Here is a 144179-nt window from a genome sequence, read left to right on the forward strand (position 1 = left end):
CTTAGGAAAACTCTGTTCTTTATATCTTTAGAGTTCATTATAGAATAATAATGATTCAGAAGTGCTAACATCCTGCTACAGTTCTTTACTCTTGATGGCAACAAAAATATCAGGAAGACCTGGCAAAAATGACAGAGAAAGTAAATACTTTCAAATAACATATGAAGCAGAGCATGTCTTTTATGTGAACATTATAATGAAAAATATCAACTTGCTCAGCTAGATACATGGACCAATCTCTTCTTCAAAATGTATTTGATTAGGTTGGTATACCATTCAGCAGAATTTAATATAGCTATGATCAAACAATTTAATTTTGGACTATTTCATTGTGAACATTTTGCCATTTAAAGTTTGCTGCAGTTATCTGTGGTTTTGTGTTCACCCAGTGTTGATCATTTGTTGCATTACACTTAACTTCCATGGACATTGTTTTCATTTTTTTTTCATTAAGCCTTAGCACAAAGAAAGAATTGACTATCAACACACAAAGTAAATTATGACCATATTATAATTAATGTTATATCTAAATTTTCCTATTGAAAAGGGGCCACAATTTCTCATATTGTCTGAGAGTATATTTTGAATAAATATATGATTAAATTGCAGGGAGTATTGGAGGTGACACTGCAAGAAATTATGCTGCCAAATGAATCTAGATCTTGAATGTGCTGGTGACTTCAGTCCATGAAAGGATATGCAGCACATTGTCTCCAATGGTTACAAACATGTTTTCATGGCTGTCATCTGTTTTCTTTAGAAAACGTCAGACTAGTTGATTAAAGTTCTGGTGCAATCGTTTCTTCATATAGAGAATTCTACTTATTCATAAGATATTGTTTGAAAAGCGTGTGTAGTCAGTTTTACGTGTTGAGGTGCAGATCCTCTCAAACACTTAGATGTTTTGTACCCACTGACGCTGAGAGAGACTGAATATCATAAAAGTGAGAACAGTCCAAAAGACAACTTCTGTAATGAGAGTACTATTACCATCCACAAAATATTATACAACTAATTATTACTTGTAGTTTTTCATTTTAGAAAAATATGTTTTCTGTAAAAACCCTGTAGTAAGGCACAGTTTTAGATGAGAATATTATTTGTCTTACATGGGCACTCAGAATATTTGAGTTTCCTACAGAGGTTTGGCCCTCTTGGGAAGAAAGTCTCATGCATTTTCATATTGGAAACCAAACCAAACCGAAACACTGGACAACCCACCTCCCATAATTCTTTTTAAAGACGAGGTTGTATTTTAGCAGCAAAGTTGGTGGCTGGTAACAGTGCAATGATGGAGCAGAAAGGTGGGAATGCAGAGGAGATTCCTCACTTTATATGTGAAATCGGGGCTGCAAAAGGAATCCAGTCCCGTTCCTTTCATGTCGCAAGCAGTTTATAAGACAGTGAAAGGGGGCTGTGGCCATTGTATTTTCACTCTCTTTGCTGCAATACTTTTTCTTAGCTGCACTTAGGAAAACCAGTCTGTAGGCTTCCTAAATTAGATGAAAGAAGGTAGCCTGACCCTGTGCACAGAAGATGTGATGGTACAGCATAAACCAACAGCCAAATAATGCATAAGACTTAGAAAAAAGTCGCCTTGCATTTTGCATTTCCAACCAGTAAAGTGCAATGTCAGTGACAAAGAGCTGGGTCAGATGGACCACTGGTTTGATCTAGAAACTTCCAAATAAATTGCAGTAGGAGTCTGAAATAGTAATTTTGCAACATCTGCTCTGGTAAATTCACCTATTGATGGCAAGGCATAAAACCTGCATGCCTTTGCAAATTATTTCAATTATAAAGACTTTATATAAGATTGATAACTAACATGAGTCATAACAGAGCTGCAAACTCTGTGTCTAAAAATATTTTCCAAATATATATCTCATGGTAACTGTTGTGCAGACATCTGATGAGTATTTCTGTGGGGATGAGAGAACTTGCAAGCACAGGCAAAAATCCTAAGAGGCAGAACTCTGGAGAATTTGGATGTCTTTGGTCAGGAATTCAGACAGAACCAGGTCATCTGGTACCTACTGCTGCAGGGATCTTACTGCTAAAAAAGAATGTAAAGGAATTGGATTAAAATAGTGTGTGGCAAAATGGGAGAATTCTGTAGAGCTCTACAGAATTTGGGTAATTCCCCACAAAATTACAAAAATGTTATCTTACCTCAAAACATTGTTTATGACTTTATGACTGTGCTCTTCACTCCAAGGAGGCTAAAAGGTGAAACCAAAGATGTAAGAATTACAATCCCTATGTTTAAGGGACATTTTTGACTTCCAGTGCTCATGATGTTTCATGACTCTTTTTTTTTCCTGGTACATCTGCCTGGAGCAGAAGCAGTAACCTGCCTGCTTTGTGACAGCTGTGCTCCAAACATTGCAATGGACCATTTGATTACCAGTTGTGTGCTCAGGGAAAGAAGAGTTCCTATGTGATAGATCTCAATGAAGGGCCCACCCCTCTCCAGCTGTATCTCTGATGGGAGGTAGTAAGTGCTGCAGAGTGTGCCTTTGCTGACCAACACAGGCACGAATAACACAAGCAGCCTCTTTGCCACCCACCCAGCCGAATTAAATGTCCTCTGGTGGAAACTGTATGATGAAAGAATTTCTCTAGGAAAAAACTGTCAGTAGATTGATTTGAATCCTTTTGAAGGAGTATATAAAAGAAAACCACTCTTGGCCAAATGCAAGAAAAAAATTGACTTCTGTCTTGAAGGGTTTATCTATTCATTTGATTGTCTCTTCTAAGTGAGCTGTAATTAGAGCTAGTCCTCTTCTAACCCTTGTGCTAATGAGGCTTTGCTCACTTCTATTAGTGACAGTGCATTGTATTTTAATAAGGATCCCCTGGCCTGGCATGGCAGGACCTGCAGATCAGGGGAAGGAGAGCAAAAGGAAATGTAAAGTGGGATCAGCAGGGGGTCTCTTTCTTGGCACTGGGCTCCACAGGAAGGCCCTGGCTAACTTTGTCTTAGAACTGTCATTTGTATTAACTTCTAACCCATCACCTCCTCTGGTAGGCTAGCTTTACTCAATGAAGCGGGATAGATCCTTGGCTTGGCCTCTCTATCCCCTATTTCAGTAAACTGAATACAACACAAAAAGTTCACAGGGGAAGCATTTGGGGAGATGGTGTTAAGGATAGGGTCAAAAAGAGCTTTTAACTCATCTTAACATTACTGTCCTTTTCCATTTCAACTCTTATCTGCCCATCAAGGCTTTCAGTTTGCTCACTCATCCATTGCAAAAAAAAAGAAAACAACAAAAAAACCCAAACAAAAAACACAACCAAAAAACAACCCAAAATGCAAAAAGCCTCCAAATAGAACTTATAGTGTTTTGAGATATGCAACACTTTGGTCTGTACCTGCACACTTGCTTGTATGTTTTCTCTCTGTATTTTTTTTTCCTATGGGTCTGCTGGACCAGAATTCTTAGGCTGATTCCACCTTCGTATACGCTGATGCAAATTGGGGTGATATCTTTGCCATTCAGTAAAGTTAGGAAGAAAAAGAGAATCAAGCCTTTTGTATCTTTTGTATAACAGTATTGCATCCCAAGCAGAAAAATCCTTTCTAACAAAGTCTTTTTAGAGATGCTGGAGGCTGTTAGAATGTGACAGATAAACAGCTCCCTGTACAGCAGAAGGTAGGAAAGCATTATTCTTTTTTTGTTTAGTTCCTATCAATGACTTCCCAGAAGCCCTAAGCAAAATATATTTCTTCCTGCTAGTACTCTCAGAGCCTACCTAGGGATTTTTCAGACCTCCAGGGACATGATTCTGCTCTTCCTCAAATTCCAGAAGATTGTTTACATGTCAGTGAAGTGAATGCAATACTTTACTATTTTCACTCAGTTTTCCATCTGCCTCTCCTTTTATGCATATCTGTAAATGCTTTTACCACAATGTAAATCATGGAGGAATCGAGCCAAAGGACATGCTGAGGAAATAGTGAGACATGTATCAGATGTTATTTACCTCTTTAAATATCATGGTATGCTCAGTCAGCATCATTTCTGGTGGGTTACTGATCACCTTTCTGGAGGAGATACTGTTTGGTGACGAACCAGTTGAACAGTCAACATGTCACCTGTTCAGTCCGTTACTGATATTGTAGACAATTATACGATTTATAGAGATATGAGTTTCTTTGTGTCAGCTCAGACACTTGGATCATTAGTTGAGAGAAAGCTGCTATTTAAACTTTGGCCCTAACTTGTATGGACATGTCAGGGACCAGGCTGGCTACAGATAGCTTGATCACAGGCCTCCAAGGTATTCTAGCAGGCTTTGTGAGTCCATCTATGAAATGAACGTGCTTTCTCTGTCCTAGCACCGGTTGTGTCGCCACAGAAGCCCATGCCCACTTTCAAAACTGGCTTGAATCTTCCCTCCTTTAGTTTAAAACCATTATCCATGCTATCATAACAGACCCTACTAAAATGTTTGTCCTCATCTTTCTTATAAGACCGTTTTAAGTAGTGAAAGGCTGAATTCTTCAATACTGTGGCCTCTGAATGCTTCAATATTTTTTACATCCTTACCTCTGCAGATTTTCCTTGGTGCCGAGGAAGAGATAAGGATTTCCAAAATTATTTCAATGTCGATCTAATGGCAGAACAAAGTTTAACCTCCTTTGACTGCTTAGTGAAATTATCAGCTCTCATTTATCTGGCTGAGTGGGTCACATAGTTGCCTATCAAGTAAGTGGGGATAAGCAAGCACCTAAGAAAGGGTCAGAATTAGCTATCCGAGCACAGAGGTAAAGGGAGAACATAATTAACACACTGGAGCAATTGTTCTGACCAACTATTGATTCACAAAATAATTTTGTACATATGGTTTCTTCAGTCACGTGAAAGACTAAAGATCTGCTGCATTTGCAGCTGCAATGACACCTTGCCTTTCAGTGGAAAGCTTGGTAGATAAATGAGTTAAAAAGCAAGGAAAGCTATTTTTTGATAGCTTTAGCAACTGATCTTCCCAACAGGCTAGAAACAGGTTCCTACCCCCACTCCTCTGCACTTCTGTTCCACTAGGGTCTTGAACTATGAACTTACTGCTGGAGCTGGATACCCAAGACATTCCAGCCACATGTTTCTTTGCTGACTGTCTTAGACCATATCTTTTTGCTCTTGTGTGTTATTTGAAGTGCTTGATATACTTCAGTTTACTACCTTTGTGTACAGAGATTGTACCGATGTTAAATGTCCATGCCTTGTGTCTCATTTACTAATGGGTTCAAAGCATAGTTCGGGCAATTTACTCAGCTGTTTGAAAGGGAATTTCATTAACTATGAGAAACAGCAGAGTCATAGTGAGGCTGTAGCCCTCACCCTTTATTGTCTGTCCTTCTCCCAAAGAAGAGGAATTGTGAGCTGAGGAGATGAAGACTGTCTGTGGCATTGGTATAGAGGTGTAACAAGGAGGTTCTTTCCCTTCCTTTTGCTGTATCAATGGCACTCCTGTCACTGAGCGTGACATGCTTCATTCTATGAAGAGTGACATAAACGTTATTAAGAAAAAACGGTTTCTGATTTCAGGCAAGAGAAAATACCCCAATGACCTGTGTGGAAACAAGACTAAGCCTGGTGTTTCTTTGGTTTTCAATACGTACTTGAATGCTGGTCTTGTCTTAAATATTATAGAAGACTTTCCTCAGATTTTCAGTTCCTTAAAAGAGTTGGTTTTGTTTTGTAGGAGACAAAATCATGTCTTGTAATTACCCAATATACTTTGACACTTGTATATTCAAAAAAGATGCCAAAAGATAGAAGTGTTTATATATGTGACAGCTATTGCCCAAATCAAGAAGAATGTGTTACTCAAATATGTATATTTAGTTCAAGAAGAGTCAAGCATTTGCTCTTTTGAAGTTCTTTTAACTTTTCAAGCTTTCTTACAAAATCAGAGATTGCAGTCTCCAGAACTCACGCTTTATGCGTCAGTGAAAACTAGGTTCTTTATTTTTGTTAGTTGTGTGCAGGATAAGAAGTATTTTTGGAAAATAATATTCAAATTAATGTGTGATTGAAAAAGCACAAAAATATGCTACATGCAAAAGTCTTTTAACTTTTAGATTAATATATCTTTAAGACTTTTTCTCAATTAAACTGTCACATCTGTAGTTTTCTATGTCCATCTGTGTAAAATTATATTAAAAACTTACACATATTAAAATTTTAATTATTAACTTGATAAAAACACCATGTGACTATATGTTTTAGTTTGTTCTTATTCTTAATCAGTAACGACATATGTTAATTCTGATGATTCTTTATATACAACTGAATTTAAAGTACTACAGATGAGTCTCTAACGACAATATGGTGGGGAAATTTTAATTATATATTCTTTTAGCCTCTCACTTTTGTTTTAGAATTTGTCTTCCCAGTAGGTATGCTGTAATCGAATGTATTTGCTTACCATATTTTCATTTTGGAGAATCAATACAACAGAAATATGCTAAATGCTTAATTATCAAGTTATGAAAAGTCATTATTTTACTTTGTCTTCAGTTATAGAAATAAACAGGACAATTACTCTTGTTTAGTGCAAAATTTGACAAACAAACTGCAAAGTCTCTATCATCAAAGACTTCTTGCCCTTAGGTCAAAGTTGTGTGCTTTCTTAAGTATGTTTTTTGTAACACTTGTTCTTTTTCAGAAAGAAGAAAGAAGGTAACAACGAAGATCTTTGAGAAATAGTTTATCAGACTACAAGTCTCCTGGTGTGTTGAACAAGGAAGAAATCATGGAGGTAGCTTCTGCCCCAATGGATCCTACATCCAAAATCTTCTTTGTAAACAGAGCCTTTCATTTAGTACAACTGGATCATAAAGTGACAAGTTTTCCCCTAGAATTTAGCCTAAAGCCTCTTCTGGTCAGATTAACTCTGTTGTATTCAGCTGCAGACCTGGATTAACCCCTAAGAAACTCTGTATTGTTTCTCTTCATTGCATATATCCCCATGTCTCCTATTATCTCCTCTTTACATCAGACAAAGCAATACAAAGTTTAATCCATTATAAGCTTTTTTTTTTTTTTTTTAGTTTTGCGTATCTGTTAAGACTTCTTTGGCAGTTGTTTCCCCTTTTGATGCAAATAGCCCAACCAAATAGAAAACTTTGTCAATAGAATTTGCTAACCTGAAACACAGAGGAGGTAGATAGCAGAAGTGTCCTTCTTGCAAAAACAAAGATGCCAGTGCTAAATCCGTTGTTCCTTACTGTTGTCACTGCTGTGAGCAAATTGCAAACACATACATGTATATGACACACAGTGGACTAGATCATGCTTTTCAGTGAGAGCATGACTGATGTAAAGTTTTCTCAATGTATTAGTATTTCTCAGTATTTTTTAAAAGCTCTTTTAAAGCTGCTTTTAAAAACTGCAACATCAGAAATAGTCTCTGATAGGACTGACAGAAGTAACTGGTCAGGAACCCTGATGCAGTTATAAATGGCTGCTGGACTAAAGAAGAGAATGGCATTACTTATGTACATTCCTAACTACCTGCTTACTAGGAAAAACACCTAGAAATAATACAACATGGGTCATATTTTTTTGTTTGGATAATACAGCCCTGTTCGTTTAGTGGTGGTTTATTTAACAAAGGACTTACTCCTATATCGCTGTTACTATATGATGATATAATATGACATATTAGCAAAACCAGCACTTTTTCAACAACTAGCGGAGATCCAAGGAAGTTTCATTGGCCTCATCACATGAGTTTTGTTGAGGTCTCTACAAAGCAGTGTTCTGCATGGGGTAGGGTTAGGGTTAAACAGAGATAATCCTGTCAAGACTTTAAGATGTTTTCGGAAACTCAAACCAGGGCACAGTACAGCAGATTATCCTCTGGCCTTTCACCTCCAAAGCAAGCAGACATTGTATTGGGACATAGCTTTTAAAGGGCATATATTAGAAGCTTCTAAACTGACTGGTATTAGCTCTATTCCTGCAAATGTTTCCTGCAACCTTTGGATGGCACTGTTGGACACCTGGCACAAATGGACTAGATTTCCAGTCTTTCTGACACCCTCCATAACTTTGTAACATCACTTGTAGACAGGTTTATTTCTTCTGATAATTTCAAAATGGCTTTTGTTTAACATTATTTCACTTTTACAATAAAAAGTTTTTGCATTTTCATTTTAATAAAGGAAAAATTGGAAACTATCTTATTGTCACTTTGAAGGTTTATTTTTTAGAACTGAAAATAAAATGTTTGGGAATGTGATGAGGTTGTGATTTCCATTTTTTCAAAACTCTGTTTTTGAACAAGAATATTTTGTCAGAAATTGTTAAAATATTGGTACATCTAAGTTTGTGTTTATTAATAGACTTCAGAAAGAAAAATCTTCAGAAATTTAACATAGGAAAATTCTTCTGAAGCCCAAAAAGCAAGATTGTAATGTCTCCTGTTCTTGCCATTTGAAGTTCTATATATTGTCATACTATTTCTAAACCACTTACGAAAGCTCTGGAATTCAATAAATAGATGACACAGAAGTGTGAACACACAACTTACATACAGAGGGTAGGATGAAAGGAGAAAAAAATTACATGTTTTCTACCAGACTTGAGAATTCTGTCTTGATTATTCCTCCAGCATAGTGTTCTCTCTCAACCAATACTGTTCAGGGATATCAGAAGACCTTGGGGTCTTCAACAGGAGTTTTAAAATAAGAAGTCTAGCCATGAAACTTATTTCTGCCTGAGATCTGGAAAAATCATCTTTCCTGAATGTCAATTAAGGACACATCCAGAAAACAGGACAGTGATAAGATGAGGTTGTTTTCACTGACAGTGTGATGGAGAACAATAAGATGAAGGTAGGTCAGTAGGGAAAGGTAAAATTGTACAAGCTTTTCATAGTGCATTGTAACAGTGTTAGTTTGGTGTAGTGGGAAGCAGAAAACCATGTCACACTTCCAAGGATATGGGTGTGCTACTCAGTTGATGAACTTATCTCAGTTTGCATGAGCTGAGTCAAGAAATATCGTAGGGAGCTCATGGTAGTGCAGACACCGAGGTGTGACTTGATGGTGGCTTGGGCTGCAAATGGCAGGGTGAAAGAAAGCATTATAGAGATGCTGAGAAAAAGTACGGGTAGTTAGATTTGGATACCATATGTAATCCTTTCAGATGTGACGTTCTCATAACAAAGTGTGAAAATTCTCTCCTTACTTGAAAGAGATTTTTTGTTCGGCAAGCAGCTCTCCTGTGTTTCTCATGCTAGCAACAAAGGAATTAAATAACCATGTAAATTTATGAAGCTGCCTCAAAGGAATGTCTCTGCACTGTAGCTTGTACATCCTTACTGAAATTGTAGTACTCCTATATGTTACTTTTTTTCGAACAGTTGTGCTAATCAGCTTGATAATAGGGTTTTCCTGAACTGTGTTGAAGACAATATCAATGTAGCTATCAAAAGTTAATATGTTAAAAATCAATAAAAAGACATTTATGAAAAAAAAATCAAAGGCTGTCAGATGCAACTCTACTCTGCCTCAAGAAATTCCTAACCCTTGGGTCACTAGAAATTGGGATGAAATGCTAGGGTAACAACTGTATTATCCGAACCACAATATTATCTACTAGTGGTCACTAGTGGAGACAGAATACTTATGTTAATTAAGCCTTCGATATGATCCAGTTTGGCTGTTCTTATTTTCTTACTCAAAAAACATGGCATTAAATAAATGTTATAATTCATCCAACATCCACAGGCCTAAAAAGACCTTTTATGGAAATGAGGCTTCCTATCACTGAGTCAGTTACCTGAAAATTGAATTCACATGTACATGACTCAGATAAAAGGTATGAAAAAGTGTAGGAAGTGTATGTCCATCCTCCCAAATGAATCAATGCTGTCTGGAAGTTTCCTCTGAGACACTGGGGTATCATAGGATCATAGATTGGTTTGGGTTGAAAGGGATCTTAAAGATCATCTAGTTCCAACACCCCTGACATGGGCAGGGACATCTTGCACTAGACCAGGTTGCTCAAAGCCCCAGCCAATCTGACCTCGAACACTTCCAGGGAAAGGACATCCACAGCTTCTCTGGGCAGCCTGTTCCAGTGCCCTACCACCCTCATCGTGAATAATTTCTTCCTTATATCTAATCTAAATCTACCCTCTTTCAGTTTAAAGACACTACCGTTTGTCCTATCACTACATGCCCTTGTAAAAAGTCCATTTCCAGCTTTCTTTTAGGCCCCCTTTAGGTGCTGGAAGACTGCTATAAGGTCTCCTTGGAGCCTCCTCTTCTCCAGGCTGAACAACTCCAATTATCTCAGTCTGTCTTCACAGGACAGTTGCTCCAGCTCTCTCATCATCTTTGCAGCCCTTCTCTAGACTCTCTCCAACAGGTCCATGTCCACCTTATGCTGGGGGTCCTCAAGCTGAGCACAGTAGTCCAGGTGGGGTCTCACAAGAGCAAAGAGGGAGAATCACCTCCCTTGACCTGTTGGTCATGCTCAGGATACAGTTGGCTTTCTGGGCTGGAAGCACACATTGCTGGGTCATGTTTAGCTTCTCATCAACCAACACCTCAAGTCCTTCTCCTCAGGGCTGCTCTCAATCCATTCTCTGCCCAGCCCGTATTTGTGCTTGGGATTGCCCCAACCCAGGTACAGGACATTTCACTCGGCCATGTTGAACTTCAGGAGGTTCACATAGGCTCACCTCTCAAGCCTGTCCAAGTCCCTCTGCATGTCATCCCTTCCCTCCAGCAGGCTGACCACATCACACAGCTCGGTGTTGTTGGCAGACTTGCTGAGGGTGGAGTCAATCCCACTGACCATGTCACAGACAAAGATGTTAAACAGCACCAGTCCCGATACTGACTCCTGAGTACTCTGTTTCCACTGAAATATCTGCTGAAAGAGGAACAACTTTAACAAAATATTGACTGAAATCCTATTTTAAACACATACCTTGTGAATGCCTTTGAAGATTCTTTGGAAAAGTGTGAAAATCAACTGTAATAGTTGCTATACTAAAAAGTCGTATAGAAGTACTGATGATTTTTCTTTTTAATCTCATTAAAATATGGAACATATTGCTCATATTGATGGAGTAGTTCCCAGTGAAGGTTCTTTTATGAAAAGAAGATGTTTCTCTTAATGGCATTTAAGACTATACAGTTTCCAGCGATAATCCTCTAAACAGTTCAAGATGTGTCTATAAAATAGAAGTTAATCGCCAAGTTGATTGTTCTTATATTTCAATTGTATTCCTATCTGTGTGTAGTTTTCTTTAGCCCTTTGTAAATTTTCTAATTTATTATATGTGAAAGTGGTAGAAACAATATACTTGATTTTATCTACCATTTTCCTTGCCTTCCACCCTCTTCCTTCTCCTTCGCCCAGAAAGGTGTCCCCAGAAAGCAAGCTACTGTTGTCTTTGTACCATCATTAACTACACTCATAATCAGATGAAAAATAATGTCTTTCAGGAAGAAGGGTAGGTGCTTCCACCCAAGAAACAAATAACTTTCATGACATAAAAAAGACTGGAAAGCAGATCTCATCATTTAGTGGTTTGACAGACGTAGCAAGGAGTTGTTCTTTGTACACGTGTGACTGCTGGACGTATTATATCCAGGACATTAATCTGTAGCATGCACTTCTGATCTTTGCACTAGTTACTGCTTAGCAGATTTACAGAAAACATAAATAGCAGGCCCTAGATAAACATGAAAGGTGTCTTATTCAATCCAGTAATGGACATTAAAGGAAGAAGAATTTGACATCTCTCATCCAGTTGGTGACAAAAGAGAAATCACAGGGTCACTGAGAGAATAGCAAATGTGAATTGTTTTAGTTTTACAAAAAGACTTGCTGCCTGTGCCAGTCTCTTGATTTCTATTTTGAAATACTTAAAGCTCATCTACATTGCAAATCTCACAATAGATGAGAAAAAGACCCAGTATTTTGGGTAGCAGAAATGATTCACACAGAGGAGATTACCCTTGATTGTGAAAATCAGACAGCAACATGTTTCCTCTCTGTAAATCAGTACAGAAGTATAAAATCATATGAACATCAGAACATCACACTATTATCCCATATTGCAGTGAAATGGGTCACATATAGGATTTTCAGATGTGTTCGTTGAGGCAAAGTCTATGTATCTGTAGCTACATGGGTCCAGGGAAGGAATGAGGACATAACCATCTTTATGTAAACCATAGATCAATAAATTCCATGCATTAGTGAAGGTGTACAATTGTAAATAGTACTATGAAGTGATAAAAGTTGTCTGATAACATAAGCAAAACACTAAACTTTCACTTTACAGCCATTTTTGAGAAGAAAATTCCTTTAATGAGAGGACGGCACACACAAGTTTTATATCACTATCATTACTGAGAACACATCTTTATACTGCTAGAGTTAGAACTTTAAAACCCCTAGAATGATTCTAATGTGCATGCAGATACTCATCTATTATGTTGTACTTTCATTATTCTATGAGGATTTTGCTTGGAGTACAGACCTGTTGGGTTTTGTGGTTCCCTGTGAATGGCCCAGAGCTAAGCCAGGATGTAAGCGGAATTTAGCCTTGAGGAAGTCAGACTCGTGGGACAGTGTAACACAGGCTGTTGTCAGTCTAAATATTTCCGTATTGGTGTAGATTGTTGAAAGTGAAAGGAGGAAAACTCTTGTAAAGGAAGATATTTCTTAAGATGCATTTTGTATTGTCAAATCTTTAACTTGGGGTACCAGCCCTGCACTTTTAGAATTTCTTTCATATTGAGTTTTGCCTTTCTTCCTCTTTCTTTGTCCAAGGAACAAAACCCGTCTTGGTGCCTGCTCAAAGGAAGTGCTGTTATGCATCTTACCTGAAGTTTACTTATCTCCTCCAACCCAGCCTTATTTTCATAGCACACCTCAACAGATCAGATTATGTTGTCATTTTCTACTGGTTCATTCCTTTCGCTTTAGAAGTGATGTGGCCTAGATGGAAGCTTTGCAGTGAATTCTTCGTTACTCCCTTTATTACATGACTGTTTCTTTGAGAGTGACTCTTATCACCATATGTATCTGTCTCTGACCATATGCTACAGAGACAGAGAGTGTTGATGATTGCATAGAGGACAAGGGTGACTGGGAAAGTGAAAAAAACAGATTTCACAGGCAGGGAATGAAAGAATGGAAGGGGAAAGGAAGCCATTCAGAAAAAGCAAAAGAAGAAAATGTGGAGAGTCTAAAATTGGAGAGTGAAAAAAGCTGGTCTATCTCTGCTCAATCTCCTTGCAGCACTGTGTAAATTTCCCTCGAGCCTCTGAATAAAACCTGACAGATCTGTATATCTGCCAAGACAGATGGAAATTATCTGATACAGAATTATTTTAAAAAAATAAAGAGAAAGTTTTAAAAAATGTAAGTAACATGCAAAAATAATTGCATAGATAACCATGAATGCTATCAGTTTAGTTCCTAAGCCTGAAAAGGACAGTGCATTTGCATATCAATGCACACCATGAATAAAGCCTTTGACATTTATGGAACTAATAGTAAGCATGCAGACCCCTTCTTTGCAGGGTCATGGTCTTACACTGTAGACAGAATAGAGATCAATCTTGCAAAACCATAAGCTGGTTTTGATTCTACTCTCATTTCAGTAGAACATCCAAAATATGAGATGTTGTAGAAAATTCAGCTTCAGTGTTTATTTGGCTTTATGAATTCTAGCAGTAATTATTTTTGATCAGCAGGATACACATCTAGAAATCACATGCACAGAATCAGTGTATTTCAGAAGAACTCATACATTTTTCCAGGTGTAACAGCAATTCTACAGGATGCTTACACAAGGTTGTGAAGATGAATTAGTGTCATGTGTGTTAGCTGTCACACAGAATACTTCACTTCTGATGGTTTGGTTATTGGGCTGGGTTGGATGCTCAGCCTCTTTACAAATTGTTTTCCCCTTCTCTGGATAAATGCTGTAATCACAAAGACAATATACAGAAGGCACCACAACTGTATGAACTCAATGCCATATGAATTACTATAAAACTATACTACATTGTAAGGTTACTTTGTAGGTAGGTGCCTTTCTGTACATCCCTGATTTACAGCACAGTTCAGGCATTTTGTTCCTCTCTCTTTACCAGGCCACTTTGTTTCCAATCATATTTAGGAGTATTAGGAACTAGAATTAAGAAGTATATTTTAATTGTAACTCAGCATATCAGGAGTGCATTTGGATGAAGGTGTTTGATTTAGTCTATGAGATGGGACTTGAGAAGGTTTTAGCTGGACTGATTACTACCCTGTATGGCTTTGGAAGTTTCTTATATCAGGTAGATTAGTAGAGACTCCTGTCTCCTGAAAGCAGTCACATAGATCTTAGTATGATGCATTTTCCAATGGACATGTATGTTCCAATTAAGGCTGGATTGTGAAAACACATTTGCATTAGCAAGGAGTAGGTTGCTGTAGCCATGAACACCGTCTGGGCAAGGCTTATAGAGAGAGGTAATATCTTCTATTATATAAAATAGTGTAACTGGAAAAATTAGGCAAGTTTTCAGGCAAAAGCCTTCTTTGGATTTAAACACCTTAAAAAAATGACATAGATAAGTACAGAATTTTATTCAACATATTTCCCGTGTATGTTTAATGCATTTATTGTATTTACAATATGTATATTTAACTCCACTCATATACTTGGTCCTACCTGAAGGGAGAAAAATAAGGCAAATTTTGGTCAGTTTTATTCACTGAAATATTAGCTAAATGAAAGGAAGTGCAGCAACATGGTTAGTAGTGTCAAGCAAAAGAACTGCTTCTCTTTGTATCCATTATTAGAGGAGATAATTTGAGGGTAAAGTGCCAGCAATTCTAAGGTGAGTACTTATTAAGCCATGGCTCAGCAAAGCACTAATAACATATGCAAGCTTGCTAAATACTACCTTCACAGTAACATCCATTTCTTCTGTGATTTAAACAGAGAATTGTACAGGCATGAGACTAACAATATTCTGCAATGTTCAAATTTCTTGGATGTGTTTGAGTGGTGTAAGAGTATTGGGAGGTTTTATTTAATTATAGTTTTCAATAATGTTGGTGATTTTAAATTATTAGTTGTCATGCACAACCATACCATAAAAACTGACCAATAGAATCAGGTAGAAAAGGACATAGTTACTACATTCTTTCAGAGATCTCAAGAGCTTTTCAAATTCGTCATGGGTGAGTCTACTCTATTTTGAAATTTATTTTATACGCTGATTTTGAAAAGTCCTTGAGTTCCTTTGGCCAGCAAAAGTGAAAATTAGATTAAGAAGAGTTATGAATGTATTTTTCATTTAAAGTAATTCTATATAATAAATAAGAGATCCACATTTTTTTAATAAATCTTAATGTTTCTATGGAGATTTTTTTCTTTACTCAGTACTGTATTGATAGGGATGAAAAATGAGCCCCTTTGTCCATAAAAACTTACTTAGATTATATATTCTTAGACTATATTTAATATATTCTTATAAAAGAATAACAGCTACTCTCAAATTCTTTAGCTAAACTTAACTGGTCCTTTAAGGGCATCAAATCTGACATGTGAGCTTCCACAGAGAGAGGGAAGTTTGTGCCTACAGAGAGCTGCAAGTCCTGGTTGGGTATAGCTCCTTCACCATATGGACAGGGGACCCATTTTTCACATCAGGGCATTAAAATCATGTGACTTTTATAGCTGCTGACTATATGAAACCCCCCCACTGAGTACAATGTCTCAAGCCCTTCAAGAGCCCAACCTAAAGCCTAGAGAAGTCAAAGCATTCTACTAATTTCAGAAAGATTTGGCTTACCCTTAATTAGCGCAAGCGTATCCATTCACAACTGAGTATTGTAGGCTGGAAACATGTTCTTTTTACATTAACAAATTCAAGTAACACTTAAAATGAGGATCAAGATGCCTTTTTTTTTTTCCTCTCCTTTCTGAATGCAGCAGAAATCTTGAATCCTTGCTAGCCTACTGAATAAGTTATCTCATTCTTTATATTTTGACCATCACTTTTTCATGTTCACTTTTTTCTTCCTAGGACTTTTATTATCTATTTTGCAGATTAATATTATTTATTCCTCTCATGCCCATCTGTCCACCCATCTGCTTATTTTAGCTACATTTCCTTTCACCCTGTTGGCTACTGTGTATCTTCACCACACCCCAGGCATGTATCCTTCAACAAGATTTATAATGTGAATCATTGTGAATACCTTCAAAATAATGGTATAAGAAAATTGGATTCCTACCTTTTGATGAGTAACACAAAATTATTTATAAGGTTAAAAATGAACACAGTAGCCCTAAGAGAGGTTTGTGGCAGGATTTCAAATAATAAAAACAAAAGGTTATATCTAGAAGCTTAAGTACCAACCAAAGGTGTTCTAAGTGGTGTGCTCAAAGTGTGTCCTCCTCCTCAGGCAGTGGAAGGAAAGGGAGACTGCACATCTGGGCCAGATGGGGCCTTTAGGTTCCATACCACACACCTCTTCTGCCTGAAAGGGTGACCAGGAGCTGGGGATATGCTGGATTACGGTAAGGGGGTGCGCGAGTGTAAGTGTGGCAGCTTTCTGTGTGACCTGTGTTAATAGGCTCTGCAGGCAGATTTTCAAGAGACAAAAAAATAACTGAAGAACATTTTCCCGCTGTAAGATCTTATCGCGTATGCACAGCGGCAGAGGTTGACATTAAAACCAGGGAAATGAGAGTGGAAGAGAGTGTCACCTGATCTTTGCTTGTGTTAACTTAGTGGAACCATGAAGGAGATCCATAACAATACTTCTGTTGCTTGGAGAGTTCCTTGAGGAGTGTTTTCTGGCATGGTACCTGCCTTAGGAAAAGCTGTGAGGGTGGAAGGCTCCATCAGCAGCAGGGAGAGAGCTGCCCTCCTTAGTTCCCCATGCTCCAATTTAGCTTGGCTTAATTTTTTTGAGCTTTTTTGACAGCCTCACTGGGACAACAACATCCAGTTTTCTGGTGCTGAGGAACCTTACATGGTCCCTTATTCCAGGACACAGTAGAAAGGGCTGGCCAGGATGTGAGCCTGGCACAAAGCCATGAAGAGCTGTTTGTGGATGGACAGCTGTCTGTGGAGTGAGGAGGAAAAGCCATGCTGGAGCTCAGATGATGAGATTTTTACTTCATACACCTGGTGCTGTCTTGTCTCTACCCATGGCACATTGGTGTGTCAAGTTATTCTGTCTGCTGGGGTGACAGTGAAGGAGGCTGGGGTCTGGTCTCCAGGCTTCTCTTTAAGGACCATGCTCCATCCCATATCTCTAGCTCAGGAGTGACGCAGTTTTTACTTTCATGCTTCTTATGGCAGTCTACAGTTTTGCACCAGTAACCAGAAGGTACTGATGTTGATAGAAAGTTAATTATATTGATGGTACACAGATGATCTGTGTTGTAGATAAAAGTGATTTTTTCTCTCTCCCAAATAAAAAGTATGTACTTTCTTTTATATAAGGGTAGCTGTTTCTTTTTCCACAATTGCTGATAGAACTTTGTTTGTTTTTCTTTCTAATTTATATTTAAAATATATTACTCAATAAAGCAGTTTAAGTTACAGTATTGATCTCTATCAGTGAGCAAAAAGCAGTCATATCTCCTTAAGGTATAAAGAAATCTCGGGTTTGTCTTATTAGCAGGCAGTCTGTCTGTGTTTAAATACTTCAAACAGACTTTAAATTCATAAGCATGACTCCAAAAATAGAATGACAATACATCCATTTTATGTGCTGAAAAAAATGGAAATTAACTTAAAACAACCAAAATCTCTTCTAAGAAGAAATCGTCAATTACTAAGCAGTAGGGGTTGTGTGTATAACAGTATGTGATGTAATTACCTTGTATTTTAAAAACTGCAGTTACTTTCACAAAGATGATCTTGTTTCCTCCCTTTAGTAAAAATGTTCTCTTATTAAAGTTTATTGACCTCACTTGTGTTAAATCACCACAATCTCCCTTGCCTAAGTCATAGTCTCATTTAGTAACCATTACATGTTCTTTTTTCACACAATTGAAAGTGCTTATAATCTATTTTGGAATAGGCTTCTGTCCAGAAATATGTTTTACTTTATTATTTTCTGCTCTCTCTAGGGATGCCTTCACAAAATGGTAAAGCCCAAAGACTTCCTGAAGGCTAATCCTTTTCTGGGTCATATGATTCTTTTCAGATTCCATCTTGAGAGAGTTTTCTTATAACAATAGGTTCTGCTGTCTGCGAACTGGAGAAAATCCTGTTGCTTTAGTGCTAACAATGAGTGGAATTTTAGTGCAGGAGGAGTGTTTGCTTAATACAATAGAAGTTGGTACAGGCTGGACTCACAAGTGTCAAGTAAACAGTGTGGGAAAATCTATACTACTGCAACTGAGTCAACAAGGTGCTGAACGCATAAATGTGACTGAACTGTAACTGCAATAACTATCTGGTTGACTTCATCTTTTCCTCAAGGATAGGACTTGACATATATCTTATTGAGAAAGGGTTAACAAGTAAACAGGCTGCTAACAGGGATAGGATGAACAAAGCAAGCATTCAGTCATGTGTTAGAAACAGCACACAATGTGCAATCAGAACAACTGTGTTTCAGAAGTCTGATTTACTAACCAAATAGGACTGAAGATGACTGAATTCTATGATTCAATGACGGTTTAGCCTCTGTCATAATTGCATAAATTCACCCAGAAATGTAAACTAAACAGTGCCTAGGTCACAAATATGAGTGGGGTTTTTTTGTGGTTTGTTTGGTCTTTTTTTTTTTTTTTTAATGCTAACAAGTTGTAAATTGATATCAATTCAGATGAGACAGACAAATTTAAATTCACTTGGCAGTAACAGAAACCTCAGTGTCCTATTCCTGTCTGAAGTGAGAACACAGGTTGACTGAACTCTTACCAGAGGCAAGACAACTGAGAAAACATACATTTATATTCAATACAGCAAATAAATAAAGTGATATAAATTTATCTGAGTCAGAAACTACCATTCCACCTAGCCTATTCCCTCATTTACAATGCAGAAGTAGGTTTTGTATAGTTTTAAGTTAGGAAGATTTCTAAAAAAAAAAAATCTTTTATCATATATTTGACTTTTCAGAAGTAGGAAGTCTTCCAGGTATTTTGTCCATACTTTTATTTTCCGATTTGTATTCCTTTACTCTGATTTGCAGCCTTATTTGTATTTAAAGATTTATTTGTATTCAGGTTGTGCCTATAATTTCCACACATACCTAAGACTCCATTCAGCTAGCACTGCCATGAATGTCCTGTCTTAAGAATAAAGATAAAAAGGCAGATTAGTGTCTTTCAAACTTCTTCAGATCAGACACTGAGCTAGAGAGACGTGGCACATCTGCATATTTGCCCGATACAAGAAGCACTCCTTACAATGCTACAACTTCTCTTCGCTGGAATCACCAATGAGATGCTTCAGCATCACTGTTGTTGATTTAACCACTAAACTCAGAACTTTTATGAGAGCTAGGCCGCTAAATTTGCTTTTGCATCGTATAAAAATGTCTGCAGACTCCAGTACTTCCATAGGTAGTGGTGTATGTCTACGCAAAACCAGTTCAGGGTTAGAAAACTCTTGCTAGCTCATGAGAGCTACCACTGGGGTAGGAGTTCCTGTGACTCACAGTCATCTCAGCCTAGGTAATTGATGCAATGAAGTCACTGCCATTTTTCTTAAAGCCAGGCAAGCATCCCCAATCAGTTTCATTACCAGCACTATGCCACATACCAGACTTGACTTACATGTACATAGTGCTGCTTTGTCCCATGCATACCTGCTCTAAATGCAGAACTGATGCAATTTTCTGCAACCAATTCACATATATTTACAGTGTTCCTTTTTTAAAAATTCATTTTCTGCAGGCACAAGTGTATATTTATCTATTATATCTATGTTGATACCTATATCATCTATCTATCTATCTATCTATCTATCTATCTATCTATCTATCTATCTATCCTATAAATATCTGTATTTATATTTATATTTATAAAACACATCTTACGGGTGTATATATTGACACATACTTCCATCAATTTGATAAGAATCATTTCCGTTAATTAAGCCATTTCTCTTATTGCCTGCTGCAAGAAGAAGATGGAAGAAAGAGATTAAAATATTTGCTCTTCTTTTTATTTTGGGATGTTTAGGAAACAGCCAGGTGGCAGGGGGCACAGTAGATAGAGATAAGTGTCTTGCAGCACCAGAGGTGTGCATTATTTGTGTGCAGATTTGTCAGTCAGGGGAAATAGGCTTGGGATTCTCTTACCTTTTGGCATGATTCTTGATGTGTCTGTAATTCAGACAGTTTATTGTTCAGTGTTTCTTGAGAAAATGTCAAGAATATAAAAAAGCGGAAAGACTGTGACTTTCAACAAAAAATCTGTTAAAACGTGGTGCTACTTCCTCACTTTGTAAGGAGCTGGATAGCTGTTGTGTTTCTCAGTGTACTGACCAATCATGAGCTTTTCAGTGTCCAGGGCTGCATGCAGGCTGTTCTCTGCAGCTGACCACATCAGAGGGTAATGCTGTGGTCTGTTCTCCTTCCCACCATTCCTTGTCCAGCTGAAGATGACTTTAACACTGAGCTCTACAGCTACTGAAGAAACAATGCACAGACCCAAGCACAGGGAATTGTTTTCCTGTCTTCTTGTTTGTTCCTCAGACATGATCATGTACCCAGGAAGGAGCCAGAGATAAACTTGGTTTTACAAATTAAAAGGCTATTAATGGCAGACAGACACATTAAGAACAGTATCCTTTTTCTGTAGATCTCATTATGGACTCACTTTTGCCCTTTCTTCTTTGCATGTTTTGTAAGCAGCCCTACACTTGATAAAATTTAAAAGAAATGTATGTATATGGAGGGTGCTTTCTATGAATCCTGTAGAGCTACAGTGACCTTCACAGGAATTGCAAACACCGCTTTATTCTCATGTAACAAATTTCAGGGCTTTGGTTATTGGCCAAATGAAGCAGCTGCCAACCTGCCATTAGTATTTTTAAGTATCGACACAGAAGCAGAATTAAGTCCCACAAATCTAGATTGCTGCAAGAGGCTTATCAACACCTCCATTATGGGATACTAACAGTCTTCGCTTACTCCTGGGTGGAAAAATGAAGCACTATTTCTGAGATATGCTGAGACAAACTTGTTCCTTTTTCTATTTCATAATAAGGCAAATGGCAAACAGGGAAAAAACGATAGAGTGGGGGGTTCTGTACACAAAGGGATATGCATGTAACTATTTTTAAAGTAACCTTTCCATACTTCAGAAAAAGTAAGATAGTAGTCAGCAACTTATGGAAGTTCAAATAGATTAAAATAAACAACAGATAACCCTTAAGGGAACCTGGATAAATTTGTTTCTCATACTCATCTGCCTTCCTCTAACATCGAGCATTGGCTAGGAGAACATGTTTTATTAAAAACATTTTTTATTTGTTTGTGTTCTCGTAAGTCTGCCAGCCAACCAACTGAGAATTAAAAAACTAATTATAGTTTCTGTGCATGCCAAAGGCCAGACAGACGTGAGATAAAAAAAAGTTATTGAACTTCAGAGAGGCCATCTCTCCATTTTGCAGAAAATGATGACCTACAGTTGCTGCAAATGAATGGAGAATTTGGCCCTGTAGCCTTTCTTTGGTGGCCAGTAGCTTAAGACATTTCAATGACCTTTCCATGGAATATGTTTTGAAACCCATTTTTAATCGCAAAAATAGATACTACTGTTGAGCTGCTGAGTGCTTTCCTGTATTAATTTAATAACACCAGTATTATTAATACTTTACACTGCCCGGTTTCATAGAGCATTGAACAAAACAAATCCCATTTGCATTAACCTCTATAAGGATGCATCGTAACACGTAATGTGGCTCAATCTCTCTTAAGCCATTGCATTGTGGTATCTATGCTACAGTTTACTTCATGAATGGGGGATTTGCAATGGGTTCTGTCAAGCACTATCCTCTTTTTGCTCTGTATTCACTGTGGAGACAGGATTGCATGGTTTTGTCACAAGAGTATATTTTCAGCACGCCTACGCTGCACTCCTCTTACCTTTATTGTAGCCTTTTATTGAAAATTTGGCCTAAGATTTCTTTGCAGTTAGAACAAAATAGCAATTTTGAATCCTTTTCTCTTTGAAAGGCTACTCTCTGTCCTCAGACCTCTAATTCTGTTATTTGAAAGGAGCATCAAAAGGACTATCACTGCCTTGTAGTAAACATTTCAAATCCCTGGAACTGGTTTCTAATACAGGTGATTTGCAGAATGGCATTAATTTGTATACAATCATACTCAAGCATATTTTTCCAAGAATTTTGAATTCCTTGTATTTCACCTCAGTTCTAAGGACACTATGTGTTGAACTTCATCCACCTAAATACTTTAAATACCTTCTCTGACAGGATGGTATATGTGTGTCTCCTACAGGTTTATTCTATCATTCTTTTCCTTTATCTCTGTGCAGTCCCTGGTAGCAGGACAAATGATCAATGAGTTTGCATTGTTTTTAGCTTCCAGGACAAGGACAGATTGCAACAATTGTGGAATAAAATTCAGATTTGGGGAGGGAGAAAAAAGACTGGGAATGATAGGGGAGTCACTGTGTAGTTGTATTTTAATAATTAGTTAAATTATCAAAGTGAAAGTTTAAGCAAAGGTCTTTGCTCTCCTTAGGAGGGAAGGTGAAAAGAGTGGCTAATTAGTTTATGCAAACCAGCAGATAGTCCAATTAGAGTTGATAGGCCAGATGTAACCCAGGGGACACTTCCACCTGGAGGAAGTGGGGAATGGTTGCTTGATCAGCAAACACAATGCAACCAGCTGAATGCTCTCTGTGCCTGCCAAGGCGTGGGAAAAGAGCTAGTACTGTCCCAGCCCCCTCCAACCTGGCCATGAGGAGATGAACAGATCAAGCCTGGGAGGCAGGTATTCTCCAGAGTCTGTCCATCCCCGGAATTGTCTAGCTAATGAACCTCATTTACTTGATCTACAGAGAGAAGTACCTGGGTGAGGTCCAGGTGTCATTCAGAATCCAGGGGGCAACCTCATGCCCCTTCTGGACAATTGGTGCCTTTTGTCATTATGTATAAAGTGGTATCCTCTACTCTGTATTTTGGGGAGATGCCTGACTACTTAAGCATAAGAGAATACCTACATTGTTAGGCCTATGAAAACATCCTGATATCAAGTTTTGGTTTTAGGGCCTCACCATGCCCTCACGTTATGTTAGGATGACAGTTATTGGCTAAAACCCAGCAATTAATATCCAACATATTGTTGACTATATATAGGCAGTTACAGATCTCAGTTATTTCAAATTAAGTTTTTTTGTATGGGGGGCAGGGGGGGAAGATTTTACAAACTTTACTGTTTCACCAAAGAATTTAATGATATTTTGATTTTTGGATGGATGAAACTCTGCATAGATCTTTGATATTCTTGAAACTAAATTGTGCTGATTTTAACAATAGAAAACTCTTTCCACTTTGTGAATTTGTGTATGAACTCGTACATCAGTTCATTTTGAAATTTATCATTTATTCAAAAAAAGTAACTCAGTTTCTGCATACTAGAGGTGACTTTACAGTGTGGTTATGACTACTGCTTGATTCCCTCACAAAAGAAGGAAGAAAGAAGGAAAAAAAGCTAGCATGATTTTATATAACTCATACTTAAGATAAATACAAAAAACTTTTTAAGCTTTTTGATTTTTTTTTTTCAGTATAAACATCTTACATTTAAACTGGTCTTATGGGGTGTTTTTTGTTATTTTAGATTGTACTAAGTATTATACTTCATGTGTTTATGAGTCATCCAAATGAGTATACTGCTTGTGGAATAAGCAGGCTCAGCCATATGTTTCGTTTGCATATGCTGGTTTGGATAACTGTTAATTCCTTCTCCTTATCCTCTTCTCTCTTCTTTCTCCCTCTCAGTCTGTTTTATTTTTGTTTGTTTGTTTTTTTAGCATTCATCTACATTTCTGAATCCTTATGATTTTGCTCAGCATTGGTTCATAGATAAAAACATTATGTCTTATATGTTTAGCAGTAATATCAGATTAAAATAGTAAAATTTTAGCAAACTGTGCCAGAGCTGATAAGACAGAATGCAAGAAATAGGTCTGTGTAGATGCACATCATATAATGCAATTTTGTTTGTTTTTGTCAACACATTATATTCCTCCATGGCTGAATCCAGCCACAGTCTGAAAATCAGCCTCTATTATTTTGGTAACATGATGAATCATTGTGTAGCCATAAAGTCCTTTATTATAAATGAATTAATTGTTTTGTTGATCTTTTCTTTCCCCTGGGGAACAAAACAGAGCATTCTTTTGTTTATCTCTGTTTTTGTCTGCCAGATACATAAACACACAACATGAAGCTATTAAATTGTGGAGAGGGAGGAGAATACTATAGACAAATTCTGAAAGGGAGTGGAGGACTGAGGAAAAAACATGCATTACGTAGCATACAGTTAACCTAAATTGAAGATGGCTAACATGCTGAAAGCTGGTGTGCCATAGAGGGCTGTATTTTACAGTGTCCTAGATATCACACACTCCCTTTCAGCTGGCAGCCTTACTGGGGTAACAGCTTCAGAAGAATGCCTGCTCTTGACTATTTTTTTCTTAGTTTTGGCACAAATGTGTCTTCTGTCAGCAGTCAATATGCCTGGTATTTTCCTCCCACCATCATTCTTTCTTGGAAATTCACATTCCTTGCACCAACATGTAGAAACCCACATTCTCCAGCTGCATTTGAATTCCCCTGCCTTAAGCTTTTATCAGGTCCTGGCAGTTGGAGGCCCATGACCCTCACCTGGGCTGGGAAATATAATCCTCAGAAGACTCAAAGCACACTGAGCCCAGTTACACAGAACTAGGTGGCCTCCTCCTGCCCTTGTAGCATGTCAGAGGGCCTGGATGTGTACAGGGCCGTCGGTGTCATTGAGTTACGCCACCAGTGTTTCAGGGTTTGCAGAATGAAAGAAAAGCAGGGGATGCAGCTCTGAATCAGACTGTAACACGCTCACAAGCAGAGTGAAAGCAGATATTTGTGCAATTTTGCTGAACAAGCAAATGCATGTAGAGCCAGAAAAACTGTAACTCTACTATAGTAATTTCTTATTTCAAAGTAGCCCCATTTATCATAGAATAGTTTGAGTTGGAAAGCACCTTCAAAGGTCATCTTGTCCAATCCCCCTGACATGAGCAGGAACATCTGCAACTAGATCAGGTTGCTCAGAGCCCAGTCCAACCTGGCCTGGAATGTTTCCAGAGATAGGGCATCTACCACCTCTCTGGGCAACCTGCTCCAGTGTTTCACCACCTCATCATAAGATATTTCTTCCTTATATCTACCCTGAATCTCCCCTCTTCTAGTTTAAAACCATTATCTCTTGTTCTATCACAACAGGCCCTGCTAAAAAGTCTGTCCCCATCTTTCTTACAGGCCCCTTTTAAGTACTGAAAGGCCACAATAAGGTCTCCCTGGAGCCTTCTCTTCTCCAGGCTGAACAACCCCAACTCTCTCAGCCTGTCCTCGCAGCAGAGCTGTTCCAGCCCTCTGATCATCTTGGTGGCCTCCTCTGGACCTTCTCCAACAGATCCGTGTCTTTCCTGTACTGATGGTTCCAGAGCTGAATGCAGGACTCCAGGTGGGGTCTCACCAGAGCAGAGAGGCAGAATCACCTCCCTTGACCTGCTGGCCACGCTGCTTTTGATGCAGCCCAGGATACAACTGGCCTTCTGGGCTGCAAGTGCGCATTGTCGGCTCATGTCCAGTCTTTCATCCACCAGAACCCCAAAGTCCTTCTCTGCTGGGTTGCTCTCAATCCCTTCATCTCCCAGCCTGTATTGATACCAGGAGTTGCCCTGACCCAGGTGCAAGACTTGGCCTTGTTGAACCTCATGAGGTTCACATGACCCCACTTCTCGAGCTTGTCCAGGTGCCTCTGGATGGCACCATGTCCCTCAGGTGTGTCAACTGCACCACTCAGCTTGGTGTCATCTGCAAACTTACTGAGGGTGCACTTGATTCCAATGTCTATGTCACTGATGAAGATATTAAACAGCACTGGTCTCAATAAGGACCCCTGAGGGACACCGCTTGTTACCAGTGTCCATCCAGAAATTGCACCATGGTCCACTACTCTCTGGGTGTGACCATCCAGCCAATTCCTCATCCACTGAACAGTCCACCCAACAAACCCATATGTCTCCAATTTAGAGAGAAGTATGTTGTGGGGGATTGTGTCAAAGGCTTTACAGAAGTCCACATAGACAACATTTGTAGAACTGCCTTTGTTCGCTGATGTAGTTACTTCATCATAGAAGACCGCTAGGTTGGCTAGGCAGTACTTACCCCTGATGAAGCTGTGTTGGCTGTTTTGAATCACCTCCCTGTTCTCCATGTGCCTTAGCATATCTTCTAGGAGGATCTGTTTCATGATCTACCCAAGTACAGAGGCAGGGCTGACAGGCTGGTAGTTCCCAGGGTCCTTTCTAACCTTTTTAAAAATGGGTGTGATATTTCCCTTTATTGAGTCACAAGGGACTTCACCTGACTGCCATGACTTTTTGGATATCATGGAGAGTGGCTTGGTAACTACATCAGCCCATTCTCTCAGGATTCTGGGATGCATCTCATAAGGTCCCATGGACTTCTGTATATTTGGGTTCTGTAAGAGGTCATGAACCAGATCCTCACTTACAGTTGGAGGGATTTGCTCACCCAATCACTGTCTTGCAGTTCATTTTCCACTCCAGAAGTGTGAGAAGAGAGTTTGCCATTGAAGACTGAGGCAAAGAAGTTGCTGAGTACCTCAGCCTTCTCGTCGTCAGTTGTTATCAGTATACCAGTCTTGTTCATCGGGGGAGGCATGTTTTCTTTGACCTTCCTTTTATGGCTGACATACCTGTAGAAGCCCTTGTTGTTATTCTTTGGATCCCTTGCAAAGTTCAGCTCCAGATGTACCTTCCTGACTCAGATAGTTGTGCACATGAAGTGGAGCAATGATACTTGTGCTATGGATAATCAGCTAAGTAGCCCTGGTGACAGAGCATAAAACCTCTAATTTTTGATGCAATTTGCCTCATGCATTCTAACAGACGTTTCATAAATATTAGTTCATGAATATAATACATCCACAATGTACATCTGTATGGAATGATTGCACTACAAGCATATAATCCAAAAATTAACTAAAGTTGAAATTCTTCCTGGGCAATGGGTTTCCATTGGCATCTGCAGTAAAATGGTGCTTCAGTTTGTGTGAAATTTATACTATAAGTGCACTTTGTTTAAAAATGCACTAAATGGAAGCAATTTGAGAATCTATACGTATGATTGTATTTTAGGGGTTCTGAAACATTTTTGCCATCTGATTGACAGATGCCTGTATCCAGATCAAATTCAGTCAAGGCATAAAATCTAATCTAAAATTTTGTTCCACATTTGAGCTTCAACTAATTTAACCTTTTAATTAATAATTTATCTTGACTTAAACTTCTTATTGATATTCTATAGAGATTTTTTTCACTTCCAAGGTATGAGCAATAGTGAAAAAAGATCTGTCTAAATTCCTGTGGAAAGGTAGTTTTCGTAAGTATTTTATTTCAATCAGAAGCAAGAAATTAATGAAGTCAGGTCTTACTGCTATTTTGATTAGAGTTTAATGAGTTCAGGAGGTTCAGATAAAGATGGATATGTATCTCACTGAATGAATCTTTTCATTATTATTCCTATGTAATGCTGGTATTTGGATGGAATCCAGGGACTTTGAACTCCATTGTGCTAATCAATGCACAAATCTGACCTTCTCCATTAATTCTCCAATATTCACCCATTATTGCAGCGCAGTATTTCACAATGTTTTCACTGCATTTCACTTTTAAAATGCTGTTGGCTAATTTGGTTTCTTTGTTTAAAATCCCAGTGACAATAAGACTTTGTGCTCATTGTTAGCTAACGTTAATGTTACGCTTCTCACATAGGCCTTAATATCCTTTACAGGACTAGCTCAAACTTATGATTGTGACATGAAACTACAGCTTTTGTCAGCACACTCATAGTTGTAGAAGATCTGGTTGCCCTTTATTCATGCTGCATTGTTAACAAAGAGAGCCAAAAAAGGACACCGTCCTGACTGTGGAAGCCCTCGCTTAGTAATAAAAGCAAACTGGAGTGGGAATATTTATGAAATGTTTTTAGTTCTTGTCATGGAAAGTTAATAATTAGAGCTGGAAGCAGATATCATATAATAATTCTTAGAGAATACTACTGAGATGTTGTTTTTCAGTTTTTTGCTGTGCTACTGAGAGTTTTACTTTTAAGTGTCTTCATATGTACTTTCATAGTTAAAAAAATGAATGACACTTCTCAGAGAGAATGTTTATAATACATAGAAGTTTTCTATCTTAATTAAGCATGTAAATAATAAGTAAAGCAAATGGCTGAAAATAGAATCAAGTTTGGCATACTGCATAATACCCATCCTGTCAGTAGAGCACAGTGACTAGAAACTCCCTTGTTTCTTCAGCTGATGGGAATGTGTGCTTAGCAGTGTCAGAAGCATATTTGGCACTTTGTAATAAAACTTGAGAGATGACAGAGCGGAAGAGACATTTAAAAATATGCTTGAGCCATTAAAGTTCAACCATTGTCCAACAAAAATGCATGAGATTCTGCAGTACAGTGTTTGAAATAGCTTTGTGACCAGAGGCTAACTTCTAATATGCAGTGGACAATACAATGGGAATTGGTCCTGCTTGATGTCATTACAAGCACCACAAAAAATGATTACTGGTAAATGATAAGTAAACTTGAAGAAAATAAGTAAAATTATTTTTATAGGCCTGTAAGTGCCTTACGATTGAGTGGAAAAAATACCCTCTTCGAGCATGCGATGTCTTTGTTCAAGCTTTAACTGGTAAATATTTTCAGAGTTCTGAGGAGTTTGCTTTAAAAAAAAAGAATCTAAAAATAATTCCCAGCAGACTACAATGGGTTATGAGGATGGATTTCCCAGGACGATTCAGAATATCTGCAAGGAGTTACCTTTACTGAGAACAGAAGAAAGCATAATTTCAACCTTCGAGTTGTGCATAGATTGATTCTTCATAATAGAATTAAACATATCTAGAGGCTAAGGAAAGTTCAGCTTGATCTTTTGTGACATCAAACAAAATAGGATCATGTTCCTGATGGCTGGTAGCAGCAGCAGCAGCTTTCAGATAGTGTGAGAACAGAAATAGAGCAGCAAATTAAGGCTTAACATTACATTTGCATGCAGTTAACCATTTGCTTTTACCACACCATAGTTACCTCACAGTTCTTCACTGTCTCTGTCAATCTTGTAAAGTGTAGAAGGGAATTAAGGGTATTATTTTCTTTCCTGTGTTTAATCCAGGAGAGATGATGAAAGCTCCCCACTGATCTAAATTCTTTGGTTTATTCCCTCCATCACCATCTCCCCAGGTTGAAGGCCTGCTTCCTGTTAAAGAAATACAGATCTTAAAATACCTTTACCCTGTCCCTTTCACTTAACTGCTTTGAGGGCTATACCCTGTTAGCATGTTAATGAAATGATAGCAAATGCGCAAACAGTTCCTCTTTTAATTTCATTAGACACTTCCTACCTTATTCCTTTGAATATCTATAAAGAAATTCATGGTGACTTGCTTCCTTATTATTAAAAAAAAAAAAAAAAAAAAGAGCCATTGGATATCCTGGGCTGCCTTCATTATGTTGTATATAACATATTTGTCTTTGCATCCTTTGATTAAAACGTGGTAATATTTCTCTGAAGGGAAGAACTTTGCAGTTGCAATTACAGATAATAGGGTTGTTTTCTAAACCCCAGTGTGGTGTGAACATCAAAGTAGTGTGGATTATAATAATCCTAACAAATAACCTTCTGTAAACTCATAAGAAAGAAGAAGCTGGATGTTTTCATTAAGAGAGAGGCAATTCATTTAACAGTCAGTTGTTGCCTGTTTCTATGCGGTGAAAAGTCTGTTAATTTGCATAAGAAAATAACCACCAAAGAAATGTAAATGATTGAACTAGGATCTCATTAGCAAAGCCTCTCTTTCTACCTGAAGAATCTACCTCTGTTGGCAGTAGATCGAGTTTCAAGTACCTTCTTACCTTTTAAAACCCAATTATCTTCAGGCATTTCTATCAGTTAAGGCAGGGGGAAGGAAACATGGCAATGGTCTTGGCAACAGATCTTATAATTTAAGGAAAAGATTCTCCAAAATAAGCATTTGAATTACTTTTTTTTTATATGTATTTACTGAATATCTATCATTTAAATAACTACCTGTATCACTGCAGTAAGGTAGAAGTATTTATTTTTCTGCAAAAACAAACAAAAATGAAACAAAAAATTCCAATCAAAATGGAATTTGTAATGTTGTAATTTGGAAGGAGAGGTAGATGACATTCTGAGTTTTTCAGTCACTAGCAGAGCAAACATTTCTAGGTAGAGAGAGAGGCTGCTAAGTTATGTAAGTGGGTGAAGAGGAAATGATTGTTCCACGGTGATGCCAGTGAGCCGCATGACCTTAAATCCCATAATGTATAAAATATAATAAAAAATTCTTGAAGTAATTTGATTTAGTTTCACTGGATTCAATAGAAGTTTGCCTGCCCGTGTCAAATGAGAATATGGTTCACAATATTCTCTCTCAACCCAGTACATATAGTCTATAGATGTTTTACAAATGTACAGTTTCTAGGAGACAGATCTTTCAGTGCATAAACATGGTAACATTTCACCTCTGGAGTCCTGAGTTTAGCTGGGGCTGGTCAGGTTACAGACAGGCTACAACAGGAGCTTGGTAAACTCTGCTTGCTTGCTAATGGAGGTTTCTGATTTACAAGACAGTGATTAATTTCTGAATTCTGTTTCAAGCAAATGTTTTATAGGGGCTTGGAAAAAATGCTGGAAATATGGCACTCTCAATTAGGGAGAGATTTCTGGGCATTCAGACAAAGGTTTGGTGATGGATTAGTGAATACTTCATGGCATAAAGCACAGTGTTGAGGTGGTAGGCAAGAATTTGACTGTCTGAGCATGAACAGGTAGGGAACAGAATAGGAGGAGCCTCACCTTGAGTGCAGTGTGTTAATGATAAGACTGTGTAACTTTTAAACCAGACTGTACTAAGCAAAGTGAATGTCACTCACTGCATCAAGCTAAATTTCTCTGTAAACTGTTAGAAGGCTTTATGGCTGAGTTTCCTCATCCTTTTTTGCCTGCAGCTGTCCTGCCTGAAGATGTTGTCCTCCCCTCCACTGCCTCTTGCCATTTCCTCACCATGTGCAGCTTCTCAGTCAGCTCTGGTCATCCTGATGTTCATGTTACTGGCTCCTGCCTCGATGCAATCAAGATGAGCTGAGTTAGAAAAACCCCTCTGTATTTGAAATGATAAGAAAACCCAGATTGCTTTTACAGAATGAGTAAGAGAAGTGAGTGGTATTGTTGTAATTATGCAAGTGGACACGTTGCCACAGGGTAAACCAGCACCACACTTACACTGCTTCCTTTGTTCTGCTGTATCTCTCTATATTTAGGTTTTTCTCCATCATACCCTTTCAGTGGAGGCAAGGTGCAGAAAGGCAGCCAGACAGGTACCAAATCAAAGTAACCCGTATAATTTGTCTTCACCCCCTTGCTTGCCCTGTGGTAAATTGTTCAGTTGATGTTGATAATTTTCTAGATGGGTGTTGTTAAAATGCTATCAAACACATATACATTAACCTCTCATTAAGCAAGACACCTTGTGGCAGATAAGTGCCTTAGAGTAGATACGAAGATGAAGAACCAGTGAAGATGTCTGTGGGGCAAGGAAGTCTCTGTACTCAAAATAATAGTGTTAGTTCCAAATAAACAGTAGGGTAAACATAATTATGAACTAAAGCTTTTATTACAAAGTTTCTATGAAATTACTAGGGGGAAAATATGATCTCTGTCACACTTTCTGAAGATCACTCAGTGTCCAGTTAAATTGTCTGAATTGACAAGCTATTTGTCCACAAGCCAGAATTTTGGGGATTTTTTTTTCCTTTTTTCACACCACATTCAGCCTTCTGTTCCTAGGAGACATATCAGTCATCCTTTTGACCTCAGTTACGTGCAACTGATAGATATTTCATTGTCTTTAACTGCAGAATCATGATGTGGAGGTCATGGAAAGAAATAATATCCAGGCACTGTGCTGAAGAAAATACTTGGAAGATACCAATGTGAGACTGGCTATTTTAGTGTTGGCCCAGCTCCATCTGCAGTTCCCCATTCATCAGTGAAATTTTAATCTGCTGTAAAATTATAAATGAGTCTTGGGAAGATAAAGAGCTATTTTTAGAAGTTTATCTCTTCTGAAAGAAAGATCAGTACATAACAGGTCAAAAACACTGTAACAGACAGGACATAAAATGGAACATTGGTCAAAGGCCAAAATAATATTTGAAAGCAAAATATCACTATTATTTAGAGGCACTTATGTTAAATATGGTGAAATTGAACTGTTTATAGAAGACGCTGGATTTTCTCCAGACTCTGCCTGCACCAGTTCAGTGTTAAGCTTTTCAGAGATGAGGATTTTTTTTTTATAGCAACCATAAATGAGAAAAGGGGAGCATAAAGAAAAGTGTACTGCATGGGAAGGGATGTTAATATTCTGCCAGTTTAGCTCATTGGTCCAGCTCAATGCTGGCTCAGATGAATGCCAGAGCCCCTGCAAGAGAGAGGAGAGGGCAGTGGGAGGGAGACAATCCCTCCTCTCCGCAACAGCTGGCAATGGCTGGCACAACTGTATCTCTCATCCACACCCTCAGATTCTCCACCCAGTGCTGAATCCCTCTTCTGATCACACAAGTGAAGCTTTAGAGATTTCGTGACTTGACTCCAGGTATTGCCTGTGGCTAAATCAGAAAGCAACACCTGTTCCTCTTAACAGGTTTTGCTGCTGACTTCAAAATCCATGCAAAATTTTCATGTTCTGAGTGAATCTTTCAGCTCCAGTATGTTGTCTGTCCTTTCCCTCTTTCTACTGCTCTGATTTCAAGCCTCATATGATCTAAAAGACTTCAATAAGTTAGTTTAGCAAGTCAATACCTTGCTATTACTCTTAAATTACTTTAAATTTCTTCCTGTTCCTCGTTGAAAGTCTAGTAGGGAGGAGAAAAAAAAAAAATAGCTTTAACATGTGGCCTTAAATTTTTCCCAGCTGAAAAAATACAGTTAACCAGTATGAGGCTAATGGACTGATGTACAAGCTGATGATCCACACCAGTTCCCCTACAGCCAAATAACATCCTCTGACCTGTATACACAGCAGCTGATTTTACCCTGGATGCTCTAGCTTGCCTTTATCCTGTGTTTCAGACCTCTCAGTACAGAGCTCTGATGTTAATTCAGACTCTCTTAGCCCATTAGCTGAATGATGCAGCACCAGACTCCCTGGCTTGTAGAATCCTGCTTTTTCATTTCTCTGCAGCTGATAGTCAGCTCATTACTTACCTTGCCCTTTCCTTAATGACGTGCTTCTCTGTGAACATCCTTCAAAACAGACAATATAATGATTTAAACTACTTCTGTAGATTGAGTAGCTCGTACTTTCTGTGTTGTTGTTCTTATCTAAATAGCCATTTTTAACAAAATGTGTTTGAAATTCTATCTTTTGAAATATCTTTAGCTCAGAAAAGCTGCTTAAAAATGACAGTTAATAGCTAGTATTATTTGTGTACTACCAGTAATATGACACTGGCTAAGTTTTCCTTTGGTATTGCTTTTGTCTTACTTTTTGTTTATTTATTTTTCTTTTTTCCTTCAGCTTGGTTTTCATATTTAGTGAATTCAGACAAGAAAAAATTACATTTAAAAGAAATAGGAATGTTGGAGGTTTTTTCCATGCTTTCCTGACAATGATAAAAAGTTATTATGTCTTTAGATACTTGAAAACAATGTTGAGAAGCAAGAGAACTCTCGGGAATTAACACAGATTTAAAATCTGTGGGAAAGAAATGTAGACATGGAGAAACCCCCAACTCTCTAGACCTCTTACAATTTTGAACATCTCATAAGATCTGTCTGTAATGAAGTCCATAAGATGAAAGTTAGATATTCATAATTTACAATTAAAATAAAGCAAGATGAAAAGAAAGCGTGTGTTCTTTAAAGAACAAATGGCCCAACACTACTCTCATATGTCTTCAAATTAGAACTAACTTAACCAGAATCAGTACCATTTAACTAATGTAAAAACAAGAGGAAAAAATAATTCCCTGGAGATTCTAAAGCTTTGGACCGATACAGGGTAAAAATGACATAATTGTTTTAAAAGATGGAGTTTAATTATGATGAACAAAAATCTCTCCTCATATTTTTGAACTAGTGTTTCGACAGCAGTGATTTGCAATTGTTGGCCTACAAAATCCCCTTGGAACTGTGAGGCACTTCTAAAAAGTGTCTGAAATGTAGTACAGAAAAGCAAACGTATGTCAGTAGCCTAAATTTGTAAGGATGTCAGCACATCTGAAAGAGTTGAAAATCATCACAAAGTGTTATCAGTATTGTTTCCCACTTCTGCCTATCAACAAGAGAAAATTTCCAGTGCCCTCCTTAACTGAACTGCTTGATTTCAAATCAGAGATATGTACTGAATCTTAATCAACTTGAGAAGTGGAAGACTGAAGAGGAAGTCATTTGAACTCAGAGCTGAGTCGCCTAGGGTTTTTCAAGGCTTTTTAAAAATTTTTATGGTGATGCCCTAGCTGTCAGAGTTTAAATGCTCTAGAGGCTCAATAGCTGTGATATTTATTAACCAAGTGGTTATGATCAGAACTTTGTCACTCAAACTTGCTTGGTATCAGCTGACATATGGTGTCATGTTTGAAATACCACTCAGTAAATCACTGATAATGTCAATGTAATTGCTGAAAGCTAACACAGGGTGTAATTCTTTTCCCATTGAAGCTGATGGCAAGAGTATTATTGATGGCAATGGTGCAGGACTTAATCTGCTAACCACAAAAGTATTTTCTTTTTCCTAATTGCACAAAAACAATCAATAATTTTCTAAAAAAAACAACCAACCAAACAAAAACCCCAAACCAACCTATTTTAATGAGCTTCCATTTAGAAATGATAGCAAGTTAAAGATTTTGTGATTGACTTATTTGGTAGATAATGCTGCTGTGACTATTTCAATATGTTTTGTTTGTGAGTCAGATGCTAATATATTCATAAGTAGATGAATATATGAATGTAAGAGCTTTGCATACATCTCGGTTCCATCTGTTATTTCTTTTTGCCCTAAATTTAAATACTCTGTGTAAGTGTTAACATTGTTATTAGCATTTCATCAGATTTTGGTATATATTAATTTGATGTTATCCATAGGATAGTTTTTTTCTGCCTTTTGTGGTTTAATTTTAACTGGTCATTTTCTCATTAAAATGCTTAATTTCCAAAAATAAACCTTTCCTGTTAAAACACTTTTTTTTTCTTTTTTTTTTTTTTTTTTCCCCAGAAGATTTCAGGGACAAAGCTTTCTCAAGTTCTGGGCAGATTGTCTGTTGGAGAGACACTGCCACTGCCAAAGTGCAAGAGATTCAGAGTCAGTTCTCTGTTCTCTACAACTTGGAACAGAATCTTAAATCTGGGCCTCCCACACCGGGAGAGACTGGGATGCAGATTCAGGCTCTATCTGGCCGAATTCATGTGATGAGTCTATTTGTTATGTGATCAGCAATCCTGCAGATTTATTTATCTGTCTGATGTGTGGCTGCCTAGAGCACTTGGAAAGGTCTTTCTTTGTTCCAGTGCTGGGCAAAATAAAAAAAATCTCGAGAAAATTTAATAACAGTCTCTATAATTATGATGCATTTGCAGCCCATGACCAAAATCAACCACTGTAAGCAGTGGTTAACTGAATGCTGAAGGTTTCTGCAGCCATGTTTCAGAACTACCGTTTTCACTACTGCTCACTGTATTTGGATCTCATAATAAAGTGTTAATATTATAATGGATTTAAAGTTGTATTTTACAAACTCAGATTTATTGGAAATGTGTTTGTATTTGCCAGATAGTTGTTTGGAAATTTCAAATGTTTTGGTGCATCTCAAGACCTTCATAAAATTGATGTTTGTCTGTTACACTGGATGCAGAATAGGGACTGGCGTTCTTGACAAATAAGAACACAGATTTCTTCTGGTAAAGATTTTATAAGCGAAGAAGGCAGTGCACAGATGAAGGATAAGGAAAGTGGAGGAGTAACTGACACAATAACAGTGTGGTCTGATTATATCAAACATCTTGTCTTGTTTTGTCTGTTCCATGATATTTTTTTCAGTTTTTTTCTACCTAATTGTCTATTTGATCATCATATGTACTATCTTGCTCAAATGAAAATGGGAAGTATTTTTTATCTTTCAAGAAAGACAGTTGCTGTAGGAGAGAATTATGGCAGCAAAAGTAATGTCCATTGAAAATGAAGAACTTTTCCGTCACTCTCATTGCAGTAAAGGTGCAAACAGCTCTGCAGATTAACTATAGATATAATTTTAATATAATTTTGAATTTTATTTTTTATTTATTTTTTGACAGGGATTGGAACAGGCTGCCCAGGGTAGAATCACCATCCCTGCAGGTGTTTAAAAGGCATTTAGGTGAGGTTCTTAGGGAGATGGTTTGGTACTAGAGTTAGGTTATGGTTCGACTCAATAATCCTCAGGTTGTCATCCAACCTAAATGACTCTGTGATACTATTTTTCTCTTTCTCTGAAGGCTATCCAGATAATGTGTATGTGTACTTGTACACAGCAGGGTTATTACATCTGCCTGCTGCTTTTGAACTTCCATGTGGCATTTGCCTCTTTTAACCATTGGCTATTAGAGTACTCTTTTTCTTATTTTGTAAAATTTATTGCTTTGATCTCTGCTGTCTTCAGTGTCATCTGTTAACCCTCAGGGACATATTGTGGTATCTACAGTATTTATTTGTTATATATATATATTGATTGGAATTACTTGTATTCACAGTCCAAACTGTCACATAGATAGATCTTGGCTGTATTTATCACTCCTTGAAGACCCTGTAACAGCATCTACAGTGTTGCTCGATTGTCCTTCCATTATCAAGGTTTAGATGGTGCTAATTTTCTTAAGTGTAATGCTGAAAGGATGGTATGTAAGTGGAATCATTTCAGCTGGAAGTGGAGCCTCTTAGGGGTCTTTTATCTCCCTTGGGTTTTAGCTTTTCTTCTTTGCAGGCTTTGCAGTCTCATATTCATGAAAGTGTCTCAACTGTAGCAGAGATTCTAGGCCATTTTGAATGGCCGATGTATTCTAGGAGAAACGGATCCTTGGCTGGGTATTCTTCTCATGCAGTGGCATAAAATGGAAATTCTTGCTCGGGGTCATTCACTTTTGCACCCTCAGGCTCTTTCACTAGTGAAAGAGTCCATGATCCCAAGATCTGTTACTCCTAGATAGTGTCAGGGTCCTGACCCTTAAGGGTAACTGACCCTCAGAGAACATCTGTACCCACCAAATCTCAGATCAAGGCATGGTTTGAGGAGGAGGGATAGGAAATGTGTGCAATGCTTTCTCAGAACCTTTCCCTTAGCTAAATACTAGCTCAGCCAGAAAACTTTGAATGGAGTATGAAGGCTTCCACTTCATTTGCTCAGACATCCTCAGGATAATAGGACACCCCTTTTCTTCAGGGAGTGATTGGTAGGTAAGCTACATTTAGCTTTGCTTACAGGCAGTGGCTGAAATGGACAGCTGGGCTGTTCTTGAGGCAGTTTCTTGGAATATGAGGGGAGAGATGAAGCCTCCATATCACAGCAGGTACACCATCTGCATTTGAGGAACATCTTCATAATCACAGTGACTATTTACACTCTTCCTGCCATCTCTCTACCTGAATTCTAAACTTCTTCAGCGTGGCATTTTTGTCCTAAAACCAGTAGCTCCCAAATTATTGGGATCAACTAGTGTGTACTCTTCTAAGCAAATTTTGAATTGCCAGTGTCGTGCATTTATTATTTCACAAGGTTCTGCAGATTAACCACATGTCCTGCAAGGGAGCTTGGATCACTGAAAACACTGCTGTAAGAGGAAAGAGGGTGGCAGACTTCTTTTGCACTTTTCCCTTACATGTCTACATATAGACATTCATGCATATACATATGCAATTGATCACTCTTCCGAAAGAAGCAAGATTTTTCTTCAGCAGCAAAAATGGGTTAACACTCTGTTTTCAGACAAGATTTCCTCCTTTCATCATAAAACTAAGAATAAGTGGTGAATCCTTGCTTTAAATGCTGCTGTGGGTGCTTTTTTTGTCTTGATTCTGAATGCATTTCTCCTAAGGAATAAGAATAAAAAGCTTAAGTGGGGTGCTTTTTTTTTTTTTTTTTACTTTGTTTGTTTGTTTGTTTGCTTTTTTTAAAGAATTTTCAGTTACTGGTTTTTAAAAGGAAAAAATAAAGACAGTATGTCTGACACCTCTGTTTTCAGAAAGTTTTGAGCTTGTATTTTTGGCTGTGTAGGCTTCCTTTCGTGAAAATACAGTTCTGTGTATTTGTATTGGGGTTATTAAATGAAATAATGCTGATAAATAAGTCCAAATTTTGCAGAATAATTAGGCTCAGTTATGACTGGTTAACAGTTCAAGTATCTTGAACAATATTGCTAAACGACTCACACTGATAAAATTAAAATTTGCTTTTAATCCACATCTAAATGTGCATAGTGATAATGAGTACAAGACAAAACAAAAAAGCAAAAGGGAAGACTGTTTCCTATGCTACATGCCACAGCCAAAATAGGTGACTACCGAAGGTCACTTACTTTAATCATATCTAAAAAGATGAAATTGTGGAATGTGCAAAGAAATAGCCAGCCTTGGTGAACACTGGTCTTGAAGTAGAGAGCACTTTTTTTCTCTTCTTGTGTTGCTAACTTCTTTTATGTTATTTCTTTATGCCTGTGGGTCTCCTTGTATTCTTTGGATGTTTAGAGTGTATGAGGTTCAGAGCAGAGACCTGTTCCCTTTTACTGTCTTCCCATGCCTTACAAAAATACAAATAAATAATGTATATAGTGCGTCACATTACACTTTCATTATAAGTTATGAGTGTGTTGGTTTTGTTTTTTAATATAACAGGGAGATAGTTGTCTTTGCCTGTGCTTTTAAAGGCCCTAGTGCAATACGGTTGTGGTCCATGACAAAGGCTTCCAGTTGATATTTTAGTGCAAATAATAAGAATTCTTTTTTTCTGTCTGTTTCTATGGTTTCTGGTTTTACAGAAAATAAGCGGTCAGCCTGAGATTGCTTTCATCCTGTAATGCCAGGAAAATGTTTGTGTTAAGTACTTTCATTGTATATGTGCATGCTTGTGCATGTATGTGTATAGAATATAACATAACAATAGAAGAATGAAGTTTAGGATACAGGGCTGTGGAAATTTTTTTAAGAAATAATGCTGTCTTAAAACCTATGTTTATTTCGATTTTAGAAGGGAAAGAAAAACATTATAAAGGGAAACCTGTAACTGTCTGAAAACCAGCCAGATGGAGTAGGAAGAAAAGAGTTGAAGGCCGTAGGACACAGACTGTATTCTGAGCCAAAAGCATTACAGAGGATAAAACAAAAGGCAGGCAAAAATCAAGCCCAGACAGTCAAAGGAAAGATATAGGAGAGAAGATGGCAGGAGGTTACAGCCACTGAGGTAAGATTTTATGCGGTTCTAGAAGGGATGCTTTCCAGATCCTGTGTCTTTACTCTGTGAAAAGATTTGAAGGAACAGAAGGAGGGATCTAGTGCAACTGCACTAGACTGTCTCCAAATAAACCTGCTTTTTCATTCAGTTCCATCTTTTTTTCCTCATCCTTTGTGGAAAAAAAAAAAACAAAAAAACAAAAAAACAAAAAACAAACAAACAAAAAAAAACCCACAAAAACCAAAACCAAAACCAACAAACAAACAAAACCAAAAACCAAAAAACAACCAGATTTTACACCAAAGATATTTTTGCCTAAACGTTAAGATCACACTAAGAGTAGGAGGGAAGGTCAGGGGTGGAAAAGAAGGTGACTTGAGAAGCTACAAAGCATGTGCTGCAATCCTTACAGTGCAAACATCAGCTGCAATGCCAGGTGAGGTCACCTTGGTAAAGGAATATAACACCGACTGGCCGTGATAGAGGCTGGGGAGACTCTTTGATGAAGGGCTGGTAATAACTTCCTGTGGTTTCAAATATACTAGGCATCACGCGTGAGAGATATCAGCATGCATTTAGTCTTAAAGATCCCCCCTCTCGAAATCCATGGTGTTTTCTGGACCTTGTAAATCTGCAGTTACTCTTGGTCTACGCTGCCCTCTACTGCCCAGCCTCACAGTCGCAATGGTTGCGTTCACATTCGCAGTTCGATGTTGTTTAGACGGAACTGCGTTTGCTTCGTATAGATTAAAACAGGAAGTATTCAGAGATGTACGGTCTGTTTAGGATAATGGTTAATATGAAGCTGGCATGCAGCTCAGCAGCTTTTCAGGGTAGTTCTTGGGCAATTAACATGCCTCTTCCATTATAGCAACTTATTTATAGCTAGTGAGCAAGTGAATGCTTACGGTAAAAGAATTATCAGAAATATTGTAATAAATTAATAACTTTACTCTTCATAAGTTAAAAGGTAGGTGAAATATTTTATTTATTCTGATGTTTAGATTCTTTGAAAGAGATGGACAACACTAAAGCATCAAGTAGATCAAGCTGTTGGCACAGAACAACTCTTTATTACATGTTTACTAGCATTTTGTCCAATATAACTTTGAATGTGCATGCTGACAGGCTTTCTAGCATTTGTAGCCCTGACATTAATTCTGTAAGAACACTTTTCTGTATCTTGCAGTTAATCTGGTTATTATTTCCCTTGTTGCTAAGTTTTATCTTCCTTTGTTGCTCAAATATTTAGGGGTAGCTATTGTGTTGTACTGCCTTAGCCAAGCTTAGGCACACTTAACTCTGTTACTTTTTTGAAAATAATTCCTTGCATGTTCTTAACTGTTTTAATGCTTCTTTAAGACTACTCTGCATGTATCAGTGACGAGGTACACAGACCTGAACACAGTACTCTAAGGAATGACAAGAACAGTGTGATTACTTTCTCTTCCCATTGAAGGCTGCATCTCTCTGTAAAAAAAAAAAACACAAAACCAAACAACACCAAAAATTTATGCACTCTTTTACACTATTTACTGCTTACAATTTCTTATTATTTTTAATGTAATTTAGACCCTTCTAATCATGGCTTAAAATTACCATAGTGCTAAATGTCTTCATAGTGTTGAATGCCTCTTCACAAGAAGCTATTCAAGAGGCAAGTCATTGCCATCTTACATTGCTTCCTATGTGTCAGTTAGCCAGTTTGCATTGAACCAGGCAGTTTTACTATCTAGAATAAAAGAAACTAATTCTTCGTTGTATACTGCAAGAGGTAAAGCCCCAAGTACTGCACTAAGGTCTGAAAGCATCACTTTTCTCGCATTCTGAAGAGAATACTAGAAAACACAATACTAGAAAACAAGCAATCCAGTTTGTTTTGAAAAATGCATATTCTTTCTAAACCTATACACCTTATTGCTTCTGTGTCGTGGTTCCATTGAAATATGATTCAGCCAAAACTAATTGACATAAATTAACTCAGGAACAACTGGAGTGGTTTGTATGCTCCTACTGCTTTTCCTTTTTTTTTTTTTTAAATTTTATTTTATTTTACACTTGCTCCCTCAAAGTCTTTGGTGGGATTTTCTCAGATCTTTAGTTGTTGAAGGGTAGACATCTCTAATGCGGGCTAAAGCTCACTGCTGTATCCCAGCTACGTATTGTCCCTCATAACTTTTTCTCACAAGATCCTGAGCCTTCTGAAGATGATTTGGAGATGGACTGAGTTTTACTTCAGGTAAGGCTGGTTTCCTGCACTGAAGTTGAGCATTTTCTTCAGCTTTCTTTTTATTTATTTATTTTTTTCCCCCAGATACTGGGTAGCAAAGGACAGTAAATGAAAAGTGTTAAATACTGCAGTTCCATTGGGCTTGCAAGGTGTTTTAGTGTCTCCTCTGAAGTACTCCATGTTATTTTCTCCCACTCATTTCAGGTCCTACTGCTCACTTAATCCTCAAAGTATTCCAGGTCTTCCTCACTGGACAGCAGGTTGCTTCCAGCAGTTTTTAGCTCTGTTTTTGTTGTTATTTTAATAATTTTTACGATTTTTCAGAAGGAGGGGGCAGGCTCATGTTTCAGATGTGATCATTTCATGTGGGCTGAGTAGCAGACCTGGATAGATAATGCAATGGGAAGGCTATAAGGTGGCTGTTTGTTCAGACTGTGCTGCAGTTTTCAGGGCCAAACAAAGGAATCAAGCATTTTGTGCACCTTTCTAAGTCACCTCTCTGGCACTGAAAATCTCAGCCGAAGTCCTTTAGTGATGTTTATTTTTCACATGTACTTAGTTAACAGAAAAGGAGCCTTCCAGGGTAGATAAAACTGCCTATTCTTTCAAAACCCAATGCTTTTTGTTATATTTATTCATTTATCAATGCTGTGAAAGTTTCATGTACTCCAGCCATTGATTTGAGGAGCCAATGCTATTTTTCCTGTTTATTATAATTTATTGTCTCATTGTTACCGGTAGTTTGCACTTAGTTGAGTTTCCCACACAATATACAGGAAACATCTCTATAGCATCAGGCTTCCTCAGATTGATTCCCACAGGGGCCCGGGAGGGACAAGCCACTCCCGGGTGCTTTGTGATGTGGCTGCAGAGAGTCATGTAAAATCCACCATTTGGAGACTTCCTTCCTTGCACCTACAGAAGCACATACGGTAGCCAAATAACGTCTGCTCCCACTACACGCTCTCCCACATGCCCCTTGGGAAAATTTTATCTCTGAGGGTGCTTTCACAATCGTATCACTTTCTTTTCATGTGCCTAACAGTGAGAACGTGTGTCTTCGAGGGCATCTATTTGTATTAGAGCAAAGCTACTGAAATTATTCAGTTAGGCTATTTCATTTTAATTTACCTTTCCTCACTGTTGATTAATTGATGACTTTCAAATGTTGACTGATGTATTAATTTGTCTAGGTGGAAGTATTGTAGGTAGTAAAGAGGGCCAGGATACATATGTTTATTTGAAAACACGCCTTAAGTAACACCCGTAGGAATCTCCTGGGAAAGCTGGGAAATTAAATGAACATTGTCTGTTTCTCCCTCATGAGCAATACTTCCCTACTAACAAACAATGAGTTCAAGGCTTTAGAACAGAGACAGCTTTATGGGGAGTGTGGGAGTGGCAGAGGGAAAGGTGAGTACGGAATTAACTTTGCAAAGTTAGTGATTCATAAATCAGTTCTATTAAACTATGTCATCACCTTTTCCTGCTGCCATGTGCCTTCACTCCCTTCTCTTGTGGCTCCCCTTCCATCCCACCTCCTCACCCTCCCGGATGTGCTGCACAATAGTTGTGAGCCTGCCCTCCTCCCTCCGTCCTGCTGGTTGGTCACTGCCCTACCTCAGAACACATTACTCATGGTTTTGGTTTGGTTTGAAGTCGAGGCTGACTAAATCAGATTTTGGCTGATTTCAGTTCTTGACCTTATAAGTCACACTGGGGGCTTTCCTGTTTCCAAGCTCAGATGATGGCAAAGTTGCTGTTAGTAGCCCTGGCTGGAGCACCCTCTGCTCTGCCTAACATGCTGCCCATGTCCTGGTGCTTGCTGGCATACAAGAAATTGGATTTAAACATAGAAAAAACACTTTTTTATCGTGAGGGTAGTCAAACACTGGAACAGCTTGCCCAGAGAGATTGTGGGGTGTCCATCCACAGAGATACTCAAAGTCTTCCTGGAAGTGGTCCTGAGCAACTCTGAGCAGGTGGGTCAGACTACATGATCTTCAGAGTTTGCTTTCACTTCAGCCATGTTGTGATTCTGTAAAAAGTATGGTGCTTTCAGTTGTCAGACAAGATGCCTGCAATAGCAGTTCCAGGGCAAGAAATGCTATTTCATATGAAGCAAATAAATATTAAAAATTCAGAAGTGGGATCCTTTTGCAAGTGATTGACAGAAAGATATATCTAGTGATATTTTGAGACCTTAAATGCTTATGTGGGTAGCACAAGCTTTGGCAAAGTTCATGGTGAAATGCTATAAATTAAGTGGTTAAACTAGTGTTCACGCCAGACTTGTGAATGCTCAATACAAATTCTTTCTAATTGAAAGTTAACTGAATTTTTTTTATTTGCTAATAATTCCCTGCTGCCAAAACCCAACAGAGCACAACTTTTCCTTTTACCATTTCTGCTTCTTCAGAAGTCAGACTATTGTTTTGTATAATATATGACTCCCATGATGAGAACACTACAGTAACTAGGTCTCCCTCAGTAAAAAGCCAGGTGTTTAGTTAGCTCCTGGTCAGCCTGAAGAAGACATTGTTTTCTAAGTTTTCGCTTCAAAGGACAGCAAGAATGTACCATCTGGCTTCAATCTGCCTCATGTGCCAGAATTAATTTTAACTGACCATACCAGAAAAAGAGATCTAATTAACCAACACTTTTTTCATATTTACTTGTTTGTTGGCATGCATTTGTATGTGTGTTTTAAAACAAAACAAACCCATCTAGTTCTCTGTCTAGCAGTCTTTAGGAGTGGTTGAATTTCTTTCCTGTCAGGAAATTTAGTGAAAATGTATATCATGGGAAGATTACCATCTCAAAAAATAGAAAGCTGGGTGAGTTTTTTGTCCTCCTGGGATCTTCTGCAGATTTACAAACATATTGACCAAGGTGCTTGGTGCTCCATCATTGCTTTCTGTCTTGGCATCCAGTTTGCTCTTATTATCCACTTGGAATTACCTCCTGCTCAGAGGTGCTGCTAAACATCTCTAAGAAATCTGCTGCTTTCTGACTGTCTTCCTGCTTGTTCTGCTGATCTTTCTCACTTCATTTCTTTTCTTTCCTCCTACCCTTTCTTTTAATTTATAATATGTCTTGTCTTGGCGAGCTTAGACAGTCACAGGCAAAGTGAATATTTCATTCTGACTCTGCTTCCTCTGACTCTGCTTCCTTCCTTGTCTTTTGTCTTTGTTCAAAATTTGCATATTTGAATCATTCTCCTTTTCAGGCAGAGGATTCCGTAAGTACCTGGCTGTGTTTAACATTATGGGATGTCCAGCCACGTTATTAGCTATTACTGAGTATAAGGGTAATGACTAGGAAGCATCCCTATACAATTTCTGTATGTTGTGAAAATGTATAGAAAATTCAGAATATCTGGAATCCAAACCACTTCTTTACACCCTTCTTTTCTCTACAAGTTCTGTCAAGTTTGCAAAACGCTTTTCTGTACTTTACAGGACTGAAGTGACTGGCTGAAGCTGCTCAGATGCCTGAGGCAACAGACTGGGTTGTCTGCAATGATAATGATTATTCAGATGATAATTATCCAAATGACCCACATTTCTTCCTTGCTGTGTCTTGACAAATTACAAGGCAGTGACACTTCTGCTGTCTGTGGTTCTATGGGCGGACAGGTTTAGATCCCCAAACAAGTAAGCTGTAGAGATCAACGATGCCAATAAAACATATCAGGAGTTAGGTGTTTAAACTACAGTGGCTTCAGTGCAGTTTTCAAGGTTATTAGTTACTATAACTGCATAATTTTTTTCTTTCTATTGTACTTCATTGTCTTCATGTTACAAGTTCATCTTTGTGTTGTGCAAACTCAGAATATTCAGTGTGTTTGCAAACAGCTGTTACTGATTTACCTGAATTGACTTTTTTTTGTTTGTTTGTCCAGACAAAATGAATGTACACACCAAGATCACACTGGCAGTTCTTTAGCTTACAGAATTTGTAGTTGCAGGCTTACAGTTTAGGTGGAATAAAATATGATTTATGCTAGAAAGCTTCCAAGTGGTACTCTCCTGCCTCCCCGATAATGGTATGACAAGCCTTACATCTAAGTTAGAGTAATGCATTTTACGGTGATTTCTGCTGAACAGATTATACTTCAAAAATAGAGGTACTATGGTAAAGGAAATTATGAAGGGTAGAACTCTCATGTATTTCTGGACCTTAGTATGTTTAGCCTCTCTTTACACTCTGTATTTTGCACAACCTTCTCAAGTCATCCTTTGATCTCACTTGGATCTTTGTTTGTTTATTTGTTTATTTCCAGATAACTTGTTTCCTCCTTCTCTTCCTCTTTCCCAGCTTACTGTGGATTTGCCTTCCACTCTTGCTTCTACAGCTGTAGGATTTGGAAGTGCAAGCCCTCAGAACAACGTGTCTATCTGTAACCAGTACAGTTGTGTACTTTGTGAAAGAGACTGGCCTGTGGGCCTCTGTTTTGTGTGTGGATGATTTATATTATTTTCCCCTCCTACATTCACCTTTAGTGGAGAAGGAATAGGCTAAAAGGGTGGAAGAGAAGAATTGAAAATCAGCAGTTGCTGCAGAAATAGCAGTATAACAGTGTATGGCTAAAAAATATATATACAGGAAAATCTTAAACAAGAGGATGGGCAGGTTTGTGGAATATGAGGGAAGTGCCATGACTCTTCTGGCTTTCTAGTAGTTACCGTACAAGTCTGTCCTCCATATGATTATGGTTCAGACCGAGAAAATCCATACCAGTCCTCTCACCTCTTATTCAATTCTCTGCAGTATCTTTTTCTCTCCAGACCAAAATACTAAAAGAGAAAGGCCCTTCTCTGTCTGTCTTCAACAAACCTGAAGCCATTAGGAGGGACAGTTAACACTGAAAGAAATAAGCTTGAACACAAACAGTTAAGACCTAACATTTCTTTCAGTATCTTACAGAAGAACAGCTCAGGCTAATGCTTTCAAAAATCCAAAGCTTTCAAGAGGACCACATCAGTGACCTCCAGCTTGCAGGATACATTCCAGTACTTGTGGAATTTTGATGAAGCACCAGTTTGCATAAGATATTGTCAGCACATTTTTATCCCAACTGTTGTACTCAGAATGAAGTGCTATGGACATAAGGAGCATGTGCATCATTAGTTACTCAGGTTTGTGGTTCGTGCTGATTTTGATTCACCACCTTTCTGGTCTAAAAACTCTGCTTACCTTGACCAGTTAAATAATATAACAAAATGAGAAACTCTGAATGGGCCATACACTTTGAAAAACTTCGAGTTTGACTAAAAACACGTTTGGCATAGCTGTACAACTTCATATTTGAAACTGGCCTGCGTCCAACTGGTTAGGAGAAGAAGCAGCAAGAACTGCTATCTATCTGTAAAAACCCCATATTGACTGCTTTGAGAGACTTCCCTGATTTGGACTGTTATGTTGCTTGTCATTCTATATGCCAGCTGTCTCAAAAAATAATACACTAGAGGATTTAATTGCTACAAAGATTAAATGATAAATGAATACATGAAAAACTACACATAAGGCAGCACATTTTTAATAGGATATGAATAAGAAAGACATTTAGGACAAGAGGAAATGGCCTTAAGTTACACCAGGGGAGGTTTAGATTGGATATTAGGAAAAAATTCTTCACCAAAAGGGTTCTTAGGCACTGAAACAGGCTGCCCAGGGAAGTGGTGAAGTCACCATCCCTGAAGGCATTTCAGACTTGTGGATGTGATGCTCAGGGACATGGTTTACTGGTGGACTTGGCAGTGTAAGGTTAAAGGTTGCATTTGATGATCCTAAAGGTCCTGTCCAACCTCAATGATTCTCTTCTATGGTTCTGTGAAATGTAAATTGAAGAAGCAGAAGAACACAGAGATTCTGTACCAAGTGGCTGTGATACTATGCTTCTGCAGAGCACTGAGCACCTGCAAATGGCCTGACAGCACCAGAAGTTGACATTTGTGCTCACTTTGGATTGAACCCTAGAGTGTATCAACTGGAGGGTAGAAACCCTGAAACATAAATTGAGATGATGTAATTTGAACTAAATGTTCAAAATATTTCCATGCACAGCCCTGAATTTATTTGGAAAATATGTTGTGCCTATAAGACAGCATAATTCCATCCCCACCAATAAAAGCCTGGTTTAAACTCGGAATGTTGGGAAAGATTAACATGAAAGACCTATTAATTCCTAACTCATAACTTCCTAAAATAACAGCTGTCTCAGAAGTACCAAAAGAGAAATTGCTGTAGTCAATGAATCTTATTGCAAATTATCCTGTGCAACTCAAAAATGATAATATTTTCTTCAGAATCATTGCCATGTAACCTGTGATCCTGGGGACCCATAGAGGATTTCTGTTCATTTTCTGTACATAAATGTATGCTTCATAATGAGTTAGTATATGTGTTATCGAAGACAGAACTCTTCATTTTCAGTATTCTAATGAGAGATTTTTTCTTTTACTTTGAAGATTGCAAGAATTTTTTCCTATATGTGAAGTTTTGCTTTCCTCTTTTAGTACAGTTAAGTGGTAGATAAACTGTATTGGAATTTCTGAAGAGCAGGAAGTCTCCAAAGGGTATAAAAAATCAATAATGACCTCAAGAAAACTAACTTGCATATAGCAAGGAAAAATGTCATTTTATACTAGCATATCAGTCTTAAAACAGGTGCTGCACAGACACTGTCTTGGATTCAGTGGAACAGGAGTCCTCTAAGGTTTATGTTAAGAAGCAGTTGTTAGGCTTAGTAGTTAAATGGTAAAATTGAAAACCCTTTTCCAGCCCAGCCTGTGTAATGTAGGTCAAATTAAGAAAAATAAATATGCTTTTTCCTGTGAATGACATTTGTTGTTACGTGAATCAGGGCATCAAAGAGACTCAGTCAGGGCTATCATTAGGCATGCCGTTACACCTAGATCAGCCAACACTCTTTGCCATCGACTTGCCATGTACTAGTCATTTTCCAGACGCTATGGGATAGGTAGGCATGAGGGATGATGAGAAATATAAGGAAGAACTGGTTTGAGAAAGTGAGGATATGCGATAGGAAAATGGGAATAATAAGGGCCTTGGAGTTGAAGACCAGCCTTTGGATCTTCAAGCTTGAAGTTCATCTGAAGTGTCATAAGGATATGCCCAGTGAATTTACCTTACATTTAAGACTGATAAAGGATTCCATCTCTAAATATCACTTTCTTCAAAGCAGTGTAGGCATTATTTTCCCACCATATATACGGGTGTCGAGGGTTAGGATTGCGGGGTGACAATCAAACCCTGGCAGATGTATTGTTCACCTCCTCTCCCCCCCCCACTTCCCCTTTCTGCCCCTCCCTCTCCCCCCTTCCCACTCAGGACAGGCAATCGGGAGGGAAAGAAGGACAGAGAGAAGAGAGTTGGAAAAGTTAAAGATGTTTTACTAATGCTACTAATAAGAATAGAGAAAATAATACAAAATATACAAAACCAATCTTGTAAGTCTCAGCAAATGCAGAGCCAGCACCCAAAGTCCTGGATTAGACTCTGTAGCCAACCGGAGCTGGATTCAGTCTCTCACTAGGCCTCAGTTCGCAGGGACGACCAGCAAGGTCCTCTCCTAATGTCAGCCATGACGGAAAAAAGGGAAAGAGAGCAAAGGGTCGAGATCCTCGTGATCTCCCACTTTTATATGAAGTATTCACGTGAATGGAATGTTATACACCGTTGGTCAGTCTCTCGATCACCAGTTTCTCGTTGCCCCTCTCGCGAGATGTCCATCCGTGCTTATCAATAAGTTTGCATTCCATTGCTAGGTTTAACCAAAACATGTGTTGGGTTCTCCAGGAAAATGCAGCTAATATGAAGGCTTTAGCTGACAGGCAAAAATTCACTAAAAGAGAAACTTGTTTTTTAACAAAACCAGGACAACGGGAGATGTGCTGAAAATGGAATGCTATAGCTGAAATATCCCAGATACCTGTTGAAAATTCCTCTCCACAAGGAGCAGATGGTTGTATGAGAGAATTTGTATTTGTGCCAACAGAATCATTCCAAACACCCACATCGTGAAGGTCACCAAGTGCAGAATTAGCACAGACACCAGCTTCAGGGCGATGGTTGCCAAGTCCTTGCTGCACCTGGCTGAAACTGAAACATAATCATCCTGGGGTGAGTCATGTTTATTAACTGTATCCTGAGTAAACCAACCAAGTGCATATCAAGCTGAAATAAAACATTATTGGTTCATTAAATTACTTTTTAAAAGCTATTTAAAGTCTCTGGATCAGTAGCACAAAAAGAGGATAAAGAGCCAAAGACTGGATTTCTGTAATAAACTTGCATGCAGAACTACAATGTCTAAGTCTTAGGTTTCCTGCCAACTAACAAAATCTCTCACATGAGGAAATACAAGAAGCAGCTCACTTCTAGCAAGAAACACTAAACATTAGAAAGCACTTGCTAGAAAGAACTAGCAAGAAAATACCACATTGAAAGTGCAATATAGTTGAAAGAAAATTATCTGGGAATTCAGGATTTTATAGAAGAAGGAATTAAGACATATTGATAATTATTGTATTTTAATTAAAATTCTTAAAAATAAGTTAATTGCTTTCTCATTATGGTCATAAGCTTCTCCAAATGCCGCCAGCTACACCCCATCCAGGAGAAAGGGCCAATGTTTTATGTTTTGAGACAAAATGTCACAGTGCCTTGGAGTGAACACTTTCAGCAGAAGTCGCTATTTTTCCCTATTGTTTTTGAATAAGCTAGAGTTTTATTCTGAGTTAAACAAGCCTCTCTAAATTTTGGGATAGGGCTTTGTATATAGCCCTCTATAATCTTGTTTCTTTAAACTTGTGGAGTGATTATCCACTTTATTCTCCAAAGAAGGCCATGTTAACAGTTTTCCAAGGTAGGGATTTTGTTTGTTTGTTTGTTTGTTTTGTTTATTGGTCCTTATGCCTGCTTCCATTGGAAAATATTGTAAGAAGTCAATGATAGCCATATTCCATTGATACTTTTATCAAGGTAAGACTAAAGCTTCAAGAACTTGAATTCTCAAGAGAATGAACTTTTGTTAAGGTTCTTGGCACACCCAGACTGTGTAGGAGGGCCTTATCTTTGCCAACGAACCACGAAGGTATTAATAATTACCAGATCTTTTTGCACACTTTCCCCTTTTTGCACACTTTCCCTTTCACGTTTTGCTCTGATGATGCTATTTGTTTGTCTGTCTTCATTTTTGTGTCTTTTTCATCCCCATTCTGAAGATTCATCTGCATTAGTATTCAATTTTTGTCTTTGTTTTAATGAAAAATGCCTACCTGGCCTTATTTAATCAAATTACTTTCTTATTTTCTGACACTACACCTTCTAAGTGATTCTGTGTAATCTGTTTCTTACCCATTTTGTTCTCATTCCCAAATAATTCCTTTGTCCCTTCCAGATGAAGCTGCTATCCTGCTTTCTTCTGTTTATGTTCCTCATGCCTAACTCTGAGACCAGCCTCTTCCAGCTCTAGGCTGTTTTTCCATGTGGGGCACTTTGTCTCAGATTTGGATTCAGCATTATTGTTACAAATTTCTCTGGCAAGTTTCACTGATGCCATCATCTGCAAAGAAGGAAAACAAGTGTGAAGGACATTTATGTCCAAAAAAGGTTTTGCTCTGGGCCTAATCTGTGTGTGCATTCCAGCTAAAGAAGTATTTTTATTTATGTTAAAAATAAGGCTGACAGAGAATATACCAACTGCAGCTCAATAGTTTGGAGTTCTCTCCTCCCTCATCTTCCCCAAAATATTGCTAAAACCCTCTTTATCTTTTCAATAACCCAACAAAGGGTCAGTCACATCCTAACATCCCCAAAATGAGCTTTGTTCTGCTAGGGTATACATGCTGCTCAAATCATTCTAAAATCCTTACAGCAGATGAAATAATAAACATTGCTTTCATATTCCAGCAATCCTATTCTCCACTTAAATCATTACATTTAGTTAATGATGTCATTTAATCATTAAATAATCACATAAAGAAAATTATATTCAGGGATTCCTGAAAGTCCCAGTGTCCAGAAGTACTATGTAGTAGAAACTACTAACTATTTCCTAGTGTTCTATTGCCTGGACGACTTCGCTTAAATGTGTCTCCAGCCTGTCCCGTCCCAACAGATGGGATGAGGGATGAGTTAACTCTGAACGCGACATGCGCCCTGACTCAACAGATGAGACAAGGTGTGAATTAACTCTGGGTTAATTCTGCGCAGTTATGTGAAGTGAATGACAGACAATCACCTCCGGGGTCCAATTCAATTGTGAGTTTTACTAAAAGTACTTGTTGGAATATTGGTTACAGCGAATGGTGACTTGGCAAAAGTATAACAGAACTTATCAACACATTAACAGCGAAAGTCCTACTATGAGCGCTATATTGGCAACCATCAGTAGCTATAATATGAAATTTAGCCAGAAATCAACAGCAGAGCTTAAAGATGGTGTTATCCTTATATGTTCAAAAGAGAAAGAGAGGAAGAGAGTGGTAGAGAAGGAAAAACACTAAGGTATAAGGGAGAGAGAAAGAGAGTAATATATACGGAAGGAGAGGCAAAGAAATGGGGGGTATAGAAAAAAGGAGGGAAGGAGAGAGAGCAGAGAGAAAGGAAGAAAGAAAAGAGTGAGGAATCCAGTCTCTTATGGCCCCACAGTGTGGATGACAGGGCTTGTACGATGATGTACGGCCTCGGTGTTCCACAGCGAGGATGCTGGGGTCAGGAGCGCAGCATCCTCCGATGTCTGGTTCAGAGAGAGGGTCTTCAGGGTGCTGGTATTCTCTTGGTGAGGCCGAGCTGGTATTCCCTCGATGAGACTGGACAGGCCCTTAGATGAGACTGGTATTCCCCCCGAGGTGAGACTAGACAGGCCCTTAGATGAGACTGGTATTCCCCCCAACCATGCTGGTTTTGGTGGGCTTTTTATAGCTCCCAGAGTAGAGGAAAGTCTGAGGGGGGAAAGTGGTGATTGCGAAAGAGAGACAAGTCTGGACAAGTCCTGGGCCCCGTTAAAGGGTCTCAACTTTTCCCCTTTGTTTGCCAAGCTGGGCATATCACAAGATGGGGCTATGTGCCCTCCAGCACATCCTCCATCTCCAGTCGGTCAGCCGGCCTGATGGCCTGATCTGTGGCTCATTAGCTCGTCATTGATGTGCAGATCGCAGTTCCTCTTGCTCTGAGTGTGTCTTCTTCTGGCTGAACTAGTCACAATGTTTTCAGCCATGATCCTTATCAATGCTCCACACAGCCGATGCTCTTATAGATTTAGTCCTCTCCCTCTCCCTCTCTTCCCCTCCCCTCTCCCTCTCTTCCCCTTCCACTTCCTTTCTCTTCCTCTCTTCTTTCTCTCCTAAGTAAGTCCTGATCCTGAAAGGTGCTCAGTACCTGAGGTGCAGTCACCTCTGTTTCCATTTGAAGGAAAGGATGACGCTCAGACTTTTATGCTACTGAGTCTCTCTGGAAGAGAGCAGTCAAAGGTCTGCAATATTGGTCTTTTAGATGATTGAATGTCAACCTCATCAAATTGAAATTCAGGCTTTCTTGACCTCTGGCTAATGTTGTTGACTTCATTTAAAATTCTGTCTTAAAAAATGTAACAATTCAATGCTGTCTCCGTAGTGTTTCCTGTCAGCCTACCCAGAGTGAACTGGGGAATATGAATATGTTTTGTTTTGATTAAGCTACCTCAAGTGCCTTTCTTTTGGTGAGCTTTTTTTTTTTTTTTTTTTCCCCTAGAAGAATCTAATCGTTGTTCAGTCTGCTATATTGCAAGTGTTAGAGTTCATTCCTATTTCTGACACAAAGTGAGGAATTTCAGGAGGATATGTTCTATGATTGCTCCTGAAACCACATCTCTTTTCTTTGAGATTTGCCATACTAGCAAGCATTAGCTGTGAGCTAGAGAGAAGGTTAAAGTTTTCATTTTAAATATGAAATGAAAGGAATGTAACAATAATTAGGGGCAGTTTCAGGCATGCAGGAAACACAGAGAAGAAAGGAGTACCCACTGTTCCCATGATTAGAAGTATGTGTCACTGAGGACAGGATGCTCTGTACTAACTTGACCTCTCTGGGAGTGAGATGGGTAGGTTCCTCTCTAGTCAATGAACAGAAATATGTGCCTCTGAAGGGCAATCCACCCTGTTTATTTTAAACACTTATTCTGGACTACAGAGGAAGCTTAGACAACAAACAGACTGGACACATAGTGAATGATTCAGGTGCCTAAATGTAGATGTGTGGTGCCAGTTTAGACACTCAAAGGAATTTCCTCTGGCATTGTCTTTCAGAGATGTTGTATAATTTCTGTCAGTCCTGTGCAAGATGTTTTGGACGTTTATAAGGAGCTAGAATATTATAATGTAAGAGATGCTGCCTAAGTAAGATGTCTAAAATTTCTGAGATTAGCCCTACAACAAGGATTTAAAACAGGTGGAGTGGGTGAGGAGAGATAAGCAAAGTGAGCTGCAATAAGGCAGAAAAGGAGAAGCTTCTTAGAGAACTTAACATCTAAGAAGACTGTTTGCAGTACTGAACAGATACTAATCAGAAAGAGAATGTGGCAGTTTATTTTCACTTTCTGATATGATAGAAGAATAGAAGCATAGCATATCAGGTTGCAAGGGGCCACAAGCATCATCTGGTCCAGCCTTTCTTGGCAAAAGCATGGTCTAGACAAGACTGTCCAGCACCCTGTCCAGCTGAATCTTAAAAGTGTCCAACGTTGAGGAATCCACCACTTGCCTGGGGAGATTATTCCAATGGCTGATTGTTTGCAATGTGAAAAATTTCCCTTTTCCCTCTTGTGTCCAATTGGAATCTATCCAGGATATTACCCCTCACTACTCAAGTGAGATAACAAATTGGGAAAATTATAAATAAAAGAACAGGAAAACTAGAATTAAACTAGGAGAAAAATGAACCTTTCAAGAGTAATAAAGTAAAAGTAAAGATAAAACCTGATTTGTAGCTACACAGCAGATGAACAGACACAAAAGATTTGGGATGGAGGAAGGAGGTCACCATTAAAGATTATTATGTGCTTCAGGAGTATGAAAAGTTCTCACATGAGGGGGGATAATAGTCTGCATTGGAGAGCAAAAAGGCATGTTCTGCAAGAAGGAAGATTTTATGACCTTGTAGTTATACCAAAATATTTAGCAGAAATTCAGTCAAAAGTGATCTGTCAATATCAAGAAAAGACAAGTAAAATGATGGGATTTTGAGGAATTTTTCAAAAAACTGTGAGACTGCAGATAGGACTGAATTTAACTAATAAGGGGTGTTGGTTTTATTTTATTGTACTATCCTGAGAGCAAAGACAGAAGTTAGACAACAAAACACATCCAATAGAAACTGCAGATGGCAGAGGCAATTTTGAAGGAAGATTCATAATGAAGAAGTTCCTGTCAGGGAAGTAGTGATTTATTCAATGTACTGTGTTAAACAGATAAGGAACTGAAAATTAGAGATGATGCACTTTAAAAAATAAAATAATTGCTCTGAAACTGTGACAAACTAATAGCAAAACCCTGATGCCAAACTTTGAAGATATTTTTTTTTTTTTTTGGCAGGAGAGTATGGTTGGTTGGCTGACTTGAAAGACAGCTGTACTGGCAACAACTAAATTGTTTCTGGGTCAGTCACATGGGTGTATGTAGCCCGTTTCAACCTAACTGTTCCCTCAGTTCCCTGTTTCCCTCTCACAGGTTTTCCCCAGTGTCTTTTCTTTGATTCTGATGGACATGAATAATAGCATATTTGATGAAAACACTATGTAAATACTTTATGAAACCTCTGCAAGTAATTTTTGTGGCTGAAATGAAGGAAGTTGTAAGTGTAATGGATATACTGTGTAAAAATTCATTCTGATTTTTAGAAGAAAGCATTCGTTCTGTCAGTTCCATTCAGCTACAGGTAAGGTTTAGTGAAGGAAATGCGCTGAGAGCATTTTTTAATGTTATGGGATTTTTTACTGTGCTATATCAGTGCACAAATGCACATCCAAAATTGTTCTGCCCAAGAACACCATGTAAACTTGAAATATGGATAACATTTCAGAGACAGAGAGGATGGCAAGGGAGGATTTAATGGTCAATGTTCTGCCCTCTGGAATGAATTGAGTCTGTTATAACAGTATCCTAGATTTATATAGAAGTCTATGTAGTTTAATTGTCCGAACTGCATGCTGCTATGAAACAGAAAGAACCCTAGGGAAATCATAGGGAAAAGACCTGATAATCCCTGGATGTAATCTGTGCCCGAGCAGGTAAGAGTCAGAACCTGCGAATTCTAGGGAGCTCAAGGGACACCCTGTCCTTAATTCATCCTTTGCAGATTAGGAGCCATGTCCTTGCCTCCCTACGCTGGGCCGGAGACCTCATTTTGTGGTTGAAGGGTGTGTGGAGAAGATCAGCTGTGATCCCAGAAGTATTAGTAAGCATGCAGATATTTTTCTAAATGCTGTTTCTAATCAGATATATACTTGTTTCCAGAAGGAATAAGGTTTCCGCAATTAGAGTATGTGTTTGTCTTCCCAACATATTCTCCTTAGGAACTTTTGAGCATATTAGGTGGTTTTCACTGCATTTAACAAAGACAGACAAAAAGTTGTGACTTTTTTTTTTTTTTTTTTTTTTAGAAAACAATTTTTGTGAAAATCTTGGTGCCATTATGAACATTAGTTGCATATTTTGACAAGAAAGAAACAAAGACTTTCTTATTGATGCAGTGCCAAGAAAGAAAAGAAGTAACACTGTGTGAGAAATTGATATTTCTCCTATTTCTGATGTCACATCTTCTAAATTTGAGATTATTGAGATTTAGCCTTATAGATGATTTTTTTTCCCACTGAATGGGAATTTTTCTGTCCTCTCAAATGGGAGCATAGTATAAGCCAAAGCTCATTTTTTAAAAAAACACCCTAACACAAATATCTATGTTTTCCTCCTTTTTGTAGTACAATTGTACTGTGTTATGCTTTCTAAATTCACATTGTATGTGTTAATCATCACTATTTATATTCATTTGTATAACGGCTGTAAAAACCCTATTCTAGTCATTATTTCAAACACTGTCTTCTGCACCCAAACTTTTTCTCTTTATCAGACGTGATTATAGGGTATGGGACAATTTTGTTTAAAAAGCTGAAAACTGAATGGAGTGTAGATAAAGATATTTAGCTACAAACATTAGTGACAAACACTAGTGTGCAGATCCATGGAAATAAGTCACCATGGAATTAGATTTCTACTTGTTGGCTTTTCAAGTATAAAGGATGAACTTTGCTTTCAACTTAAGGGAGGAAAAAAAGAAGAGGGTTTGTGGTTTTTTTAATAGTGAATTTGAGACCTGATCCAGCTGACTTGTAAAGCTGTTAGAAGCTGTTTAGTGCTCTATTGGATTTGGTACTCAAACTAAGGTCAGATGATTGGTAGTTAATCAGCACTGAAAAACGTACTTTATGAACTCCAACTCATGGATTTACACATTTGACTTGCAGTATTGAACAATGTTGTGTAGATAATTGATAAAACAACTTTGTATTTGCTTTTGCTGATCATGATTCTCACCGGAATTGCTGTGTCTAACAGGTAGTCCATCCTTGTAAAGTTTTAAAATAATTATTTTGCAATAGTTGCAGAATTGTCATAGTCTATGGCCCTAGTCAAGATTAATAGGCAGAAGCAATATCTTGTATGAGAATTATAAATACATTAAAAAAAAACAGTGCCCCAACTTGCCAAAAACAACCCCAGAACAACACCCCCCACCTCCCCAGCTCTTGGTACCTAAACTCTTATTGTATTTACACTATTTTTAATGCACAGCAAAGTAGGTCGTTTTAAACTCAAATCCAAACTTTAAATTAACCATAACTACTTCAGTATTTATTCAGTGAACAAATGTGTTTGGAACAATGGATATTTGACACAGTCTGAACTGAGGGTGACCTGGCAGTGCCAATCTGCAGATACTATTTAGTTATATAATTTAATGGCCTTCACATTTTTCTATCTAAGGTGTCTGAGGCAGATTTCCTCTTTCATACAAATCTTCTGGTAACCTTTGCTCCCCAATGGTTTAAATCACATTCTTAAGGGATTAAACTGTTATGACAAAAGAGGAATGTTTAGATATTCTGCTTTGCAGCTAAAAATTTGTCAGATTAGAAATTGTGTATTTTATAATCTCAAGATCAAAGAAGCTTTCCATCAAAGCTTTATGTCCGCTATAATATTTTCCCAACCTTTGCTGAACCTGAATTGTTTTGGATTATCTCACATTGGGTTCACTGAGTATGCCTAGCCAAATGTGGGAAAAAGCTTCCTGCCAAACATTTTAAACATTTCACATGTGCAGGGCAGAGGCGGTAAGCCACAGGTATTAGTTTACTGCAGTGGCAAAGCTTGCTTTAACAGTCTTTTTAACTCTACCTTTATACAAGATGCTTTTTGAGATTAGTATGACAGATAAAACCCCACAGGGCAACCGTTTATCTTCCATTAGGAATACCATTCACTTTCTTTAACCTGGTGACCTAAGTGCTCCTGTAAAGAGTCTCTTTTATAGAGTTTTTACATCTCGATGGATTAAGTATCATTTCTCTGCTGAGAAAAAAAATTTGAAAACCCAAAGCAACACAATTAAATTTCTTTAGAAGAATGGTTTGTCAGAGGAGAATAGTTTTTGTCTCTATCCATCTTTAAATCCAGCAGTCATGTTCCCCAAACAGTCACTAAACAGTGATCATTCAAAGTTAATATTGTCAGTTAATTTAAAATCCACTCACCAAGTCCCTTTATTACAATTTTACTACCCATTTGGCAAGGCAAATAACATACCAAGAGGACAGAGGATAGGGGGTTTAGCTGTTTTCTGTACTGTGTAGTACCTCGATAGTCTTTGCTGTTATTTGGCATAACCTTTGTGAAAAATGCATATTTACAAGAATATATATCTTTTTCCTGCTAAAAACATAACACTATTGAGAGGTATATATGCCTTTATGTAAAAACATACGTAACCAGAGTAAATCTGAAGAGCTTCTATGAAGAAATAATCGAATACGTGATTTAGATATTTCCAAGTAAAAGCTTGTAATTTAGTATACAGAGAGAGGTACATTCCCTAGGTTCCAATCAGTACCTTTTGGGAAAGGCAGATAGATTGACTTCTGAATTAATATAATGAAAAATAATATGCCCAAACATACTAAAGTGTTAAGTGTCTCTTGTGCATTTGCTCTATTTGATTTATAAAAAAGCAGCAGTGCTTTTACAAGCTGTTTGGTGCTCTTACCTCTGTTCACTTTTAGAAAGTTCTGTCTATGATGAGAGATCTGACTCTGTGCTCAAATGATGCACTGCACCACATTTTAGACTGAGGCTCAGGAACAGTTTATTTTTGGTGGCACTTGCTAGAAATAAACCTTTCCCCCATCTTTAAAATCCTGAATATAAATTGTTGTCTCTTGATTTTTTTTTTCTGCATTATTCTTGTCTAACTACTGTAATATCTGGCTACTCTGTTCTCCAGCACATATTTATTTTATTTCCTTTTCTGCAGTCAGTGACCTGTTTTTGCAATTGATGTAGGTACCATGAACGTATTTGCAGGAGTTAGAACACATTTTGGATTCCCTGTACCACCTGAACTATTTTAGGCCCTTATCTTCTCAATTGCAACATGAAATGGCCCAGTTACTGCACTGGAACTTTGCAAAGGAGGAGTAGCTCACACATTGCAACTTGAAGTACACTCCTGTTTCTGTTCATGCGCAACTTCTTTTGATGTAGCCAGAGAGTCAAAAATGTTTATTTTTTAACTCTTTATTATTTAATAACATTTTTATTGATTAATTGAAACACCTTATGGGTCTTATCACCTGTGGAGAGTCCCTGAAAATATATTACTTACATAAGTGTCATTTGTTTTTCAAGGGGCATGAAGATATCATTAAAAGAAGCACAATATCAATGTCTTCAGCTATTCATGTTTATACAGGAAAACTTGCAGTGTCTGTATTTTTTTATAAAAAAGTCATGAAAAAAACTACGAACAAAAGAAATGATTATACTTTTTTTGGGTATTTATATTAGATGATAACTGAAAGATAGATTCACTGTAGATTCATTGCTAGTATGTCAAATGTTGAAGAATTCTTCATTTTCTTTTCCCTTTTTGTACCTGATACCATCTTTGCCTTCCTAGTCTACTGCTGTCTATACCCTCACATGGTTGTGCTCAGATTGCCATTTTAAAGGAAAATACTATTTTTTATTTTTCTCTGTAGCACTGAATTTGAATCTAAGTCTACTACTTCTGGGCCAACTGTACTAAATATCAGTCACTTACATCTCGTGTTTATATTCTATTCTGCTGTGCTTATGGAATCAGAATGAGACATTTGGTTCTATAACAGCATCATCCTAGTGTGTGTCTTCACTTACTGGGCCTATTAATTATGAGATACAATATTAACATTAACCAGTCGATTTATTTGTAAGTGCCAGAATCTTGTGATTTTGTGATATATAACAAATCTTTTGATCATGGTGTGGAAAAGTATACCAAAAACCTCTGCAAATACTTACTAATTAGTAGAAAAACTGACATTAGTCTGAGAAAGGCAAATTGTGCCAAAACAATGCCATTGCAGTAACTGTCTTCCCATGCTTATTTAATTACAGTAGCTCTGGATGCATTGCTCCCCATGTTCTGTTTTCTTCATATGCTGTTTCCCAAAATTAAAAGAGGAATTTTTGAATTGAAAAAATTATAAGCATGAACATCTTAAGGCAATATTAGCACATTGAGGGAACTGCAGTTTGGTAGATGGATGTAAAGAGTGAAACTTTGCAGACTGAAAAAAAAAACGAATTTGAGAAAAAACCACAACTTATGCCTTCTGGGATACTTCATCTAACTGTTTTAAAGGGCTGAGAAATGAGATCGTACTTGCCCATGGTCAAGGGATTTCTGAACTAGAATATTAAAGGTTTGTTAGAATTAGGTTTCAAACAATGTTGGGCATTTCATGCTTGAGTGACGAAAAGACAATTATTTCCCAGTGTCTTTTCTGCCTCTGGGCATGATTAAATAATGGAATTGTATTCTCAGAAAGATGTGGTTTATTACTTTTAACAGCTTTTCAAGCTGAAGTCTTTATAAATAAAAAGGGCTATAATTTAAAAATATAAAAGCCGTGTGCCATTTCATTCCCTCAACACATGGAAGTGAAAGAGATGTGTGCAGTAATATCTAAAACCTTTAGCATGTAGTTTTCCTGAGGTATATATTCCTGAGGGAAAGAAAATGTGATGCTCCCAGGCTCAAGAAGCTCTGCTCATACTTGTTTTGTTATTTATGTTTCTCACAGCAATGGCTTGTGCAAAAAACCCAAGTCAACTGGATGGGGTTTGCTGAATTTTGATGGTGGTTCTGCCAGTGGAGAATGAAGAATAAATCAAAAAGAAACTAAACCGTACTGAGATACTCTACCTAGCTTTGCCATTCAAGAGTGTCTCTAAGCCAGACTGCAGCAAGTGCAAAGGTAACTGCTGTTCAGCAGAGTCAGTCCTGAAGCACTAGAATATCCATGTGCCTTTAGGCTGCTTGTAATTAGGTCATTGCCAGGTATCATTTCTAGCCACATGAGTAAGTTGGGGTACTGGACCCCTTGGTAGCATTATGCTTTGAGGTTCAGCCACAGAAAAATTGTGACCTTTCTTTTCCCCACACAGGTGCTTTCAGGCTTGCTGGTCTCACACACTAGATCTGCTGTGTTGTAGGTGAACTCAGAACCACAGCTGAGACCGTTCACCAGAAATCACTGGCTTTCAGTCTATTAAAATTGGAATCTCCATTTAACATGGAAGGGTTCACAGGGTGAAAACTCACAAATGAAAAACTAGTAAAAATAGGACTGCATTTTTTTTTCTGTTTTAGATTAATTTAATTGATGTCCCTCAGAAAGGGACACTGATTGCTATAGCTTAAAGCCATCTTGGCTGTTGTCACCTGGTCTTTTTAAAGGGGAAAAAAACAGAGTGCCACCAAAAGGGACTGTTCTGCCCTTCTCTGTGGCTGAACATCAATCCATGTCTCTACCTCCTCTCTAGTGATAGATCTAGAATCTGAGCCACCATATAAAGAAACCTGTTGGGAACAGTCTTCTGTGAAAATAAGCTTCCTTCTCTCCTCTCACCACCCCAAGGGTAGTTCAGCTGGATCAGATCCTTCTCTAAGCTAGTGTGCATCTCCACAAACTCTGGAACTCACAAAGGCAGAGGGTAAAAAGCATTTGAGAAGAGAGAAGAGAGAATCACATCCCTGGTGCTGGGATGGATTTGTGTGAAACAAGCAGGAGTGACAAACGTAAAATAAAAATGATTGATCTGTTCTGTTGCTTTACTGCTCCAAATCACGATAACCACGAGGTATTATGCCTCCATTTGCGTCATATCTTAAAGATTCTGTATGTTTGTTGTTTTCTTGGGATTGTGAATCTCTTTCATCAGGCCACAAAACCTTCATAGACTACCACTTTTCCTTTATAGTAAGCAAGATTACTCAAAAAGTAATACTTGTGTGTCCGCTCTTTGACACATCATTATTCTGTGATGTGTATCAAAGCTCCCCCTTTGTATCAGATAGTAGAATTGTCCCATTTATATAACTGCTCAAAATAAATAAATAATCTAGACAATACTAAGTGCAAATGCAATTGAAGCTATTCATTGTTTGGTCTCACATCAAGGAGAAAACACGTCAAAGAACTTGTCCAGCGAGAGCAAGGTGCCAAAATCCCTAGATCTAGCCTTGGCATATGGTATTGAACAGATGTACTGGATATGAAAAATCACAGCTGCCAGCTAACTGATAGCTACCTAAGAATCAGTCAGTCCTAATTTGGTATTCCTATGCTAGATAAGATCTATGTGGTGTGTCTGTGGGTAACTAAGGCTCTGTTTACATTAGGTTGATAAGAATGGATACCATACAGAGTGTCTTAGGAAAGATGTATCCATTTGTGACTGCAATCCACATGACAGCTAATTATTTAAAATGAACTCTGCTATTACTGCATCAGAAAACTTCATCTATAAGAGCAGGACAGAAGTGGTACCTTCTTCATGAGATCCTCTGCGAGTTATGAACAAGCAGTTGTACTTGGAATCTGAATCTTATTTTAAGAAGGCCCTTAACTCTTCTGTGGAGTGCAAATGATCTTTAAAGTGAGTTAAGTTCGTCAGGGTAGCAGAACATTTTATCAAGATTGAAAATAGTCCATGATGACTAGGTACAACAGGAACATCCCTGGTGAAATTTCCCTTAGCTATATTTTTCCTTCATCTCTTCACATCCGTCTTTCAATGAAATTGCTCAGCTGTAGGCAGGAGTAGAATTTTGTCTGATTTATTGTATTACAGAAAACATTGATTCTGCATTTGAAGTGATGCCAGTAAACATTTCTGCCATTGTGGCCCCAAACCCTCTTGTTTCTAGCACCTTCAACTTAAATTAGCACTGTCTTATCAGCTGTAGAAAAAAGAAGACAAAGTAAGAAAAAAAAAGAGTGAGATATCAGTTCCAACCATTTAGAGTCCAATAAGCCTGACAACTTCCTCAGTGCCTCCTATCTATTAATTTGCAAGATTTCAGTTCCTCCCTTTCCTGTATCTTACACTTGCAAAAAAGCAACATTTCCCAGATGTCTTAGAAAAAAGGGAAAAAGTCTATCAAATTCAGTCTTCCTTTTTAAAACAGTGTTCTCTCTAATGTCTACATTAATTAAATAAATGCATTTTAATTGAAACACATGAAGCTTTCAAGTCAAACTGAGTTCATGTCCTCAGGCACCCTATTAATGAAATTTTGGAGTGACAGTGCATGCCAACCAGCTGGGTCAGGAGCATGTTAATGCATCATCAAACTTTTTTCTCTGATGGCAGAAGCCATTGCAGATTCATTCTAGAAAGAAAGTCTATCCCTTCACAATTCTTGAAGAAATAACATCTCTTGAGGTTTCAACAGATTCCACATGCAATACAGAATATATTTGAAACAGGTTTGTCCTTTTCAAATGTTTTATTTTACAGACAGTCAAGTTTTTAACAGCAGTTAATGGTGGTCATCAAGAAGTTTTGTCTTCCTTCCAAGGACAGTGAAATCTTTTATTGTTCTTTCATTCCAAAAAACTATGCACAAGTGCATTATGTACATAGAACAATAAATAGTTTCTGGGTTTCATGAATGTTATTCTCAGAGGATCAAAGCATTTACTTTCTTTATAAAAGGGAACAAGAAGAAAAGAGCACAAGTAAACCTGAATAGATACACATCACAAGGTGTTATCCTTATGCAAATGCAAAGCACAGTAACCATCAACAATGTGCATGCAAAATGAAAAAAAGACAAAAAAAAAGGCAAAGGGGTGGTTAATTCTCTTGCATTGTTGACTAATGAAGCTTTCCAACTTATGCACATGCTGCAGCTGCACATCCTTTGTGTTCTGAATTGGCTTGAGATGCTGGAGCTTGCTCTGCACTTCATCTGTGTGAGACATCCCAGAGCTCCAAGGGGGACCCAGCTACCAGTGCAGGCTGATTTCCCAAGACACATCTGTCTTAGTAAGCCAAAAAGGCCAGAGAGTCTTATCTGGACTGGAGAAAAACTGATGCAGGCTTATACATTTATGCCCAAGCTATTTCTTCCCTCAATCTAGAATGGCTATATCCCTACACTGTTGGTGGGAAACTCTCTGGGAGAGAGTGTCAGTTAGCATGGATCAAAATTATTAATATTAAAATGTTAAACAGTGCAGGTCCCAATACTGACCCCTGAGGAACACCACTCATCAATGTTTTCCACTTGGACATCAAACCGTTGACCGCAACTGTGACCATCCAGTCAATTCCTTACCCAGCGAGTGGTCAATCCATTGAATCCATGTCACGCCAATCACAGGACAGTGTCAAATGCTTTGCACAAGTCCAGGTAGATGATGTTAGTTGCCCTTCCCTTATCCATCAATGCTGTAACTTCATCGTAGAAGGTTACCAAATTGGTCAGGGATAATTTGCCCTTAATGAAGCCAAACTGGCTATCACCAGTCACCTACTTATTTTCCATCTGTCTTTAGCGTAGTTTTCAGCAGGATGTGGCCCACAATCTTGCCAGACACAGAGATGAGTCTGTCTGGCCTGTAGTTCTCCAGTGTCCTGGTTTTGTTAAAAACAAGACCAGTTTCTCTTTTAGTGAATTTTCCTTTCAGCTAAGTTCTTCTAAGTAATTGCACTTTTCTGAAGCTAGATACATGTTTTTGTAGACATAGCAAGGTCGCTGATAAGAATGCACATCCTGTAAGTGAGGGGGGCAAGGAGGAGCGAACTGAACAGGTGACTAAAACTGACCAACTAAGTATTCCGTCCCATCCACGTCACACATCATATAAAAATGGGTGATCACGATGGTCTTGCTCTTCTTCGACTATGACTGGCATCTGGGGAGGACCCTGTCTGCTGTCCCTGTGACCTGAGGTCTTGTGACAGACCCTGCATCCCTGGATCCAGTTTCAGTTTGCTACAGAGTCCAACCCAGGACTTCTGGGCACCTGCCCTGCAGCTGCTGGAGCAGTGAGGAGCTGGTTCTGACCTGTGCTGGGAATTTCAAGATTGGTTTTGTATATTTTGTATTATTTTCTCTATTTTATTAGTAGCACTAGTGAAACATTTTTAATTCTTTCTAACTTACAAGTCTTCTCTCTTTTTGCCTCTCTTTGCCCTCCTATTGACTTTCCCTGAGGAGGTGGGAGGGAGACTCTGGGGGGGGTAAACAGGAGGGGGTTAACAAAGCATCTGCCACAGTTTATTATCATCCTGCAATCAAACCATGACACTCGGGTCTTCCTTTTGTCCCTTTCTACAAATCGGGTTATGTTTTCTCTTTTCCAGTCAGTGGGAACTTTACCAAACTGCCACAGCTTCTCAAATGTGAGGGACAGTGGCCTAGCAACTTTATCCCCCCGTTTCTCCAGGATTCACGGGTGCACCTCAACAGGTCCCACAGATGCACTTCAACAGGTCCCATGGACTTGTGCATCTTCATGTTCCTTAGATGGTCTTGAACCTCATGATCTCCTGTAATGGACAGTTCTTCATTCTCCTAGTCCCTACTTTTGCCTTCTGTGACTGAAATGATGTGGTTAGAGCACTTGGTGGTCAAGACTAAAGTAAAAAAGTCATTGAGTACCTCAGTCTTCTCCATATCCTGGGTAACCAGGTCTCTTGTTTCCTTCCAGAGAGGGCCACATTTTCCCTTGTCATCCTTTTATCACTGATGTACCTGTAGAAGCTTTTCTTTTTGCCCATGACATCCTTGGCCAGATTCAATTTTATCAGGTCTTTAGCTTTCCTAACCTGATCCCTGAGTACTTGGACTCTGTATTCCCCCCAGGCTGCCTGTCCTTGCTTCCACCCTCTGTAGCCTTCCATGTGTTTGAGTTTGTCCAGGAGCTCCTTGTTCATCCATGCAGGCCTCCTGGCATTTTTGCCTGACTTCTTCTTTGTTGGCATGCATTGTTTCAGAGCTTGGAGGAGGTGATCCTTAAATATTAACCAACTTTCTTGGTCCCCTCTTCCCTCCAGGGTTTTATTCCATGATATTTTACCAAGCAGATCCTCACTGCCCTCCTTGCTGCTCTGAGGATCCTTGACTACCTGGCAACAACCAAAACATCAGTGTATTATCAGCATCTTTTAGTATTAAATCCAAAATGTAGCACTATGCTAGCTAATAGAAAGAAAATTAACTCTATCCCAGCTGAAAACAGGACAGGACTTTTGAAGATCATCTAGTGCAACCACCCTGCCATGGACAGGGTCATCTTTCACTAGGTCAGGTTGCTTAAATCCCCATCAAACCTGACCTTGAACACTCTCAATGATGGGTAATCCACAACTTCTCAGGGCAACCTGTTCCAATGTCTCACCACCCACATAGTAGGAATTTTCTTCCTTATATGCAATCTAAATCTACTCTTTTTCACTTTAGAACTGCTGCCTTTTGTCATGTCAATATGAGCCTTCGTAAAATGTCTCTGTTCATCTTGCTTATAAGCCCCTTTATATATTAAAAGGCCACAATAAGGTCTCCCTGGAACCTTCTCTTCTCCAGGCTGTATAACCCCAACTCTCTCAGCCTTTCTTCATTGGAGAAATTTTTCCATATTGATATTCTCTGATATTTTTGTTATCCAGTTACTCAGCCCTATTAATTTCAAATTCCTCACAGTCCAACCTTGCTCTCATTGTATTGAATAAAGTAGTATTATCAGGTTATTTTTATTCAAATGATTTGACATAATTATTACAATAATAAAACTGGTTTCAAAAATTTGCAAATAATTAATAAATAGCTACATTTCATTAAAATTGATACCTATGAAATTATGTACTTCTAGTAAGTCACCTTACTAAAATTAGTATAGTAGTGATTTTTGGCCTATATACCACAAGTGACCCAGAAGTTTACCTGAAGGTTTCTTGGAAAATAACAGCAAATTCTTACCCAAACCACAGTAATAAAAAATGTGAGCCTTTTGGAAATGTGCAGAGGACCTTGCATTTGACTTTGGTTCCAGCAACAAAGGGGTTTTATTTATCTTTTATTTATCTTTCTTTGTATATTTCTGGAAATGAGACAAGAATCAGCCATCTTGCACAATATTCACTTATTTTGTACAGTACTTATGCATGTCAGCAAGCGATTCCAGGTTTCTCCAGTCCTATCAAGACCTAAACTCTACATTAGCACATAATTTAAACGTCAGGCTTGCACATGGAGAAAGTTGCTGCCTGGGACATTGTAGTTGTCAGGGTTGGACTCAGCCTCTGTGCTGTAAGCAGCGATCAGTCAGCTACAACTCCCTCCCTCTCTCCAACATCTCCTTCTCTTCACCTCCCTTGACCTCATGTTTTGTATAACAGCTGTGGAAAATCAAATTATCCTGCAAACCTGCTTTCTGCTGGCCAGCTGGCAGCATGGGCCAGGACCAGGAGCGCCAGAACCTTACAGCTGTACATGTATCGCTGCCTATCCATCTGTAACATATGCCATATGCCAGTCCCTGAAGTAAACTGAGAAGAGGACTCATCTGAAACAAAACTCTTTCATTGGAACCTGAAACTGTTCCTTCCCACTTTCTTACCTTGCTCCTCTGATCTTTTCTGCTAGTCATTTGTTCTCTTCTCCCTTCCTCCATGCTCTAGGAATCATGTGCTGAGAATTTATTCAAGTTTGTGACCTGCTGCTATTTTGTTTTAGCGAGTATAAAAATTCTGTGTGACCTTTTGAGTAAAAGGTGTGGCAAGTCCAACTTGTCTCGAGTAAGTAATGTAAATGTAGGATTTACTGCTCCATGAGTTCAAACAAATCTATTCAGGCAATTTACAGTTGATTCGATTTTCTTTCCCATGAGGTCAGTACAGCCTATACAAGTGGGCATAAGGGACGAGAGTTTAATTCAAAGATATGGTCAGTTCTGTCTTACTAAAATAAGCATGTCCATCTAAGATCACATACATTTTCTAGTCTAAGTTATTTGAAATGTTTGCTTACTTAAATAATGTTTTCCCTCTTAAAAAACAAAGGCAAATATTTCTTCAGTTCCCAGATTTTTGAATAGCTTAAAATAGAGGTGGCAAAAAGCCAACAGTCTCAGTAGTGTGCAGTGGCACTCTGAAGGCAAAGATGAACAATAAAAATATCCTTCTGAACTGGCAAGGCTAATCACATTTGACTGGAATGTGGATTTCATTATTTGTTAAAAGATGAAGCCTTCTGCCATTCCAAAAGCACAACCCTCACCACAGGCGGAAGGAAATTGTATGCGGAGAAAATTCAGGGCAGATGTGCTTTTTTTTTTTATTTTCACACTAAATGTAGTTGAAAAAATGTTTGTGGCAGTGGAGTAAAGTTCTTAGAGCTCTATTACTCTGACCTGTATACTTACCTCTTCTTGTTTAGCCTTTTCACTCAATTAAAAAAAAAATCAAGGCCTCTGAGCACAGCAATATTAAATTTTTATTGCTCATAGGTCATTCTTTTAAGTAGACTCAAAGTTAATTAAAAAAAAAAAGTGAGAATATTCCTGTTGTTTGTACTATATTATCTTTCTGTCTTTTCTGAGAGTTACTTGATTTAAAACAAAACAAAATGCACCAAAAAGCCCAAAGCAGTGTTCTGAAATTCTTAACCTGCCTCTTCTCTTGGCTGTTAGCTGCTGATGTATCTGGATGGTAAGCCATATGTTGAAGGTTTTACTTCAAATTATGGAGCTACTCATAGTGCCTGACTTCAGATATCTAACTTGAATGCTCAAAAAGCCCTCTACATATATCTCCTTGTCTCTTTGGATTGCATAGAGAACATGTGTTCCTCAACTGGAAGTCTACCAATTGCTCCTAAACTGCCTTCCTCAAGTAACAGTGTGAATTCCTTCCTTTCCCAAAATTCTTATTTTTCTTCATTCATACAAAATACATACATACTACCATATATCTATGGTAGTATAAACAGTCATGGAAAGCCAGGCTCAGGTGCTTTCTAGAGCAATAATTTAACAGTGTTGTTAGAGAATATCTTTTCTATTGGAAGCAAGTTAAATTTTAAAAGACTTAAATCTAACTCTTTGGTATGTGAGAATTATCCTCTTCTATTTTCTTCAAATATTTATACTGAATAAACCAAATTTGTTTGCATAAATCTGAAAAAAACTGCCATCTGGTAACCTCCTGTCTGGATTCATGGCCGAGTGTTTTGTTCCTGCCAATTTCAAGCCTTTGTTTTAAAATCTGTGTTGAAAACAACCCAATCCTCCTTCCCCTGAAGTCAGTGGCAGAACTCCCACTAGTTTCTGTAGGAGAAGGATCAAGCCCAGGCAATAATGGAAGGTAATTTAAAAAAAAAAAAATCAAAGTATCATCAAAGGAATCACAGTCCTAATTCTATTTGTCGCTGCTTTGAAAACATCATGGCAAGATTTTGCATATATCAGTCAATAGCTCTAGGCAACTTGAAAGTGTCTGAATTAACTACTGTACTTCTCAGTGAGGTCCTTTTTTCTTTTCTTTTTTTTTTTTTTTTTAAGAATAAATCCCCATGGGAAAATAAAGAAAAAAATTTGAAAACAGTTCATACAGTAGTCTATTTTCTGAAAGCCAAAAGAAGCTGCTAAGAAATTCTATTATTCATCACTCCATAAACAGAGGTTTTCTGGAGCAGGTTGAATAATAGGACATAAGATCATAGACATACTGCTTGGGCTGAAATCCCATCAGATCTCATAACTAAAAAGTCACAAGGACAAAGCAGGGTGTTTAAGAAAGAACTGGTGATTCACTGTGTTCTAACTCCTACATAAATCTATTTATTTTAGGGGGAGCTGGATCTCTTTTTGCTAATGTTTTCTTCAGTGCCCAATTTGAACTACGCTACATTTGCAGGCTCCTATGGCCAGGGACAAAGCTGAAACCTTTATGACCTGTGATCACAGAAATGTGCACATCACCGTTTTCCCAGGGCAAGAAGTTGGCCTCTGTGTTCTGGCCCAGTTCCAGGTGAATTCCACTCTGCATCCCTGGAATTGCCCTGTAGTTTTAGTCATGTATAAATATATGTTTCATTTCCTTTGTTTATAATTGTTCTGCAGTGTTACTGTTACAAAACGGCTGTGGCATTCTGATCTGAGATAGCTGCATGTCATTGGGAAGGAAAGTGATACCTGCTGAGGCCTCTTGGCTTGTAAATAGTTATTATTATTAGACACGGTACTGATCTTTTTTCCTTCCCTCCTGCAGACTACTGGTTTCAGCCTGACCCCAACATTACAGCCCTCTCTATCCCCCATTTAGACATTATTTGAAAATTAAATTCAGAGCAGATGTCCAGAAGTACTTGCTACCAGCAGTCAAGATTCACAGAACATCAAGTTAAGCAGGACACAATCTAAACAGAAAAAAAGCAGAACAGAAACACAGACTGAGACAAGAGGTGGGAAAGTCACCTGCCCCAGGCTGAGTGCAAGCCTTAAACTATGTTTGATACATAGGGCTTTTTTAAACTCTCATCCTTGCTGTGCTTGCAGGAGATGAGGAGTTTTGATGTCGCTATTATTTTAACTAATGGACTAGTTCTGTGTTTCAGTGGTGGAATGTGAGTCATATTGGCTTCCCACAGGTAGAAGGAAAACACTACTGGTCCTGCTTATACGGCATTTAAACATCTGGAGTTGTGTATGGAGCAAAAAAATTTAAATGTGAGGCTGGGAGCTCAGTTTTCGAAAAGAAGAGCTATAAACTTTTGAAATTTTGCTTTTAATTGCATTTTTCATTTCATTCTCTCCCTTCTTATTGCACATATAAAATTATTTGTTTAAGTACATGTAAACTGGCTACATACAGAAAGGTGACATAGAGCTCCTACTTTTAGTCAGGTAGTTAGTTTCTTCATACTTTTCTTGGTGTCTTCAGTTCTAGAACACCATACAGAGCCTAGCCTCTGGGAGGTAACTGCATGTTACTTGCCCCAAACTCTCTGTGTGAAAGCTGTGTAGTAAATGCAGGACTCCTGGCTAACTTTAACTTGTGAAATCTTTGTAGAATTCCACTGAAATTCGTGGAGTTACACACTTGACACTGGGATTGCTATCTCTGGCCTGGAAGGTTAGCTGTGGGCTGTTCAGTAAGACTCACCGTGGTTCTTATAAACACAGCAATGTCTTCAAAGTGTCTCAAACAGTCTTCGTTGTGGAAAACCCTAAAATGAAACTGTCAAATTTAAACCATTCAAAGAAAAAGCAAATGTCTGACAGCCACAAAGCTAGGATCCTGACTTAGAGTGTGAAGCTAGATCTATTTAGACATGGGTTTGTATTCTTTCCCATCTTTTCTCAGTATGTAAGGATATCCTGAAGTATAGGAATGGAAATAATGTTATTGATATAACACAAAAAAAAAAAAAAAAGTGGTTTGTTCCCACTGTATGCTCGCTCTTAAAGCAGCTTGAATATAAGGTTTAATTTCCTGTGGCACTAGGAAATGTATACGTTCAGTGGGGATCAACAGGCAGAATTATTCAAGGGAGACAGTGTACTTCAGTAGTTGCAGCAGGGAACTTGAAAAGGTCCTGGCCTGGTTTCAGCATCTTTCTGGGTCATTCATTCACTTTGTGACCTTAGATGACTCACTTGACCTCAGTCAAACCAGCTGCAAAGGCAGGTAATGGCGACCTGCTCTGCAGGGGAGATACGGGATCTAAACTGAGTCTTCCTAGGGCAACAACTGCAGTATTTGAGTTTTATGGATGTAAATATTATTGAAAGGTAAATCACCTCTAGTATATGATGATGAAGCTGTGGCCATATATCCTCCTTCATGGATCATTTCAAAGTCCACATGACAGCATTAGCTGTTGTGCCCTTCATGTGCACAGACTTAAGCTGCCTAAATGATGATGAGTTAGCTAACAAAGATAACAAGTATTTAAGGAAGATAAATTCCCTCCGAGCTGAACTCTGATGGTCAACAAATATAGAGCCTGCAACATTTTAGTACAGCTTTGCTTAAGCCAGGCGACGTGACAGACGATGCACAGTCAGACTCAGCAGGCCTCTGGTGTGTTGCCAGACAGAAGGTGCAGGGAGACGAGTGTGTCCTCCTACCTGAGACGAGGCCACATCCATCAGAGAATGTGCTCAGGGATGTCCTATGGCAAATTATACAGTGAAAGTCACTGCTAATGTGGATAAGCATGACTATTTGGAGGTTAATGCTGCTGTGCGTGCACTTTCCCCACCGTGATTTTTTCCCCATCATTTAGTTTTATTAATTAAAATTTTCTGATATAGTTATAGCCAAATATTCAATAAATATTAATTCTTCATTAAAAGAGATCCATATTTTCCAGTCCTCAGTGCTGCCTCATGTCCTATGAAGCACAACTGGAAATTGCCAGTTTTAAGAATGAGATGTAAAATATTCAGAAAGAATTTTAAATTGACCTGAAGTGAGCCCTAAATTGGATACTATGACAATCTTTATCTCAGCTGACACAGGTTGTTGCTAGGAAAAGAAATTGTGTAACATTTATCTGGTCTCTCGTGTATAAACTCCCACTGATAGTGCTGGAATGATCACCTCTGGTGAAATTTAATACTCAAATTATATTTTTAAAATGTAGCATCATTACTCTATGCTTAATTCAGGCATATCGAGAGCTTCATAAGGTTTGCTGTGAACTTTCTTTTCCCTTTGCCATTGCCCTTGTCCTTGCCCTTTCCTTTCTTTCCCTTCACTCTCTTCCTTTTCCCTTTTCCTTCCCCTTAATCTCTTCTTCCCCTTCCTCCTTTTCCTCTCTCCCTCTCCACCTCCTTTTTTCCCCTCTCTTTCCCCCCCGCCTTTCTTTTTGTTTGTCCTTTCAAGGAGGGAAGGAAGATGAGGAGGGAGAAACCTATGTTTTCTCAGGAAGGTTTCTTCTTTCCTGATCTGATTTCAGTCTTGCTGACATAAATCTAAATGAAACAACATACAGTCATACATCACACCATGAATCATTGGTTCTTACTTGGGGTTTCTAGTCTAAAAGAATCCCACAAAATCAAGCTTCAAACACAAAGTTGGGCTGGATAAATGGAAGTCTAAATCTTGGGAAGTCTACAGAGGTTTAATTTGTTCTGTGTTATTTCTGAACTTTGACAGTTAAAAGCACCCCTTAAAAATTCTGGGAATCTTTAGACATGATTGTTGCATGAATTTTTTTGGTCATATTTTAATCCCATATATTATTAGGCTTTTGTTGTTTATCTCTTCTTAAAATTATATCCACACACAACATTAACTTCTCAGTGTTTAGTGTGGGGAAAAGCTTAAGTTGCTGCACATTTCCTTGTTCCTTAATTCAATGAATTACGTTTCTTGTTTGTTTATTTTCTGATTACATCTTCTAGAATTAAACCTTAAGTTGATTTTTTTTTTTTTTTTTTGACAATAAAGAACAAGCTGATTGATGGAATTTACCTTCTGTGAAATCAAGCAATGGTTTAATCCTGGAGGGGAAACCTATGATGTATTATTACGCATCTTAGTCCACACACTTTTGTATGGTGTGATGAAAGATTTTCATGGTTGATGTACTAAATCTTACAGAATACATAGGAAAAAATTACTCCAGAGGAGCTGCATTAAAATAATGTAAAATTTGCACAGCAACTTAGGGACGTGGTTTGTTATATAGGAAGTCACTGGAGTAGGTCAGTATGTGCTAGAGAAACTGGACTGGGTGAGCCAAACACAAATATACATACATAGGTGCATACATATGTATATAACTTTCTCAGGTAACCTGCACTTGCACTATTTAGCATAAAACAAAGGCCTGTATTCCAGATATATCCCGGACTGAAGTAGTCTGGATCAGTACTCATTTTTAGAGCTAGGTCTCTACAAACAGAAGTGCACAGAACTAGGTTAACCTCCTGTTACATTGTTTGGTCTTTGATTATGGTCTTTGGAGATGGCTGCAGTACCATCAAGTAGTTGTAATAACATAAGAGATCCCTGTGTAGTGACCTAGTTAAGCAAGACAAAACTTTTCATGAGAGAAAAGAGTTGTGTGTCTTCCAAAGCATACAGCTTTAACCAGGCAGCATGAAATGCAGCTTCTATGGGTCAGTAAAATGAAGAGACACAGAAAGTGTGTCCCCCATGTCAAGAGTCACAAAGTTCAAGCCTTTTGTATAAACAGTGTACCCAGGGAAAAAGATTAAAAATCCTCTGGCAATATTTGACTAATAATGAACCATGAGAATTCAGATTTTCTCTGTGTCCTGGCTTTATTAGAAAAAGGTTTATTGATTACTTAATAAGCTGTATACTAACACTAAGCAGAAGTGGGTAAGATGTTTTTGCTTGCTTTTGTCTACAATTTTATGCAGAAATACTGGCATTTCTGAGTTGTGAGGAGCCTTAAGCAGGCTGTATAGCTTGTACCTGCAGTTCAATGCAATTTGCTGTACAACCATTGCAAGAGTCAGGGAGGGCAATAGGCCATGGCAGCCCCAGGTTGAGTCTAGTTGAAAGCATAAGTGTTTGTCAAATGCAAAAATGGTTCAGAGTTTACTAGCAGCCTCTGCACATGGGAGACGTCTGATGAAAGGCACAGAACTCTATTAATTTCTAGTTGCCCTGTGGAGCTTGGTCCCCTACAAGATTTACCTGCAGAAGTGATTTTCAAATGCCTCCTCATGGCCTGCATCCTTCTTGATATCTCATCTGACCTCGTCTTATGCTTTTGAATGAGACACTTGCTTTCCAATCCTTGGAACTGATTAAAAAAAAAAAAAAGGCAATGAAATATTGAAAATAAAACCACTGTAATGCTGCTCACTGGCAAATATCTATGTCTGAGCGAGAACTACATGCTTCAAATTTTATAAATTAGTATGTAGAGGGATAAATGCACATCTTATGGATATGTTCTCAGATTTGCCCAGAATACCTCTGTTCCCAGGATACCACTCTCCTACAAAAAGTGCCTTCAACCTCATGGCAGAGCCATATATTTTTCTGTAAGGGAAACTACAGATATAAACCCCCTTGGCTAGATCAAAAATAGTATTTTTCTTGTCATAAAGTTTTCATTTATATATGTGTAGGAATACAAGTTTTTCATCATTTAATTCCCAAATCAACTGTTAATTCTTGCTTTATATTTGTTTATATCACTTTTAATAACAAAAAAAGAACTGTAAATTATTCCCCATAATTCTCAATAAGGATATTTATGTAATATGTTCCTTAGTGAATAACATTAAGAAATACGTGATAGAATACCTACAAGTATTCTGTGATGGAATGAGGCAGACTCACAAGACCAGAGGCTTTCTTTAGGGTTCCATCAGGCTGAAGCTTAGAAGCTGCCTTAAACCAAGAACCAACATTTAAAATGAAACATGCAGAAATTATTTATTTCTGAAAGTTCTGAGAACTTCGGAAACCTTTTATTGCTTTTGGTTTCGGCTATAAGGAGAAATGGTTTGAGAAATATATGTAGAAATGTGTATGTCTGTATATGCATACACAGACATGTATGTGTATGTATGTATTTGTGTATTAGCTATTGTGCATAAAAGGCCTCTGTAAGTACAATGTTCCTGCTAGTGACTCAGAAATTGGAAAAGTCTGAAGTTTTGACACTGGGTGGCACTTATTCAATATTTTTTTCCCTGAAACATCTTCTTATCAAGGTTATCAAAGGCAAAGCAGACCACTTCTCTTATTATCCAAGCCAACAAACCAAAGAAGTCTGACGTTCCAACATGTTCCCACTTATTGGCCATTAAAAATTGGAGACTGTTGATTTGAAGTATAACTACTGTGATGACAATGATCAGATTTTTTTTCTTCATCTGTACAAGATAATTACATACCATAACTGTCTTGCCTGAAGCAATCAGGAATTTTCCTTATTTCAGCTTATATATATGTATATATATATATATATATATGAATATATAGAGTTTTTCCTAGAATATTGATCAGATATACAACCCATCTATTTTTCTTAATTTGATGTGAAGCAGAGGTGCATATTTTTGAAGTTCTGAATAATATTGTTGCAGCTGTTGCTAATAATCTGTGCTTTTCTTGTACCCTTACTCTCCAACTGCTCTAGAACAAGAAAAGTAAATGGCAGCTTATATAAACCACGGTATATCAATTCTTACCGTGTCCTTCAAAGCCATTTATGTTCTATCAATTTTATATATATAGGATATATCTTCCCATATAATATTTTGTTAGTAAAAATATTTCAATAATGTAATTTTACTACTTAATATTTTAATTCTTTAATTCTCTAGATCAGTGAATTTCTAGTCATTATAATAAAATGGCACCATGAAGCACAAAAATGCTTTTGCTATTATATGAAAAGTTGTTAGGGAGGTGTTTTGTAATTGTTAGTTCTTTTTAATAATAAAGTGATTTTGTTGACTTGCTATAAAGACATTTTGGCATGGAAAGTAAGTTAGTGACAAAAATGTAATTTTGTTTAAAATCAAGTTTTATCAGAAATTGCAAGGGGCAATTTCCTCATGGTGCCAGGAACATTTGTTTTTCGAAAGGTGCAAGCGTGCTGTTTAACTGACTTTTTGTTTAACCTTTTCTGCTCCTTTCAAATCTGTGGAAAACAAGCAGATAACAGTAGAATGTAAGATACGGTACTTACCAACCAGACCTCCAGCAAATACTTTACAGGCATTTTGGGGGCCCTGTGTTACAGAATGAAACTCCTTACACTAAATATTTTTTAATTCTAAGTGGCATAAAATTGTCTGCTTCTTTGTATTTTTGATAAACCATAACCAAGTAACAACTTATTGCTGTGTGTGGGAAAGCACAGAAAGAAAGCAAATGTCAAGCCACTAAAAAATGGTAGTTAAAGAAAAATAGATTCTTACTGACATTAAGTCTGTAGAATTGTTTTTATAAGAGTACATACCTATGTCCTAACAAATTTTCCCAAGAAGTATATAAACAAAGAAGAACATCATGTGTTAGAGCCTGTCTTGAGAAAATGACCAGCTATTTAAATATGCTGTTGCATTTTCAGCATAGCTACTTGCTCTAATTTAGCAAATCCAAGCGGGTGTATGATAATTTACTGTGGTTAGTGTTATTTTCATTAGCTAGTAGTTATCAGCTTCTAAGGCAAAGTTTATTCTACAATTAGTAAGAAAATTTGTATATAGTGGGGTAAAGTGGAGAAAATTATTTGTGATCTGAACAAGTGTATTTGTCTAGTTAATGAAAGTTTGATTTAACTCTTAATGGAAAACTATTATGCAGTCAAAGGATTTGGTAAGGACCTATTTTCAATAATTAATTAAGTAGCTATTATGTTGACCAAAATGCCTGACTCATTAACAGCCAAAAAAAAAATACATTTAATCAGCTACTGTTTTATTTGTACTTCTAAAAAGAATTGACATTTTCAAACAAATCCAAGGATGTGTGTATCTATAAATAGTGCAGGTGTTCAAGAACATATATTTTAAAATGGTATAGATATAGGGTGAATATAACTATTAATGGAAGCACAGTGTCAAGAATTGAAGAACCGTAATTCCGATTCTAGAACTAGGTTTATTGATTGTCCGGGTCAAATTTCTGTGTATCCATGCCCAAGTAACTGCTTCTGTAATATAGCTTTTATTTCTCAGGTATTGTTATTGTGAAGTCAGATTCACTTTTGTATTGAATGATATTGTGTAAATTGTGAGTCAAGTGTTGTATAAAAATATTGAAAGAGCTTTCAAAGCAAGCCACCATAATTTCTTACTGTGTGAAATTGTAAGGCCATATGTTTTGCTTCAATTTTTTAAATGTTAGTTATTTAGAATTTTTACAATAAGTGTAAAAAATGAACTTAAAGCACTCTTCCACCTATACCTATATACCTAGCAGTTAAATTTAGTGGCTGATAATCAAAATGGTTGTTGACAGAAGAAAACTGGCATGAGTGTAGAGTCTTTCATATTCTTGTAATAATGCAGTCACAGATCTAATCTTATTGCTGATTACATTTTGAAGGGATTTGTTCAAGAACACTAGAAACAGGAACTGGATGGGAACTTCTTAATGAGACATTTCCTTAATCAGAATATCTATGAGTTACAGAGACTAAAAGCCATCCCTTTGGATGCCTTTTCAGGTGAAGGAGAGAATTTATGTTGACCAAAAACACTAATTACAGTGCAGCTAAATGGCCAAGGCACTCTCTCAGGATATTCACTCCCCACTTTGCCTTTGTTGCAACACATTTCATTGGAGAAAATTAACTGTTTCTCTATGGGCTACTCCAATGTCTCTCAAAAACATCCAGTGGTGATTTTTTATAAATGATAGTAACCCAGACAATACCTACCTGTTTAAGCAGGTGCTTTACATTGGAAGTGAGGACATAAGGTAATTGCAGATTTCAGATGACGATTCCAGTCACTGGGCTGCTGATTTTTTTTTTTTTTTTCTGGGAATCTCTATCTTTCTTGCATATCTCTGGGATTGTACACGGAAAACTTATGAAAATTTTAAAAATACAAAATCAAATACTAAATTCCTTGGCAGCCCTAGTAGAAACTTGCTTTTCCATAGAAGTTTTGAAATCATTAAAGCACAAGGGAAACTAATATGATCAGCAGGAAACACTCAACTCCTTGAAATGTGTTCGTTTTGCAGCTACACAGATTTCCAGCTGGAATGTCCCTGATAATAATTAATTTCCCCCTACAGCACTGTTTTCATTCCCTTGCTGGGAAGAGTACTACAAAGCCTGGCTCTGTTGTAGCATCTGGGAATAAAGACAAGACACTCCCACTTCTCACTGCCTCTTTCTCAAAACTAAACTCAGGTGGAAATTTCACTCCCTGTGTATTGATTTGATTAATGAGATGATATCAGATCCAGGGCTAAATACACTGTAGTGTTCATAAAACGTTTGATTTACTGGAACTCTTTTCTTCTGAAAATTAATATGAGTGTAATGGGCTGCCATTCCCTATTGTTTTGTAACATCTTTGCTACACAACCAAAGCCTCCATTGGAACTGAGACTCACTTTAATTATTGAATTAACACAATTTCATGGTTGGTATGCTTCTTTTTCACCTCTGGGCTTTGTATTTACCAGTCTGCTGTGATCTTTTTCCCTGTTGGTGCAAGGAGAAATTAAAGTATTTGCTTGTTGCTCATGCATTACTATCCATAAAATCCCAAATTAAATTTTACCTGAAGAAACAGTCTTGCATCAAAACTTTTCCCTACAGCTCCTTATACACTTAAAAATAAGCAAGACGTCTTTCTTTTCACAGTTAGAGGCATACATTTCCATTGCAGTGTACTCATATGCAAACTGTCTGATATATATTTCAGTTTCATGTTCATTTCTTCAAATCTGTGGCCCAGATAACCGAGGCACAGTAACTGTGAACCTGGGCCCATGCCTATCCCTAAACATCACTGTACTATAACTTGTTCAAACGAAATAGGAGCCAAAATTTAGATTCCATAGTATTAAAGTATTCAGAATGTTTAGTTATCCAGAATATTTAAACTTTCATATAAGGCAGATTCTTTATTGTTAGACCCACATTCACATATATCTGTACAGCATTAAAAAAAAGACACTGCCCCATCTTCTACTGTACAAGATTTTAGAGGGGTTCATTCTTTTATTTTGAAATGATACCTACTGTTTTCTAAGCAACACAGTGGGGCAGGCTGAGACTTCACAGAGAGAAACTTGTGCTGGGTATGTGACAGCTCAACACAATCATCTTTTCCTTGCACCCTGTCACCTTTAAGCCTTCTGAAGTAAGCTCCTATCGTGGTGATGAGTCTGACTAAGAAGGCAATACATTGCAGGAAAGATAAAGTCATACTTACGGAAACTGAAAATGTGTGATTATAAAAGCATACAAATTAGCCATATAAAAATAAAGCATTGAATCAAAAACTCCTTCCTCACTAGTCTTTCTTCCTTTATTCTCATCTACTTTCTTTTTACCTATTGCATTGTAATTGTTATTCTTTTATTTCATTCTCATAATTTTTTTCTCCCGAAGGAGAGAAGTGATGATTACTGCTTCATTAGCTCACCTGGAAGAACATGTAAATAACATTGCAATTAACCTATGGAGAAATGAAGAATTACTCAATAACATAATGATATGGGGGAAGTGGGATATGCTCCTTTCAGTAGCTGGTTCACTTAATAGATAAGCATTTTTTAGTAAGACTATTGTCATCAACAAGCCCTTTAGCTATCTGAGTCTTGCATGAATCTGTCACTAATAGGCCATTTTGGGTGGTAGGGATAGTGAAGGAGTAGCCTCCTTCCACTACTCTCTCTTCCATTTTGCAAATATGATTTTTTTTTCTTCACCTGGAACTTCAGTATTTCAATGAAATCACAAATAACTTTTTTAGTAAGAAAAGTGTTTATTCTGTGAATTATTTTGTGTTCATCTCACACCTGATGGTCTGTTATGGTAGTTCCCCCTCAATCCTTTGTTCTCCAAAATACCAAATTCAGGCAGATTGTGTCATGACTTTGAGAGCTTTATGCTCATTTACTTACTACTGGAGTTATTTTGCAGATGGAAATGTCCAGAGCTACATAGCCTTCCCTACAGCATTTACTCAGGGCAATATTTGATTTTTCACAGAAGTGATCCTTTGGAGTTATATGTCATTGAACTTCCTCCAGGAAGAGGGATTGCACACATGAGTAGCAGTTGCCAAGTTTGGTTCTGTGTTTGTCTTATACTTGTTGAACTTAATACAAAGGAGACACACAACACTGTGTTACTGCAACTGAACTTTAGGTAGCCTTGTTGAAGCAGGAAATCCACATTTTGTATATTCTTTCTTTCAGAGTACATATTGAAAGCACTTTTTTTTTTCTTTTTTTAATTTAATGAACGGATATTATCCATCAGGTGCTTTCAGAGCTGACAAAGCCCTTGGGAAAGTTAATGTTTTGCTATTATTAACTAATCAAGAAAATGTACTCCCTGCTCATTTTTCTATGCAATAAGCCATAATTCTTTTGTTGTTGGGTATAATTTAATTTTTATGGAACATTAACTGATCATGAATTAAAAAGAAAATCTGGAAATCTGTCTGGAAAATCAGGCAGAATCTGCATGCATAGTATTTGAAGATTTTTAATTGCAAATATGTATTAAGTGTCCAGGCTTTTTTATATCCCAGCAAATCAATCATATTCTAGACACTTATAATAATGGACAAGAATATTCTATACTAGAAATGTTAAAAGGCTACAATGTTATACAGTGCAGGTGTATCCACTTGATAACTGTTGAATTTCCAACACAGGGATTTTTCTGGTTAAATGTCAAAAGGAAAACCATGCAACTAAAAATTTAAACCAAGAAAATTCAAATTCAGATGAAAAAAGGTTGCGGTAAGGATGAGAAAATAAAGTTTTGAGACAAAACTATCATGTTTATTCCCTCCATTTCAACTAAAAAAGCAAAAGTTTCTCTCCTGTCTCAGTTCAAACTTTTTGGTTGAGAAATTCTATGAAGCTGTCTCAAAAAGACCAAGTTTTTTCTCAGCTGTCATCTGTTGCATCTTGTCCTTCTTCTCAGACAAGTCTGGTAGAACATCCTGTCAAATTAACATTTTAAAGTCCTGTGTGTTTAATAGCAAGTTGTAAAGTCTATCCACATACCAAGGTGCATTAGGAAGACCCAGCAGCGTAAGGTGAGAGCTAATTAACCTCTGCTTGTCATGTCTGCAATATTCTGCCCAGTGGTGGGACAGAACAAATATCAACAGACTGGACAGTCTGTAGAAGGGACACTTATGGATGGTTGGGATGCTAGTGCACACAACATACCAGAGAGGCTGTAGGAATGGGGTTTGCTCAGCCTGGAATACAGAAGAAAAAATAGAGGTCAAACTGCAGTCTTCCACTATTGAAGGAGAATTACAGAGAAGAAGAAACCAGATTCTTTTCAGTGGTCCACAGAGAAAAGACAAAAGCAAGAGCAAGTCTGATTACATACTACTGCCGCCCAGAGGCCACCTTCTGGAGATGGAACTCCAAGTAAGGGAATGAATCCTCTTTCTCATCTGTGCCCTTGCCAGTCTTCATTTTTATCCAACAGGAAAATGGCTGTTAGCCTCACATTCCTCTATACCAAACCTGGGCACATATGACTTCTGTTGCCTTCTCAGTTTTTGTGGAATGTTAGGTAGTGTCACTTTTCCCCTTTTACATAAACAAAATTAAATTTCTCATTGGAAGGTGAATCAGTACTCTGTTATATATTGCTCATCTGTAAACAACTCATCTCAAACTTACAGTTCCTGTTACTGTTAGCTTTCCATAGTAGCTACAGATGACACAGTAAAACTTCAGAGGTAAGGAACAGGATGTCATGCTTTGACCAAGCTCACCTTGTGCTCTCACCCCCACCACATTCAAACCCTTGAAAACAGATTGAATAATAATAACCCTCAATAGGTAGGTAGGCAAAATAATAATGAAGACCCACTTGCTGTACCTTTTGGATTTTCTTTTCTGTTACTGTGTTACTTTTAGATATCTTTTAGACATCTCTTAGACTTTTTTTTTTTTTTTTTTTTTTAATTTTACTGTTCCTGGGCCACAATCTTGAGTTTATGACTGCTGACTTGTTGAGTTTTCTTTTTTTTTTTTTTTCCCCTCTGAATACTTTTATTGATTTTCCACTTAAAAACCAGGAATGTATTCATTTGATTATTGGCTAAAAAATAAGAAATGAAAAGATGAAATGTTAAAGAGGATCCAGGCACTCATTCAGTTTGGTCAGTTCTGAAATACCAACACATTTGAATACAAATGAATGATCCTCATTCATTTCAGCTCTCTTGCTCTCTAGTCTTACTAGATAAGCATCTTCAGACCTTAAATCTTCCAGACACATGCAATCTTGTATTCAAACATACAGGCAAAACTTAGTTCAAATATCCTGTTGACTAAGCTTAGTCAAGATCCGGAAACTGTTTCTCTGCCTAAATCCCCCGATTCATTTGTCATGCACTGAGCATGACCACAGGAGCAGGTTATTCACAAGATAAATTTAATGTCCCTTTTAACTTTTCCACAGCGGCACAGCACATTGACACAACCAGTAGGTGACCTAGGTTCAACTCCTTTTCAACATCAAAGAATTTTGACCCAGCATTCCCTCTCTTCAGCAAAATACCTCTGAATCCTGGGGAAAAAAAAAAAAAAAAAAGTCATTCTCTACATTTGAATTGATGTTGTGTGCATCTACAGAAAATATATGAAGTCTTTCTTCCATTCTAGTTTTAAGGACCCTTCAATAGAAAAATTGAGGACCTAATGGCATTTTCTCCTCTGTGGACTGTTTCTGTATTTCATCCAGTTGTACTTTCATTTCAGGTGTTCACATGAACCAGTCACTTCAGATTCTCTTCTGAAGTTAAAAAGAAACCTGCACACGTGATACAAATTTCAAACTTCCCATCTTCTGACCCTGGAACCTAAAACATGTTCCAGCAATGGTTTTTAAAGAGACCAGCTCTGTCACTGTGTCTAGCTTCTACCCTTGAACCAAGAGCCCAGGTGAGAGATGGAAATGCAGACTGAGGTTCCCCTGAACTCACTCTGCCTTTATCACATCTGAAATGGTACTTCAATGACCTTCACGCACATGTTCTCTGTATTTTGGGCTGTAACCTCAAACTGATGGCAGTAGTCAAAGATCGGCGTCTTCTTCAAGATTTTCTGCAATTCATGTGTTCTGTTATTATAGATATCAATTAGGTTTATTTGAAAAGAGAATATCTGGAAAAAAAAGAGCAATTTTCTCTTCTTGAAATATTCTGCATTGCACTAGATATTGTGGAAGATATTGGTGTCTGAATAGGATTGTTCTCCCTCATTACCTCACATCTCAGCTTGGTAGTGCGATAAATTCACAATCCTGTATTTATGATTTCACAGTCCTAATAATGGAAACAATCTGTGGTAGCACAAATTCAGTGTTGTGGCTTTACTTAAGATCAAACTGGTAAAGCAGACAAGGACTGAAGAGAAACGTTGCTATTTCAACAGAAATAATTTGAAAAATAGAAATGGATGAGTGAAATGATAACAAAAAACTATTCTAAATGCTGGGAAATTATTTAAGTGGTTTTGTTTGTTTGTTTGCCAGTGTCTTTTTTTTTTTTTTTTAACCTGTGAACAATCATGTACTTCATTTGAATTATTTTGGGTAGCACTAAATGGGGGCTTATTTTAACAGAATTTCAAGGTAGTGGCTGTGATGCCTTCCCATTTGAATAGGCTGGGGTGGAGGGAAAGCAAACCCTTGTATGAGGCTCTGTCATTTGGCCAAATTCTCAGCTCTGTATGCAGTTCATCAGCTTTAGAGCATATAGTGATACCACTACATTTGATCCATGTGCCCTGAAGGGAGTGAGAAATCAAGCTACAAAGATGAGGAAGAAAAGTGAGGCAGTTGGCTAGCCGGAGGTTTAATTTTATTTTTTTGCAGTTCTTGACAGAGAGTACGTGGAATGTCCACCAGAAGGACTGGCTGAAGTTATCTCCTGTTTCCTACTCCTGACTGTAAAAGAGAGGCCAAGCTCCTCTGGAGCTGTAAATATAACTTTCCATCTGGAAAAACCCTCTGATGGGAATGGGAAGATTTCCATTGCTCTGAATGGAGCTTGAACTAAGACTCAGTGACTGTAGGAGTCACTACATGTTGTGCGGGTGAATTTGCCAACGCTCACATTACAACTTGTTTGATCTCTACTCAAATTTCCTTACACACTGTCTGAAGAAGTTACCCTCAAATCTGGTCCAAACTGAGCAGCTGCAGTGTCTGGCTCCCAATATTGTGATCCAGTGGGCTGCAGTTGTCTGTACATGATAAATCCAGACTGCAGTAGCCTGTAAAAGAATTAACCACAGCAGGAAACTTTTCCTCTGCTTCTCTTCCTGCCAGAAGAGTTGGATGTTGCAACAAGCTGGAATGGGAATGCTGCTTACAGCTCCTTCCTCTTGTCCTCTTTCCTCCCTCCGACCTGTATACTGCAGAAAAGACATCCCATCTTTCCCAAGAGCATCCATAGGCATTGGGACAGGCAGTCATTGAAAAATACTACAGCAGGATGACCTTGCGAAACCACACATGGGCAGGACATGTGTCCCTCCTCCTCTTTTACATATTCTCAAGGCCAAGAATTCACTTTGTCTTTGAGGAAGTCCTGAGCAGGATTAGGTAATTACTAAGGAGCTTAGGATGGATGGAAGAATCTTAAAATTAGCATCTTCATATGCTGTGTACTGAATCACATTAGTACAGACATTTTCAGAAAATATTCTTAATATGTGAAGTATTATTCTTCCTTTAGTCCTACTCAAAATTATGAACTTTGGAGTTTTCCAAGATTTGGATACCTATAGTGAGAGCTTGGTTTTGATCAAGATTGATTTTCAAGTTAATGATGATTTTTAAATCTTTGTACAGACTTGATGCTCTGGTGAAGACTTGGTTAGACAGTTTGTCACACCTACAGTTACGCATACCTCTATGATCATCCAATGCTATCAGAATATTTCCAAATAAAATAGATCAAGGTTCACATAAAACTGAACAGTCCACGTTTAAGTCATTATTAGGAGGTTACCTAACCCCTCACAACTCTGTTGATTCCACCTTGATGACATCCTTGATCACTGTCATGCCGAAAAGGCTGCCTATAGCTTACATGCTTTTGATTACAGTGATATTATGAACACCATATGAATTAGCACCATGTGGGAAGTAAGAGGTTATTGCTGCCATAAATTAATCTCAGGCACTGAAGGAAGAGAAAATATGACTTTCTCATTTAAGCAGCACTTCTTCCTTTTGCCTTCATATGCTTTCTATACCATGATTATTCATTGTGTAAATACAAGTGTAAGATGTGCTACATGAAGTATATTACACTTGCTAAACCTTAAGCCATGTTAATACATTCTTGAAGCACTGCAGCATAGACTGAAAGATACTTCTCCAACAACTCTCATTATTCATGGATCATTGACATGAAAGACCCTAATAGCTCCCTCAAAACCATCACAGTGTGCTGTATAAATGTGAGCCCTTAGTCCATGGATCATTGGCATGATAGAATGCAACATCCTTTCAAAACCCTTGCAGTCTGTCAAGTGAATGCATACTATTAGAGATCTTTAATTTGTGGATTATTACCACAATTGATCATTACACGTCCTTTGGGGCTGCTATGGTCTATTCCATTAACATATATTTGGTGAGTGCTAATCGGTAGGCTATTGGTACAAGTATTTTTGTCTGTTTTGTCAGAAGAACTTGCTGAGTTGAGAGACCTTTCTCTTATAGGCTCTTCTAGACCCTTTAATTCTTTAGTTCAATGGCTTACATTTTCATTTCATTATCAATTCCTTATGCAAACAAGCAACTTGACATGTTCAAGTGACATTTTATATTCATCCTAGTAAAATGCGATTTCAGCTTTCACTTCTATTATTTGTGATATCAGGCACAAAATGACACAGGTGAAAATATGTGTTCTGACTTGAAAGTGTGGCCCTGAGACTTCTATACTCTATGAACAGAGATACTATTATATTTTGAGTGACAGAGATGGCAAAAACACTCAGGAAAAAACATATGCACTTATTTTATGCACATCAGTAATGAGTGCTTTTACATGGACTTTCTCACACAATTCCTCTATTAAAATTCCTAAAGTTATCAAGCCATACCCTATGGATTTGTAGTCTTGAGTTTAACCTTTTAATGTTTCACTATTAGAAAAGTTCTTATTGTAGCCCAGTGGCATTCAGCTATTTCTGGCCTGTAAGTAATAAAATGCCTGAATCTCACCTCATAAACCCCTGTAGCTTACATTCTTGCCTATTCCTGGTAGCGTTGTAGTGATAGGTGGTCAGGGTGGGAAACCGATGGACTGAAGAGTGGCTCAGAGCACCACATCTCCCAGGCTGCTAGGTAGAAAAGGGACTGAATCCAAGGGTCCTATGTTGCTTGGATTCCCATCTGGGACACAGCTGCAGTGAGCTGGCTGCTTACTTCCTCATGAAAACTTGCCCTTCAGTTTCAGCAAATCAGCATTTCTCAGCAAAAGTCTGCTTTGCTGGAAAATTCCTAATCATCTGTTTTTCTGCTCACTCACCTCCCTCTGAACATAGTTTGGACAGACCCTCGGATGGGTCCTGTTCATGTCAATAAGGCATACATCTAGTACTGACACAGTGACCTCAGAAACTCGGTTTTCGCGAAGAGATTTTCTTTTTTAGCCTGAGTAGTTTCTAAGAAAAATCTTGGAATGTGAACTGAATGCAGCAGCTTTACTTACAGCTGCTTGGAGACATGAAAGAGGAGCAGCAGATGGTGAAGCAGCAGTGGTTGGTAGAGCACAAAGCCAGCAAGAAAGCCACTTGCTCCCACACCTGCAGAAATAGGCATAGTTCTCATATTAAGAGGGGTGGTGGGGGTATGAAAGGCTGGTTAAGAGGAGAAATCTGCCTAGATAATGGACATGGGAAGTGAGCAGAGATGGTTGTGACAACAACAGCAGGGAACAGGATGAGGAGTAAAGTTTACTCAGCCTTCCCTGCCTCATCACTTGTCTCAAAGAATCAGACATCTGCTGCTATCAGCCAGGGTATGTGGTTTCCTATCTGAGGAGTTCTTATCTAGTCTGAAACTGCTGATCTTGTTGTTTTTAAGAGATAACTTCCCTTGTAACTAAGATTTGATTTTGTAAAACCTGCATCCTTTCACAATGAAGGACTGCCATATAAACTCTGTTGCAGCATAGTGTAAGTTATGTGAATTCCTTTAGCCCTTGTTTTAGCCTTCTATGAACAAAAATATAGCAAAATCAATTTAACCCAGATAAGTTCAATAAATAAAAGGGGAGTGGGGAAGCATCTCAGCTGAGTGCCTGTGTGGGTTTTCAGCTAAAAGCATGTATTTTCGGAAACCATGACAGCCTCTCAGTGGGACAGCCGTAGGTAGCTTAGTCTCCAGATCTGACTTATGTTAAAATGAACACAATTTGATGGAGATAACCTCAGCAAGTTATTTTATTTGCCTTTGCTCTTTGCTTTTAGAAGAGAAAATCTTAAATTTCCATTGATTTTAGGGAATGTAAACAAATTATTTTAACTAAAGCACTGCTATTTGCCTCACAGCAGTGCTCAGCGTAACTCCGTAAAATTACGTTCCAGGGTACAGTTCCTTATTAGAATTGCTCTGAAGGCAAATCTATGGTGAGAGGTTCCCACCACAGCCTGTTGCCTCACCACAGGTTTCTGCCCTCTCAAAGGTACTCGTTCAACTCTTTATGTATCTGTGCTCTAAAGCAGACCACTGAAATGACCTTTGGTGTGCACAGTAGTAGTTTTTCGAACCCTGCTGTTTTCACTGGTCCCATTTATAGAACAGACCATGTGGAGCTGTATGGGAAGATAATGCATAGTGGGAGGTAAGCTTGTCTGTGCAAGGGTGAGACAAGGACCTCTAGAATGGTTTTGCTAAGAGACAACACAATGTTGGATATTATGTAAAGGTTATACTCACGTTAGTGATATCAGAATGAAGCATTTCAGCCACATGTTTGTCTATATTCTTGCATACATATTTTGTGGTGTGTGTGTCTGAACAACAAGGATAATGAAAAAGGCTCTACTGGCTTTTGCAGAAACAGAAGCAAATATGGAAACACTATAAAAATACTGTATTTGTTTTCCTTCTCCCAATGGCCTTTAGGAGACTTCTGTGAATGAAAAATATAATAAAAATCAATATTTAAAGCATTCTGGAATTTCCCTTTAAATTGTAGCAGTGCTGCTGGCTGTTGCTACATTAACTGATCTCATGAAGTTGCTTAATGATATCTTGTTAGTAATGGAAGATAATGAGACGATAAGGGCAAAATTCATTGACCTTTCAAAGCTTTTGAGTCACTAAATGACACTGTTAGATAAGCTAATTAAATTTTGCTTTTTCTGTGGAATGATGGCTTGGTTCTGATCTTATTTGATTAAGAGGAAAAATCAGTGGCTGTTTCAGGCTATCATTCTGATTTATTACTATTACTATTGAGAGGTGCCTTAGGGCTCAAGAACTGATTTACTTCCTTTTATTTAGTCCTAAATTATCTCTGAGATATTTGTGGTAAGACCTAAATTCACTTACATGGTATTTGACAATAACGTTTTGTACAACAGTTCTGTAATATCTCTGCCTTAATATATTTGCTTCCAAAATCACTATAATAAAATAATTTGGAAAGATAAACTTGAAATAGTGATAAAAGACCAACTTCACCTTAGTTTCCCAGGGGACTTGTCAAGAGGAAAGAGATATTCAGCTAATAGTAAGGCTGTAATAAATTATCAGATTATAACATGATTAGTCATAATATTTTATTCATGGCATTCATATACAAATGCTCCAAGATAAAAGTGTGCAGGCCCCCAGTTCTACAAAACTCTTAATCACGCATTTATTTCTAGGCATTGAGTAGTTTAGATTTTATGTCTTTTAGCCTATCATTGGGAATCCAATTCTGTTTGATGAGATTTCTCATGCACTTTAACCCAGCATATGTTTGTGAATTAGACTCAGTTCACAAGGAGAAAAGTAAATGATATATACCACTAAAGCTACTGAAGAAAATGGTGCAAAGCATGAAATCTGCTACCAGGTGCATGTGCAAAATAAAACCTTCCTGATTTGCCAATGACTTACTATTGCTAGCTACTTTATGATAAATATTAGCTAGCTGACTTATCACTTCTTTTGTCAGGTTATTTTAAGAAGCATTATGCAATATCTCAGACTTCATAAAATATTTTACAAAACTAACTATACTACATTCATTCATCCAATTTAATGTCTCAAACTTTTAATCTCACTAAAAACTGATACCAGGACTCACAGTCTATTTTTCTTAAAATCATGTTGACAGCTATTATTAATACATCTTGTCTTAATTTGTGTCAGTTAAGTTTAGTTTAAATAGATTTTTTTTTCCCCCTGCTACTTGAACTGGGATGCTGCCAGAATGACTGAGCTCTAGCTGGTCAAGCAATTCCAGAAGACATTGGTGTTGCATTAGTATTCTTCAACTCCAAATTTCCCGGGCTTGTTATTAAAAATGATGCCCCATAAACCAGCAGGCTTTCTGGAAACCCCCACGAAAACCAGTTTAGGTGAGAAGTTCCAGCACTTCTAGACTTTCTGCTGCAATATTATGACTCAGAGCCTGAAAGTTTTGCAATTTGTTTTGGGCTCTGTAGCTCCAGCCACGCCACAGACACTGCAATTCTGTTTGCCTGACTCTGAGACAGACTCTGCAGGACTCTACCTTGTTAACCCCACCCAAAGCTGGGGACAATGTGACATCAGCCAAGGTCCTGGACAGTCTATGATGATCGGTACAGGATTCTGCATGTGCTTTTCAGATGAGATCTCTGTAAATGCAATTTGCAAGTTGCAAAAGAACAGAAAGATACCAAAATCCATAGAAGCCGCTAAAATCTGAGAGGGATATAAACAGGGAGGCACTCACAGGTATGCATAAGACACAGAAGCATTTTGCAGTAGATCATCAGACTTCTGTAGCAAAGGTAGGAGAGAATGATTTATATGCAAGATCAAAGAAGACACGCTGATGCAGAAAGCCTGTGTGTTGTGGGGGAAAGCAAAGTGGAGGCTTGTGATTCTTTCCAGAAAGCAGGACTACCCAGTCCCACAGTGCTTCAGGTTGACTAGAGAAAAGAGACAGAGGAGCCCTAGCAGATTTTATTATTTTGATCTTGCTTAATGTACTTCAGGTTCTTGTAAACAAAGAGTATCATACTGAGGAGCTTCAAGTAAAATGTACCCTAGTATGTACAGGTCTGTTTGCTTATATTGTTCATGTACTTCATGAAAAATTAAACTATAAACTCTAAGTTGTCTACCGTTGATGGTAACCTGGGAAAGGTGGATTTAAACTACCAGAGAAATCTGGCTTATTTGTCCTATTTGCCAAATTCTAAACAACTAGAAGAAAGGTTTCCATGCTATAAAAGAGAAAATAATCAAAGGATGAGAAAGTCTATGCCCACTAGCAAGTAAGGCTGCACAATTAAGAGCAGACTCACAGTTGAAATAATTGGTGCTGAGGACCTGATGTTCTTGTGACACATATTTAAAAAGTTCTCTTGCTTTAGACTAGCTCTAGTGTGCCCACAGGATGACCAGAAGGAGACTACTAAGAGAGCTCCTGGAGTATCACTTCTGGTTTAGTTTCATCTGGTACAGATACGGTTGTGCCCTAATACTGTCCCACAGTTCAAAATGAAGTAAAAGAAGGGAGGATGACTGGGAAACTTTCTTCAAAAGCATGTTTCCTATCAAAAGAACATACCCAAAACATCTAGAATCCCTAAAGTGGGGAATGCTGAAGTGCTTTTCAGGTTCATGGGCTTGAAATATGTCATGAATTTAACAGTGTATGCACCTGATCAGTGATGGTTACCAAGAGGAGAAACTCGGCCAGATTCCTTAAAAAACTTGTCTGAAATAAAACCATCTGTTTAATGATTTAACTTGTGAAACAAAGTTAGTGATTTTGGGTGATTTGGATTCTGCCTTTACGAGGTGCGCCTAAGTGCAGAGGATTACTACAGATGGCACCTTCCAGATCAAGCAAGGGGTATTTTAAGAACTTCATGGTCTACAGGATTTTGTGGTTTACTTTTGAAAACACAAACTTTTAAGTACGGTCCTTCTAAAAGTTCTTTTGGAACCTATATGGGAATAAACCATGTTTTACAATCAGAGTTTAAACAAATAATAAAAATGTGACTTCTTGACATTTGTGGAAGATCATAGAGCGTAGAACATTGTTACAAAGCTCCTTTGATGGATAAAGAAGATTTTTTTGGAAGTCAAGCAGGGCAAAATTTTACTGTTTTTCCTGTGAATTTAGCTGATCTATGCTTACTGTTTTCTGGTTCCTTATTGTAGGAAAACACAGTTATGTCTGCATTGAGTTAGGGCCAGTTAGCAGTGGCAGCGTGTGGAATTTTAGTGTTTATATAGTTAAATTTTTTGAATGACCCTTGCCATTATTTTGGTTCATACCAATCAGTATTCTCTAAAACAAATCTCCAGCACAGGTCTGGATTTATTATAGGATTGAGATCTAATGTGCCATTAGGCACATTCCCAGTGTAGACACCCTGTTTTGGAGAGCAAGTAGTTTAATAGCATGAATGCAGCTGTTCTTCTCCATTTGGCCTCATTGTGAAACTGGAGTCCTGGGTATACTCAGTTTACTAGTTTAGGCATAGCCATATGGACAGAGGTTTGGAGAATATTGCAGTTTAATTCTAGTGTATTTTCTACACAACATACAGGACCTTGAGGCAGATTCTCTATATCAGTCTTCTAAGATGTCATTGCACTTATTACTGTGTAGCATAGGACAGTGTTATGAAGTATGGTGTCCAAAACTGGGAGCAACCAGAGCTGTCTGTTTCTCTTTCACATGTCCAAGAATGTGAACGTTGCACCGTGCAATGCTAAATGGTGTAGTTACTGAAATACAATACTGAGCTGCATAGACAAAAAATTTTACAAGCCTGCAGGGTAAGAGAAAATATTACTTTACAGTTCATCCAGTTACAGACTGGATCACTTAAACATAGAACACTAGTTTTTGAAGAATTTGAACAAATTAATGTATAACGCTGCAAACTCTCTATGCCCAAAATTCCTATTGGCTTCCCAGAGAGACCAGTATGTGGCAGATTTATAGAAATAGTTTGTAGACAGTTTGGTCATTCAATAACCAAAACTGTGTAATTCACATTTTTTAATATAAAGTCATGTCTGCTTTATTCTCCAAACTTCTCTTTTCCTCTTTCCAATTTCATTTCCCAGTCATGCAGAACAATGTGGTGTAACCCAAAAAGGAGACTGAATAAAATGAAAAAGGGCAGCATACACCATAGCATGCAAAATGCAGCCTGACAGTGGTGCTGAATGCTAATGAGTAATTATTTGGTCTCACCCCAATCAGTCTTGAACAGATAATTAATTCAGGGGCTGACCATATGACCTGAATTTCTGAAGGCAATTGTTGCATATCTCTTTTCAATCTGTGAACAGGTGGTTCACAAAATGCATTCATTTTTAACAAAATAAATTCCCTTCATCTCAGTTTTTCAAAAGCTTAACAATATAATGTGCACTTTCAAAAATCTATAAACGTAACAATACTATTTTGGACCCAAAGAGCCTTTCTTCAAGATCACTGATCTTGTAGAGATCTGTTTTATTAGTTTTTAAACACAAAAGCATTACCAAATAGTTGCTTAGAACCTCCAGGTTATCTTAAATTCCCACCACTAAGCATCTATTTAGTAACTAAATTGCTATTCAAACAAAAGTTTAGATTTGCAACTTCACCTTGGCTAACCCTCAAAATGTAGATTCTTTCTACATGGAGAAAAGTAAATGAGTAATGGACTATGTATTACTTTAAGTATTACACTTTGTGGTCTTTTAATTTTTTCTTACTTTGAAACTTTGTTTAAATTCCTGTGAGACAATGATGGATAAGGGATACTGGGGAGAGAAGATAGATTTTGTTTCCTTTGAATATGTACCTAAATATTTTAACTTCGTGATTATAGGTAAATGTGGAAGAAAGGCAAATATATTCTCTGATGAAATCACATTCCTTCTCTGAGGATATCACACAGATATGCCATGTGAAGATCTGAGTTACTGAGTGCCTTGAAGAAACAAAGATGATATGTGGTGTTACTTGTGAAACTTGATATTTGAAGTCTATCATCCTGGATTCTGGTTCAAGCTATCAAGAAGGTCAAGATATCATTTCCTCCTGCTTCTCATAAAGCCACAGATTCAGGAGGTAAGTGAGAAAAAAAGATTTCATTGAGCACCCTTGATGTGAGTAAATAAATATTTATATGGAGTATTTGAACCAAGTGGACCTGTAATCAGAATTATTAATCTTGTTCCTGTGGTGCCTTAGATTTGAGAGAGGGGTTTACTCTGAGTCAGGAAATAAATTTTGGAAGAAGAAAGATTTGACAGAGATTCTATAACAGAAAGAAAACCCTTAACATCAGAAGATTCATAGCAGTGTTAGTTAGATCAGTGATAGCTCCATTTTGAGAGAAGCAGACCTTATATTTAGAGGGAGCACTGACTATACATCAGTAAGACAGTTAGAAGAAGAGGGAAATTACAATGCTGCAGCTTGGAGCATGACAACTTCTGGTGCATTCCTGAGTGTGAGTGCCGAGGAATCTATCACATTAAAACCAAAGAAAAATTGGAAAGGAAATTAAAAGAAAGAAATTAACATTGGAAATGCTAGTTAACATGTGGGTGTGAACAGTGATAAACGTGACTAACTCTCCAGTTGAAGAACAGTATCCCATGTGTAGGAAAACTTGAAGAAAGGGAAGGCAACTCTGGACTCTGGGGTAATAAAAATGGAAGATAACTGGCAAGTCTTTGAATCACATGGGACACACTTGAACTTCCTGTCCTGATGTAGATTTCTATGGATAGTGGCAGGAAAGAATTAAGATCCAGAGGAATCATGAGACAATATAGTACTCCTTTTGGGGGTTAAAGGGATCTTTTATTTTGTTTTATGCCATCTGGTATTTATTATGGGGCTTTGAAAACTGGTTTATACATAACATAGATACATTTCTCTAATGCATCAATTCAAAAGTTCATTTGAGTCAACATCCTGTCTCAAATACTTTTGAGTTTCTCGTGATGAAGGAAAAAAATACAAGAACAGGTGTAGAGTGATACTTTTCCACCTAAAACCTCCCAGTTTCCTGGAACTTGCTGAGGCAGATTGCATTTCATTCCGTGTATTAAACTGATGGGCTCAATGTCCATAACTTTTCCTAATCCTCTCTTAAAATCTGCTTACATTTTTTTGACTGCCATTAATATAGATTATATTTCTTTCTGAGGCAGCAGGTTATTGTTGTATGAAGCAAAACTGCATACCTCTATAAACTGTGTGACCTGGTAAAGAAGGTGTGTGTGCTTGAGTTTCATGTGTCGTGTGTAGGCAAGGGCATAGCCACGAAACTCTCTACTAGATCTTGGTGATGGTAAGCATAGAATATGTAATGTGCTGTGGATTGCATCAAATCTGCCTGTGAAAGAGAGCTTTTGTATTACCATTTGTATTGCACACCTGAAGGAGGAAGTTGTTCTCATTTTACTGACCATTTATCAACAGTGGTTTTGGGTGTTTACTTTTTTAACAAGGCTTTTAATTGTTTAACTGTTGTGACCGATAGATCAACATCTACCACATATTTGTATGTTGACATTTATTTTACAAAAAGAGGTGCTGTTTTGAGACATTTCAATCTCAGAAGGAGGTTTTTCTGCTTTTTTGGGGGGGTGAATCAGACATTTGATCATAATAGAGAAGAGGTGTTTATGTGCTGTTATCTATGGCGTTTGTTAACACTTGCTTGAGCCAAAGAAACTTGTGTTACAGGAGATGAGATTTTGGGCAGGCATAGTTTTAATTTTTTTTTTTTTCTCTCTGAGATTGTTGGAAAAGTCAAAGACATTTTCAGAATGTGGAAGAGTTCAGGAGTGCTGCAAAACCACACAGACAAAATGAGTTGAAAAAGTAAAACCTGTCATGTTTTTCTGTGTTCTTTTGCAGGACACAAATCTCTATCTGCTTCTCAGCACTTCCTAAGATTATGGTTGTTTGAGAGGACTACATCTGGTAAAGTGCAGAACTCATGGACACAGTCATCCTAAGGAAAGTGGTTACAGGAGAAAGCTCGAGTCAGCTGGATTTGTAAAGGACTATAGATGGCAGATCCACCTCCTTTAATGTATTAAGGAACTGGAAATCGAAGAGGGTATGCGGAGGTAGTATTATGAGAGGGTAAGTGTACTGGGAGAGTATAGAAAGAAACCATGGACATGATAACTATGGTTCAAGAGTATTGCAGTAAACTCTTTCAAGGACAAACTATTCTTTCGTTACTGCAGAGACATTTTCCAGGAAGTATTTCAAGTTTTCTCATTTTAGTGGTTAAAGGTGAAATGGATGGACCCTGAAGCTGGTGGAAGGGATGGTGTTAAAACATTTGTTACCACTTGCTTTTCTGTATCATAAAAAAAATTGTTGCTTGCCTTGACAACTATTTTTCAGATATTCAGAGACAGTGAATGTAATTTATAAACCATCTGCTGACCACACAAAGAAAGGATTTAGGAATGTCTGGCAGCATTCTTTAGTTAGCTTGACTGAGAATATAGAGCAGCAGTTAATTTTCCAGAGTCACTAGAAAACATCAAGAGCTTCCCAGTTGCTTCTGGTGGAGGTGGATTGAGATAGCTTTTCAGGATGTGTTTGTGTTTGCCTGTACTCTGACTCTTGTAATTAATATTTTAAAGCTTTTATTTGACAAATAGAAACAATCAAGCTAAAGTATGAACTGGCTGACTCAGAAAACCGTAGTTAATTTAAACTACCTGTGTGTATATGTGTCTTATCTTGGAGCACCCCTTCAAAGATATTCATAAATGGATTACACATGTGCATTTGATTTTCCTTTGCTGCAGATGACCCTGCTCATCAACTGGATTAGGGTATGAAATTTCTTGATGCCCAGATATGATTATCTCTGGCCTGAAAAAGGTCACCCCTGTCAATGAGGAAGTCCTTAACTTGTCTTGCAAAAACCACATACCAATGACTGTTTCTGCCAAAGTGAATAAGAAGTGTTGTAAAATGAGGAAGTAAGGGAGGAGAATGGCAAGAGGTTAGGACTCTGTCCTGGCAGTACAGTGGAGTCAGAAGCATTTCCATAGGTCACAGATAGATGGTTGACATCAAACTGTTCTAACCTGTCCTCAAGAAACTGTCTCAGTGGTTACTAGTTGACACTGAGCAGCCTCACTTGCTGTTTAAAACCATAGACAAGTTTCTGGTTGACCACTGTCCTCATACTCTTGTAATCCATTTTTTTCATCCTTTGGTTCTGTTGATGCCCAAGGAATGTCCAGGTTGAGAAATTTTTGTAGGTGATGGCAATGCAGAATCCTCTTGGTGGACTCTTCCCAGAATCTAATGAGAGTCATGTTACTGATAGAATAAGGTTTAAGTATAATATATAGTATCCAAACACTGTTGACTAACAAAGCACAATCTATAAGTAGAATCACATAAAAATGAGCAATTAAACACTGAGAAGTGGTGTATGTAGAGTGACTTCACCCATTATGATCGATAGTGGTAGCTCTCAGTGGTGGGAACTAACATGAAGGTGGGCTTTTTCTGTCAGCTTCGTGTAGCTTATCTTCAGTGCCTTTGTACCTTCTGTCCAACCAGCACCAAAAGTCAGAGTACAGCAGAGGGCTTGGCAGGGTTCTGGGTTTGCTGCTGGAGACTTTATGGCCAGTTAGTGCTGTCACTTGGACATAATGACAAATGTGTGATGAATAGCAGGTCTGGTCTATAGCTGGTGGTTTAAAGCCCAGGTTAAATTGTTTAGTTTGGAGTTAGAGAGCTGCTACAAAAACTTCTTTTTGAAATATCTCAACAAGATATTTGTTTATGATACCTAGAGACATGCTGTCTGAAACCTGGAAACCTGGGAGGGGCTTCAGGAGGAGGGAAAAAATGTCTGAATGCAGAGAACAGTCAGAATTAATCACCCGGGTTTTGTGCTCTCAGAAGCTTTCTGTACACTACTTAGGCTGCTTCATAGGAGTAGCAATTGGGTACGTATTAGAAACAATAAATTAGAACTCAGCTTTCATAGGCTAAAGTGTGCAATCCAATTACAAGGCTTTTGGAAAGAATTCTGGTCAGGGTTTCCTCCTTATTTTGATTCTGAAAACCACGTCTGGTGTAACCCTCTCTCCGCTACAGTTCTACATGTGAAGGCTTTATATGACTACTTTCTCAAACCTGTGACTTGAAGTGTTTCCTTTGGTTGCTGTACTAGATTTACTGAAACATAGGCTTGAGCTTTGAAACCTGTTAATCAGTATATTTAATAAAGTCAGTTTTATAGTCAATATATTTTTCTATTGTGAAAGTCACTGTTGTGCCTTTAAGATATTAAAGATAAGACATTAAACATATGTAAGATAACACAAGACATTTAACACAAGTAAGCAACTAGTTTCATTGATATGTTAGTCTTCTTTTGATACCGACCACAGAATCACAACCAGTATTTCTTCTATACCTTCCACTCAGTTAGATTCCATATCCCAGTTGGGAGACTGGACCGCAAATAAAAGGCTTATCAGTTGATTAATAAACTGAACTTCTATAAGTCTGATGATTCAAATGATTTGATCCCTGATGGTAAAGAGCTTGTGGTCTCAATCCAGAGTCCTAGTAGTGAGCATTACTGTCCAAAGCCATATTCAAGACAGAATCGTAGAATCATAGTATCATTTTGTTCAGAAAACACCTTTAAGATCATAGAGTCCAACCATTAAGATGCTATCATAGGAATGAAAAAGGTTGTTACTACTAAATCTTCATGAGTAAACATTAGTTTGTTGAAACTGAAAATTGTCGTGTGGCAAGTTCTGAGTTACAAAATTAACCAATTCATATTTGCATAATGTTTACTATGGAAGAGTGTGGTTGTTATAACAAAATAAGGCATGAGTTCCTGATCCACTCAGTGCTAGAAGACACCTACATCTAGCTTTCTGCCATCTAGGATGACCTGTTGGTCTCCCAAAAAACTAGTCCTGGAGGTCTTTCTCTTCTCCTCCATTCCCTTCCACCTCTACTTATGCCACTTCTGTACTACATCTGATGACATGCACCGAAAGTGATGGAATAATTACCAAGCTCCTTGGGAAGATACTAAAGGTTTTTATCCTGTAAACATTATTTGCTATATTTTCATTTGGAATATTTTCCCTTTTAAGCTTCTTGGCGGTACATCTTGGAATAACTCCCATAATTTACTAAAGTGTGTATTAGATCAGGCCATAAATGAGCAAAATGAAGAATATTTTCTGGAATGTAACCTTTTTTTTTAATGTAAGTGGTTATAAATATTATCACTCATGAAATACCAATGTAAAGGAATTATTCCTGTGATATTACAAGCTTCTAAATAAAGTTACAGCGTAATGTTACTATAAGCTTTAAAAATATATTCTTAGGTAAATATTATGATCAGAAGCTATGAGATTCAAACTGTTTCACATTTTAACCATTAAACAGCAGATTCCTAAAGAAAACAAAAAAGACTAAAGACATTGAACATATTTTGCTTGAAGTGTTTAGAATTTCATAGTCTGAACTGTTTTCAGGATGACATGATTATGTTCTACATGTCCCCTCCAATTCTTTGTTTTATCTTTAGTTATATCACAGTTTTGCTAGCAGGTCTGACAAATTATATACTGATGATGTAGCTAGATACATATAGAATGATCAATAAATAAAAATAGTTTTGAACCTCAAAAATATACCAGTTTTTTTAAAGGTTAATAATAGACCAGGACTTCATTGTGTCTTTTGCATGCATGATGTAAAATGGAAAACCTAAATAAACATTGCTTAATTTCTCAGGTCTCTTTAAATCAATGGAAAAAGCAGTGCAATGCCTCAGTGAAGACTGGAAGAATCACTGATGAAAAGCCAGTACCCCATTGACATTAGAGCCCAGGTGTCAATGAAGTCTATCTGCTTCCAACCATCTATTTGTTAGCAGGCTACATCTACATTATGAATTAGTATTTTTATGAGAGCTTCTGCCTCTCCAGACCAGGTGACCTGTTAAATGTGTTGTTCCCTTTCCTCTGGGGTGGGACAGTAAATAGGGAATGGTCCTACATCCCACAGATGAGGTGTAGCTACAAAGTCACTTGCAATGAATCAATGCAGAAATGATGTTTGCTTCACCTAGACCTGTTGCACCATTATATCTGCTTTACACATCACAATTTACTCAAAGCACTCTGCAAGCTGGCATGGGATTGCAGCTGTCTAAAAAGACATCTCCCTGTGCCTCTCTCCACATACTTTCATGTCTGGTCAGTTAAGAAGTGTTGCTGTGAATTCAAAAATGTAGATGAACCTTTCAGAGAGCTGACAAGTGCACTTACTTTACAATAATTATTCAGTTTCTTCTGGTTCACATGAAGGTATAGAGCTGATATGAAGCATTCTGAGAATGAAGGAGTAAGAAGCCATGAAATTTTTTAGGGATATTTTATTAGTTGATTAGTTATCCAAGGCATCTCCAAGCAGAGTTGTGGGACGTTAGTTTATGGTGTGAATATGCCTGCAGGCATATGGTTCAAGGGAAACGCTGACTAAAAGAAACCCTCACAAATAAATAAATAAATGAATAAATTCATCTTTGCTCGGAGGGCATGAAATTTATTTGCTTTTATTTTATTCTATAAAAGCAAGTAGGGAAAGAAAATACATAGCTATTGCACACTGGAAATGCACACACACAAAAGTAATATTGAACAGTACAAGTTGCTTGTTTAATTTTAGTTCTGCTCCCTGGATATTTAAAAAGTGTACTTAAAGACCAGCATTTTTGGAAGCTTTGATCGGAATTCATATGAGAAGGTATCTGAGAAATTTTATTTGAAATGTTAAAATGTATTATAAAAACTTCAGACAAGACCATAGACTTATAGTGCACCAGGGCCTTAAGGAATGTATTGAGAAATATCTCAGACATCCTTAGAAATATAGCAAGAAACTACCACAAAGCCAGGCTTTTACATTAATATGAACAATATCTTGCTGTCTAATTACTAAACTGGTTAGCAGTTCGCAATAAATTACTGAACCAGAGGAGTGCATATGGATTCTAAACCATGGGCTCCTAGGGAAAAGGGGTCTGTTAGTTGGCCTTGCTTTGGGTATTGCCATAGGATACAGGTATGAAAAGGTGACCTGAAGAGAAAGAGAAGTTTTCCTGCACGTGGGCAGATCTTTAGACATCAATCAAAGCCAATATGTGTGTAATGTGTTCAGAATTGGCTATCAATTTATTGAGGTAAAAGAAAGGCTTGGAGGTCCTCAGTATTGGAAACTCCTTGAAAATGGAATTTCTAAGAGAAGTGAAAGCATTATGAGCAGGTGTTTTTGTTTAGAAACTAGATTCTGCTGAGCTCTGCACAGCCCTTGTGTGAATCCTGGAACTTGTGCTGGTGGTGGAGGAATAAGACTGTTGACTCAAGCCAGCTGAGCTCAACTGTGTTGTCACCTTTCAAATTATTTACCAGCGTACGTGTGCTCTGCTGAACTGTCACCTTTTGAATTATTTACGCAGAATCACAGAAACATAGAATTGCTTAGGTTAGAAGGAACCTCTTGAGATCATCTAGTTCACCCCCACCTACTCAAGCAGAGTCAGCTACAGTAGGTTGCCCCAAACCATGTCCAGTCAGGCTTTTATTATCTCCAAGGATGCAGATTCCACAACTACTCTGTGCAACACATTCCTGTTTCTGACCACCCATATGGTAAAAATGTGTTTTATTGTGTTCAGACTGAATTTAGTGTACTTTAATTTGTGTCATTTGCCTCATGTCCTGTCAGAAGGTACTACAGAGAAGAGTCTGGCTCCGTCACCTTCATTCCAACCCATCAGGGAAGCGTGCAGTTCCAAGTACTCCCAGTTCCAGCCTTTCAGAAACACTCAAGCTTTCTTTGCAGAGAATGGCTATACTGCAGTAAGATGCAAGTGCACCTGGAAGAAAAAAAAAAACTAGTTTTCAATGATGCTGTGCTAATAGGTCTTGTCAGACCTGAGCCAATTTTCATTGCCTACATCCATTGTTCTGCTGATACAATACACAGATAATCTGTCCCTAGATAACTGAGACACATGTTCATATTTAATCATTAGCAAGAAGTGTAGCTATTGGCTGAGAGTTTTAATTGTCATTTATCTTTAGTGTGTTGTACATCACAGTAAATCTAAGCCCAGAAGCTAGTGTTGAATCATTTTGATCCATTGCATTAGGTAGATTAACAATGTGACTTGCTGAAATGACAAAATACCAAATCTCTGTTGAAGATGTTAAGTGCTTAGAATTACTTTTCATTCAGCAAGAACATATCATTTTAGAAGAGGACTGGTGGAACAGAAATAGCATGATGGAGAATAAGACAAGTGTCTTTCAAGGTCATAGGCTGTCAGAGTCAACAAATTCGAACACAATCTCGCAGAAGTTTTTGAAATATAAACACTACAGATTTTTCTCAGAATCTGTGTTATGTATTTCCAATCTTGGGAAAACTATCTTTTGAGTCTAAATACATCATTTCAGACCTTTCAATCATATTGTGATATATCCTGTCTCAAAATGTTTAAATAAAGCAAACTCCAGTTTCATGCATGAGCTACCTGAAAACGAAGCCTGTTTTTCACCCCGTTAATCTATGACTTTACAAAGACAGAACAAAACGTTTTTAAAGACATATTATCATTTCTCCATGTTTGTCCAAAATGTCATCTTTAATGACATTTCAAGTAGGATTGTGAAAATATACGGATTTCATTACACTTTGCCTTTTGTTATGTAGATATATATCAATAAAGGCATCTATTTTATCTGAAATGCTATATACTGACATCACAATTATTCTAAAAAGTTAACAACACCTTCAGTAAAAACCAAGAGACATACATTTCAATGCAATGGTTTTCTTACAAAGAGTGAGCTAAATATACTTTCCTCATAAAAAAACATCTCTACAAGCATTTCTGTGGAAACTAGTGGTTCACACCACATCCTCCAACATGCAGATCTCTACCCATTTTAACAAAAATGACCATGACTTAATTTTAGTACTTTTTTTTTTTTTTTTTTACCTGAGAATACATCTGGGTGTTGTTTTCTAAAGAAATCTAGGTTGTGTTGTTTTTTTTTTTTTCCCCTACTTTATTTCCTTTATACCCTTCAGGGATGTTACCTTTCATTAAAGAATCAAATCTCTGCCAAGTACTTATAACAATCTCTAAAAGAGTAATGTTTCCATGTTAATTTACCTGCCACAAGAGTAGTAGAGAAAGAAGAGGAAAAAAAAAAAAAAAGAAAAAAGATAAATCAAAACAAAACACAGACTGCTAATCAAAGTTTTAGAGTTCACCTTCAAGGTGACTAAGCTGGAGTAACTTTAAGGTCACTGTGAATGAAACAATTGATGGATGAGAAGTAATAACACAGACAATCTTTAGTTTCAAATATCGGAATAACTCAAAATGTCCACACTTTAATTACTTTTGTCAAAACACATATTTTAGAAACAATCACTTAACACCAGTGTTGTGAAATGTCATGAAAAATTGAAAACTCAAATACTTTTTCTTATATGATATAACACTATTACATTTTTTAGTGCTATACTTCTAAGGTGGTTGCTCAAAATTTATCTTAACAGTTTCTTAGTATGATTTAACTTCGCTGTGGTTTATTAAACATTTATGTTCAACTGAGGAAAAAGATTATGAAATCTGGGCTGACTAAGAAATTAAGTAAAATAGAATGAAAAGGTGGTTAAAATCTGATTAGTACTGGTTTGAATAGTTTAATCTAAAATATTATTTTTCACATAAGTATTTTGTAATTTTTATAATGTTATTATTGATCAATATAAGTAGCTTAATTAAATAGAGTTGCATTGCATAGCTGTCAGGTAGATGAGCTGAGACCTGGCAGTAAAGCAATTAATTGTCTATTTGGAACAATGAAGGAGCACTGGGGGGAAAAGACAAAAGAAACTGAAAAACAATATATATTCTGTTTAAAGCACAATATAAAAACTTGAGTGGAGTGGGAATCATCAATGCTAGTTTTTTAAGTCTAAGCCAGTTATCTAGACTTCATCATCAACAGAGGGAGAAAGGCACCTCCAGGTGAAAGATTTACCCCATGCAATAATAAGTGCCTACGATAGTGGGGATGGATCTAGGTTGGGAAGTGATGTCTCTGCTTGCAAAAAAAAGGAACCTGGATCACCAACTTGGACGAGGTGCCTCACTTTTGGCAGACAGAGGTGATGTAACTGCCAGCCTGAATCATATTTCAACACATTTATCTGGGCAGAAACATTTTGTAGCCCTAAAATAGCTGGCAAAATAAAAGACAATGAAAAAAAAACCCAACCAAAAAAAACCCAAAAAGACACATTGCAATGATTTTACTTATTGATGTTACCAAGAGTGATAAAAGAAAGAATACTCAAGCTATGACTCGGTGACATTATTGGTGACTTTTAGTGAGGTTTGTGCTCTAAATCTGTCAAAAAAGTAGCAAGCAGGGCAAAAGAACATTTCTGATACTCTGACATTTTGCGCAGCTCACTGTCTACTTGGTAGGACTGAAAAGTGCACTAGAATTTGACATTCATAAAATATCATATAAAATATACTAAGAAAAAATTAAAGCATAAAATTGTCAATTATTAGGAAACAAAAAGAAGAAATGTAAAAGCTTAAATCTAAGTTACAACAGGTGAGTATATGAAACAAATTGAATTAGTGGTTGTAAAGACATACAAACTGCCTTAGGTCTTAGGCCCTTCTGTGCAGATAGTGCGTATCATCAGTTCTCTGTGTACACTGTCTTTCCTCTGAAACAATCTACATAGAATACATACTACTGAGTGATTATCTCAGGCTGAGGATCAAATTTGTGCATTTACTTTATACTGCTGAATAAGCTTACTTTCACTGAGAGAAGCATGTTAGTATGAGAGTTGAAAAGATTGAGGGCAGAAAGCAATAATAATTTACAGAGTGCAGATCATGTAACAACAGACTATCTGAAATTTTCCTTTTTTTCTTACTTTGCTTTATATTATACATGAAAATTGAGTACATGCATATCTCATATTCCATCATTAAATAACTTTTTGAAAGTTGCTTCAGAATCCAAATCCACTCTAACCAGAATCGGGATTATTTTCTTATATGCAGGTCTCTGTTTTCTCAGAATTGCCCCACGGAGAGAAGAAATTATTTACCCACTCTCCAGTGTTATTAGACTTCTAGTGTGGATTTCATTTGTTATATTTCTAGGGATCTACCATTTAAATGTCTGCACCTAAGCTAGTTGTCTGAGCCTCTGCTATATCCAAAGAAAATGAAGAGGTATTTTTAGGGCATGATTGATGTGGTGTATATTAAAAAGATAAATAACGATCTCAAAGTAACCTTTTTTTAATTTTTTTTAATGCAACAATTTTAAAGAGAGTCTAGATGACTAGTTCAGAAATATCTGTCTATGTTTTAGACATGTAACGCTTGGTGGGATGAATCACATCTTCAATGACTCAGTCATCTAAAAATCTAACCACTGGGGTGCTTGAAAATAGAAAATAAACCTGTGCAGGTTTGTGGGCTAACATTTCTGCCATTATACTAAGTTTGGCTTTATGCAGTCATTCTTGACAGTTCACCAAAATTCTACAGTAACTTCCAGGCAAATTATCCAGAAGGAAATAATATACCTCAGGGAGGGTTCATTCTTCATTTATAGTTTGCAGAATATTTCCACAGTCACCTAAAGCCAGTCATAAAAATCTAAATTGAGAAAAAAAACCCCATAGACAATGACAAGACATTTTCATAAAGACCCAGGGAAAAGGGGAAAGCGATGATACAGGTCCTTATCTACTCCATGCTCTTTCAACTTCCAAGAGTATATTTATACATTAGAAAGAGCAGGAAGTTAAACTCTTGTTGATATTATACTGGTGTTGAAGTAATACATGATGGATTTTGGTTTTGTTTTAGTTTTGTTTTGTTTGTCTTTGTTAGTGGAAGTATATCACCAGCTTTTAAACTTCTTAACTTTCCTCACACAAATTAGTCTGATGATACACTGAAGTAAAATACAACACTTATAATTGATTTAGACTTTCTAAAGATGATGACAAGGTTTCCCTTGAGATTTCTTTTGAGGAATTGAGTACTCATTTGATGAGAAGTAAAAAACAGTCACGAATCAGAAGCTAGCTAAGAAGTGGAAAACAAAGACTAGGAATTAATAATTATTATTCAACAGGGTGAAGGTTAACATATCAGGAGCTCTTAAGCAGTACTGGCAAGGAATTTTAATGGTCCTCTAAAGAGGTATTGCAGGCAGGTAACAAAATTGCATGGGAGTGTTAAATGCTTAGTATCTGTCTGGCCTAAGTGTACTAATACATATGTGGGAATGTAACAGTCCAGCACTGGGAACAACACAGTTATCGCAGGAAAGACAGACAGAATTCTACTGACATCAATTTGCCCTTTACACATATCATGGAATCCTAGAATGTTCTGAGTTGGAAGTGACCGACAAAGATCATTGAGTCCAACTCCTGTCCTTGCATATGACAAGCCCAAAATTCACACCATGTGTCTGAGGATGTTGTCCAGTTGCTTCTTGAACACTGACAGGTTTGGGGCCATTACACCTCCCTGGGGAGCCTGTTCCAGTGCTCCACCACCCTCTGGGGGAAGAACCTTTTCCTAGTGTTCAACCTAAACCTCCCCTGGCACATCTTCCTACCATTCCCTTGGGTTCTGTCATTGGTCACCAGAGAGAAGAGATCAGCACCTGCTCCTCCTCCTCCTCTTGTGAGGAAGCTGTAACCATGATCAGGTCTCCCCTCAGTCTCCTCTTCTCCAGGCTGAACAAAACAAGTGACTTTAGCCACTCCCCATATGGCTTCCCCTCCAAACCCTTCATCAACTTCATAGCCCTCTTCTGGACACTCTCCAGTAGCTTAATATCTTTTTTATCCTGTGGCATCCAGAACTGCACACAGTGCTCCAGGTGAGGCCGCACCAGTGCAGAGCAGAGCGGGACAATCACCTCCCTCTCCTGGCTGGCAATGCTGTGCTTGATGCACCCCAGGACATGGGTGGCCCTGTTGGCTGCCAGGGCACACTGCTGGTTCACGTTCAACTGGCTGTTGACCAGAACCCCCAGATCCCTCTCCATGGAACTACTTTTCAGCTTCTCTTCCCCCTGTCTGTATGTACAGCCAGGTTTGTTGTGTCCCAAGTGCAAAATCTGGCACTTGCCCTTGTTAAACTTCCTATGGTTGGTATGTCCTCAGTGATGAGCACAGCGGTAGCTATGGTAAGTTCAGCAGCCAAGCACATGCTGATGAGGAAAGAGGGGGATCTTGGAGCCAGGGAAACCCACAGACCTGCACAGAGAACCGCCAGGACCTGACAGATCTCTCAAGAGTGGCCGATGCATATGTGGCATTGTCAGGAGCAACCATAGGAGATTTAAACACAGCAAAACCAAAAGCAATGCCCAATCATATTTTTCTTTTTGGACTGAGATGATTCCCACTTTTCAAAACAAAACAACTCTTCACTAGTCTTGGCAGTTTTAAAGCAGAATATCTTCATCCAAACACAGAGGATTATATTTGCTTTAGTTGACTCTTAAAATGATAAACCGTTTAGGCATGGATAAATCTTTGGATGGCTTATAAGGCAGACTGAAAAACTTAAGAGAATGCTAGTATAGCTCACTGTCTTTGTATAACGTTCACAAAGAAAGCTGCAGAAGGAATCTTGGGAAAGATAACAGCATTTTACTTCTTTGGAGATTTTCTGTGTAGTTCATATATGTCTGCTCTCTGGAGCAAGCTGCCAGCTTGGAAAAGGTAGTCCACAAAGGAGCTATACAAGCAGAAGTCAACCAAGAAGTGGGGTGTGCTCTACTTTTGTCTTCTTCAGAGACTGTTTTTTCAAAGCATAATGAGCATTCATCTTATTTTTTTTAATAATGAAAATATATTATTTTGTATTTTATTAGATATATGGTTGCATATTTTTATATTATAATGCAGAATGTTTAAAAGATTCTTGTTACTTTTGCTACTTCAGTTTTAATAAGTAACATGCAGAACTCACTCACTGCTATGTGATATCATTTAATCCAAACACCTGTTAATACCTGTTAATATGCATTACAGCAGAAAATTCTACTGAGGGCTTGACAGATAAACTAGCTGCTGGCCATATACAAAAATAATGGCTTTTCACATATATTGTATTGTAAACTCTGTGATCAGAGAGAGGATACTTTTCTAGATAGTCTGTCTCAATCTGCAAGTTGCCTTCCTAGTAACTAAGTAATGGCATTTCCTTTTGAGGCGGAAAAAAAAGCACACAAGATATATTTAATCATTTCACAGTTATTGATTAACACCTCAAAGACATCTTCATGCATATCAGTGGTAGATAAGAAGTGAAAGAACAAAAACAGAAGAGGATAACAGCCAAATTGACCAACAGCCAGAGACACTGAAGAAGCTGCGGCAGTCTGCTGAGGAAATCTGATATGTATGCGTAGTTACACAGACATGCATAAGTACACAGATGCCTGGAAGTATCCTCAAATGGAAGCATTCCAAACTATTGAAATAAACCTCTGGTTTATAAGTACAAATACCATAGTATTAATCTCTATGGAAAAGGTTTTTTTAATGAAACTCCAAGCTGCTTTTTTTTGATTGGTTGAATGGTTTTTTTTTTTTTTTTTTTTAATGTGGAAAAGAAAAGTAGCATCTCTGACATGGAAATGATATATTTGAAGTAACTACACCCATTTTACAAAAGACACATGGTCAGAATGAACTCCTGAAGGGAAATAATCAAAAACTACTAATGCTATGTACTCAATGTGCTGTGTATAGGATAGAATTTAACTGCTATATTTTCACTTGACTAGTGTTTTTCTTCACAACTTTTTCCAAACACTGAACAAATAAATGTTTGCCTGGAGAGCCTTATGCTTTTTTGCCTTTTTTTTTTTTTTTCAAATGCATTCAGAATATCTCGTGTTTTATACATGTCAAAGCTGCTTTCCTTCAAAAATGTTTCAACTACATCACTTTAAGACTAACAATCTCCAAGTCTTTAGCCTTTCAGTTAAATGTAAAATTGTTTCTAGTTAGTTTCACTTTAAAGTGAAGTTTTAAATAAGGAGTGCAAAAATAAAATGTAGGGAATCTGAAATTATTGTGAATCAGTAATTTCCTCATATATACATATTTGAATGTATGTATCTATGTATACAATAAATGTAAAGTGAAAAGAAATACTTTCTAAATACCATCCTTGGAAAAATTCAGCCTGGAATCTGAAAAGCAATCTGCATTAATTTATATTGCATTGTTTGCACTTCAGCGCAGCAAAAGAAATCTGTTCACTTAATAGCTCCCATTTTAACACAGACACTTTTCCAGTGTCAAATTTCCCTTTAAAGGTTATCTCAACACACTTATCAACATCCAATAGACAGTTGCACAAGTGTAATTTTGTAATTGGAAATCATTTTCTCACACTCCTGACTTGCTGTAACATTCTGTTAATTAATGCTATTTGTTAAAGCATCTGTAATGAAGAGTACTGTATTTCCATCCAATAAACCGGATTCATTAGTGTGTTGTTAAACACTGTGGTTTTGAAGAATGGATAAGGAGCTGCAGGAACAAAGTACTTTCCCAGTTCTTTGCTTCATTAAACAGTCTGAAGGGCTTCTCCAAAGGGCACAGCCTTGAATGCGTGGGTTATCTCAACTAAACCTTTGCATTGAAGAACCTACTTCATCGAGAGAGACCCCTCTGTGCCTGTATGTGAATGATAAAAAAGAACAAAAGATTCAGCTCTTTCAAACAGTAGGCATTCATTGAATACAGGTTCTGTGTGGAAACAGAGTTTAGGATGCTTGAAGCACGACAGAACAGTGAGGAAATAATTTACTCTAGTGTTACAAAGCTGGAGAATGAAAGCTGTTCGAATCAAGGGAGGATTGCTTTGAAAGCAGATGAATCAAGTTAATTAGTAGTGTATATATCACAGATCATGAAATAGGTCTTCAGAATTTAAAAGTATCAACCTAACACTATAAACATGCGGAATGCATTTCACATTTGCTTCTGTTATAATACTTTTTAATGAATGAAATGAAATGAAATGAAATAATGAAATGAAATGAAATAATGAGATGAAATGAAAAGAAATAGGGATGTGATTGAATGACAGCATAATAACCTCTAAGAGCAAATCCCTACACAGAAGTCTTTAATAAAGTATTATTACCAGGGTTTTTGAAAATGATGCCAAGTTTTCTGCAAGTAGCAAAAGCAAGTTAAGCAAAAATATACTGTCAGTCTTTGCAAACAATAAGCTTGACAAGTTCATCAGCAAGGTAATGCAGCTAATAAAGTCAGCACTGGATAAGAATGAATGATAAACATGAGTAAGTTTGAACAACAGGCACAGATATTAGGGCTGTGAACTTCCTCCAGCCTGCCTCTCCTCATCCTCTGAAGGCTGTGATTCCAGGCAAAGAACAACAGTACAGTAGGGACTAATTTGTAACTAACGGAAATGAGCGTTGATAAGTTTTTAGTAAATATTGTCAATTCTTAAGGAATCTTCTTCCACTCTTACTACATGTTTCGGTCACAGGATTTTGCAATGGATCTTGTTCCTAAACCCACATTTTACTAATATTACTTGTCTGACTTTCTGTGGAGGTGAGGTTTATGTTCATATTGAAGTGTGTGTGGGTGGGTGCTTCTTGCTCCCTGGCCCAAGAGCTTTTAAAACAAGCTCTTTTCAGTCAAATTTCACAAAGGAATATAGGTCTCAAGCAAGTTCATGATGTCAAGTTTTTTGCACGTAGGCAAACCAGTAGCATTGCAGATACCTGAGCTGAGGGAAAAACAGCAGCATGAGCACGCATATTAGATACCTGAGAATCTAGATCACATCAGGAGATGCAAGAAAACCCTTATAAATGCTCCAACAAAAGGAAAGGTTTTCATCAGACCTAGAACATTTTTAGGTATTAATTGTATCATTAATGAGACAGGGAACTGTAGAAAAACAGGTTTCATTAATTCTAGTGCTTATAGTCTTCTAGCATAGATTTGTGAGAAAACATGAAATTTTCTTCAGAATGGTTCCTCTTGGTTTTCTTCCCACTCCCTTTTATATTCTACTTTTCATCAACAAATCTCACCAAAGTTAAGGAAGAAGGTGTCTTCATCACTACATAAAAATAATGACATTTTGCAGAATGATTGCAGTTTTGGTAAAATCACATAGTTCATAAAGGAATATATTTTATAAGGAAAACACTCATGCGCAGAAGGCATGAAAAAAAATTTTTAAAATTACATTTTTTGACATCGCTTGAAAACTAATTAAGAATCACACTTATACCTGATAGAACTCTGGTTCATGTCTGGCAACCAATTCTTTCAACACTCAGCTTAAATAAACAAGACCCTGTTGCATCATACTGAAGGTAGTCTTTTCCCAGAAAGATATACATGGAGCTTCAAGCTACCAGCCCTGCAAACCTACAAGAGGAAGTTTAAAAGCAAGAGATTGATTTGTAGATAAATATTTTCAGTTTTAAAATTCCTATCAAATAATTAGAAGTCTCCACAGAGAAACAAATACATTTTACAGAGCACATAACTTTTCAGATAACACAGACTTCAGGTACAACTAAAAGAAAGTTCAATATCTGAAGTTGTTTCTACATGGAGCATGATGAAACACAAATATCTGAGCTAGCCCTGGCACCAAAAGAAATATATTAAATCCAGAAAATACTTTGTTCTGGCAGTTTTTAACTTCTGACTTCAACCTAAAGTATACAGATAAAATTGTGAAAAACACTGCATTTACTTTTTCTCACTCTTTTAACTTGCTAGGGTGAAATTGGGAATTCTCTAGATGATGACTGCAGTGGCATGGAGATAAATCATATCAGAAACATCCACAAACTAATATTGAGGATAGGGACAACAAGACCTGGACCTACACAACTGCTACAGACATTTCTCCATGTGATATTTAGTGTGTATTTTGACTACACTATTGAGTTGCTATTAATAAATATTTCCTTAAATGCATATCTGAACTGATTGTTGATTTTAGTGGAGTTGCACATCAGTATGCCCATTCACATGCAAAATCTCATATAATATACATATTACATTATGAGCATAGGATATTCATATGTAAAATATATGAATATAGGATATTCGTGTGTAAAATATAGGTATATAGAATATTCATACTATATGCATAAGTTTTGTTACAAAATAATGCTTTTCCTGAAAGTGACCAGAAGCCATGAAGCCACTGAAAAGCAATCCCTCCATTTATCATATTAATACAACATTTTATTTTCTTATTTTTATAGCAATAATCACTAAACAGCAAAAAACTAGAAGTATTAGACCTTAGCACATAAAACTATAAGTACATACAGAGAAAGATGCAAATAATTTAATCTGCATATTTGGTTAAGAGCAAGACATTATTTTGGCTAAGAATATATCAGACAGTTACAAGAGTAGGCACACAAGGTTATCTGAAAAGATTTTGCCTATGAAGTTTGGTGTTTCACAAAATTTCCCTTCTGATATATTATATTTAGACTCACCACTGAACATTTCATCCGGCCCACAAACGTGATTTATACTGTGCTGTTCATCACCATTTGTTAGAATAACACTTGCCATATCTCTAAGGTCTTTCACCTTCTGAATGATCTTTCACAGGTGAATGAGATGACTAATATAACTTACTGTGTCTAGAAAATAATACTGCAATAAATTACAGACCTTACAGCATGTTCTGTAAAGAAAAGATAAGGCTATAGATGGGCAAGTATTGGAATACTTACCAGCAGATGAAGAAATATAGTGAAATAGAAACACTCTGCTTCTCACCCCATTTTGAAACTGACCAAGTCTGGTAATAACTCCATGTTTGACCTGAAGGCTGATGGATATTTTCTTTCAGCTAAGTTGACTGAACTGAAAACTCACATATATGTGTTTGTATGTATATGTATTTGTATACACATCTATATGTACAGAATCAACCATAATCAGCATGTATGTTTGTGTTTCAGCTGGTATTTGTTTCTAAGTATAAAAACTCATTCCTAAGAAAAACAATGAGTTTAATTAATCGTGCTAAACTCACACTTAAGTGACACCCATCTACAAGAACGGCCAGCAGGAGCATCTGGTGAACTACAGGCCTGTCAGTTTGACCTCATTACCGGGGAAGGCCATGGAACAAATAATCCTGAGTGACATCACATGGCAGATACAAGACAGCCAGGAGATCAGGCCCAGTCAGCATGGGTTTATGAAAGACAGGTCCTATTTGACCAACCTGATCTCCTTCTATGACAAGGTGACCTGCTCAGTGGATGAGGGAAAGGCTATGGATGTTGTCTACCTAGACTTCAGTAAAGCCTTCAACACTGTTTCCCACAGCAGTCTCCTGGAGAAACTGGCTGCTCGTGGCTTGGACCAGCGTACTCTTTACTGGGTAAAGAACTGGCTGGATGGCCAGGCCCAAAGAATTGTGGTGAATGGAGTCAAATCTGGTTGGCAACCAGTCATGAGTGGTGTTCCCCAGGGTTCAGTATTGGGACCTCTTGTGTTTACTATCATTATCAATGATCTGGATGAGGGGATAATGCAACAGTAAATGGCCTCCAGTTGTGCCAGGGGAGGTTTAGGTTGGATATTAGGAAAAATTTATTCACTGAAGTCATTGTCTAACATTGGAATGGGCTGCCCAGGGAAGTGATTGAGTTACCATTCCTGGAGGTATTTGCAAAACATGTAGATGAAGTTCTTTTTAGAGACATGATTTACTGGTGGACTTGGCAATGCCAGGTTAATGGTTGAACTTGATGATCTTAAAGACATTTTCCAAAGCAAACCATTCTATGATTCTATGTTAAAAAAAGGACTTGTATTACTGATGATGTATGGAATTGTCTTTTAGTGCTAACATGGCATATCAGTCACAGAAATAAATAATTGGATTCATTAAAATGGTTCTTATGGAAAGATCTTCTATTTCTCTTATTTTCTTAAATATACACTGAAGGAATAGTAGTCCTTTCACTGAACTGAGAGATCTTTAGTGAACAGTGTATCATGCTGTCACTTTGTTGTGCTTTCTTTGATTGCAAACCTTCCACTATTCCTCAAAAATTATGATAATAATAATGATAAAGAGCTTTACTGAACCTGACAAGTAAGAAGAAAGAGATAGAAAGAGATAAGTATCACCTTTTTGCTTTAAGCTGTAGTTTGCTAAGTTAACTATCTAAATGATACATAGTACACATGATTCAGTACTAGAAGATCATACAGGAGTTATTATCAAAGTAGCTAGCAGTGATAGTTCCTACTGTTGTATATTTATGGAATAACTGAGTGTGCAACGTTCACTTCCATCCTGTGACAATCAAGGTGGGGGGGGTTTACTTCCATTTCATCATTCTTGACCTTTTTCTTGAGCAAGCTCTAGTATTTATGTGGTCAGCCAAATAAGATAACTGATCCAGCTGAAGATTATTTCTACAAAATATATCTTGTCTACCTCCATATATATGTGTGTGTGTGAAATTTGCCACTGGATCAGGTCCCTGTTCAGCTAACGTTGTGGTCTCATGAGTGCCAGCAGTGGCATAAGAAATGAGGTGGGAAGACATAACCAAGAACAGGAAGGTGAGGCTACTTGCTCTTAAGCTGACTGAAATCAACAGTGAAATTGCATTCTCCTTATAGACCTTCACAGGCTGAATGAAGTTCAATGTGAAAGATGAGGTCAGATTCCATAAACTCGTCTAAAAGTCAGGTACCCCAAAATGTGGAATATTTATATTTTCATGCTCATTCATACAGATTTTGAGAAAGTTCTTAGCTCTCTTCTCCCTCCCCACCCCCCCCCAATCTGCCAATGTGAGCTAAGTGCTACACTGTTAGACAATTTCACTATCAAGCGTATAAATATAGAACAGCTACTTGCACTGACCTCAAAGTGACATCAGATAGGAAGTAGCTTCTGATGTCTTGCAATCCATAGTGGGTAATTCAGAATGGAAGTGAAAAGGAACTGATTTATGCTAAAATTATATTCTCATAATACCCACAAGTACTATGTAGACAGGGAATTATTTGTGTTTTTAAAGGTGTGTGGTAACTTAGTTGAGAAAGCATGTTGTAGACACCCCCAAATCCTCCTTCTGTTAAAAGGCAGCAAGGGTAACCATCCCATTTTTGTTAGTTGAAGTTGTAGTCAAGATAACTGGAAAATCATGGGCAGTATAAAGTAATGTATTCTGTGCTTTTTACATAATTCCTCAATTTTCTCCCACCTGGCAATGATACTGTCTGTTTAGCAGCCTCTATGGTAGACAATAGTTTGTTGGAAGAAAAGTGAAAGCACAAGAGACAAAAGAAAGAAGTATAAAGGATGATCTTTTCAAGGAGCAGAGAAAGGGAGGTGGTGAAACTGAAAAGAGATAGCTTGAGGAAATTCAAAGGAAGAAGAAATGAAAAGTAGGAGTGAAACAGGTACTTTAAAATTAGAAGATAAGATGGGAATATCCCGTGTGACGTTTAACACCTGTATCTAAACTCCCATATTCACACAGGTATGTTTGAAAAGTCCTTTGTGCGATGCATTTGAGGGGAAGTGTCTTGTGAACATTCTTTTATCCAACAACCTCCAGGTGACCTGACTGTGACAGAGAAGAAATCCAGAGTGATTTACTGGGAAGGGAGCTTTAGCACGCTATGAATCAGGACCTCCAAGTGAAACACAATACACATCATTCAGGCACACGATGCTCCTTCTCTCCTTTCCTGAGTGGAGAAGACTAATTTTAAAAGAGCCTTCACACTAGTGGACCTTTCCACATTCAGAAATTACATTCAATAACTATGCAACCTGCTCATGTGAAAAGCCTGGGCTTGACACACCTGTAAAACACAAGTACAAATATAAAGAGAACAGAGTTCTAAACACATTGTGAAAATGTCTTTTTTTTTTTTTTTAGGCTAAAAATTCAATGGGAATTTGCTTTGTGACTATATTTTTGGATTTAAACTTTTGATTTGTATCAGATACTCAAAGAGTAGAATGAGTTTAACCTGCAAGAAGTCCTCAAAACCACAAAAGCTGCATATGGTAACAATTTTCATGGTTTTATCGAGTTTATGTACTTGATAATATACACTGATAAAATATACATTTTACTGGCTCAAGTCCATCCAAAGAATTTCATTTTCTGGGGTGAGCCTCATCTCTGAATTCTAGCAAACCAAGAGCAAGGCTTCTAAACTGAGATGTATTTGCTTCCTCTCCAGCTAGTGGAGAGCAGTAAGTGCTTTCAGAAAATAATTCTTGCTTAAATAAATCTTGCTTAATTTAGAATAAAGTTAATTGTTCTTCTGGAGGGGCTTACCTACCTCTCCTCACTGATTGTGGAAACTAAATGCCAGCAATTTAACCAGTCAAAGTTAGTTGCAATGAATCTAAACTTTAAACTCTGATTCAGTCAAAGAGCTACACATCAAAACACGGACTGCAGATCCTGCAAAATCTAGCTCAGGCCCTGACTAGTTATGGAAGTTATCTTACTTTTTACATTAAAGTAGTCAATGTAGGGAGCTACTGTTTGTGTGTCTGCATTTTTAACTCCTGCCTAAGACAAGAATTCAGAAACAAGATATCGTTCTGCCTGAGTTGCCGGTGCGGCTTCTCTGGGAATGACTGCTGTACGGGATGTGAGGCTGAGTTCCACATGTTTGCAGTTGCTACATTTTTTTAAAACATTGTCAGAAGAGGTTGCTTTATGCTCAGTTTATGTACCAAGGGGTTACAGTAGTCCTGTGGGAATGGGGAAAGAGATGGTCTCAAGCCTGAGACTTTCATGCTTCAGGAAACAAGTTTAACAGTCAGGCTGGATGCTTATGCAGGCAGAGGGAGCAGGAAACATCCAGACACCAAGCAAGATGTCTGTCTATGTAGCAAGGAAAGCAAGCTTTTTTTTTTTTTTTTTTCCTTTCTCCTACCTGCCCCCTAATCTTTTCACGATTTCCCATAGCCATACAAAGAATTCATTCATTAAGAGCAGCTTGAATAGTTTGTATGGAATAAGAAGGGGATGATCTGACAAACATCCTTAGAACATATTTAACCTTATTTGTAGGAATAATTCCAAAATAGGATGTGAGACAATTGGTGTACTGTTTCTTATTCAATAGACAACTGCAAACTGCAGAGTAAATATCTGTATCCAGGATCTCTTGATCCCAAACAAACGAGTCTGTCTGGTCTCTTATTATAAAGGAATGATGAGGTGTTCTTTGCTCTTTTTTTTTTTTCTTTCTCACTTGCCAAAATGTTGACAGATTGAGTAAATTTTTCCTTATTCAAACAATGTTTCCTGTAGAAAAAGTTCTGTTACAGGCTTCCTCTTTCTGTACAGCAATCAACACACTCTTATCACTGTTATACCTGGCGATAAAAACAGGGAACCCGAAGAACCCCAAAAGGTACACTGCACATAGATACACAGAAATGGAAGGAAAAAAACCTACCCGCTTTTAGACTGCTGAAAAAATTAAACTAAACTCAAACCCATCAAATGTAGATTCAAGAGTTGCTAGCAAAGAACAAAATTGAGTCTAGTCCAGTTGAACAAGCTAAAGATTGCCGATCCTCCTCCATTCAAGTCCTAGCAACCCAAACTTGTAAAAACATTCCTTTTCTAAATCATTAGCAGTAGAGATAATTGTAGGGACACAAGTTTGAATTCCTCGTGGTGTTGAACGGCAGTCTTAGAACTGCTGGTCTGTTTATTTTCTTGGATGTAGGGTTAATGATATAGACAGTTGAACAACTGGAAGGGAATTGAACTGTATATTGCAGGGTTTTTCTCAAGTGCTGGGAGGATAGATGACCCTGCTATGCTTTCATTTTCTACCCACCCAAATTTATTTATCCTGAAAACCTCCTACCCATCTCATGCTTGCCATAGCTTAAAATTGTACAGTTGACTTTCCTTGTGGGGGTGTATTTTGAGGTGCCATTTCCCATACAATTTATGATACAGTTCTAACTTTCTGTTCTGAGGGTTTTTATTCCAACCTCTCAAAATACTGAAGCAATTTATAACACTGAAAGGACATTTGAAATTTAGGAAAAGGCAAAAAATACTTTAAACTCATCGACATTGTCATATCAGGTCATTTTTTATTCTTCTCCCTTAACACCAGAACAAACTCACACATAAGAAATCTGGATTGAAAAGCAGAAAAACCTGAAAACACACTTAAGGGTTCACAGAAACCCTCCTCCTGAACAGTCTTCCTAATTCCCTGTTACATTTCATGGATCAAAGGATATGATATGCCAGAAAAGACAGCAAAAATGCACTTTACACAGCTATTCCAAGGCAGAAATTTTGTGCATATGGGCCCCTTCAGGGAAAAAATATGTACAGTATGATTTTTCCTTCATTTCATATTTACCTATGACTATATCAGAAGCTTTGTTCTCTCAGACTGTTTCAAAAATTTTCCATTTTCTTCGAAAAGGACACTGAAGACCTCAGGAAAAAAAAAAAAAAAAAATGAATAGCTTTTATCCACGTCTTGTACCAGTCAGGCATTAAATATCTCTCTGTGACCCTGAATCTATAAAAAGTCTATCAGGTAGACTATACAAGTTGCTCGGCAGCTTAACCCAAACAAGAATCAAGGCTAAATAGGAGGAGATAATGAATGTCTGTGAGATAAGGCATGTGAAATCCTATATTGTAAAAAAAAAAAAGAAGACCACTACTTCTCGACCCAGAAGCCAGTAAGATGTCCTTTAAATCTAAAAGTCTGTATTATTTAATTCAAATTTCTGTGGAAGGGAGTATAACACAGCAGAGACACTAATTTATACCCTTTGGTTGTGCCTTACAATTTCACCTTCAGAAAAGTAAGCTGTCACTATATAGATAAAACATCCAGCTTTCAGATTTTGTCACCAAAATTAGAAAGCTGCTGTACAAAATACGAACAATTTTAAATTTTCCACTTTTTTCCTCATTCCGCTTTCAGTTACAAAACAAGCTGCCGTCAGAGAAACATATTTACCCTAACAATTTAAAGACTGGAGTAAAGAAATCTCATTGAAAATGTAGTTCTAATGTTTTAAAGTAACTATGGATTTTTCAAGAAAGCAGTTACTCTTCCAGTACAAAACTGAGTTTTTGATTCATAGGCAATGACAATTTTTTTCTGGGAGTGAATTTTCCCCAGGCAGCCAATCAGCATGAGGCAGATACTTCACTTAGATAAAAAGATTGAGAGGATAATTTTAAAATAATACACCAGTTCTTAACTGCTGGTCTTAACTATTATTAGATGTCACTTAAGTTCTGCATATTCTAGATCTATTTTTAAGGACATGAGAATGACTGTACTATCTGGGACCTGAGTCTGGGAAACCCACTATCTTGTCTCCAGTTGGCCAGATGTAGATGTTTATGAAAAAAAGTGTAAGAAAACAGTAAAGATTCTTCCTTTGTGTATTTTTATGCTTTCCAGATGAAACCAGAGACTAAATCAGAAATTCAGTTTTACCCATTGTTTTGTTTCCTTCTTCTGTGTACTGATTCTTATTTGGTAAGCTCTTGCACTACGACTTCCTCCACTATCTCCTGTAATGGGGTCTATACCTTAATTTTCTACTCTATAAAAGATTGTTTCTCTTTTATGTTAATCTCTGCATGATGATATCAGTAGGTGCCCTTCTAGCTTTGTATGGGGAGGAAGAGTCAACTGCTATTCATTAGTCATTTTTTCTTGCCAAGCATGATTTTAGTGATACCTACCTCACTTCTGCATTCTTCTTTTCTAAGCAGAAGATACCTGCTCTTCCTAACATCTGCTGATGTGCTGTCTCCATTATCTGTATATTTTCCAGTTTCTCTGCAAGTTTCTGAGGGAAAAAACAAGAATTTTGTGCGGTATGCATCGATGGTGATTTATCATAGTTTTATACAATAGCATAATGACAATAAAACTGCCCTGTTTCCAGTACCTTCCTTCATAATTCTTTATGTTCTGTCATTTTTCCTCACTTCTCCTGACTACTGGGTTGATATTCTTGGGAGTGATATACTGTGACACTGTTATGCTTTTCTGAATAGTAATATCAAACTTAGAGCTTGCAATTACACAGATGTTTTTATGGTTATACTTTTCCACATGAGGCATTTTCTGCTCACTGATGCTGAGTTTCAGGTGTTTTTTTGCTACTTGCTTGCCCATATATTATGAGATCTTGGACTTTTTACTGTAAACTTTATAGCCAAGTCTTGAAACTATTTTTTGTCATCTCTAACTTCTACACACAATTTTTTTTTTCCAGAATATTTATGATTATTTTAGGCTATAGAGATGCTAGGCCAGGTTTGGAGTAAAACTGCTTATATATGCTATCATTCTGGAAACTGTCTGTGTATTCCTGTCCTTTGGTTCCTGTTTATAGATCACTGCCTATTTATAAATATATCACCAGTCTGTAAGGGCACTTCTTATTATAGAAAAATATTACGATTTTTCTTTTTAAAGAGCCTTTGATGAAGATTCTTCTAGAAATCTAATAGTAGCATATTTGTTATGCCTTCCTATTGAGTTTTTTCTTCTTTTTTACCTGTATTAATTCTACGTAATCTTTTACTATTGTAATCAGTTTTATTTCCTCTGGTGTTAGAGAAGTTACTTGAGTGACTAATATTTAATTCAATAGAATGTCAAACCTGTGTTTTCTGTCAATTTTCAATTAGGAGGCCAAAACTTTTAAAAACAAGAAGTGATTTCTGAGTCTTAACTGTGTGGTTGCAAACACAGGACAATTTAAGAGGGTAATTCTTCAACAAATAGTTGTAACTCATCTCATCTCATCCCAAGGTACAAGTCTTGGAATAGGTCAGATGAGTCAATCATTAAAAATCCCTCATTTTTCCTCCACTAACTAGAAAGAGAGCTTATATGATGACCTTGGGTGTAGAAGCCTAGAGATATATAGGAATACAGATACATCGCACCTTGCTTATCTAGACACAGTTTGCATGAGGAGATAACATATTTGGGGTATATCTAATGCTATAGCTATCAGCTTTCTTTTTGTTGCTTAGAGTGAATAAACAGATAGGAAAAATTGCAAGCCTATGAAATTTCTGTGGGGTCAGCCAAAGTCTTCTGGAAGTTTACAGCCCTCTTGGTAATGTAGGAGGGAGAAAACAATGGCAGAACAAAAAATCAGGCTCATTTCACAATGGTCTTCTTATAAACCTGTCAGGGATCCATGTATGACACTGCCACTTCTTGATAAACATGTTTTTATACTAAAAACAGGGGGGTATTTTTACTGTTGTTTGGTTGAGGGGAAGGTATTTCTGTTCTCTGACTGAAAAACTTTTTTTTTTTTTGAGTTTCTTAAGTCTAGCATGGGCATGGAAGAGCAGATGCATCACCTCACATGGATTACTTAATGCAGGCAATATTGTAAACACCACTCTAGGGAAAGGTTTCAGAAGTGCATTTAATTGCGTTTTCCACTTTTCATAATAGCAAGGGATTAAATTGAAACAAAATGTAATGGAACCAGCTCTTTCCTATCTACTTAAAGAAAGACAGGAAGCTAACTGAAAACTGTGTTTTATTAACTTGATAGGAAAATAAAAAAGTCTATCCAAAATTAATGAATTTATAAGCCTATTACTGCTCATGACAAATGGAGAATTCTTCAGCTGGAATCTAAATGAGTGTTATGAGAAGTTAAGAAATGAGGACTGTAATCTGCTGCATTTATTTACAAGTGTTTAATTCTCATACCCTGATGAAGCTAACTAAGGACATTGCAGCATCCATGTGAAACAAGAAACAATGCTCAATTAAGTATTGTACATTACTCAAGGATGTAACAGGTGATATGTGTTCTCAGTTTCTGTTAATGAGAAATACCTATCTTCTGCACTGCTCTAGTACTTGCTCACTATCTTTATACTTACCAGAATGCAAATTCTGGAGATTCTTTCTGGAAGATTTCTTCTACAAATCATAGTACCTAAAAATTTCTATTTATGCTGCTGTTTTCTTTTACTGGAAGAATTCTTTGCTGAGATCAACAGCAGAGGAATAAAATATGCATCTTGAGACTAACAGTGACAGTGACTGAATCTCCATCTTCGGTGTGGATCAGTGGATATACCTGCATATTTCAATATATTGATAACAGAACTTAATTTGTAAGCAGTGACACTCTCCCCTATGAAGAGCTTGATATAAAAAAATACCCAAACCAAATCAAACACCTTAAGGTTCCAAGAAACAGTTATTGTAAATACTCATACTTGATATTTTCTTTTTGCTTTTCAAGGAATAGTGTTCTTAAATTCCGTGTTCCCATATGGAATACCTCTAGAGGTGGAACACTTGACTGTCTGACTCACTAGAGCAATTAAGAAGCATAATATTAGGGCAACAGTACAGACATCTCTGAAGTTGTTGGAGATATTCCTAGGCTTAAAGTGTCACATTATCTTGAGATCTGAGCTATCGTATGAATATATAAGGGTGGACATCTTGAATCAGATCAAAATTTCAACAAGGCCAGAATTCAGTCTCTGGCTGTTGCCAGCAGCAGAAAAAAGTAAGGTAGTTACGTGGTGATATTCCCTTTCTGGCATTTCTGGCAATTTGTTGCTAAAGGAATTTTCAAGACAGATGCAGAATTGGACATGACCAGTCTTGATAGGCATTTCTTCCAGAAATTAATGTGATCTCCTTGCTTTTTGAATTCCATGTACAACATGGGGCAAAATCACTTCCTGCTGCATGCTCCCAGAAGAATAGATACAGCACTAAAGGAAGTTAGGAAGTAACTTACAACTTTCCTTGTGTAACAGCACTAAAAATGTCAGGTGCATGATAAACAGGCAGAGGAAAATTGTCCTTCCCTACACATCTGTGGTGCCAGTCATTTGACACATCAGTTCCTCCTTGGCAAGAAAACTCTACGCTCTAGGGTTTGGCTTATGCAGCCTTTGCAACAATATTGGTTAACAAGCACCCTTGTTTGCTTCAGGTAAATTTCTATAGGGCATTACACTTTTGTAAGGAGTTAACTTGCCCCACTTCTAAACCATCAGGCTTCTTATAGGTGCAAAGATCTCAGCTCTTCCTGGAAGACTCTAAGCTCAGAGCTTAGCAGAATGGGTTGACTATTTTTACAGTTTAAGTGAGAACGTAATTTTGATGCTTAGGCAGGTGGTCTTCACTGCTCCTCAACCTCTGATGTCAGCTGCTTCCATTTAGCTGGTGAAGAAGTCCTGTCCTCAGATATCAAACCAAACCTGACATACAATGAGTATTTGCTGTTGTCTCTATGCTGATAGGTCTCTGCCTATACCTGCTTGCTTGGATATGCATGACCTTATCCTTATAATAGTGTCTATTTGCTTTGTCTGCTAGTTGAAAAAAAAAAAAAAAGTTTTAGAGTTATATTTGACCTTAGACCTTACTACTGTTTTGCATTTTTGTAGAGTCCATAAAGCTCTGAGGTTCAAATCCTGAAATCAGTTGCTGCTAGCAACACAAAAGATTTTGAAGAATCTTTAACTCTGATTTTTAGTCTTGACAGAGTTTTATTAAACACTGACTTGCAAAGTCCAATGCATTTATAAGGTGGGTTTTTTTTCCCTTCTTTTTCTATTATATTATAAGTGCATAAGTCTCTTTTTATTCCATGATAACTTTTTTGTCCATTCTAAATTCTCCCTCTGATGACTGTCTTCTTCATATATGTGCAGCCTTATTTCTTTCACCCTGCCATCTTGTCAGTTTTATTTTATCTTGACAAATGCAAGTGGGAGCTACTTAGTGTCTGAAGTGGAAGAATGAAAAAACAAAGGCAGTTTTTAAACTTCTGCATTCTGCCTGCCCCACGCTCTCTCCCACAGCTCTTCAGTGGGTTAGTTTAATTTTGCTTTGAAAAATACAATCAGGTGAACAAAGCAGCACCCAATTGGATTTTTTTTTTTCATTACTAAATTAAATTACCTAGCTGATCAGATGAAGGGAGGGAAAAAAAAAAAAAAGATAAAAACCCTATCTGTTTAAAATGTGTAAGAGCACTAAAGCAAGCTCTTCTCCTAACTCTATCCTCAATTACTCCGTTATTCTGGTTATATTGTTTACTACAATATACCTCATTATATTGTTTAATACAAATGCACTGGGCAGCAGAAAAGAGGGTTTCTTGAGAGGTCTTGCAGCAGTAGAGGTAATCTGGACTACAGAGGCTGATCAACTGTAGTAGCCATGGGCAAATTAGAAACTAAGAGGACTGGGAGACTCCTGAGTAAAAAGAGGAGCTTTCAAGCAAGGAGAGACAGAAGCTTTATTCAAATGTGGTTAGCATATTCATCCTTGCTCTTGTTCACAGTCTTGATAGGATCTACTTGAAGAGGAGTTTTAAATTGTGGTATAGCCTGCTAATTAAACGCATGTATACACATGCACTCTTGGATTGCTTAGTCACAACCAATCTCCAAAGAGATTTGAAGCCTCTTTCATGAGCCATTTTCTGTCTGGCTTTCTTGCTGATCTGTAAGACTTTTTATTTTATTTATTTTAAATATGGAAGACTAGATTCACAGGGAAAAATTAGCAGTTGTCTAGTCTGACTTTTACAGCATCTAACAGTTTTGCCATTCAGGTTCAGTATCCAAATTACTTGTTTAATACTAAAGCCAGATCACATTGGTCTGATGAAATGAGTTGATGAGCTCAAAATGAACCATTTGTAGGGGAAAGGAGAACATTTTCAGTGTGTTTTCAACTGGATCACTTCTGTAATTGTGGGATCTTTAGGTGGGAGGAGAGCTAAATCAGGACCAAGGCATGCTGGACCACATCCGGTAGATCTGTGTCCTTATATGCATCACAATGGGATTCACAAATATTGTTTCTTTAGTAGGACCCTGGTATTGATTCTATGGTTCTATGATTAGCTTCATGGGTGTGAACTCTGGAGTATCTTAAATCCCTGTCTTCTCTGAGTTTAGGCTCTTATTTTGACAGAGTGAAATATATCTCTTTGCAACAGATTTGCAGTAGCCTTACAGGAGAGTAACTAGGGTATAAAGTAAAATGAGGAAATACTGAGAAGGTTTTGAATAAAATTAAAAGAGCATTTTCCTGCTTTATTATTCTGCCTTTCAAATATACATTGCTAAATGAAAAACAAATCATTAAAAGCTATATTTTTTCATTTTAAAATGATGAATGAAATGTATGCAACAAAATATTATGGTAAGGGAAAACATAAATGAAAAATATATACTAATCCCTCCAAATTCAACTCTTCAGTTTCAGGATCTTTGATGGCATTGCATCTACTTACCCTAGGTCTTTATATGGAATCCTGTTTCTGTTGGGTTATCTTAGAGAAAGTGTAAGACCTAAATACAGATTTGATCTAAGCAGATGGCTATCAAATTATTTGAGGTGTGTATGTATGTGTCTTTCTGTGCTTTGAGTCCTTGGAGTGATGTTTGTCCGTTAATTTAAGATTTTCCTGCTGCGTTGCCTTTTTTTTTTTTAATTTGAAAACAAAATTATAATATTTCTGTTTCTCATTCTCTGTCCATTCAACCTCATGCACAATATAGCCTGAAAAGCTCACAAGATTTTAGCACACATATAACCAAGCATAGTCTCTTTCGTCCCTATACTGAAGAGAGATTTGGATTATTTTAAAAATCTTTGTGTGGGGAAATAAACAGAAATTTTGAATGTCTATTTTTCAGTATCTGAGCTTACTGAGAAAAATAAAAACATGAGATTTGTCTGTGTACTGAAATGAATTACATCTAGTTATATCTGCTTGCCTTAACTTTAATATACAGATTTATGGCACATACATGCATGCTACAAACAGTCATATAAAATGTTACAGTAGAGCTATATGGACCTGTGGGATTGACTAGGAGCTCCAACAACCTCCTGACCTGGACATTAAGATACTGTACAGATGTTATATCTTCCCTATGAAGAGTTCAGTGTGAACTTATTTCTTACTTTCAGTTGTCTCCCTGCTGACTGAGGTTTTCATGGTCAAGTAAAAAAATGGTAACACTAATTTAATGCAAATGCGTTAGGCCACTCTTTCCTAGACAGCTTTGAATAAGAAATAAAACACCCTTTGAACTGAAACTTGACTTTACATAAGAACAAGTGCAGAATGGATTTGTGAAATAATATGTTAATGGGGTACTATGTTACCAGTTTTTGATAAAGAGGTTTGGTTGAGGTCAAAGAGGTCAATACCAACATTATGCTTGACAGGTTCAGATATAGCCAGCAGGTCCTCCTAAAGCTTGAATGAAATGGTTTTGGATGAGAGAGGGACCTTTATCATCTGTATGAGTACTACAGACCGGGGCACTCTTCGGTTAACTTGAAATCTCCCAACATTACATGTCCAGTTTTGACCTACTCGCTCAAGTTATATTTATAGTCAGTAAAGAGTAACAGGCATTCTTAGACTGCAGTTTGTCTGACCTCTCTCAAATGTTCATACCTTGAGAATATTAGGGTGATGAGTCACTCAAGAAATTTCTAGTTCTCTCCATAGGGAACCTCAGATGACTATGTCAGTCTGTGGTACCTGCTTTTAAGATGCTAGAGTAAGATCTTCCATAATGATCAGTCATAAATATACCACTGTCCTTATTGTTCCATTATTTGCTTTCTCAAGAGTTTAATGCATGAAGATCTACATATATATGCCTTTGAGACCCTGGGAGGATGTGGGAACTGATTCTTAGTATACAGCAACGTGAAAATTGATCTAATAATTGCTTATGAGTAATTGCTAAGGTGGAGAATAGATATTTTCTGACTGAGTGTTGCAGATGAACTAAGTGAAATTCATAATATATTCATGAAGACTCTCTATCAGTTTTTCTGGAAGATATTTTCTATCTGAAGAGTGGCAAAATGTCAACATAATTGTCTCTGAGTTCAGATAAAGTGAATGCACTCAAAGGATTTTATTGCAAATGAGCTTCTGAGGCATTAATGCAAAGAGGAGAAAAGAATGGTTATGATGTCTTCAGTTTGTTTATTTATCTCTCTTGGCCTGAATTTATGACAGCTGTCTGGAAACCTTCCACTGGGAAATGCACATTCAACAACATTTCAAATGTTCCACCAAAACATGTCAAATTCTTCTAATTTCCCAATTGGAACCAAGAAAGTGTCTCAGGAAAAATCTGTTTGACTAACAGACGGCTTTCTGCTTTCTTGGCACTCCCCATGGCAAGCTCCTGCAGTGCTGGTAACCTGGGGAGGCCAAGGAACGCTGCCTCCAATGAAAGCTTCCAGGTTCCCTACTATGCACTCAGGACACCTGGAGCCCTGAGGACTTCAACTTGCCTTGCAGCTCCTAGAGCTCCCAGGCCACTGGCCACATGGCAGTAATCTTGGCAGTAGATCAGCTTAGATTTGAGGAAGGTTGGAAAGTTGTACTAGAATAAAAAGAAAAACAAAGCAAACTGTATTTCTTAAAAGAATGTTATCCAGGAATTGCCTTTCAAGGAGAAATATCTGTGTGCTGCTCAGACGGCCTTCTGGAATGGCTAAGAGTGGGTGACTACTTAGCAGTATGATTCAGGAAGGTAAAAGGTTTTTCGAACAGAGACCTTTCATTGGTACAAAGAGGTAAAAGCTGGGTCTTGCCACCTGTATTTTACACTTTTGCAAGATAGCTCTCTACCAGTTTATGGTCATGGTCAGATTAGGGAAAAGTTCCACGCTTAGTAGTTTAATCTGTTAGAACTGATGAGCAATTCATTGTAGATTTGACTCATTTTGAACGAAACATTTTAGCAACTGACTGAGCTTCTCAGCTGACTCTTCAGATGGAGATAAAACTGGCAGAGGTGGTTGCTAGGACCTAAGTAAGTATCTGCTGCAGGCAGTGATGACTTACTCAGCCCTGCTATAGCTGGAAGAAGACGTATGTTTACAGTCAGCAGAAGGTCTTTTATACCAATACAATTGCATCACCACTATAGAGTGCAGCATTGCAGTAATTTAGTGAAACTGGTATGTTCAAGTGGCACAAATGAAGGTGTTTGTGGGCACTTAATGCAATACTTCCCTGATACTAAGGTCAGGCAAGTTCTGGGAAGAATCAGCAAAAGTTTGAATAAAGTAACATACCTGCGGAGTCAGTGCAGCAATGAGGAGTGAGCATAGCTGAAAAATTTCAGGGAGGTGCACCAGGCAGACTGTGGAAGATCGACTGAATAAAATGCTAAGCGAAAGATGACAGGTCTGTTCTGGAAAGGTCAGGAAGCTAAGAATAAGTTAGGATTTTTGTGAAGAGGAAAACAGAGCTAGGAAAATTGGTGTGAGGAAGAGAGGCTGAAAAGCTAAGAAAGTACATGCTATTCCCCAGTTTCTTCAGAGACAGGATCTTGTGCTTTACACATACTATAGCTCTACTTGAAATAGTTCTCTGGATGCTGGGTTGAAAATAAAGATATATGCTTTAAGGCTAAATTATTATTATTATTATTATTATTATTATTAGTATTATTATTATTATTATTATTATTATTATTATTATTATTATTATTATTTAAATGAAGCAAACATGTTAATTGGATTGCAATCTAAAAAAAAAAAATGAAACATTCTCTTTTTTGTAACATATATGTAAAATATGGGTACAGAATAATCCTATTACAAACATTTTCAAATTACTGGGCTGAGCTGTTAGTGAGATAGGATGCATAATTTTCATACTATAAAGGAGTGTTGTCACTGTGGTCTTCATCCTTCTACTTTAATATCTCCTGTGGAATGATAAACAAAGATCCAAAGACGACACCAGCACTGCTGAAATGTACAATATGGGTGTCTAATATAATTATAATTAACAGTTTCCATTCATTTGCAGGATATACCCTGATGGCATTGCTCAAGAGAGGGGGAGCATTAGTGGTAATTATGCTTTGACTTTGTAATGTTGCATTGAAGTGACGGCTTCTGACAAAACCAGAAATAAAAGAACGGTTGCTTCGAATGGTGTAACAACACTGCCATCTAACTGCTCCTACACAGAATCACAAGTTATCGACAGAGAAATACCTCAGACTCACGAATCTACAGTGTACTTGTGGTTTTTTTATGGCGAGTGCATGGTTTCTCTCTATATATTGCTAAAATCAGAAATAACCTGATTTTGCTTTTTCAGGAAGTAATAATAAACTTTTGTACTTGTTCTGAATTTGACTGTAAGCAGTGAAATTTAGTTTACCCTTGAATGACAGAGGGGAAGTTAAAACTGTAATGGAAATGTACTTTGGAAATTTGGCTTTGCCCAGAGATAAGATACAAGACAGTGTGTATGCTGGAGGGCAATGAAAAGCCGAAGGAAGCAACAGACTGCATGACCACAGGAATTTCTACATCAAATCACAAAATTGGGCCACCAGTTTGCTGCCGTGTACCTAACAAATGCTTCAGAAGGATGTTGAAGACCACTTAAAATAGAAAATGATAAATAACTAGCTCACAGACAGTGTCATCCTGTAAGTTTCTGTCTTATGTTTATGCTGCCTCATGTAGATTGAGCGGGTCTAATTATTACTGGGTCTTTTTTTTTTTTTCCACATCCCATTAACACTGCTGCTTCTGAAAGTGACTTTCACCAGCAAACAGGAGACTGAGTACAAAAGTTTCTTATTTCCATGAACTAAACCTGATGTTCTTCAAGCCTTTTGGAAGGTAGATTTTTTTCTATACCCAATATCAGAGGTTTCCAACAATTCTTATTTTGCTCTTTTTTTTTTTTTTTGAGTACTCTTATTATTTCCAATTATTTAACTTTTCTTCTCCAAACATTCTTATTGTGTCTCTAGTAATTTTCATCATCTGTTTTTAAATTGGCTTGTTTTCTGTAATTTTTTAAAAAAAGAAAAAGGTGTGGCATAATCAAAACATATAATTCCATCAGATTAGGTAAAATCAATGTATCTTTTACAACTGTATTTTGTTATTTTGTTTTCCAGTTAGCTGAAATGGAAGTAAGCGTAAGACAGTTTCAAGTGAATCCTAAGAGATGGGAGCTAAGACTGAAAGACCTGTAGGAAAAGATCTAGATGCAATAGACCAAGAAGAAAAGCAACATGAAATAAAAGATGAGTTTTTCTTTCTATCCAAAGAGCTTCACCTCCTAAAACTCAGTGGGGTTTAGAATCTTAAAACATTTTTGAAAAAAATAATTTGCTGATCTTTAGCAATATCTCAACAGGAAGGTATGGACCATGGCTTTCCTTCTTTACTTTTCAGGGTGTTACAATGATGTTAAAAACCGAGCTGCTGTTACGGGGCTCTCAGCTCTCTAAACGCCAAATGACATGAGAGGGAGAGTGCCGAACCACTTTCACTGCCTGCCATAGCTCTTCAATGCCTCACTCAAAGCCCTGACAGAAGACAGAGAAAAACAAGTACTTTACGCTGAATTATTATTAAATTAGATATTTTACTTGGGTAAAAAAGGCAATTTAAAAATTCGTATAGATTTTTTTCAGGAATGTTCACTATGGTCACTGTCCAGAAGGATGAAAATACGACATGGATAATAGGCTATCTACAGGCTCTTTGTGAGACAAAGTACATCTTTCAGCAGAACACATTTTTTCAAGGTTAGCTGCTCAGGACTTAATGAGATGAAATATGTAATTTAGAAGCATGAACATGGTTTCATCTAGCTTCATCCACGACAAACAACGTAGTCGAATAGTCACTATGGAGATACCTTTTTCTGCTTCCTGCTTACAGCATTTTCTCATCCCGCAGTAGCTGTTTCAGAAGACTCGATGGAGCAGGCTAGGTTTATGATTGCCACCTGGTGGCTACTAAAGAAAATCAATTACTTTTTAAAAAGCTACAGGATTATTAAGGAATAGCAGTACTGAAGGTGCTTTAGTAAAAAAAGCATTTCTGGAGGTTCAGATGGTATCCTGTGGAAAAGCCAACTGAAATTATATAGGGAAATGTATACAAAAATTCTTTACCTCACTTTTGTTTTTGTTAAAGAATATTTAGATGTTAAAAGAGAACCAACACACTGAGTGTGAGCTGAGACTTAGTCAATATGTAACTCATGAGGGGCTCCCTGAACTACCTTCCATCAACATACACAGACGGTAAATTCTTAAGGGCTGGAATTTGTTTGGAATGTAACTTATTTATAAGCAGTAGCACTGTTTATAAACAATGAAAACCAACAACAAAATCCCTGCAACGTTCATTTCCTGCATTTGTTGTTCAACTTACATTTACAATCAGATGCTAGGGGAACTTCTATTATGGAAATAACAATTAGGGCAAGCAAAGAACATATGTTGTCAAATTTAAAATGCTGGATTACAAATCTCCCTTCTGGTTTATGATGAACTCAGTATCAGTGACTGTTCAGGCTTACTGTAATGAAAAACCAAAGGAAATTGCATTATTAAGTCACCAGCAAATGTCCAACTGTTTCAAATAACATACTAGTGGTACTTTAAAAGAAATTAATTAAATTCATGACTCTGGGATCACTATGCCATTTGAAAATAGCTAGAACAGGTTAGATTTTTTTTTTTTTTCCTGTGATCTAAAAAAAAAAAAAAAAAGAAAAAAGTATTTGAATAAAGAAAATATTTAAATGCAAAGTAAAATACTGGGATTTGGAAATCCTGTGCCTCATGGTAGATGCAAAGTCTGACTCTGCCTTCTTCTTCTCTGGGCCAGTTGTCCTGAGCAGGCACATCCCTGGAGGATCATCTTTTGGAAAGAGGAGGTAATGAGTCATGAAATTCCTGGATGTGATGGATGATATGAAATGTATTACAGCAAGACACTGAGACTTGAAGAAGAAAAAGGATGTGAAGCAAGCAAACTTATCTGCCCTCTTGCCGTGTGACAGTATTCACTAGCCTGAAAGTGAGGACACATGCATGAAGCATACAGATCTCAGTCACAGGAAGAAATTGAACCACCATCATCCACATGTTACATACATGTAAACCACTTTATTGAAAAAAGTACGAGAGTGTGTAGTAATACATGGAGGGGAACAGCAAAGAAGATGAGAAAGAGAAAGGAATTTTTTTCCCTCTAATATTATAAAGATTGCTAAATCTCTTCTCCTCTCTTTTAATATAATTCTTGGGTATTTGGAGAAAAAGCAAGGATGCCTCACATGAGGAGAAGAATTACATTTGATATTCTTGCATATATTCTTCCTGCCTTATTGAAGATGGTGTTCAAATCCTGGGGAGAAGATTATTTTAAAATTTTGGAATTCTTATGGGTATGGAGAATAAGGAAGTTTTATGTTTCCTCTAACTAGCTTAGATAATTTTCTGAATATGTTTATATTCAATGAAGAACTTTATTTTCCCACACATTTTATAGAGCCTTTTTATCTGACTCAGAGCTGTAGATTTGCTGTAGAGCTGGTATGAGATGTTAGATAGGCACTGCAAGCCTCAATTTGCATTAGATTTATTTGTTTATTTAATTCATTATACTTATAATGGATGCGTTAATGTACTTCATTTGGAGTAAATTTTTTTTTATTGAGTTGAGTTTTAAATTTTGGCACTTCAGGGATATCTCTTAAGGAGTGAAATGAGATCTGAATTAAAAATGAGACAGAGCATTAACACTTAAATGGGAATTCTGATTACCAGAAGAGGATGTTGTTCAGCTCTAGGTCTTTGATTCAGTTGTACATGATATAGGACCTGGCAGAATAATTCAGCTCCAAGTTTCTAAATTCAAAGGTTTATTAAGCAAAAGACTGTTCAGTCACTATGAAACATTTGTTGCATATCCATCTTTAAATAAAATGTGCAAGCTCAAAGTCAGAATAGATTGGTGTTGCTGTTGAACTTAGTGCTCTGGCTCAAGATGAAGAAACAATTCGTAACTTCTTTCCTATGGGTAAATTTTGTGCTTCTGGAAGATATAGTATCAACAGCTATGACATCTCATGTAATAATAATAAGCAGAAAAAATCCACCTCAAATCCCATGAAACTAGTGCAATCTGGAAAGCCTCCATGGAGCAGCTGTGAAACTACTTCCTGATTGGCAGGATTCCTCCGGCTCAGTATTACTAGCACTCTGAGTAACCAAAAATTGCCTACATGTATGAGTAGAAATTTAAAATATTCATGAAGCTAAGAATCACATACTGGGATTATGAGGGAAAAAATTCCAGACTAGTTTATCATAGACAAATCAGAGTAACTTTGATCCTATTGTGTTCTGTCAAAAGGGGTGGGAGTAAGAGTGCCACCCGATCTTGGACCTAGAGGATTTGAGCTGTATGGATGTATCAGTACCAAACAAGCCACGGTACCAGTTTCTTTCAATTTCCCTAAAACATGAGTTAAACTTCCAGGTTTTTTAAGTCACATGAGTTTAAACTGACTGTGACATGGCTTCCATGTATGATTCGATATTTCAAAACACTAAGGGTTTGGATGTGGTTCTTAGCACACATTCTGTTTTTTGGCAATTATGTTTTTTACAGCTCTCTGTGGAAGACTTGAATTCTTATAATGTGGTAACAATATTAGGGCATCTTGAAGAAAATATATAATTATGTGTCATTTTGATAAAACAGGAATGCACAGTACTCCATTAACTGATATGAAAAGAAAATATATTTAATTTGAAGTTGACACTGATTTTTCCACGTGTGAATATAAGGGTTAGTATAATAAAGTTATTATTGACAAGAAAGGTGTATTTCTTATATTGCGTAATTTGGATCAATCAAAAGTAAGTTTATTAATACTTTTTCCTATTGGTTACATCCAGTTCTTACTGCAGCACTGCTGTAGCTTTGCTGTATACTTCAATTTATTTAATATAACTGATTGTTTTCCCCCTTTATATTTCCCCCCAAATATGAAATTTTTGTTGGCTCAGAAAAAAAAGGCAAGTACACTCATTTGCTGCAGAGATGTAACAAGAACTATATTTTTTATGTTAATTTTTATGCTGGGAACATAATCTTAGGGCAGTGTTATCAAGTACAAGAGGACTGTTTACCTTATGAAGAGAAGTGATTTTCCAGAGTAGTCTGGAAAATTAGTTTTGGTAGTAGCTGAGGATGCCTTAAAAATAGTGAAAACCAAACCAAACTAAACCAAATGACGTGAAACAATAAACCCCTCAAAATGAAAAATAATTTTCATAATGACAAAAAAAATACTAAAACCTTGAACCAGATTTTGGTTTGTTCAGGAAATTTTGTTTGTCACTTTTAATTTTCTTCTTACATTCTAGACTCTCACTTGCTAGTGTACCAAACACAGACTTCCACTTGGCTTTACACTGCTACACAAAATGTATTATTAAATTTCATACAGGATTATGTGCCTATGCCTAGTTGTTCTTTTCCTAGTGTCTGACAGCGTATCCCTCTAGTACATTTACCTGTACTTCCAGTTTTAGTTATTTCTGAAATCTGGATGTTCTTCTGAATTCTTAGACTTCCTGGTTGATTTACTAGGAGGGAGGAAAACCTCCACTTGAAACCTCACAGACAATCCAGAAAATATTTCTGTAGCAGGAGAAAATGTAAAGCATAAAATATTTGCCTAAATAGCTTTTCCAGCTCTATGTACTACATAGGAAATCAGGATACAGACCATAGAGAGCCTTCAAAAAACCTTGTATTTTGTATGAATCTTCATAAGCTGGAAGAACAGAGTCTGGTCTTAACAGGACATGAAAGGAGGTGCACAGTTGTGCAGCTTTGCTCCTGGTAGCTTTTTAAAATCTTCCAAGAAAATTATGGCTGAGGAATAGCATAAGTAAAATGTCTGACTATGAATATTACTCTGGTTTAATTGTTTTTGTGACAAACTTACCTGAAGATCTTCATTAAATCCTTGTTAGATTAAAATAATGTTGAGATGAAGGCATCTACGTATTTGACAAGAAGAGATATACTCCCATTCTGGAAAGATAAAGATTTCTGAGTGCAAACCTCTCAAGTCTCTGAACTTCAAGCCAGGGACTAGGGGAATGAAGTCCCACCCATTGTAAATGAAGGTCAGATTCCAAGACTACCTGAGGCATCTGAACATTTGAACAGAATCTATTTAATATCTTTACCAATGAAAGAGTGTGACTGAATGCAACCTCAACAAGTTTGTAGCTGACATCAAGCTGAGTAGTGTGGTATGCTTGAGGGAATGCATGCCATCCAGTAGGACCCTGACAGTCTTGAGGGGTGGACCAGTGTAAACCTCATTAAGTTAAACAGGGTCAAGTGCAAGATCAGGCACTAGGACAGGGACAGTCTCAACTATCAACATAGACTAGGGGATGAACAAATTGAGAGCAGCCCTGCAGAGAAGGATTTGGGCATATTGGTGAATGAAAAATTGGACATAAACTGGCAATGTGTGCTTGCATCCCAGAAAGCAAATATTTTCCTGGGCTGCATAAAAAGAAACATGGCCAGCAGGTTGAAGGAGGCGATTCTCCCCTTCTATTCCACTCTCAGAGATGCCACCTGGAGTACTGCATCCAGCTCTGGTGTTCCCAGTACAAAAAAGACATGGACCTGCTAGAGCAGATCCAGTGGAGGGCCATGAAAATGATTAGAGGGCGGAAACATCTCTCCAGAACACCTCTCCTATGAAGAAAGGCTGAGAGATTTGGGGTTGTTCAGCCTGGAGAAGGCTCTGGGGATACCTTATTGTGATCTTTCAATGCTTAAAGGGAGTTTATAAGCAAGATGAATGGAGAGTTTTTACCAAGGCCTGTAGTTACAGAACAGTGTTTTAAACTGAAAGAGGGCAGATGTAAATTTGGCATAAGGAAGACATTTTTTTACGATGAGGGCAGTGAGACAAGTTGCTCACAGAAATAATGGATGCCCCATCATTGGAAGTGTTCAAGATCATGTTGGACATGATGATGAAAGATGTCCCTGTCCATGGCAGGGCAGTTGCACTAGATGATCTCTGAAGGTCCCTTCCAACCCAAAACATTCTATGATTCTATTAAATACTCAGAGGATGTTAAACAGAAATCCATAGTAAGCAAGAGGGCATGGAAGAAGCCTGGATAAGCTAAATGGGCAGAAGTGATGAGCACATGCTTGAAAAATGTTTGAATGATTTGTCTGGTAAATGCATTTGCTGCTGAAGAACATAGTCCTTCACTTTCAGTCTAGAGCACAGACTAGTGTAGTCTTGTAAAGCTTTATGAAGAAAATTGGAACAACTCAACTTTAAACTAAAAATGATGGAAAACATGTTATAAAGAAAAAAAGAAAGATAGGGTTCTTGGAATAGCATTACATATATATCAAAAGCTTAATGAGTTTTATTTTGGTTTACCCATATTGTGTTTCATTCTTACCCCCACGTCAATAATGGTGAGTCAGAGAAAATAGTTCATTCTGTGTTCCAAATGGTTTTCTTAAAATAGGAACCACACTTAACTGGCACTTACTTTATGCCCGATCATGTTGCATACGTAAGTAAAACCTTCATCTTGTTGCAGTTTGGAAGAATTTGACCAGAGGTCTGGAATGAAGTTGAGGCCTCGTATTTCCTCCTAGGAAGCTTAATGACAAAGTGGCATTGCCCGTCCACTGTTTTTATTCTACTGAGTCAGTGAAATTACTCTTATTCATAATGTCTGAAGCTACTCATGGCAGGGACGATCTGGCTTCAAACCATTCTGATATGCAAAAAGCATTTGCAATTAATCTGTATTTTGAAATATACAAGTGGTGGTGGACTTCATTCACCCATTGCATGCACGTACCTGTGTGAGCAGATGGTTAGGTCAAAAAGGCTGGTGGCTGTGAAGGTGTGAGTAGAGATCTCAGGCAGATAACAGGGCTGCGAGGAAACAGCAGGACTTTTGGCTTATTTCCTCACCATATTTACAGCTCAGATTGTTACAAAAAAGTTTTTGTTTTCACCTGTTGTTTGCCGAAGTACCTTATGCCTGCTTCACCGTATTTTGACTCATCCTATCAGGAGGGTCAGCGTTGATTTCCACAGATGTGTTACCATCATTTACTGTCACCAAAAATAGTTCCTAAAACATTTGAAGTCTGACTTGTAAAGATCTCTGTACTTACCTCTTCGAACTGTTGTTTCATTATCAAACTCTTTTAAGAATAACCAATGCTTGTGCGACCAGACAGACAAATATTTAGCACCAAAGATTAATTCAGATCCTTGTTGTAAACTATTGAATATCTCATAGCTAATAAATGAACATGTATTTTTGTAGATCTCACAGTATTGAAATCTGACATACACATGATCTAAAAATTAAATGTTTTTCTATTGGTGGTATTATTTTTTAATTTCTTCTAATTTTATTCCCTTTGTAAGATATCTGGGATAAATAGCTGTAAAATACTAATGCTATGTTATACAGTACAGTCTGGAAAACCAGTTGCAAATTACCTCCATTTTCCTTTTTTTTAGAGGTAGTTTATGAAATATGTAGCTGCAGTCCAGGTCAGAACATGAGTTTTTTCCTTTTATTTTTTTTTCCTTTGTTTGTTTGTTTTTCCTTTGACGAAAAAGGAAAACTGTTTAAATTTAATCATTATTTAAAATCATTATACCCTCCCAGCACCTTGGGTTTAATTTCATTCACAAATCGCTAGTACCCAAAAAGTCAGACTCACTGTTTGCATCTTTAAATTTATTCTTAGTAGAGCATTATTTTTAGTATGTTTTCACAATCTTCAACAGTTTCTGCTGTCATTTTGAAAACAAGTTTTTCTGTGAGTCATTGTAATAAATTATTTCATCAAAGTTCTCTGTAAAAAATTAAAGATAGTATTAGTTGCTTAACTAAAGTTGCTATAATAATACAATATTTAATATATTATTACAATTTACAGCTTGCTTTTTTTTTTTTTTTTTCTGACAGGACCACGTAGCCCTCTTTTCAATGCTAAGAATCATAGGACATTCCATATAGTTAAAAAACACTGATGCCAGTTTAGCCCGTTTCAAATAAAATCCAGTCCTTAACTCTGAAGAAAGAAAAAGACAAAAAAACAAACAACAAGCAAAAAAAAAAAAAGGAAAATGAGAAGGAAACAAGATTAAACACAGTTAATTAAATTTGCTTTTAACATGAGCTTTCTGTTCATACAATTTGGGAATAACAGAAGACTAGAATAATTTTAATTGCAAATCTGTTAACATAAGCATGTAATTTGTAGCTGCATAGTTCAATAAGAATCTTTAAAAGGCAAAAAATCTAGTTTTGAACAAAACAAAGGAAAACAAACAAATGAAATGAAGTAGCATCTGAAGAACTACAGAAATAGTCATTAAGGGTTAATAATAAATAAATGAAATTATCAGAATTTAATTTTCACTTGTAGGAGTGAAAATATTGTCAAATTTTCAATATTTCTTCTTGTATTTATAATCCTGTGTAAGTTTTTGCATATTCAAACCCTGAAAGAAGCATGTTAGATTTCAGAAAAAGGAAGGTCTATCAAATCAAAGCTCAAAGCTTTGGCTCATCATGACTTTTGCATAGAGCTGCAGCTAATTATTTGAAAAACCACTTGGACAAACCTTTGGAACATTTCAATCTTTCAACCGTTCACATGCTTATTTATCTTATCCATGTGAGTTTATATGTGCTCAAAGGGACCTTGGGCTTTCCAAATCCTCCCTGAAGTCAGTGGAAGGATTTGCGTTAAAACTAGCAGGTTTTGATCCATGGCATTTACCCTTGTTCCATCTAAATGAAAAGCATGAGTCCCATTGAATTCAGTGGACCTGTGGACTAGCGATGGATAGGAAACAGATGGGAGAACATCTCTCTGTGAGTGAAAAAATAAATATTTTTTCTTTCTTTTTTTTATTTTTTTTTCTGCATGTATAGCAAAAATAAAGTAGGAGAGTTTTACATTTAATTTTTCAGAGGGTTTCTAAGGCAAAAATATGTCCTAAGTCAGACCAGTGGCTGTCAGAGAAAGCAAAAGGTGGAGGGAAGGAAGGAATGGAAGAAAGGACGGACAATTTTTTTCTTCTTTGATTTTGCTGGTCTTCTCCAAAGCCCACAAATGCTACTGACTATTTTTCCAATTGTTCACAGGCCTGATATTTTCCAGTGGATGTAGCTGGTCTGCTTTCTTTTCAGATTTTTCCTAGAAAGTTGATTAGTACCACTACCACATAGGAACTTGGTCCTGTAAAGTGCTAGGTGCTCTTCACCATCAAATGAAATAATTAGAACTAAGCAGACTTGGTAGAAATACCGTATTCCCTGTGCCAATTTTAATAAATGCTGTCAAAATTATGTAATGACACCAGCTTATTGACTGCTTAATATATTATCTGTAAACATGCCTCAGAGGAGGAAAAGAGCATCTCTCTCCCATGTGCTCAGTAACCACACCTTGCATATTTTTGCTAGGTCAATTAATAGTTCATTAATTTGTGTCCAATGGAGCAACACCTGAAAAGAAACAGATAAAAATACCTTCTTCTCCTGTTCAGTAAAGAATAACCTGCTGATTAGAGAGAGGACTGATGTGCCTTCACAGGAAACTCAGTCAACTGCATTCTAGCTGGTAAAGGGTTATCACTTCATTCTCCAGCTGCATTTCATGCTAAAAAGCCAGAGTAGGAGCCTAAGCCCAGTAAAAAAATTCAGAAACGTGAATCCCTGATTGAGACAGGTACTTCCTGGATGCTCAGAGAACAAGTCTGAAAGGGGAAGGCTAAAATAAGATTATGCTGTTCAGTGTAGATCACTGGCTCAGGTGGCACCTTCCTCACTAGATTCTCTTTTTATATCGCCAACTCTTATTCTGTATCACTCTTCATCCAGCTTAATTCAGAGGTGTGTATTTGCCACTTATAAGATACATAAAAGTGTGGTGCTGCAATGCTCAGTGTTGTCCTGACTGAATATACATTCAAATAAATCTTGCAGCAGTGGATGAAGACATTTTCCTCTACCACCTGCTTCATCCCTCTCACAGAAAGTATCCCTCTCCTTTCTTTAATTTCTCCCAATGCTAAAGACTCAATGGAAAGGTCTGTGCGCCTGTGTTAGAGATGTCCTAGTCAGCAATCTGGTCATCACCCAGATGCCACTCATTTTGCACTGGTGTGGGACATCACGTCTTCTCTTCTGCTTATCCTACTCTGGGACACTAAATCCTGGCAAAATCATCTGGGTGAGCACCTGGGAGAGGTGATGTCTGACCTGCCACAGAGAGATTTGACAGTGATTCCTGGTCAAATCTCTTGTCTTTTCTGCTGAGACAATCCTCTGTGTGAGAATAGCAAAAGGATTTGAAGATATGCACAGCTGGTAAAATCTTTACCCTTACTCAGAGGGCTGGTTACAAAGCATGACTGTCATTTTAATCCTGTTTCAGTCTTGTGGGGAGTTCAGTGCATGTATTCCATCTAAACCACACTAGTGGTTCCTCTGACCTTTGTAATGGGGCCTGACTGAGCCTGAAGGTCTGAGCAGGCCAAGCTCAGGGCAAGAAGAGGAAACTGAGTCACTTTGTGTATGTTTAAGAGGTGAATGTAGCATTAGGAGAATGTCTAGAAATTGGACTGAAGTGTGGAAGCACAGTCAGCACTTTAAACAGAGATTCTCCTTTAGGACCCATGACTGAGACCTCCTGCACTACTGACAGCCACTGGAGCTGCTGGGATGGGGTCTGTGCTGGGAACTTTCTGCAAAAGTCAAGGATTTGAATGAGAAGTCCAGAAGAATAATAACTAAGTTAATAGGAGAAAGGATGGTGGAATGAGCAACAAAATACACCCCTTCCCTCAAAATTTTTTACTTTTCTTATTACAAAATATATTTCTGCTGCTGAAATTTTACCTGGAAATTGACACTCCATAGCAAGGAATATAAATACAGTAATTTTGCCCTATTTATTTTATAGGTCTTATCCTTTGGCATTTTTACTCTACAGTATTTGTAACAATTGTGGAGAGTATATATTTGTGTCTCTTTTAAAATAGAACTATTTCTATATAGACCTACACCTACGTAAGCGTGGTTTTTTTTTTTTTTTTTTTGCATTTCTGTTCTGTTTCGAAGAAGTATAGCTTGTTTCTCAGACAGATTTCCAAGTTGGCCCAGGTCTGGGTCTTTGTTTTTGTTGTTTTCAGTATCATCACTCAGCAGTTCTCTCTTCCTTCTTCCCCCTCCAGAGAGAGATCAGGCTTGTTAACATTTGAAAAAATACTGGAAAATACCGGAAAACTTAGAGGTGTTCTGTAAACATGATTGCTCAAAGTTATTGCAGAACATGTTGGCAAACTAAATCCCTCAATTTAGATGATGTGAGCTCCAGTCCTATTTGCCATCCAAAAATCTAGTTTTAATGAGAGCTATCCTATTCAGAACTAAACATATTATTTTCCCAAGCTTTTCTAAAACGCTGCTGTTTCCTGACAGCTTCTGACAGAAAACAGTCTCTTTTTACCTCAGAAAGGCTATTTAGTTTCATCTCTGCAATGACAAGATTTCTGTTAGTTATCCATGTTCCTAGCTAATATTTGAAACCACTTCTTCACCAAACTAATATGACAGTAGACAACAATAATAAAACTGAACCATTCACCATTAATATGCCATTGCCCTGTTAAGTTTCATTTGAGTAGGGCCAAACCCAGTGATCCTCTGTTGATGCACTACTCCCACAAACAATTCATGAATGAAGACTATGGGACAACAAATTGAGATCTATGTGCTACAGCAAACTTTTCCTGGGTGTGTGCCTGTACCTGTACTGAGCCCCACTGAATTCAGCATGACTTGGAGCCCAGCTGGAAGCTCATCGTGGGGCTGTGGCACTGGAGATAGACAGTGAAAGCTGCAGCAAGGACCAGACATCTTAAAGCTTCCTTAAAGCTACCTCTACTTCACAAACAAGTTTTGCTTGTGCTTTGGATAGTAACTTAAGACAAGTTTCACTGTCTAAATTTGTCTTCAGCTCCCACAGTAAGCAGGTATCTTCTGTGCAGAGAGGCAACAAAAAGGACACTCATTATCATAACAGAGAGAGCAGAAGACAATGTCCTTGTCTCCCACTTTTTAATCAAAGTGTATAAGCATATAAGCTGAGAGCCACATCACGCACTGGACGAAACCTGCCATCTCTGCTGTTTGAAATGCAGCTCTCATTCTTTATCCTTTAATCACTTAGAATAACATTATTTTTAACCCTCAAGAAGGAATTTCTTGAAAGTCTGTGTTTGGTTTTTATCTATTTTTCCACAGATTCTTTGGCAGCTGATGGCTTTGTTTCATCACTTATAGAACTAAAACTTCATTCTGAAGTTTTTTTGTTTTTTTTTTTTGTTTTTTGTCTTTAAATTATGGTGTGCAGAAGGACAGCCTTCACCTGTTATACTGAAAAAAAAAAAAAAAAGATATTGTCTCTTTAATGAAAGAAAAGCGTCCATATAATGTATTACCGAATGCAAGTGCAGCAAGGAATAACATATAGCTCTGGTTATGTTATATGACATTTGGCTTAGCAGTATTAACATATTGCACAAAATCTGGATTTTCCCTATTGCAGAAATAAGACAATAAAAGACATGGGAAATTTCTCTCTTCCATAAGATCATAAAATAAATATTATTCTGTTTTTTCTTCTCATCAGTAATTTGCAGAAATATTTTACTATTATTTCTTTGTTAAGCCAGTTCTTTATCATGTATGTATTAGGCATACAGTACAAGGAGAAATGGAACAAGATGGCAGTTATAGCAGCGGCAAGATGCAAATTTATTCTGGAAAAAAAAATTATATGTGCACAATATCTAGCATGCTTAACTTTGTGCCAGGAAAACTATTACGAATGAGGAATGAATGGAATGGAATTTTGCATCATACATGATTACGGGTTGCTTAACTTCATAGAAGAGTCTTTTTATACTCCTGATGTCCCAGGTGCCACCAAGAGAAGCTGCATGCCACACTGCTGGAGTGAAAATGGCAACAGACACCCCAGCAGTAGTCACCTCTGCAACATGACTCTTTGTTTCAAAAATTAGAGAAATAAACCTCAAAAAGATGATAGAGAAAATCCGCAGACCATTGAACTGCAGGCACTGACTCCAGGTGGAGAGAGGGGGAGGAATTTATTACATCCGGTACTTGTGTAATAATTAAAAGTCTGTATCTGCTTTCTGCTTCCTTTTGACCCAGTTTAATTTGGCTACTTTATGCATGTGATGTTGTTGTCACTGTTTTTCCTCTTGTCTCTCTCACATTGTATGACACGTGACTGAGTGTAGACAAGCAGTGAAGCACTCATATTTTTCACTGACACCACTAGAAAACATTTTTATAGAAAAATAAGGGATGAAGGATGAAGAAGAGTGGGAGAGAAGAAAGAAA

At 37.4% G+C, this 144179-nt stretch overlaps 1 long non-coding RNA gene across 1 annotated transcript; it reads left to right on the forward strand.

Moving 5' to 3' along the window:
• Positions 1 to 40546: 40546 nt before the first annotated feature.
• On the forward strand, positions 40547 to 98761 carry LOC139826992 (uncharacterized). Its single transcript, XR_011737162.1, has 4 exons — positions 40547 to 40778; positions 50062 to 50186; positions 94418 to 94659; positions 96466 to 98761. It is a non-coding gene; the product is annotated as an uncharacterized lncRNA (long non-coding RNA).
• The last annotated feature ends 45418 nt before the right edge of the window (positions 98762 to 144179 follow it).

The sequence above is a fragment of the Patagioenas fasciata genome, chromosome 1, assembly GCF_037038585.1.
Source record: "Patagioenas fasciata isolate bPatFas1 chromosome 1, bPatFas1.hap1, whole genome shotgun sequence".
NCBI classification, from domain to species: domain Eukaryota; kingdom Metazoa; phylum Chordata; class Aves; order Columbiformes; family Columbidae; genus Patagioenas; species Patagioenas fasciata.